The sequence below is a fragment of the Leuciscus leuciscus genome (assembly GCF_965113295.1).
Source record: "Leuciscus leuciscus genome assembly, chromosome: 19".
In the NCBI taxonomy this organism is placed as follows: domain Eukaryota; kingdom Metazoa; phylum Chordata; class Actinopteri; order Cypriniformes; family Leuciscidae; genus Leuciscus; species Leuciscus leuciscus.
This window is the reverse complement of record NC_138743.1, coordinates 6,813,863-6,958,041: the sequence shown is the minus strand read 5'-3', so window position 1 is coordinate 6,958,041 and position 144,179 is coordinate 6,813,863. Positions and strand designations below refer to the sequence as shown.

Here is a 144,179-nt window from a genome sequence, read left to right as displayed (position 1 = left end):
CCCATAGAATTTTCGCATGGTTAACAGTTTGTAAAAGTTTAGTTTGCAATTGTCTATTTGATACCTCAGTAGTTGTCGGTTTTGGTGGTGGAAGTTTTATCAGCCCTGTCGCTAGTCCAATGAGCCCCACTGCTCGTGGTTGTAGCTCCGGTGCCAGTCCGCTGCCCGCCGCTGGAGGTGGATGCTCCGATGCCAACCCGCCACCAGCTACAGGCGTTCGTGGTTCAGGTGCCAGCCCGTGGCCTGCCGCTGGAAGTGGAAGCTCCGATGCTAACCCGCCGCCAGTTGCAGGCGTTTGTGGCTCAGACGCTAGCCCTCGGCCCGCTGCCGGAGGTGGAAGCTCCAATGCTAGCCCGCCTCCAACCGCAGGTGGACGTGGTTCCAATACTAGCCCGTAGCCCGCTGCAGGTGGATGTAGCTTCAAAGCTAACCCGTAGCCCGCTGCAGGTGGATGTAGCTCCAATGCTAGCCCGTATCCCACTGCAGGTTGACACAGCTCCAAATCTAGTCCATGGACCACTGCATATTGGCATTGCTCCAGTGGTAGCCTAAGGTCCGCTGCAGGTTGTAATAGTTTTGACGCTAGCCCGAGCCACACAGCTGGTGGCATCAGCGTCGTCGGCGCTAGCCCGTTGGGGTCTACCACCAGCCCCTGCGGTCCGGGATTTAATTCAACATCCCCTGCCAGCAAAATCATTACTACAAAGTGCAATAGTGCAGTCCGGATGTTCCATGTCCCGTTTTCTCTCCTGTGTGTTTCTTGTACTCGTGAATGCCCTTCATCCAAAAACTTAGAGTACAAAAGGAGTTGGCTACGAGCTACTGGAAAGTAAGCTCTTTCGTTCTCCTTGGGTAGAAACAGATGACGATACAAGCAGGAGAGGATGCAGAGTGTTAGCAGGACAGTGAATGTCACATTTCTAGGTGGATTAAGGATAGTAAAACACTGAACAGTCTTTAAACGAGTTATAGGTTTAAAAAACTTGTGGTTAAAATTGCAATGTTCCGAGCGGGACTGCTGCGACTGTGCTGCGGCGGCCATCTTGTGACAGGTGTTTTCTCTAGATTCTTTCCCCGCCATTGACCATCGGATGTCCAGATCCGATCACATGATCGGAAATCGGGCCTGATCACGTGGTTTCAGACTCGATCGGAATCGGACGTTACCTCCCGATCAGGACTTGGATATATATGTATATATTCTCATTATTTTTTAACACATCTATAGTTATGCGGTGGCACAGAGTTAGACCCTTTTGACTCCACACAGAAACAGCAACACGTGCGGCATTACATCACTTTGTTGCAGAGACGCTATTGGTTAAATGCCGGCAAAGTAGAACACGGAAGCAGCTTGAAGCGGAAAGCTCGAGTATGTCTGCGGTCTGGAGGTATTCTATGGCTGCTGTTGCAACCCAGTATCTCAGTGCCCCCTGCAGCTCTGTGGACAGTAAGATACTTTTTAGTGCAGTTGCAAACGTCCTTGATGAGAACAGAAACAGGCTCAAACCTGACAAGGTAGAGATGTTAGTTTTCATTAAGAAAAACATACATTTCCTTCTGTGAAACTTACTACTGTGATGACAGTAAGAGTTAGGAGTGCAGTTCCTAAAAGCACATTACTGGCTTTGCAAACACTGTGGCACTTTTATTTTCGCTCTAGATGTGTAAAACCAAGTGAAAAACAAGTGTAAAAACAAGTGAAAGCGCGGGCGCGCCGCTGTCTCCTTTTTTCCACAAGCGCTTGCTCTCCCGTGGCGTCTGTCGTTGCTATGCAACCATGAACTGCGCTCTCCATGATGACAAGGAAGTATCAGCAAAAGATTAATAGATTTCTAGCCCTTGCATTAGCTTTACTACTAGATATATTTATGGAGATGAAAAAAAATAAGGCGCCCTGTACAGCTATGATCAGCTGTTCGGCCGAGCATTCAATGTTGTTACGCTGCAAGCTGATCAGTTGGTTCGTTGCTACCGCTCTATCACTCGCACACCATAAAGAGCAAAATGGTTTTTAATGTTTCAGTTTCTTGATTAAAATGACATAATTTGGAAGCGGATAATTTCTTCACAAACAGCTCATTATGACTCAAAATGTTAGAATGCTGCACCTACACTCGATAGTGTGAATAAGATCAGTGCAACGCAGACCACTGTATTGATAGCGTGAAACATATGATCTGTCTACGGCCAGGGCTCAGCGGAAGACAGAGAATGCCTGTCCAGCGCTGATTGAGGAATTAAATTAGAAAATAAAAGACAGTGACATTTTTTCTTGCATCTGTGAATTTTTTTTCAATAATTTGCTCTGAGATGAAGCAAATATATTTGTGCGAGAATTTCTCGCACTATAAAAGCTAACCTTGCGGGAATGGTTTAAATTACGTTTACGTTTACGTTTACGTTTAAAGCTTTATTAATCCCCATGGGGTAATTGATTTAAGCTTACATGGTGCCTCACATAAAACACTTAACATACACAAATCTACATTTAAACACATAGAACAAGAAGAGAGAAAAAAAAATAAAAAAAATAAAATAAATAAAATAAAAAAAATAATCACCTACGTGTGTTACATAACCGTATTGCTTCAGGCACAAAAGTAAATTTGTAACGATTTGTAGAGCATTTAATTGCTCTTAAACGTCGCCCCAGGGGCATCCACTCAAAGTCCAAGTGCAGCGGGTGGGTACTATCTCCTAATATTTTGTGTGCCATCCTCAGCACCTGCTGTTCATAATAGGAAGTAAGGCTTCTTAAGGGAACACCCATGATTTTAGAGCACGTGCTGACAATACCCTGCAACCGATTTTTGTTTTTTATAGACAATGATGAAAACCAACAAATAAAAGAAAAAGACAGAATACTTTCAACAAATGAATTATAAAATGACTTAAGAACAACTCTCTGTACATTAAAAGAATTGAGCTTTCTTAGCACAAACAATCTTTGATGTGACTTTTTGATAATTACCTCAGAATTCTGATCAAACTTTAACTTGTTGTCAAAAACCGTGCCCAGGTACTTGTATTGTTCTACTTCCTCCACATGTGTACCATTAATGACTATCGGTTGAAGTGCTAATGTCCTCCTGCTAAAATTAATAATCATCTCTTTAGTTTTTGAGACATTCAGATCTAGTTTCATATTACTGCACCAAGAGATGAAATTGTTCAAAACAGAACCATATTCCTGATCTGAATGTGAAAGCAAGGAGAGCAACACAGTATCATCTGCATATTTTACCAAGTAACTATTATCCTGCAAACTCTGACAGTCATTTGTATATAATATAAACAAGATAGGAGAGAGCACACACCCTTGTGGGGTACCAGTGGAGATATTTACAATATCTGATAACACCTCATTAATCCTAACCCTCTGTTGTCTGTCTGATAAAAAGTTCATGATCCATAAAACTAATCCATGATCAAAGTTAAACTGGCTGATAAGTTTTTGCCCCAACGTAACAGGTTGCAATAGATTAAATGCAGATGAAAAATCTACAAACAAAAGCTCCACTGTTTTCCAGATGACGACTAAGAGTATTTATCAAAAACAGTTTTGCATCGTCTACGCCTCTTCCAGCGCGATATGCAAACTGGAGTGGATCTAAAAGTGGTCCAGCAATTGTCATTATATACCTCTTCATCTCTTTTTCAAAAATCTTCATAACTAAAGAAGTCAAGGCGATTGGACGGTAGTCGTTCAAAGTATTTGGTTTAGTTTTTTTCGGTATTGGTACAATGATTGAACTTTTCCACAAATCAGGTACCAACCCTTGATCTAAGGATGACTGAAAAAGTAACTGGAGAACTTCACTGAGCTGGTCAGCGCAGTATCTCAGTGTTCTACTACATATACCGTCTGGACCTGGGGCCTTGTTGAGCGGTGTGGCCTTCAGCTGTCTTGATATGTTAGATAAATTAATTTTAAAATTATTAGAAATACTCAAGGTCTTTTTAAAAATGGTTATCTCATCAGTGACTGAGGATGTATCCAAACGAGAAAAAAAGTCATTAAACTCTTTAGATAGAATGAAATCATTGTCAGTGTTTCCAATTGGTATATGTTGCTTTGGTACTAATGTACTCACTGCAGCCATACTCTTAATTCCTTTCCAGGCAGCTTTAAGATTACCTTGCATGAACACATCCTCAATCTTATTTTTATAATTATTTTTAGCGATTTTAATTGCTCTTTTAACTTCCCTATTTATCTGTTTTTTCTCCTCATTGCTCCCCACAAGAAATATTCTCTTCTTCTCGTTCAGTATACATTTTAACTCCTTCGTGATCCAAGGTTTATTATTAGGATACAGAGTGATCTTTTTCGTAGTTATAACAGGATCAACACAGAAAGTGATATATTTTGAAATGGTAGCCACCTGATCGTTCAAATCAGAAGATGTATTCAAAAACATATTCCAATCGGTACAATCGAAACATCCCTTCAAAACTTCAATATTAGAAGGTGTCCATTCTTTCACATATCGTATTTCTTTCTTCACTTGCTTCACAATGGGAATGTATACAGAAGTCAGTAAAATCATATTGTGATCGGCTGAACCAAGAGGAGGTAACGACAGAGACCGATACGCTCCCGGGATGGGACCATAACATCTATCCAAGACTTTATCACCACGAGTAGCACAGGTAACATATTGATGGTAGCCTTTTAGATGTTTGTCCATAATACAATTGTTAAGATCCCCTAAAACAAATTTGGGTGCGTCTGGGGATAAATTATCAAGTTTATCTAGGGTGTTTTTAACAGTCTCAAGAGCCACATCAAAATTGGCGCGTGGGTGAGTATATACCACAATAAAAAACAGCTGAGGGAACTCACGAGGGAGATAAAAAGGACGTACAGATATTGCAACGAGTTCGATATCTGAATTACAAATCTTAAAACGCACCATTGCTGTTTTACACCAGCTTTCCTTGATATAAACACACACACCTCCTCCTCGACTTTTGCCTGTTGTGTGTTTGTCTCTGTCCAGTCGAATAGGTGTTCCAAAACCTTCAATCTGTAAAGTACTATTGTCAACTGAATCATCCAGCCAAGTTTCGGTGAATACCATCATGTGACTGTTTCTGTATTCGTGCATAAAACTCACATTGGCTTGTAGTTCATCAAGTTTGTGGCGAAGCGAGCGTACATTACTTAGGAGTATTCCAGGCAGCGGGATGAATCTTTGAGCTCTCTTTAATCTGCGTCGAACTCCACCTCGCTTCCCGCGTTTCCTCCTAGTTTTCCTTTTCGATTCCTGAGTGTTTGCAGAAGACTGGAGAATTTCTTCGGGAACCTCCCAGGCAGGGTCGACAAAGCCGGCATTAGAACGCAGACCCAGCAGGAACTCCCTGGTCATCACTGGCACGCTCTCCACCAAAACTCCGCCATTCACCAAAACGGTCGCATTTCCCCAGTTAATCAGCAGTAGCATAAGGAACACTAACTTCCACATTCTTATCATTTTCTTAGAAAGTGATAAGAACAAGTTAAGAACGATAATAAAAAGTTTTAAAACAGGACAGAAACCAACGTACACAATTGGGGCACACACATTATGCGCAATCCCTGCATTCCCGCACCAAAATTCAAGCCCTGCAAAAGTGAAGAATTTATGTTATTTATTACTTGATTGTTCAAGCTACCTCAAAGAAGTGAGGAACATCGTGGATCTGTTTTTTCGCTCTTCTTTATTTATTTTTTATGTATTATAGAAGTATCGGATCGGGACTCGGTATCGGTAGATACTCAAAATCAAATGACTCGGACTCGGACTCGAGGGCAAAAAAACCTGATCGGGACATCCCTACTTTTAAGCATAAATATTTGATTCTTGTGAATCTGGTATGTCACACGGTAATACATGGTAACCCTCAATAATGGTTTGAAAACGACATGTTAACTATGGTAACATTTAAATTAATGACTTGATAATACATTTAGGCCTGCTTCACAGACAGGGCTTAGATTAAACCAGGATTAGGCCTTTTTTCTATTAGGGCATTTAAGTAGCTTTTATAAATGTGCCTTAGAAAAAACAGTACTGGTGTGCATCTTAAAAGACAAAACAATGGCACTGACATATTTTAAGATATATCAGTGCAAGTTGCTTTCAGTTACAACAGCTCAAAGATGCATTTTAGTCTGAGACTATCTTATGAAATTAACTAGCCTATTAAAGGGGTGGTATAATGCCCTTTTCACAAGATGTAAAATAAGTCTTTGATGTCCCCAGAGTGTGTATGTGAAGTTTTAGCTCAAAATACCCCACAGATATTTTTATATAGCATGTTAAAATTGTCACTTTTTGAGGGTGAGCAAAAACGCACCGTTTTATGTCTGTTCCTTTAAATGTAAATGAGCTGCTGCTCCCGGCACAGAGGGTGGAGCTTTAAGAGCTCGTGTCCTTTTACCTCACACGGACATGCACTGAAAATTTCAAAAACGTTTAGCTTGTATGTTCAAACCGGAGTCAGACGAAGCAGCTGCGTCTCGTGCTTCTGCTTTCTTAAAGGTTGTATCAGTGATTTCAGGCCCAAATTTTTTTTTTTATCGCATTCATCTAATCTTTCCTAACAATCCGCTAGCTGCCCGCCCCATAAGCATGCCGTCAAAAAACCGCGTCTCTGTAGGCAGCCTAGGCTCTGAGATCTGCACACAAAAACAGTTGGTTTCACCAACCACTCAAAACCAAAACAAATAGTGTTCCAACCAATCACCGACAGGGGGTGAGTGTTGTGAGGTTTTGTGCTTGTGCACGGCTGCACGCGAAGTCGGAGCTGAAGAAGAAGCTGGCTCAAAACCTCACAACACCCTCCCCCTGTCAGTGATTGGTTGGAACACTATTTGTTTTGGTTTTGAGTGGTGGTGAAACCAACTGTTTTTGTGTGCAGATCTCAGAGCCTAGGCTGCCTACAGAGACGCATTTTTTTGACGGCATGCTTATGGGGCGGGCAGCTAGCGGATCGTTAGGAAAGATTAGATGAATGTGATCATTTTTTGGGGGGGGGGCCTGAAATCACTGATACAACCTTTAATGCCAGATCAAGCTCTTTTAACTTAAGCGCCACTTGAGAATGAAGAGGTAATACAATTACTTTGCCACGCTGAAAAGACAGTAACATGCAGCTTATCAGAAACTGTCGTTGGACCGATTGGGCAGGCCCTACAATAACAAAACAAAAAATGTTCCATGTCTGGATTTCCCTCTTCCTGAGATGGCATTTTATTGCTTTACAAAAGTGAGATGACTTTGATGCGCACAGGGCTGAGCAGGAATATTAGCAAGGAGTGTCTCTCTCACTATGAACAGTAATAACAGAAAGAATGTTGTTGTACAATCACTGCCCGAGTGCTATGTGAAAAATGATTTCTTGTAAATCACTCTTAAGGAAAGAAGCTTGTGAAATAATTTCATATGAAATGCTTCAGGACTGCCACTGTCAATTAGCCTACAGCACATCCTTACCATACATGAATAACTCAAGCAGATGTTCCAGAGGTTTATATCTTAATTTGATCCTTTTAACCATAAATATTTGATTCATGTGAATCTGGTATGTCACACGGTAATACATGGTAACCTTCAATAATGGTTTGAAAACGACATGTTAACTATGGTAACATTTAAATTAATTACTTGATAATACATTTAGGCCTGCTTCACAGACAGGGCTTAGATTAAACCAGGATTAGGCCTTTTTTCTATTAGGGCATTTAAGTAGCTTTTATAAATGTGCCTTAGAAAAAAACAGTACTGGTGTGCATCTTAAAAGACAAAACAATGGCACTGACATATTTTAAGATATATCAGTGCAAGTTGCTTTCAGTTACAACAGCTCAAAGATGCATTTTAGTCTGAGACTATCTTATGAAATTAACTAGCCTGTTAGAGGGGTGGTATAATGCCCTTTTCACAAGATGTAAAATAAGTCTTTGATGTCCCCAGAGTGTGTATGTGAAGTTTTAGCTCAAAATACCCCACAGATATTTTTATATAGCATGTTAAAATTGTCACTTTTTGAGGGTGAGCAAAAACGCACCGTTTTGTGTCTCTTCCCTTAAATGCAAATGAGCTGCTGCTCCTGGCACAGAGGGCGGAGCTTTAAGAGCTCGTGTCCTTTTACCTCACACGGACATGCACTGAAAATTTCAAAAAACGTTTAGCCTTTTATGTTCAAACCAGAGTCAGACAATGATGGACTCAAGAAGAAGTGACAACATGTAGAAGCAACAGGACATTTCTGTATGGTTTGTTGATGAATTTATGTAGCTTTTGTGTAGTTATCTTCTAGTCATTGATAAGCATATTCTGTCTTGATAATCTATAAATCATGTTCCGGGGGCGGGTTTATGTAAATTCTATGGTTGGTGATGTCACTAACCCGGGAGGAATGTTGTGTAGTCCCTACCAGCCATTTGTTGTAGTCCTTAAAAAGCAATTTCTTTAAAAGCAAATATCTCCCTTTGCTTTGAACTTTGAGCGTTGTAACTTTGCAGATGTTGTTTATGCTCAAACAGCAACATTACACACTAACTGAAGTTAGAAAAGTGAAATGATAATCAACCACCCCTTTAAATAAAAACTTAAGATAAAGTAATTTCAATTGCAGATTTTATTCATTCATACGCAAACCTTAACCCTAAACCCCATCTTCTCTTTGTTGATGTTAGATGTTATATAACCATGGATAAACCTGTCCATCTCAGTTAGTACAGTGTATCTTTCTTGAATTTCTAAACACATTTTTATTTTTACATTTCCACCATATGATGTCCAGCGCGTGACTGTTTTCATGGTAAACAGATCAATACCATAAAGAACGTGAATATTTAACCAAGTAAAAAACAAAACAAAAGGTAAGCAGGTATATTAATTTCAGTTTCAGCAGATGAAAAACGCCATTAAAGGCAACAACTTTTAAAGTTACGTAAACGATAAAAGCTCCTTTTGGTTTTCCGGTTTGATCGATTTGAGCAAAAATAAACGACGCCAAGCATAGGCATTTTCAGTTTGTGAAAGTGCTTTACTATGTAGAAAATCACTTTCTGTCCTCCATCTGCATTTCACGCCACACTGTGACATCATAACAAGCTATTAAAGCTGCAGCCCGTCACTTTTGGCGCTCTAGAGGTTAATAAACAGAATTCATGCGTCTAAAAACATTGCAGCCAGAGCTACTTCTCTCTGTTTATGTCTTTGACAAGTCACGCAGGTACTGGGATACTCCACAGCGGTACAACCCGTACAGTCTAACATAGTCCCAATATAAACACTTATTATACACTGTAAAAACTGTTACTTAGATTCAACTCAAAAAAATTAAGGCAACATTTTCCAACTACTTTTTGTAAGTTTAGTGAACTTCTTGGTATTTTGATTTGGTAAAAATCAGTAATATTAATTGTACTGAATGCTAAAAAATTAAGTAGAGTCTACAAAACATTTGAGTTTAACTATTGTGACAAAGAGCAGCATATTGACCAAATCATACTTAGTTAAAATTAGTAACATTTTAAGTAAAAAATTTTACTTTTTGATTTTAATTAATTAATTTACTCTATTGCTCTTAATTTAGACAAATTATTTATTTAATCCACTTGAAATAATTAGTTAGCATTGCCATAACTTTAATTAGGAAAGAGAGGTATTAATTTCCACCGTTTATTAACAGCTGCCATATACAAACAATTGGGTGCACTAAGTTTCTGTAATCGATTTCAATGTTAATGTTGTAAACATTTTAACACTAAAAATTACATAAACTTCTAACCTCATCTTTAAGTGCAGCATAGAACACCTTCAAAGTGCAATCTTAACACTGACATTAAAATGCAATGACTCTTGACCTGAGCAATTTACGTAAACGGACTGACTTTAGTGCATAGTACAGTACATTTTCATATGTATTAAAACATAATAAACTAATACATGGACATGTTGGAAGAACAATCTGTGCTATATTCCAATAAAACATTTGACACTGAAATAAAATAAAATAAAGGGCCTCTGACCTCAGCATTTGACATAACAAAACTAAATTCAGCACAAGAAGTGCCCAGAAGCTGGAGACTTGTCCGGGAACTGAAGAAGTCTGTGCTTGACTACCACATTGTTCCAAGTTAAACTGCCCACCGAGCAAGAGTGATTAAGCAAAGAAACATTATATATAAAAAAAAATCTTAATCTTACATAAGTCCTTCAACACAAGAACACCTTCAACGCACAACATTTGACTTGAAAATAAAACACAGGGAAGCAGGATCACAGCATTTGACAAGAAAGAACTGACTTCAGCTTCAATCCGTAAGTGCACAGTACAGTATATCTTAGTATGTATTAAAACATTTTACCATAAAATTGTTTATATAACAGAACCTCTGAACCGCAGCCAATTAACAATTAAACATTCACAACAATCTTCTGAAAAACTCAACAAAAACACAACAAGACTGCAATTTAGTGTGAGGCTGGCATTTGACCAACTAACTCAGAAGTTTGTTTTTGAGTGTCATGAATCGGGAGGAAGGCTTTGGACGCAGTGTGTCAAGTCCCACAAAAAGTCTTTGGAATACCTCAAATGTTTTGCAGAGTTGTGGTGGATACTGCAGGTTCAGAGCATATGTCATCCCCAGAAGCAGGCAACATGCCCTGGCCAGATTCCCAAGATCAGTAAGCACTGGGATTCCCTCAACGATTATGCCCACTGCATCTGGTTCACGGCAGACATATATCTGCATATTGCGCATGTTCAAGTCCTCATGGACACTGCTCTCCGTTTGTCCCTGTATGAGAATAAACAGAACAATAAGTGGCAACAGAGAACAATCTTCAAAAGCCAGGTGTGGTTAAGTAAAAGTACTGAAAATGCCACTCTTACAGTTATATCATCAGATGATTATGACTCCTGCATTAATGTAAAACAAGGATTTTACTTTTGTAAAACTGCAGTTGAAAAATATGACAGTATTTTTATAATCAAGTCTACAAGCAACTGGAAGACCAAAATGTTAATTTGGGACCCTGGTTCCTGCACATACATTTGGGTTTTTGTAGGTGTGTTTTTGAACTTTTGACAGAGCCAGACTAGCCATTTCCACCCAATTACAGTATTTGTTCCAAGACAAGCTAACCAATCCCCAACTCCAGCTCCATACTATAACTCAGACAGACATAAGATTGATATCTGAGGAATAAGTGCTTTTCCCCCAAAACAATACTTACATAGTAGTCAGAGATGAGCTCTTGCCCATTCTCTCCCATGTATTCAATGAGGCATCTCAGAGTCACGTCTCTCTTCTTCACCACAGAGGTACTTGGATCCTATAGTTGGTAAGTGAATAATGAAAAACTGAATCTTGCAGGCAATGTAACTACAAACATATGTCATTATCAGTGTGTTCTGTGCTACCTATTCAACAGAGCTTTATATATATATATATATATATATATATATATATATATATATCACATATCTCTCTCTCTATCTATATCTATCACATATCTTCCTATCTATACACACACACTTTTTTCATATTTAACCTTAAAATTAATTAGAGAATAAGAATACTTCCTGCTCAGCTACTGTTCGGACGCTCTTGCTTACTGCTCCGCGCTTTGCTCTATCGCTTTTATATTTTATCTTCTATACTTTTATAATTTGAGCTCCTTTTATCACCTAATTTTAACTTCAGCAAATCAGCACAGTGCTCAAACGACAAAGTTTGGATTACTACAAAAACGCAGAATTCTTCTACCCGACCAGCTTACATTCCGGGGAAAGGAAAACACAACTGCCTACAAGGATAAGAGAGAAAATGCCTCTTCTGGAATCTACTTGCTGCACTAACTGCCACAGACTTTTACAAAGGATTGCAGTTCTTGAAACAAAGTTATTTACGGGACCACCAAACCAGACGGAACACACAACAGAGCTTCGTCATGGACGCCCTCAGCATATAGCCGGTGAGTCCCATGAAACTAGTGCTCCTCGACAGGTAGAGAAACAAGCCGATCGACTTACGAATCGATGGCACAAACAGGGAGCGAGACCCAAAGGCACTCGAGACATCAGATTGTCACGAGCCTCACATATTACCGCAGTAGCATCCTCTACCCCAGATACAACTCTGACAAAGACTGCAAACACTCGTCTCCCACCAACACCTATACATCTTGAGAACAGATTTGAAGTACTAATGAATGTAAATGAGGAATCCCCAAACGTGATGAATGTGATCGAACACAGACTGTATCAGCCAGTAGCTAACACTGATGCTAACTGGCGCTCAAGGTCGAGCAGACAGCGGCACTCAGCTCAGAGCGCAGCCGAGCCCAGGACTCTGATAGTGGGAGACTCCATAATCAGAAACATTAGCTGCAGGGATACAACTACATGCTGCCTTCCACAAGCAACAATTTCTGATATAAACAGGGAACTTCAGAACATTCTAATGAAACATAAGACTGCAAATCGACTCATCATTCATGTGGGGAAGAATGACATTCATAAAGAGCAGTCAGAACTCCTTAAGAAGGATTTCAATGAACTTTTTGAAACACTTAAAAAACTGAAAGTTCAGACATTCATCAGTGGACCACTCCCAGCAAGAGGAACAAACAGGTTTTCACGGTTGCTTGGGATTAATACATGGCTGCAAAAAACCTGCAATATAAAAGGAGTAAACTTCATTGACAACTTCAATCTCTTCTGGAGTCAGAGACAACTATTTCATCGGGATGGCCATCACCCAAACAAACTTGGTTCAAGAGTGTTAAAGGACAACATCTACTTTTCCCTCAATCATCCTTCTGCAGTGTGTGCCAATCCACTCAATCAGAACGGCACACACACACCTGGACACAGTATGAATGACCACAGGACTTCACTTCATGATGTTGACATATCACACAAGGACAATGATAACACCACTGAGCCACAACAACCTCTGCTCACGGACACAATCTCAGCTGAGCCATGCCCACAGAGCTCACCACAGACAGACACATCAGAACTGCTCCAAGATTCAGCACCCAAGGACGACTTCCTGGAAAACAGCCAGGGAAGCCAGGACAGCATATCACAGCCTCATATAACACCAGAGCAACAGCCCCTTTCACCAGACACGTTCTCCCTCTCGCCACCAACTCCACTCCTGTGCTTCTCACAGAAAATGGAAGAACTTGTGCATGCTGGAACCAGACTATCACACTCTTTTGCTGCAAGCCCCCAGATATCAACCAAAAAACGTCGGGCACCGCTACCACCAAAGCCTGCAGGCCCAGCTCGCCCTCCCCCTGCCTCTGTGAGAGCTCTTCGGCCTCTGCCACAACGCCAGGGCCCACACCCTCCTCCATCTGCTCGAGGTGAACCAAAAACAACTGATACCAGCTCTCAGTGATGTATGTCGGGTCCCCGTTTTGATAACAGTAACTTTCTCAAATGTTTACAGAACAAGCGGGAACCCAGTGTGCCTGTATCTTTCTCTATTGCTGTTCTATTACAAGATAGAAAGTCTAAGGCCTTCAATAGCCGTACAGCAAACTCAACTAATCTGGTGCCTATTGCACGTCTAACTAAGATTGGTGTAGGGAAAAAAAGTAAGACTGTTAAGTTAGCAATTTTAAACATCCGCTCACTTAAAAATAAATCACTTCTAGTCAATGACTTAATAACCACAAACAACCTGGATTTTATGCTTCTAAATGAAACCTGGCTAGAAGACAGCTGCAGTGCAACAATCCTCAATGAAACAGCCCCTCCTAACTTTACTTTTATGAGTGTCTGCAGAGCTGTTAAGAGAGGTGGGGGTCTAGCTGCTCTTTTTAAAGATATCTATCAATGTAAGCAAATATCATTTGGGAACTACACGTCTTTCGAATATCTGGGTATTGTATTAAAAGGTGCTCCACGCATTTTACTCATCATTATTTACAGGCCTCCAAAATACTCTCCAGCCTTTGCTGAGGAATTTACAGAACTGTTATCAACAATTACCTCAGAGTTTGACTGTTTTGCCATTGCTGGAGATTTGAACATTCACATAGATAATGCAGAAAACAATATGGCAAAAGAAATCAAAACTGTTTTAAAAACTTTTGATCTGACTCAGCATGTACATGGACCCACACACAATCATGGACACACTCTAGATTTACTTATCAGTAAGGGTCTAAACATCTCATCGACTGTTATTAAGGATGTAGCACTGTCTGATCATTTCTGTATTTTCTTTGATATATTGATCTCTCCTGCCACTGAAGCTAGATCTGAGTCTGTCAAGAAGAGATGCTTAAATGAGAACACTAGTGTACTATTTATGAAGGCTATATCCTTAACACCAAGCATATCTGCTGACTCTGTTGATTTTCTCCTTGATTCTTTTAACTCAAAAGTTAAAAGTGCAATTGATGATATTGCTCCTGTGAAAGTCAGGAAGAAGAGTGGCAGACAAAAAGCACCTTGGAGAAACTCAACAGCAGTGCAAAATATGAAAAGACAATGCAGAAAAGCAGAGCGCATGTGGCGGAAGACAAAACTTGTAGTCCATTATAACATCTACAAAGACAGCCTTCATGCTTTTAATATGGAACTAGGCAAAGCTAGACAGACTTTCTTCTCAAACATTATAAACTGCAATTTAAACAACACACGCACTCTTTTTGCTACTGTAGAGAGACTGACAAACCCCCCAAGCCAGATTCCCAGTGAAATGCTCTCAGACAACAAGTGCAGTGAGTTTGCTTCTTTCTTCTCTGACAAAATCAATAATATCAGAAAGGTGATCAGCACATCCTTGAGTTGTGCTGGGGTCAGACAGATCAGACCACCTGAAAAAGTAGTAACTTTGTCTGATTTCAAAAAAATTGATGGCAAAATTATGGTAGAAACCGTACAGCACCTTAAAACATCAACATGCGCTCTTGACACACTTCCCACATCTTTTTTCAAAAGTGTGTTAAACAGTTTAGAAGCAGATCTTCTAGAAGTGGTAAATGCCTCACTTCTCTCTGGGAGTTTTCCAAACTCCCTGAAAACTGCAGTTGTCAAGCCCCTCCTGAAAAAGAACAATCTGGATAAGACCATATTTAGCAACTATAGACCGATCTCAAATCTTCCTTTCATAGGCAAGATCATTGAAAAAGTTATCTTCAATCAGCTGAACAAATTCTTAAGCTCGAATGGATACTTTGATAATTTTCAATCTGGTTTCCGACCGCATCACAGCACAGAGACAGCGCTCATAAAGATAATAAACGATATTCGCTTAAATACTGATTCAGGCAAATTATCAGTGCTGGTACTACTCGACCTCAGTGCTGCATTTGACACTGTCGATCATAACATACTTCTTGACAGGCTGGAAAACTGGGTGGGGCTTTCTGGGATAGTCCTAAAATGGTTCAGGTCATACTTAGATGGGAGAGGTTATTATGTGAGTATAGGAGACCATAAGTCTGAGTGGACATCCATGACATGCGGAGTCCCTCAAGGCTCAATTCTTGCGCCACTCCTGTTCAACCTGTATATGCTCCCAATGAGCCAAATAATGAGAAACAACCAAATTGCTTACCACAGCTATGCAGACGACACACAGCTGTACTTAGCCCTATCGCCTAATGATTACAGCCCCATTGACTCCCTGTGCCAATGCATTGATGAGGTCAACAGTTGGATGTGTCAAAACTTTCTTCAATTAAACAAAGACAAAACTGAAGTTATTGCGTTTGGAAACAAAGATGAAGTTCTCAAGGTGAACGCATACCTTCTCTCTAGGGGTCAAACAACTAAAAATCAAGTCAGGAATCTTGGTGTGACACTAGAGTCAGACCTTAGTTTCAGTAGTCATGTCAAAGAAATAACTAAATCAGCATACTATCATCTGAAAAATATTGCAAGAATTAGATGCTTTGTTTCCAGACAAGACTTAGAGAAACTTGTGCATGCTTTCATCACCAGCAGGGTGGATTATTGTAATGGACTCCTCACTGGCCTTCCCAAAAAGACCATAAGACAGTTGCAGCTCATACAGAACGCTGCCGCCAGGATTCTGAGCAGAACCAGAAAATATGAACATATCACACCAGTCCTCAGGTCTTTACACTGGCTCCCAGTTAGATTTAGGATTGATTTCAAAGTATTATTACTGGTATATAAATCCTTCAATGGCCTAGGACCTCAATACATTGCATTAGGATCATATCAGCTAGAAATACCAAGGGTTCACTCTAAGCATGGCGAGTCCGCTTTTAGCTATTATGCCAGCCGCAGCTGGAACCAGCTTCCAGAAGAGATCAGATGTGCTCCTACAGTGGTCACATTCAAATCCAGACTCAAAACACTTCTGTTTAGCTATGCATTTACTGAATGAGCACTGTGCCGCTGTTCGTCTGACTGTATTGTATTTCATTTGATTTTTCTAAACTGTTTTAATTATTCTTGTTTCTTTTTATTATTTTAATTTCTTCTATGTAAAGCACTTTGAATTGCCATTGTGTATGAAATGTGCTATATAAATAAACTTGCCTTGCCTTGCCTTGCCTAATTAGGAGCTGTAAACAAAAATGCCTTTTTTTTTTGCAATATTCACCCAATTAGGCAAGACGAGTAAATAAAGTAATTATTGTATAAATATGCATCTGCAACATTGTTACCACTTTTGCCTCACCTGTATCAGTTCCAATAACAAGTTCTTTATGCGTTGACCAGCCGCTCCTCCCTTCGCACTAAACAGGTCAAGAAGTTTTGGAGTGTACTTGTCCAGCTGGGACATAAACACTGATTCTAATGGAACTGCAGCACACCTTCGGAATTCTTCATTTATCTGTAATACATCAATTGTTTGACTGTTATTTGGAACACTCAAGATGTGTAAAGAATTGGCAACCTTTCATTCTTATGCAATCTAATACTACATAAAACATGTGAGGTGGATCATCAGTATGTGATCAGCAAACAGCCAATTTTTTTTTTTATTTTTTTTTTTTCAACTCTCAATAACTGACTTTTGGTTACATTAATTCCTCTAAATGACAGAGAATAACAAACCTCTGAAACATTTACCTCAATTCCACCTACTAAAGAGCTTACCTACTCCATGAACTGCTCCTCCCAGTAGATCTGATGGTCTTCTAAAGAAGCAACACAAATGAAAGAAGAGTTTAGGAAAATATAAGGATCATTGATGTTTTTGCAATGCAAAATAAATATTTAATCTTTTTAGTTGAACAAATGGTTTAAGACAATGTAAAATATTTCAAACAAATATATCAAAAGATTAACTTAAAGCTTTTAAGATTTTTTTATGATACGTTGCAGAGAGAGGCGCCAAAAATAATATAACGTTACTGTCCTCATATTTTTCAATCATGCAGGGAACAACTGTGACCACAAACCTAGCAGTTAACTGACACATGTACGAGGATGAGAGACCATGCTACTAGTGTTTTGCTAGCTAACGTTAATTCGGAAAGAGGCAGAACATTTAAAACGAGTGATTTGAGACAAAATAATTCACATTCACTGAGGCTAACGTTATTAGACTTCTTAAACAAAATGACGATGTTTTTTTAAGTACCCAAACTAAGGAGACAGGGGTAGCTGCAGCTTGGAGTAATGGGCGTGGCGAGAGGTCGGGGCGTGGCGAGAGGTAGGGGCGTGGCAAGAGGTTTCTCATTGGTCAAAGGAGTTTCCTCCTGGACAGAGTCAGAGCCATAGAGAGAAAGTTGCGACACAGCAATGGCGGCTCGTGGAGCCTCTCGATATTTCCATAGACAGTATGGATATTTCCCGAAAGCAGCAGCAGCGCGGTAGAACAGACCGTTTGTGATGCACTTTTAAAAGGTAAGACGTTTAAAGAATAAGATTGTATATTATCAGTACATCTGAATCAAATTAACTTATGTATTAAAGCATGCTAGTTTACTATTGCTCTCTAAATTTAATTAGTAGTTTTAGGGGACGTTATCAGATAAAAGAAAGGTCACTGGATAAAGTTAGTAGTGCATAACAAACCACGAACAGCCTAATGGTTAAAACCGTTCTATTATTGCATTTTATTAAACTATATTTGAGTAACAAAAACGTATGGGTGGAGTTTTTTAGGCGTGTTTCTGTAAACTACCTGTCTGTATGTTTCAGCTCAGCTGATTTTTGGATTGATGGGAAAGGGAAATGGAAGTTTATTCGTGAGATTAAAAACAATGCTTAAAAGCTGCAAGCCATTTACAAAAACAAATCACACTAGACTAAATGGGAAATAATACTAAATACCACATGTAATATATGCTACTATAATTTGTCCCGTTTTTGTCTCCTTTATCTCTTTCAACACAAGAAGCAGAAAGGGATTCAGTGGATCCTGAAGACTCCCTACACTGACACTGTACCCTCACCTTCAGTTTCAACTCCTTGGATTTTAGAAGACTTTCCTTGCTCCTTATTTTTAATAAACATTAAACTTCCCAGTGTTGGTCTTTGTGAAAAAGTTCAGATGCACCCAAGTATGATTAGTGCACAATATAGCATAAAATGTTTAGTTCTATTTAGACTGCTCCTCCTGCTGACTCGAGCATATTTTCTCCTCTGTGTCGGACACTACAAGAACAACATAGAGGAAATGACAGTCAACATGCTTGACGTGCAGTTTATTAGACATTTATAGACATTATTAGACATAAAATCCTATTGTGATAAATCAATGCTATATATATATATATATATATATATATATATATATATAATGTGTATATATGTGTGTGTGTGTGTAATTGACAAACCTTCAAAATTTGTTTTTTTAAAATCTCAAAATCTTTTCAAAACTGATGTTTTATTAATTTGTATTAATTTTATTTGTTTTATTTATTTATATTTTTGAGTCATTAACTTTGACTTTTTGAAATTTAAACAAGTTTCAGTTGTAAACATTTCTAAGTGTTTAAATTCAACTGATATGGAAAGTGTACCAACCTACCCATACTTGAAAGCAGTTTTTACCAGTATTAGAGAGATCTACAACTCTTTTCACTCATCATTAAGGCTCCTCTGAACTAGGGGTCGACCGATTAATCGGTCGGACGATTAATCGGCCGATTTTTTGAATTTTTTAACATATCGGCATCGGCCAATATCCAGTATATCAAGCCGATTATTAGGCGGGCGCATCTGTGGGCAGCCTAGTGTTGTTGTTGTGGACGCATGCTGTGCCTAGAGTACGGTGTACATTTTAGGACATCCTCAGACCTCAGACATATGAAGACAAGGCATCATGCCTCAGACTAAAAGGCTTCAGTCATTGGACAAAACGGCATCGCGCCTCAGACTGAAAAGCTTCAGGTCTCAGGAAAAACAATGTCAGGTGTCAGGTCTCGTACAATTAGGCATCAGACGAAACAGCCTCAGACAAAAAGGCATCAGACATAAAGGCATCAGACAAAAAGGCATCAGACTAAAAGGCATCGGACGAAAAGGCATCAGACAAAAAGGCATCAGACGAAACGGACTCAGACTAAAAGGCATCAGACGAAACGGACTCAGACTAAAAGGCATCAGACATAAAGGCATCGGACGAAACGGACTCAGACCAAAAGGCATCAGACGAAACGGACTCAGAGGGAGTTTGGAGATTCGTATTGCCCCGCCCCATATGACGTCACATGTACGCGGTTCATAGCTCGAAAGAATGCTTTAACTCCATGATAGTTTGCCAACATACAAACTAGCTAGTTGAAATATGGCATCTAAGTTTTTAAATGTGCAAATAAAACTTGCGAAATGCATGTTCTCTTCTGTAAACAACTTAATTAGTGTAACATTTCAATAAAGCAGGGATTTTAAGCAGTGATTTTAACACTGTTTTAACATTTAATTAAAGCATATAATATATACATAGCATACATCTATTTATATATATATATGAAGAGTTCAGATGCAAAAACCTCTAAGTGCCATCTGAAATTTTCTTCTAGAATGATCATTTTTATCAAGATCGTATATTTAAGTTCAGTTATTTCACTTAAATGGCAATGCAAATGACCTATTAATTGTCATTTAAGTGAAATTATTGAATTTAAATATACGATCTTGATAAAAATGATCATTCTAGAAGAAAATTTCAGATGGCACTTAGAGGCTTTTGCATCTGAACTCTTCATATATATATATATATATATATATATACAGGCCAAAGATTTTTAAACATATACAATTTTTTTTTTTTTTTTTTTGGGATATATGGGATACATGCTAGGACAGAGAGAATGTTTTTGAAAGAAGTTTCTTCTGCTCATCAAGCCTGCATTTATTTGATCAAAAATACAGAAACAAAATGTAATATTGTGATATATTATTACAATTTAAAATAATTGGTTTTCAATTTATTATACTTTAAATTATCATTTATTTCTGTGATGCAAAGCTGAATTTTCAGGATCATTACTCCAGTCTGTCACATGATCCTTTAGAAATCATTCTAATATGATGATTCATTATCAAAGTTGGAAACAGTTCTGCTGCTAAATATTTTTTCATAACCTGTGATACTTTTTTAGGATACTTTGATGAATAAAACGTAAAAAAAAAAGAAAAAAAAAGAAGCAAATATTTTAAAAATATAAATCTTTTGTAACAACAATATACACTGGTCAGTAATTTGGGGTCAGTAATTTTTTTTCTTTCTTTTTTTGAAATAAATCAATACTTTTATTCAGCAAGGATGTGTTAAATTGATCAAAAGTGATAGTAAAGAAGCAGGGGCGGATCACCCCAGTTGGCAGCAAGGAATTAAAAGTTATGGCCAATTTAACTGTGATTAAATTCAGTATATATACGTCTGCCATATGTTGCCACCCCTCAAAAATTCCTGCACCCCTCTCGCCACACCATAAATATTTTTCTAGATCCGCCCCTGTTCAGAAGATTTATATTATTCGATTTTTATTTTTTATTTTTTTATAAATGCAGTTCTTTTTAACCTTTTATTCATCAAATATATTAGGCAGCAGAACTGTTTCCAACACTCATAATAAATCAGAATATTAGAATGATTTCTAAAGGATCATGTGATGGACTGGATGTCACATGTGACACTGAAGACTGGAGTAATAATGCTGAAAATTCAGCTTTGCATCACAGAAATAAATGATAATTTAAAGTATAATAAATTTAAAACCAATTATTTTAAATTGTAATAATATATCACAATATTACATTTTGATCAAATAAATGCAGGCTTGATGAGCAGAAGAAACTTCTTTCAAAAACATTAAAAATAGTAATGTTTCCAAACTTTTGGCCTGTACTGTATATATTATGTTGAAGAGAACATGCATTTCGCGAGTGCATGTTTTAACATTTAATTAAAGCATATAATATATATAGCCTATATATGAAGAGTTCAGATGCAAAAGCCTCTAAATGCCATCTGAAATTTTCTTATAGAATGATCATTTTTATCAAGCTTGTATATTTAAGTTCAGTAAATTCACTTCAATGACAATTAATAGGTAATCTTCATTGCCATTTAAGTGAAAATATAGAATTTAAATATACGAGCTTGATAAAAATGATCATTCTATAAGAAAATTTCAGATGGCATTTAGAGGCTTTTGCATCTGAACTCTTCATATATATGCTTTAATTAAATGTTACACTAATTATGCTGTATGCAGAAGAGAACATGCATTTCACGAGTTTTATTTGCACGTTTAAAAAGTTAGATGACATATTTCAACTATAGCTTGTATGTTGGCAAACTATCGTAAAGCGTTTTTTTTTTTTTTTTTACTTTTATTGAATATGTATAAGATAACAAGCGGATATAAAGGACATATAACTTCTACAGGAATTAAATTATATCAAGTATATGTAAAGCTTCACATTATATAAAATACATAAATAAATAAAAGACATACACAGAGGAAACATTATCACATTGTCACTTTTCTTGTTTTTAATCAACCTTAGAGACTTTAGAAATGTATCAAGTAAAGCGTTCTTTCGAGCTATGAACCGCGTACATGTGATGTCACATGGGGCGGGGCAATGCGAATCTCCAAACTCCATCTGAGTCCATTTCGTCCGAGGCCTTTATGTCTGATGCCTTTTAGTCTGAGTCCGTTTCGTCTGATGCCTTTTAGTCTGAGTCCGTTTCGTCTGATGCTTTTTAGTCTGAGTCCTTTTCGTCCGATGCCTTTTAGTCTGATGCCTTTTTGTCTGAGGCTGTTTCGTCTGATGCCTAATTGTACGAGACCTGACACCTGACATTGTTTTTCCTGAGACCTGAAGCTTTTCAGTCTGAGGCGCGATGCCGTTTTGTCCAATGACTGAAGCCTTTTAGTCTGAGGCATGATGCCTTGTCTTCATATGTCTGAGGTCTGAGGATGTCCTAAAATGTACACCGTACTAGAGTCATTCTCCAGCAGAGTGAGCAGACCTCATCCAGTGCCTAAGGAAGGAGCTAAGTTCCTTGGAGAAAACTCCTTTATATTTAATTAAAACCTTTTGATATGTTACTGCCAACTTCGAGAAAAAATATGAATAGGCGACATGACGTTCGGTGGATATTGATAGCGTAGTTGAGGTTGCATTAGCACAGCAGAAGGGTTGCTATCATGTCACAACAATAAGTAAGCAAGAATTTTGCAATTACAGACAGAGAATCTGATACTTTTATTTGTTCTGTTTTGTGTGTCTTATATTTGAGAGGGTTGTCACTCAATGCAGAGAAATAAGTAATAAAAAAGTGACCATAGGTTAGTAAAGGACTGGCTTTGCTTTGCTAGCGTCGTCGCTAGGGTTGGGTAGCTACAGACAGACCCGGTGCTAATACGGCACTGGTGCCTTAACGACCGTTATTTACCAGACCGAATATCAATGCGTATTTCTGTGCTTCTCTTGGATGCTCTGAAAACGGACGTTAGAAACGTGACGCTAGTCAGCAGTTAACTTTAGCATACTGTTAGCTAGTAGCTGGATTAAACACGGTTAAAATGCTGGCCAAACAGTGTAATGTGTGACTGTATTTCACTGTAGACTAGGGGTGGAACATGTATTCGTATTGAACCGAAACGGTACGGGCGTCATGGTTCGGTGTATACATTTACACGGAGAATACATGGTATAAAAATAAATAAAACTTGCGTGCAAATTAATTCATGTAATGCGGAACTACTGTTAGATACGCGGGTTCTTTGGGGACACCTAATCTGTAGCCCCGCCTTAGCTCTGAAGCAGGCTGCGATGTAAAGATTGCAATGCTGGAGTATGGTGTGTGTGTGTGTGTGGAAGAGAGAGAGGGAGAGGGAGAGAGGGGCGCGGGCGCGATCGAAAAGTCGCGTGTGTTTAAAGTCGCAAAGTGTTTACTTATATTTGTGTGTGTGTGTGTGTGTGTGTGTGTGTGTGTGTGTGTGTGTGTGTGTGTGTGTGTGTGAGGCGCGGATACGATCGAACAGTGGAAACATAAAAACATACTCCGTCATTTTGTTTACAAGACATCATTCAAACTGCAAAGTGTTTAAGTTACTGTTAATTACAATTTTAAGGAAAACAAATATATTAATCTGAAATGTAGCAAATTTATTTAATTCATTCAGGTACAATTACCAAACATATCTCAAGGTCACAACAAGTGCAGATTGGTCAAGTGTTCAATAAATGTTTTTGTTGAGAAATCTTGTCTATCTTAAGTAATTATTTGTGTTATATTTTATCTTTCAAATAGAGGTTAAAAACAAGCACATAATCGGCCAAATATCGGCCAAAATAAATCGGCAGCATTAATCGGCCATTGGCCGACCCGGATTTCAAAAGATCGGCATCGGCCTGAAAAAATATCGGTCGACCTCTACTCTGAACGATGCATTATTATGTATACTGTAATTAATTACCATAATAAAATAACCATGTTTGCAGTTGTGCCACCCTGACATGCAAATTTTGGGACAAAAGTTTTTCAATTATCTCAACAGCTTTAAAACTACTGAAATTTATAAATTTTGTTTATATGAAAGGTTTAAATTATGCCATAGAATTTCATTTTTCATTTTTTTATTCTTAAGACACCATTTGAGTTTTTAGACTGTTCATTTGTGCGGACAGTTGCTACTATAGTATGAATCAGTGAAGGAATGAGTTTTGACTTAGAACACAAGCCTTTGATGACAAATTCAATAGACGTTTCAAAAAAATTAATTGTAAAAATGACAACTGAATAAATGTTTTTTGGATAAAATGGTGTTTGTTTTGCTTAATTGATTAATGTCACTTAAAAGAAGTTTATTAAACCGTTTTTACTTCATTTTATAATTATATGGTGAGTGTTTGATCAAACACGCATATAAACATTTGCTATACCATTATTATAAAAATAACATTACTATTAGTTTGTATGTACTTTAAATGAAAGTACAAAACTAGTCTGACTTTAATAGTGTCAGGAGACATTTTTATCTTTAAAATAATAATTTAATTTGTTTTTTAATGATTTAATAATTATGCAGTCCAGCTATAAAAATGTTCAATCCTAAATATAAGCAAACGTTACCATATTTTATTTTGAACCAAAATAGCAACATTAATTGTTGAAAGTGAGAAAAAAAAGCATTTTATTTAATGTAGCTCGAGTAAAATATAGCCTGTGTCATAATGAAACACCCCTTTCCTGAAAATGGTCTGAGCAGGCTGGCGAGCGGGCGCGGGCGCCGTGAGCGCTGAGCGAGCAGCAGGAACGAGTAGTGAGTTGTCGTCGAAAAAGATGGATAAAGCAAAAAAGCTGTCGGGGGCTAAACATAGAAAAAGAAAGAGGGAAAAGGAGATGGCATGTCAATTGATGCGACAGCAGCTAAATAAGTGGATGGTGAAAGGCAACAGGTAGGATTTAAAGTGTGACGTCCGGGCATGTAGGCTACTGGCCATCGGGACTACCGGGAGATTCCCAGTGGGCCGACGTGCTTTTTGGGCCGATGCATCTCATACTTTTTTTATTTTTTTTGTCTTAACGGCCCATAAAACTGTACATTTGTTTAGTTTTGTTTTGCTTAATCGGCGGCGCTGGGTTACTGCCGGTGTAATGCATTGGTCAAAAAAAGTCAACGTTAGTTTTTTTTCTGACACACCGGCCCATGAAACACGTAGATCAGCGGCCCATTGGTTCTTTTCTTGATGGTCACTGGGCTGGCCCAATCACATCTTTAATGTGAAGTATATAAATATACTCTTTCAAGTATAGAAATTAGAACAAAACGAATTATGAAAGTTTCCTTTATTTTTCAGTGCATTTGTTTTACAATATATGGCTATTATATAATGGGATTAATATTATAACTATTATTATGTAGTAGTGTAATGTAGACAGACACTGTAACTAAAAGAGATACTTTGAACTTTGATACACTGAATATGGGTTGGAGTTTTTAATTTTGAACTCTCAAAGTGCACCAGATCGATGAATTTAACAGTAACTGTCAACAAAATTGTTGCTGCATACCCACCCCTGAGTCTCTCTCAGTTAAATGTATGTGTTAATGTAGGAGAGAGAGAGAGAGAGAGAGAGAGAGAGAGAGAGAGAGAGAGAGCACACGCATGATATGAGTAGCCTATAGCAGATTTGGGGAGGGCCCATTCACTGGACCTTTTCAGGGGCCCAGTCATTTCTGTGGGCGGGCCTGGGTACAGGTGACGATGAGCAACGATGTTAGTGTTCTGGATGTGGGCGGGTCGTGACGTTTTACTTTGGAAATAAACACTTAAATAGAGTTTTGTAGAAGCAATTTATTGTGAAGGTCAGTAAAAAACAATTTTTGAAAGGTAATAATAAGTTACAAAAACAATCACAATTTTTAATTATGTAAAACTTAAATGAATTCAAAAAGAAAAAGGAATCAATTTATTGGAAGAAATATAATTTTTAAAATAAATTCCTATAGACAACACCCTTGAATTGGTTTTACTGTAGTGATTCAGGATAAGAGAAAAACACAGTTTGCAAAATGGATTCATGATGTACTCGCTTATTATTTAATTTTTGCAAATTTTAACACAAAAAAGTTACGGACTGCAACTTTATAGAAATATGTTGGTTACCAATAAGTAATCATGAATCATGGCATTATGATTCTCCAACTAAGTTTCACTTTTACTCTTTGTCCTCCCAAACTCAGCTCCTCGTGTTCTTACCTCAGTAAAAGTATAAGTTTCATTTTCCTCCAAAAGAAACTCCCATGTACAACCCATGAATACTAATGAGTTCAGATCCTCTATAAATCACCAAGACGCCCAGGTGAACTTCATAGTTGCAGTCGACATCGGTTCTCTTTTGAAAGGTATAGTTTTAAATCTATTTCACTTGGAAAATGTTAATTTATCTTGTGATTGAAATAGTAACTTAATTTACATTGTTATGTTTCGTAAGATTGAACAAAAATAGAAGAACTTCCCTGTTCCGGGGAAAATAAATCATTTGTGAACAGACAACAAACAAATATTAATTGTACACTAAATTAAGTCTAAAAGATGTTTAAGTTGCAGCACTGCAGTATTGTCTAATAACAGAGTATGTTTTGTTTTCTCAGATTGAGATCTGATTCAATAAATGGACAATATTACTAATATAGAAAATAAGTGTCAAATTATTGATACCTTTTCATTTACTAATGCAAATCTATACTCTTATGGGATTAAATTAAATATCCCATATTTTGCTTCACATTTTCATTTGAATAAAACTTTAAATGAAAGTTTTAAAAAATTAGAATCTACATCTGGTCCTTTAGTTATCCAAAATGGCAAAATTATGCCAAATAACAATGTAAAATTAAAACAACAGTTTCCCTGCATTATTTTACTTTGGCCGTTAGATGGGAAAAGTGAGATCAGGACAGGCCAAGGGTTTTATTTCAGACACAAGTTTATCATGACGGCCAAACACGTTTTAGGATATAAGGATCTAAACAAATTTAAAATATTTGCCCTTTTCCCAACTTATGAAAATTGCTTAATATTCAAATGCTATAATACCTTACTTAACTCTCCTAATAGATATTTTGTAAATCAGGATATTGCTTTAATTCAATTACAAGGATGTTTAGATCCACTACAAAGCATAAAAATAGACGAGTTACGTGAAAATGACCATTTATATTTTTACACTCTAGAGTCAGGGTGTTTCGTTAAAAAATCCTGCAGAATCATTAAAAACCCATATTTAGACATGAAAGAGAAAATGTCAGCTACTGAATTTGTTATTTCTAAAGCAGGCAAAGAAGGGGACAGTGGAACTCCTATTTTTTCAAGCTCTGGTACATGTGTTGGATTATATATTGGGGCTTTCAAAGCAATCAACTCATCAAAACTTTTGGAATATGGCAGAGCTTTACAATTTGATAGAAATGTTATAGAAAAAAATCTCATGACTTCATTTTTTCGGTACCTAAATTTCCCGAATTACTTTTTAATTAATTACCTAATTAACTTATTTAAAACAATTTTTTCATTACTTTAAAATTAAAGTTTGATTAATGTTTTTATTAATCAAGAACAAAAAAATATTTTAATTTCTATAATGTTATAAAGCCCTTCTATAAAGGCTAGCGCTGCTTATATGCTCTGGCAGTTAATTGAAATATTAGACAGGTTCACTCCTCCCGAAATTATGTTTAGGAACTTCACTTAAAGCATTTACAGACATTTGTCATTGAGGAAACTGTAACCTAATTGGCATGGTTACAGTTTTTGTAGCAAGTAATATTGTCCATTGTTTGGCAACTATCCGGAGAGAGATCTTGTGTCTTACCACATTAAAACCTTGTAAGTATTTTAATAAATATTGTAGAATAATTTACTACTATTAATTTACTATCACAGGACAAAAGTGTATTAAATGATCTAAATGTTTACAGGTGTCGTATGGAGCAGGTGGAATCTTCATCAAGCTGTCTTGAAGCCTTGGTAAGGAAACTTTCATCAGAAATACCCACTTAGTAAACAGCAGAACTGATTTAAATGTTGAGATATAAATGATTACTTATTGTTTGGGATGGATTTTTTTTTTTTTTTTACATCTCTTCTATTAGTGTTATTTTGGTGTGAAACCAGATTTTAAGGAAATATTGCAGGACCCTTATTGAACCTTGTCAAAATGCATTAAATTCAGATAGAGACTTTTTACTTAGAGTGTTAGAATCTTTGCAAATATGCTTTTTTAAATTCTTTTTGACAGATCTGTTTCAAGATATATCTTCAAGATACCTCCCACCTCCACACTGCATACGTCACGTCTGGGTCCAAATATAATCACATGATCTTTCTTCGTTAAATGGAATCTCTTACCTGCTGAAAAACAATGCTAGCTACCAGGAGAGAGATCGTGTCTTAACCCACACAAGTAAGTATTTCAATCAAATATTGCGGACAAAAAATTAATAAATAAAACTAATCAAATGTTATTTATTCTACTAATTGCATGAAACCTGCATGAAAGCTTTTTCAATAAAATGATTTACATTTTGTAGTAATTACATTATTTGTGTTGAGTTTATGAGTGTCAGTTTTGGCACACAATCACCAGAAACTTTGCAAAGATTAATGATATAAAACATGTATGAATTATATTTTCCCAAACAAAATGGTAAATAACTATTAAGATCCATATCATGATCTCTCTCTAGGAAAATGACACTGACTGCACCTCCCTCCATCTCTCAGAGTCACCAGAAAAATACAACCACTTACAACCATCACTTTTGGGTCAAGCCACAACCAATCTCTCTGTCACAATATGCTTTGTTTAATCTGTTTTGGTTTCATTCTCAAGAACTTGTTTGCTCATCTTTGTTTCCTGTATCCATTTGTTCCTATGTTACCGTTTGTCACTTACAATGGTTAGTCAGGTAACATTTTATCGATATCAAAACTGGAAAGGTGACTGTGGGGAGAAGTGGAGGGAGCATTTAAGGAGTGTCTCTCACTCTTAGTTACAGAAAGAAAGGCTAGCTTTGTGCAATCATTGAGTGCTCCGTGAACTTTGATTTCTTATAAATCACTTCCAATAAAACATTTTTGGATTAATTTCATTCTGGTCTGTCAGCATGCAGTTTATATTGTAGCTTCTATATGTGGAAACACATGATAACCTTCTGTACTGGTTAGAAAATAAACTGTTAACTCAGCAAAATCCCCAGTGTTAAATTAACACTCTCAGTGTTTATATGAGTCCACACTCAGAGTGTTATAAGTAACACTGAAACAGTGTTAAAGTTAATGAGATAATTAAGCAGTGGTGGACGAAGTACACATACCATGTACTTGAGTTAAAGTAAAGATACTCAAGGTAAAATATTACTCAAGTAAAAGTAGAAGTGCTGCCTTTAAACATTCACTTGAGTAAAAGTACAAAAGTATTTGCCTTCAAATGTACTTAAGTATCCAAGTACTATGATTTTTTTATTGCTATAATGTCCTATTATAATTTGTCACAAGACTCTTGCTTAACTCAGTCTACGTGAAGACTCTGTCACTCTTGGCACATCAATCTATTAATAAAATGACATTAATTAGTCTATATATATATATTTGAATTGAATACATTTTCTGTGTGTTTAATTTTGGACGGAAGGGGACTGTTCCCATAAGGTATAATACATTTACAGTATTTACTGTACATATTTTTCACAAGCGTATATGGTCATAATTATAAACATCCTAATGTTATGATACATTCACATAAACCTGCACAATGCCATTGAATATATATATATATACACACTACATTATGGGAGCAGCCAATTTCCCTACAAAATTAAACACCAAAACGTATTAATGCAGTGTTTCTGCTACTCCTCAGAAAAAAAATGCTATTATATGCAAGTAATTTTAGTGTCAAGGTAATAAGCAATGTTCATTATGCGTCAGTATTTACCGATAATTGCTGCAATAATAGCTGCTGCTCTCTGCCCCGCTTAAAATTACTGGCAACACAAATTGTTTGGAACTATTGAGAGCTACAAGAATCACGTGACCGCGCGGCGGCGAGATCACAGTAGGCTTGTTCGACTTGAAACGGCACACTGCACAGACCAATCGGTGAATGACATTAAAATACCGCAAGAGCGATTAGAGAGTAGACGGCTCTGTATGCTTTTCAATCGCTCTCGCGATTTCGCTCTATACTTTGATGTCATACAAGTCGAACAAGCCGTGTGTGTCGCAACCTCTTATATACTGTCTATGGTCGCAACTCTCATATTTAACGGCTCTGGTTCGCGCTTAGTAGATACCACCAAGGCAAGTTCAAAACAAAGCGTGCACGTTGTAGGCTACTGTGATAGGTGGCTCGTTTGACCAGTTAAGTTTTTATCCACTCATAAATAAAAAGGAACGACTGATTTTGAAAATGTAGTAGAGTAAAAAGTAAAATATTACACTTTGAAATGTAGTGGAGTTAAAGTAAAAGTCTTCCCAAATTTAAATACTTCAGTAAAGTACAGATATACGCAAAAAAGCTACTTAAGTACAGTAACGAATTACATTTACTTCGTTACTGTCCACCACTGTAATTAAGTGATTAATTGAGTGATGATTGACCATTATTGAAGACACCTGATATTAACAAGCAGAATCACTGAAGGAGAAAATCGTAATTGGTATGTTACCATTATGGTGATCAGTGTTTGCTTTAGTTGGGCTGTTGACTCTTAAATTATTAACTTTCGATCTAGTTTGGCTGCTGTACCGGAGTTATAACAGCCAGATGAACAAAGAGAAAAGGTGATATGATGGTGTTGGTTGTGTTGTAAAATAATCATTATTTTACAATCATTGAACCTGAATCACTGAACTCATATAGAGCCCACTTTCTGAGTTAGATTTACTTTATTAATTATAGCAGCACTGTCCTTGAAAAGCATAATATTTTAAACTTTTACAATGTAATCCAAATAATTGTTCACATACAAATTTGTATTATTTTTATAACTTTTTTTTTTAGACACAGACATCAAGAATCAGCCTGTGAATCTCAACAATGGTGACAATTATAAATCATGTTGCAGTGCATTCTGGGTGCCACCAATCAAAACTCATTCATGGCTCCCATCATGCATTGCTGCATGAATAAATAATGAGCTTATGTTCAGAGTTAATCGGTTTGTCACCATTGTTGAGATTCATACGCTAATTCTTGATGTCTGTGTGTGCCTACATAAGATACTTTTTATGAAGGTTTTTTTTTTTTTTTTTTTTGATTTGATCATTTGGATTTAATTGAAAAGGCTAAAAATGGCATGCTCTACAAGGACAGTGCTGCTATAATCCATAAGGTAAACTTAACTCAGAAATTATGCTCTCAATGAGTTCAGTGATTCAGGCCAACTAATGATAATGTTAAAACACAACCAACACCATCAGATCACCTTTTCTCTTAGTTCATCTGGCTGTTATAACTGAATTACAGCAGCCAAACAAAATCTAAAGTTAAAAAAGTAAGGGTCAAGAGTCCAACTAAACTAAACACAGATCACCATAAAAAAATAAAAAAATTCTCCTTCAGTGATTCTGCTTGTTAACATCAGATGTCTTCAATAATGGTCAATCATCACACAATTAATCACTTAATTATCTCATTAACTTTAACACTGCTTCAGTGCTTATAACACTCTGAGTGTGGACTCATATAAACACTGAGCAGAGATAGGAATCATTTAATTTACCCAAACAGGTTTCTATATTAATAAAAACTTAAGGCACTGTTTTTATATTACATAATTTACCCAAATCATAACCCTGACCCCCTTCTCTTCCCCAAATCCTAACCATTATTAACTATAATTACCCATGTTACCCATTAACCATAGATTTACCTTTGTCACTTTCTTACCCTTTTTGGCCCAGGAGAAGATCCCAATCATATTGTTGTAATCAGTGGATAGAGAAAGATTGACCTCTACAAAGTCCACCAGATACTGTCATAGCGTTTTGTTGTTTTAACAGATTCATTCAAAGTAGCATATATATTCTGATCCACCAGATGGAGACAAAAAAAACAAACACTCTTTTAAATGTATAATTTGTAAAAATGTATTCTGATCAGCGCAACATTAAAACCACTGACAGGTGAAGTGAATAACTTTGATTATATGCCTATCATTACAACGGCACCTGTCGAGGGGTAAGACCTACTAGGCAGCAAGTGAACAGTCAGTTCTTGAATTTCACGTGTTAGAAGCAAGGAGAATGGGCAAGTGAAAAGCTCAGAGTTTGACAAGGGTCAAATAGAGATGGCTATGACTGGATCAGAGCATCTCTGAAGCGGCAGGTCTTTCCTGGAGTTCCTGGTATGCAGTGGTTAGTACCTATCAAAATTGGTGCAAGGAAGGGCCACCAGTGAACTGGCTTCAGGGTCATGAGTACCCAAGGCTCACTGATGCACATGGAGAACGAAGACTACCCTTACGCAAAGAAAATATATTTCCTAATATATCAATGATCAATATATTAAATGATTCAACAGTATATTAGAAAATATACAGGATAATATACTGTGTAAATCTATTACAATATATTTAATAATACATAAGGAATTGCCGCTTTCAAATAAAAGAAATATGTGATAATATATTTAGCCTACTTATATATCATAATGTATGTAATTTTATATTCAGTAATTCACAAATAACAAATAGATGTACATGTGATAATACATGGTACTGCATGTGTAGCCTATAAATGTTTTGAACATATACATTTATAACTCATGCAGTACATATATACACACATAGAAGATATAATGTCATATATTTCTTATATTTTATAAGTATTTATGTTATATATGATTAATATTTCCATATATAGCTAGTTAACAATAGTACTTGTACTAAAGTATTTAGCAATGAGACTATCAGAGGCCAAGAGGGCACAACCATTCATTTTTATATATAATGGCTGGACGATTTGGGCTAAAATCATAATCGCAATTAATCGAACAAGTTACCTCGATTACGATTATTGAACGCTTTTTTTTTTTTTTTTATGTCTTTTTCATATGTCACTGGCAAGGCTTATACTGTAAATATGTTCACGGTTTATTTTTTCTAATGAAAGAGTGCATAATCCTATCTTTGTGATTCTAAAATAAGGAAACACACAGATAGCTATTAATGCTTATTTATTAAATATTTCAAACAATTGAATCAAATGCACTGTTTGCACTGTTCATATTCGGTAATGTGATTGTGCTCCAAGTGTTGAAACAGATTGGTGGTATTACCTTTGGTCGCTATAACAGTTTTTCTGCAGTGTTTGCATTTGACTTGAGTTTGTTCGGTGTCGTCTTTATTGAAGCCAAAATGTGTCCAAACGACGGACACTGCGTGTTTCTTTGGTACAAGCGGATCCGGCTGATGCTGAGTTGACTCTGTGTTTGAGTTCTCCTCCATGTTGCTTCAATGTCGCAGACTGGACGGGGCGGAGTCACGTGACTACACACGCGGTAATACGTTTTAAGGGGAAAGTACATTAACACACAGTGGGCGGAAATATTAATAGGATTATAAAAACGAAATAACCGACTTGGTAAAATTACGTCGGTTATAGGCTCTGAATTTCGGTTTCGATTACTTTTCGATTAATCATCCAGCCCTTAAAGCTACAATAAGTAAAAAAGGGGTCGCTAACTCTTACATTAACAAAGGCGTAGGTTGACGACGTAGTGATAAGCGGAATGAAGTGATAAGCGGCATGCTATCATGCTGATGATCTAATAATGTTTATCAATGACTGAAAACATTCATGTTTTTTAACATGACTGTGGAATGAAGGCACTACGAAGTTGTCCACATCTGTTGCCATGGTTACTATGGCTACATGGTTACAAGCGGAAACCAGGGATAACGCGGATATTACGTTATTGACAGGCGACAAGTGAACAGGGACAGGCACATTTTAAAATTATGAATTTCTCTGAATGCACAAATTCTTGTAAACATAAAGAAAATGGAAGTACTCAACTGTAAAAAATATACAATACTAAGCAAGTGTTTTTTTTTTATATTATTATACAAAATGATTCCAGATTGAACATTGTGTTAATATTTAGCCAATCGTCAACCTAACCACAGGCTCTACTCTTCTGCATAATGGTAACCTCAAAAACTCACACATACCAGAAAACCTTTTAAATTCCAAAATAATACAACTTAAATCACTAACAGATCTCCCCCTATATTAGTATTGAGCAAAACACGTGAAATAACACTTAATTTGAACATTTACTCTCCTTTAACAGTCAGAAGCAAAGCATGCTGGGAACTAGAAATCTGTTGTAACAACTGATTGTAACTCATTCCGTGAATGTGTGTGTACATACATTCACATTTAAATGGGAACATGTATGTGTAATATATGTACACAACAAAGGATAGAACTTTATGAATATTACATGTAATGCTATTTTTGTCTTTATTTCTAAATATTTTATATGTATCAATATATAGCCATACATAGTCAATGCATGTATTGCAGTATTGAAAAATATAAGCAGTAGTTTCCCATATATGGAAATGTATTATGTAATACATCGCATTATATTTTGCAGTATATTCCCATATATTTTTGTTACGTAAGGGTAGTCTGTCCAATCATACTTTAGTTTTTGTATCCGAATCAAAATAGCACACTTCACTTTTTCGATATTTCAGTCTCGTCCTGTTTAATTTAAGACAATACTGTCTAATATTTGAGATGGTTAGACTGGAGAGGAAAATGCATGCCATATCAAATAATTTCTTACAATAGCATTAACATTTTTACAATTAATAAACCAAGTTACAATTATTTATTCATGGATGGACTAGCATTAAAAGATGTATAAAAGTCAATATGATAATATTCATTCAAGTATCAAGGTATTTGAGCTATTGAAGTCACAGATATAAGTGGATATGAGAATCTTAAAGGCTTTCTGAAAGCGTGGATAGAAAAAACCATAGATCAATGGGTTACAAGTGGAGTTAAAGTATCCAAACCAAACCAAAGCATCAAAAACATCAACAGGAGTCATGAAATTGAGGAAAGGATCAACAGCAGTGGCGGTAAAAAAAGGCAGCCAGCAGATGCAAAAAACACCCATGACAATGGCCAGAGTTTTCGCTGCTTTTCCTTCTCTTTGTGCAGAGCTTTGGCTCTTCAACCCTCCTGCTGCCGCCACAGTCACTCTTTCTGACATTACCTTTGCATGTTTTCTTGCAACATGGAAGATTTTCATATACAGAGAGCTCATGATTGTCACAGGAAGGAAGAATGTGAGAATTGGACATATAAGACCCCACTCTTTGTTAAAAAACAGAACACAACTTCCCACACAGTAAACCTGCATGATAAATGACTCTAAGCCAGTTGTGTTCACACCTGAAAACACAATAGAAAAGCTGTAGAGAAATGAAAACAGCCACGCAAAGGTAGTAAATACAGTCACAATGTTGTTTGTGACCCTTATTTTGTACCTTAAAGGATCACAAACGGCCCAGTACCTGTCAACAGATATTAAACTGAGATGTAATTTAGAAGAAATGCTGAAAGTCATGTCCAAACTAGAATGCACTTTACACACAAAATCTCCCAGATACCAGCAGCCTTCAACAGATCGCACCATGCTGTACGGCATGACCAAAGAGCCCAGCAGACAATCACTGGCAGCCAGACACCAAACGATCATGTGAGTTGGAGACTGTAGATGTTTGAAGTGAGAGATGGAGATGATGATCAGCAGATTCCCAAAAACTGTTATGAGGATCATCAGCACCATGAAAACATACAATGCCCCTTTAACCACAGTAAGACGGTGAGCTCTCGAACAGGAGTCCGGCAGGAGTGGATAGCAGAGAAGCACATTCTCAGAGTAAATGTCAGTTTCATTTGAGGTCATTACGAAGATATAAACTGATAAGCAGGATCAAAAAACAATATTTCCTTTGTAAAAGTAAAAAATTTAATCACACAGATATCGTAGAAACTCTGAAGGGAATCAACCACAGTCAGATAGAAACCAAAAAACAAAGAAAATATACAGTACATGCACATAAGGAACTACATAGTCTATGCAGCAGCTCAGTTTGAGCTATATATACAGTTTACTCAGGTTCCAAAACAGGTAACGCCCCGACTCTCATAAACATATTTGAATATGATAACAATGGTGCTGTAACTTATCGAGGTACATAAGGCGCCCCCAGGTGGCCACAAAAATTACAATCTATCTATTTATCTCTCATTCTGTTTTATTTTTTAATTCCCACCTAGGAGTGAGCACACCACAAATTTAGCCCATGAGCAAATGAAAAAGGGCAAAAACTGAGGTGAGCGATATAAAAGACCAGATATCATCTTAGTTTATCTCAAAATCAGTTTCATCAGTAAATACGGAAATACTGTACTATTCAATGGGATTTGGATTATTTACGTGTATAAACTGGAATGAGAATTTGTATATAACACGTCATTTCTAAATGTCAATATGATATATGCTTTTAATAATTTCCCCTTTTAATTTAGTAGAATGTAAGTTTTGACTACATAATTTTCTTCGGCTATAGAGTGCTGCAGTGATGAAGCATTTTTGCAGGCCAACCCAGAAGTTCACATCACCCTCGAACATCGGCTTGGGTCTTCTGATGTCGCACTGCCAGCTGAAGCTGATGCTAGGCTGCATCCCAGACCCTTATATTTATTGAAATTATTTTGTATAAAGTTTGTTTTGTTAAAAAGGTGGGAGTTTGTCAATCTGAATGTGGAAGATATCACCTTTTGACACTTACCTATTAATGGTGGTGCCCGAAAAAAGGGGTGGAGTCTGGCCTTTGAAAGCAGCAGCCAGACTCCAGAACAGGATTTGTTTACCAAGTCGAGCCAACGTGCTACTGCGGAGTCATGAGCTATAACTATATCGTATATTGTGGATACTTGTGAGATACTAAAAATCTTTGATTTTGTTTTATTATTGTTGTTTTGTTACTTTGTTTTACGGGACTGTACACATTTACTGCTGGATTATTGGACTTTCGGGCACTTGTAAATAAATACCACCTTACTCTGAAGAGTGCTACGGGTTGAGCCATCATTTTTATTAATTTTTTTGGACTGTAACACGTCCGCAGTAGACTCAAGGTGACCCAGCCAAAGGTCTATTGCATTACAGATGGGTTCAGAATGGAGTTGGCCAATGCTAAGTTGAAGGAGTCCGACACTGTGACGCACACAGTTCTTGCTTAATGGTCTTTCTGTCACCAACTGGACCTTGTAGGAAGACGGAGTGGACCTTTTGGGAGGCGGAGCTGGCGGCAGAGGCTACCAGAGATGAAGTTCTCAGGTGACCCAGAGTCGAGGAGGGCGTGAACAGAAATACACGTCACGAGCAGTAAAAGTGTTACAATTGTAGCGAGTGGTTTAAAATGGACAGTAGGTGCGGAAACAACTCACCATTGGTCGTGGAGGATGGATGGGGCAGACTGCAATTACATGCCCTCCAGCTCAGCAGTACAGACACAGTGTGTGACAATGTGTCAGACGCATTGTATCCACCTGCATTGGCTCATACACTGACTCTGGTGAAGGAAATAGGAGGATTGCTGGCCCTGGTGGTCCTCCATACACGACTGCATATGATTGGCTGTGCGGATGGAGAGCTGAATGAATTGTTCAAGGCTGATGGAATCATCGTATGCAGCGAGATGCATTCAGAAACTGGGTTCGAGTCCCTGCCTGAAAGTCGTGAGGAACGATCGCTTATTCCAGCCACTAGCTGCAGCAAGGTTTCTGAAACGAAGTACATCGTCATTTATGGGCATGTTACCTTGGCGAAGATGATGCAGTTGGTCACTGACAGAGGTATCACCAGGAGATTTGCCAAACACTTCACGAAAGTGATTAATGAAAGTATTTAGAGACTGTGTTGCAGGACCAGCCTGGTTCCAGATTGTTTCTGCCCATTGGAGCGCTCACCACGACAGAAGAGACAGGATGAAGGCAATCTTGGCTCGATCGGTGGTGTACAGATGCAGCTGCATCTCTAGGGCCAACGAACAATGGAGAAGGAACCCGTTGCAATCCTCCACCAAGCCAGGGCAGGGCGCTGGTTGGGCCATGGGGGTGACAACTACCGCCAGTGAAGGAGTCGTGGTGGTGTTTGCGGAAATGGCGGTGAGGATGAAAGGACATCTTCTGAAACGGATAGGGTGCGCCCATGGTCCTGTCAACTATTAAGGTCCGGTCTTCTGTTACGGAATACAGACTCGGAAACAGTGAAATACAATGACAAGTATTTGTGCAATGGTGGGAAACAGGTGAGTGAATAGGACAATGAGAAATATCATTGACTTGAGATGGATGATAATGGGAAGTCTTTTGTCTTACAGGTGCAGGAGATCATGGATGACAGATGCAGGATGGCAGATGGAAGCACACACCTCGCTGGTACACGCACGCACACACCTTGCTGGTACACGCACGCACACACCTCGCTGCTACGCACGCACGCACACGCACGCACACGCACGCGACTAGGAAACATGGAGTGATGAGATGCTGGAGAAACTCGGAGAGGAATGACGTAGGAGAAAAATCACTGGAGTATAACGGTGGAGATAAATCGCAGGAGTTAGGTAGGTAGTCCAAACAAATGTCTATGAACCAGACCAGATGGTGAACTGGTGTGAGATGTGTGCTTAAGTAGCAGAGCTATAGATGCAGTGCAGGTGTGTGTGATTAGTATACAGGTGAGAGTGACCGTTGTGATTGGCTGGGTGGAGAGCCTGGCTGACCTGTGAAACATGTTTTGTTCATTGTGATAATCTTAACAAATGAACACAACTTTTATGTATTTTGAAGCCTAAATACAATCAGCAGAAGCCAAAACAAACTACACCATGGTCACATGACTTCAACGTCACCATCACTAAGCCTCTGACAACTCTTTTAGTCTTTGTTTAAAAATATTTTCCCTGAAAGTTAGAGTTACAATAGTTTGCAAAGGCACAATTATAACCACAATGAGTTGTGAGTAGATGAGTTTTTTCTGTTCGGCTTATGACGTTTAATGTCCCCGACAACCTCTGAAGTCCCATTTAGCCACTTGTCATCAACCTCCTTTTACAAGACAAGTAAAACCTTTAAAAAAAAAAAACACACAAGAGAGTATGACTGATGTATTTAATATCATAAAATAAAACATGAAAATATACTGAACTTGTCTTCACCACAGACCTTATTTCAAACATTTAACCAAAAACACACAAAAAAAAGTGTAGTTTCACGAGTTTGTTTGCCCATATAATCTTTAAGCTATTAAGGTCAAGCGTATTTGACTTGCTGTCTGCAGTAGAGGAGATAAAGGAAGCAGCTTCAACTCAAGATTAGATACAGCCCCAGAAATAGGTTCAAATAGGTTAGAAATAGGTTAGAAATAGGTAAATCTAGAAAGGGCTCAAACAGTAGACTCTCGTCAGCCATCTGCTCCTCCATGGGCCCTTCCACCATCCACTCCTCCATGGGCCCTTCCACCATCCACTCCTCCATGGGCCCTTCCACCATCCACTCCTCCATGGGCCCTTCCACCATCCACTCCTCCATGGGCCCTTCCACCATCCACTCCTCCATGGGCCCTTCCACCATCCACTCCTCCATGGGCCCTTCCACCATCCACTCCTCCATGGGCCCTTCCACCATCCACTCCTCCATGGGCCCTTCCACCATCCACTCCTCCATGGGCCCTTCCACCATCCACTCCTCCATGAGCCCTTCCACCATCCACTCCTCCATGGGCCCTTCCACCATTCACTCCTCCATGGGCCCTTCCACCATCCACTCCTCCATGGGCCCTTCCACCATCCACTCAGGAGTTTGAATAACGTAATCAGTCTCACTGAGTTTTTGCTCTATGACATATGGTCCTGAAAACTTTGCTTGCAAAGCAGCACCAGGCACTGGCAAAAGCACAAGGACAGAGTCGCCAATCTGCAAATTCCTCTTAACACTCTTTTTGTCAAACTGCCATTTCATTTTCGACTGAACAACAGATAGATGAGCCTTGGCTACATCGCACGCTTTATGAAGTCTCTCTCTAAAAGAACTCACATAATCCAAGAGAGACACAGAGGAAGGTGTTCTCGTTAACAAATGTTCATACAGCAATTTTAGTGGACCCCTTACGGTGTGTCCGAACACTAGTTCGGCGGGGCTGAATCCCAAGGACTCTTGGACTGCTTCTCTATCCACGAATAACAGAAAAGGCAAACCCTCCACCCAGTCCTTTCCCGACTGCAAACAATATGCACGGATCATAGTTTTAAGAGTTTGATGGAACCTTTCTAAGGCTCCTTGTGACTCAGGGTGATAAGGACTAGATACTCTGTGCTCAATTCCCAATTCCTTCAAAACTTGAGCAAAAGTTTTAGAAGTGAAATTAGTTCCTTGATCACTCTGTATTACTCGCGGTAGACCAAACGTGGTAAAAAACGTTACTACTTTACTACTGCCTGGGCTTTTAACGAACGCAAGGGAATGGCTTCAGGGAATCTAGTGGCTGCACACATGATCGTTAGGACATACTGGTGCCCTGATTTGGACTTGGGCTGCGGACCCACACAATCAACAATCAACTATAAGTCGTTCAAATGGTTCTTCTATAACCGGTATAGGACACAGAGGAGCAACAGGCACTTTCTGATTAGGTTTTCCAACGCGCTGACACACATCACAAGAGCGACAGAAGTTAACAACGGATGATCGAAGACCAGGCCAGAAGTAGTATTGAGAAACACGGCGAACAGTTTTTGTCACTCCCAAATGACCTGCCATGGGATTTTCATGTGCCAACTTCAAAACTGGAACGCGATAACTAACAGGCAAGACAATTTGAAACGTCTCCTGCAAACCTTCTTCGTCATAAAGCGGTTTCCATTTTCGCATTAACACATTATTCTCCCAAAAGTAACCTATTTTAGCATCCGCTCTGTCTTCCACGTTGACCGCTGCTTTAACACATTCGGCTAAGGAAGCATCAGATTTTTGCTCAACTGACAATTTCTCCTTTCCAACATTAAAAGGAGCTGCAAGAATCAGTGAAGTATCTGTCACCTTGCTTGCTTCACATGACTCCGCCTCTTCAGTCTTGGATTCGGTGTTCAAAAACAGATCAGAGAGATGAACAACATCTGAAAACTTTTGAGCTTGAGCCCGTGTCACGGCACATGCTGAAAATACAGAAGGGAACTGAACACCTAAGTCAGGCTGCTCCTTAAGCATGGGTTTATGCATCACTACCGGGCTAGAAAAAACTTTGCCTCCTGCAAGGTCATTTCCCAGAATAATATGTACTCCGGCTACAGGCAACTGCTTACGAACACCTAACTTAACAATGCTAGAGTCTGATTTTAAGTCCACTTCATGTAAAGGCACCTGTACACAACCCATTTCTATACCTCGTACTAACACATCCGTACCGGTATACGTCTTCTCAGAGAAAGGCAAAACACTCTCCAGTATAAATGACTGACAAGAACCCGTATCTCGCAAGATTGACACCGGCGTAAACTGAAGATCAGAGATTGACACCTGCCCATTCAGAATAAATGGTTCATAACCAGACATTTCAGCCTCTCGCAACCCTGGCAGCGTCTGCGTGAGCGCAACACTTTTTGTTTTCACATTCTTTTTATTCCATTCCCTACACTCCGAGATTAAATGTCCAGGATCCAGGCAGTAAAAACAAGCCCGCCTGTCTCCCTGACGTGCCGAATTTCGACCAGTCATTTTTGGACGAACATCGTTTTTCCGCGAACGAGAAAAACTTTGAGAAGGGGACTCTTCCCTTACAAACTTATCGGCGGATGAAGAAAAATTTGGAGTTGGTAACTCTGGCAAGAAAAACTTACGATGCGTGAGCACAAATTCATCAGCGGATACAGCGGCCTCAGCAAGCGTGGTTATCTTTTGCTCATTTAAGTACTGCACAACTTTTTCTGGAATACTCTTTTTAAAATCCTCTAGCAAAACCAATTCGCAAAGTTGCTCAAAAGTGTCAGTTTTACTAGACAGGCACCATCTTTCAAACAACGCTCTCTTCTCTCTCCCAAACTCAACATACGTTTGCCTGGATGTCTTCGCATGAGATCGAAACCTCTGGCGATACGCCTCGGGAACCAACTCGTATACACGGAGCACTGTCGACTTTACCACATCATAATCAAGCGAATCCTCCAGACTTAATGCTGAAATAACTTCTTGTGCCTTACCCACGAGACTACATTGAAGTAACAACGCCCACATGTCTTTCGGCCAATTGAGCTTACCAGCTATTCGCTCAAAGGCTACGAAATAAGCATCCACTTCAGCTTCTCTAAAAGGAGGCACGAGTTTAACATATTTACTGATGTCAAATGCGGAAACAGTAGACGCATGACCAGGGCTAACTGGCGAAACTGGGGAAACTATAGAGGGTGGTCGAGAACGAGGTACGGGCACCGGCTTTTTTAACGCTTCTAGATCTAATTTACGCAGTTGAAATTCACGCTCCTTCTCCGCCTCTATAACCCGCAGTCTAATGATTTGAGACTCACATTCTTGTTTTTTTATTTCTAAATCTAATTCTCGAAGTCTAATCTCCAACCTGGGATCATATCGCACTCGCTCAGTGTCTGAAAGAAAGATAGGTGCTACATCCTGATATTTCTCCTCATCTGAAACCTCTGCCAAAATACCATCCTCTACTAGCCTGTCATACAATTTTTTTATAACTTGTTTAGTAGCCTCTCTTGTCACACGAATACTAAAAAAATCTGCGATTGACAATAGATCTTTTTTTCTGCATCGTTCAAAAACTTCTGTGGTAGGAGAAAGAGTGAAAGCTGTCAAATCGAATTCCATTTCTCCTATCACAAGGGGTCTCTTTCCCCTCCCCTATTACGAAGACATCAAACAACAAAAGAGAGAAGAGAGTAAATTTCAACTTACCACCGTTTCCTTCACTTGAAAAAAATTCTCAACTAACCGTCGTACGGACGAGCCCCCAATTGTTACGTCTTCCCCTCAATCTAGGGGTTAAAAGGGAACGACGAACAAAACAATGGAGAGACCTTGAGGTTCTCCAGCTCTCCAGTTCCAGACTCACAGAATAAACCAAACAAAGTTTCAATTTCAATTGGCGTGTCTGCCTTTTATTTGTTTGACCTCAGCAGGAGTGATCAAATAATAATATAAAGAAACATATTCCAAATAAATCCAAACAAAAGTATTACCTCGGGAGGAGGGCCCAATTCAAAAGAAAACAATAAATACCTCTACCTAAAAAAAAAGGGTAACATTAACTTACCTAAACCAAACAGGAAAAAAAAAGAAAAGAAAAAACATAACTTCCCTCACTCCCTAACTAATCCATAAACAGGAGAAAAGTAATGGGTATCCTCCACCCTACGTTACCCATACAATCTTAACTGATCATAAATAACAAAAGCTACAAAAGGCACGTTCTCACACACATTGTGAACATACCCCCTAGAGCGCAACCCGCTCGTCTGGACTTGGAGAGCCGAACAACCCCAAACGCCGCGATGTCTCTCTCTCCTCTGCTCTCACTCTGCTGCTTTATTTTGGATTTCTGCGGGCATGCACCAATCAGTGCGCAAACAGCGCTCACGAGTAGATGAGCACAGGTGGAAGCCCTTAATCCTATTAAGGAAAGACAAAAGAGAAAGAGAGAAAAACACATATGCACATAACTCTCTTAATATGTTACAAACACACAATGAATACGTCCTTGGACGTAAAAATACTAATTGGCTTCATCGCTCTGTCTCCTCTCCAGAACTGTTATAGGGTGAGGTCGTGCCTTCCCCGGGGGGTGTTCTGTCACAGCCTGCCTGCTTGTCTTCGTTTTCATAAATTTTTCATTTGTATTTCCTTGGTTACCTGTTGTCCAATGTCCCGCTCTTCATTTTTTGCTCTGGTTATTGATTAATTAGTTCTCATATTTTCAGCATTGAGTTCATCACCCTGTGTATTAAAAGCTCTTCAGTTTCTTCAGTTCATTGTCTGGTATTGTTGTCTTCTACACGCTGTTTTATTGATGTTTTTCTCTATTGGAGTTTACTTTCTTTAATAAAAGGACTTATAATTGACCTTTTTCGCCTCTGCTCGTCAGCATCCGTGAACGTGACACACTTCATAACTCAAAAGTCTAAATATTATCCAATTGTTATTTTTAATGTGATGACCAAAACATTTTTTTGAATATCCTTCAAAGGTTGTCCCCATTTGTAAAACTAAGTTTCACGGTGTATAGGAAAACTAACAGTTGCATGGTAAAAAACAAACTTGTATTTTAAAATAAAAAAAGACACTAAATTACCACAACAACCAGTAGATGGCCATTCCATTTGGGACAGGGCCAATAGTAGGTTGTAACTGCACTATTTGCACTTGAGATTTATTTTGCACAGTTTGAAGATTTCAAAACTAGTTTTATTTGATGCAGATGATAGCTATTTTACCAAAGTTTGAGACACATAATACTTGTCAAAAATCTTGTAGGTCTGAATTTCCCTCTTCCTGGGATGGCATTTTATTGATTGCAAAAGTGAGATGACTGTGATGCGCACAGGAAGGAGCAGGAATATCCTTGTAAGGAGTGTCTCTCACTATTAACAGAAATAACAGAATTTTTTTTGTTGTGCAATCACTGCCCGAGTGCTACGTGAAATTTGATTTCTTGTAAATCTCTTTTAAGAAAAGAAGCTTGTGATATCATTTCATTTTAAATGCTTCAGAACTGCCAGTCAAGTAGCCTACAGTACATCATGAATAATTCAAGCAGATGTTCCAGAGGTTTATATTTTAGTTTGATCATTTTAAGCATAAATATTTGATTCATGTGAATCTGGTATGTCACATTGTAACACATGGTAACCCTCTATATTGGTTAGAAAAGGACCTGTTAACTCATTGGTAACATTTAGATGACTTACTTGATCCTTAATCTTAAATATTTTATTTAATAGGCTATACGTATTAAGGCATTTTCAATTGCAGATGTATGCAAAATTTAACCCTAAACCCCATCTTCTCTTTGGTTGTTATGTTAGATATTGTATAACCATGGATAAACCTGTCCATCTCGGTTCGTCCAGTGTATCTCTCCCACACAAGTATTTCGATCAAATATTGCAGATAAAAAACAACAAAAAACAAACAAATCAAATGTTATTTATTCTACTAATTGCATAAAACCTGCATGGAAGCTTTTTCAATAAAAGTATTTCAATATTTTAGTAATTACACTATTTGTGTTGAGTTTATGAGTGTCAGTGTTGGCACAATCATCAGAAACTTTGCAAATAATAATGATATAAAAAACATTTTTTTAATTATATTTATGGAAAAAAATGGTAAATAACTATTAAGATTTATATCATGATCTCTCTCTCTCTCTCTCTCTCTCTCTCTCTCTCTCTCTCTCTAAGAAAGTGCATGAGTCCACATTACAATTTAGAGTGATTTGTTATAAAAGGTGACTGTCTAAGTTATGTATTTCAGAAATGTACATATACAAATCACAGTTAGCTAAAAAATAAATAATAATAATTAAACAATGTAATAATTTAAGGCATTCAATTATTTCAGTATTGTCCTGATTCAATTCAATTCAAGACATTACTGTTTAACATTTGGGATGGTTAGACTGGAGAGGAAAATGCAGATATAATTTCTTTCAATAGCATTAACATGTTTACATTTAATAAACAAAGTTAACATTATTTATTAATGGATGGACTAGCATTAAAAGATGCATAAAAGTAAATATGATAATATTCATTCAGGTATCAAGGTGTTTGAGTCATTGAATCCACAGATATAAGTGGATATGAGAATCTTAAAGGCTTTCTGAAAGCGTGGATAGAAAAAACCATAGATCAATGGGTTACAGGTGGAGTTAAAGTATCCAAACCAAACCAAAGCATCAAAAACATCACCAGGAGTCACGAAATTGAGGAAAGGATCAACAGCAGTGGCGGTAAAAAAAGGCAGCCAGCAGATGTAAAAAACACCCATGACAATGGCCAGAGTTTTCGCTGCTTTTCCTTCTCTTTGTGCAGAGCTTTGGCTCTTCAACCCTCCTGCTGCCGCCACAGTCACTCTTTCTGACATTACCTTTGCATGTTTTCTTGCAACATGGAAGATTTTCATATACAGAGAGCTCATGATCGTCCCAGGGAGGAAGAATGTGAGAAGTGAGCAAATAAGACCCCACTGTTTGTTAAAAAACAGAACACAACTTCCCACACAGTAAACCTGCATGATAAATGACTCCAAGCCAAATTTGTTCACACCTGAAAACACAATAGAAAAACTGTAGAGAAATGAAAACAGCCATGTGAATGTAGTAAACAGAGTAACAATGTTATTTGTGACCCTCATTTTGTACCTTAAAGGATCACAAATGGCCCAGTACCTGTCAACAGATATTAAACTGAGATGTATTAAAGAAGAAATGCTGAAAGTCATGTCCAAACTAGAATGCACTTTACACACAACATTTCCCAGATACCAGCAGCCTTCAACAGATCGCACCATGCTGTACGGCATGACCAAAGAGCCCAGCAGACAATCACTGGCAGCCAGAGAGCGAACGATCAGATGAGTTGGAGACTGTAGATGTTTGAAGTGAGAGATGGAGATGATGATCAGCAGATTCCCCAAAACTGTTGTGAGGATCATCAGCACCATGAAAATATACATTGCCACTTTAAGGACAGTAAGACGGTGAGCTCTCGGACAGGAGTCCGGCAGGAGTGGATAGCAGAGAAGCACATTCTCAGAGTAAATGTCAGTTTCATTTGAGGTCATTACGAAGATATAAACTGATAAGCAGGATCAAAACACAATATTTCCTTTGTAAATCTAAAAAATAAAATCACACAGATATCGTTGAAACTCTGAGGGGAATCAACCACAGTCAGATAGAAACCAAAAAACAAAGAAAATATACAGTACATGCACATAAGGAACTACATAGTCTATGGATTCAGCAGCTCAGTTTGAGCTATATATACAGTTTACTCAGGTTCCAAAACAGGTAACGCCCTGACTCTCATAAACATATTTGAATATGATAACAATGGATAACAATTGGTACACGAGGCGCCCCCAGGTGGCCACAAAAATTATCTATCTATCTATATCTATCTATCATGTCTGTACTTCTCTATGTTTTATTTTTCATTTCCCACACAGGAGAGTGAGCACACCACAAATTTAGCCTATGAGTAAACGAAAAAGTGCAAAAAATATTTTAGTTCACCTCAAAATCAGTTTCATCAGTCCAAGCTAAAGAAGTAGCCTGCTTACAGTATGACTCAGAAATACTGTTCTATTCAGTGGGATTTTAATCATTTATATGTTTGAATTAGTATATATTAACATGAAAACACATTGTAATTTCTAAATGTCAATGTGACATATGCTTGAGTGCTTTTAATAATTTTCCCCTCTTTTAATTTTGTAGAATGAAAGTTTTGACTACATAATTGGCTATAGAGTGCTGCAGGAATGACATATTTTTGTAGGCCAACCCGGAAGTTATAGCATTACCCTGGTTGCCCTAGTGAAAAAAAGTATACTTTATTCCATTTTTCAATATTACATAGCAAATATACTAACATTATTTTTTTTTACTATCTTTAAATATATTAAAAAGCATCATGCTTTTACCTATTTTCACAACTTTTAACACACTTTAAAATAATTGTACTTTAGAAAAATATACTTGGTGAAAACGTTTTAAAACGTTTAACACAGGAGACCCAATTTTAAATCCTGATCAAGCCTAAAAATTCATTTGCATCACATACAACAAAACTAGAACAAATCCTTAAAATATATACTATGTTAAAATACATAATTCAGGCATGAAACTCTAACCGAACGCCATTTGGTTCTTTCAACGCCGTGGCACCAGCTAATCAGTATCCACGTAACCATATACAGTATATCATACCCTAGCTGTGCGATAAGAAAGCTTCTGTTCTCCCTCCTCCTCCCCAGTGCCACTTGTAGAGATCTGCTACGGGGGTTCTACCATTTCTTGCAGCAGCCTTTCCTTTGATTGTTATTTTTGACTAAGCTGAACAAATATACAAGTATTTGCTCGGCAGCAGCAGTGTAGCAGATCTCGTCCACCAAAATCAAGCCTATGTATATTTCATGCCCCATGCCAATGAATGCTGGTTGAAATTTTGTCACTCCGAGAGTCGTGACTGAAAATGTTTTCTCAGTTTAGTTAATTTCATTAAATATTTTATTTGGATAAAGTCCTTCCATAAACCAGAAACATGCCATTCAAGAAACAAATCTTGTGGGTTTTGGTGCACCATGGTTTATTTTAACTATATGAACTTAAGATTTAGACTATAATCAGGGCTTGACAATAACTTTTTTGCTCACCAGCCACTGTGGCTAGTGGTTTTCCAAAGTTACTAGCCACTCAACATTTTCACTGGCCACAATTTTGACATCGGATACCATTAGGAAAAACTGTAATGTAGATATTTTTTTATATTATCTCATAATTTGGTAGCAGGTATATTAGGCTGCAGTCACTTTAAGACTTGACGCACAGATCCATTATAATGTTACACGTTTTATTTCTCAACTGTTTACATTCACTTAAAGCATAACCGACTGTTTCCTCGCCAAGACCGGCATTTTGACATTATTTTGTGTGTATTTGACTGTTTAAGCTCAATAAGTATAGAAAAAGAACTTAATTTAGTACTGAGAGGTGGCTTTATGTGCCGGCACTTTGGGTGTAAGCACAAAATCTGAAGGAATGAGTAAAATTATGTTCAATACACGCAATCCCATGCCAAAATTCAAGCCCTGTAACACCAACAATATTCATACAGAGCAAATGAAAGGAATGAGTGAGGGGAGGCGGGTTTGTGTGTAGTTCACTATCGGAGAGATGAGTGAGTGAGAAAGCGCAGCTGGTATCGTGAATCTATTTTGCGAAAAATTAGTATTGGAAACGTTTCAGATATTTCAGTAACGATATGTATTGAAATATCTATATTTTTTACATCATTACCTTGTACTTAGTTTATTATTTCAGATTCCTTTTTGAAAGACTACAACTGGAAAATGTATATATATATTTTTTTAAATCAACCCCCCAAAGTGGATTGACTGCACTGCACGCCACTGCTGAAATCCACCCGCATTTGGAGGGTTAGTAGGTGTTAACGTCAAGCCCAGACCATAATCTATATGAATGTATAATGCAAAGTGGTCAGGTTTTCCCCTCGAAATAAAAAGTAGGCATTCAACGTAATCTCTCAGTTAAAATGATGTCATGAAAATAGGAAATTGAAAATTATGTTGTATGAATACAGTTGTCTCACTGAACAACACTGTTGTCATTGTGATACATCAATTGCCCCTATACAGTATGTACTGTATATTTAGCCACAATATAACAAATTTTGTGCATTATGTAAAGAACCTTTTCTTTGATTTTAACCTCTCTCCAAATGGTATACACAGAATACTTTGAAAACTCATTATCAGATATATATTTCTAAATTAACATTTTGCGGCAATTGTTCACACGATGTTTTATCTTCCACAAATGTCACTCATTCAATGAACACACACACACACACACACACACACACACACACACACACACACACACACACACACACACACACACACACACACACACACACACACACACACACACACACACACACACACACACACACACCTTAGCTATGATGCAATGTTTGTGTTTAGTCCAGAAGAGTACCCAGTAGACTTATTATCGTTTCTCACTTTTAATGACTGTGACTTTCAAAGGTGAAAAGTCGTTAAAAGTCATTCGGCCAGTTTTATTATGAAATAATAAAAATAATAAGTTCCAGAGGTTCCAGAGTGGTTGACTGTCACATCTCACATCAAATCAACCCATTATACTTACAGTTACATATAAAGTATTACTAGTCATTAGCTTATTATCATGACCTTTTATTCTTTAATTGATAAACAAGAATTCATGTTTTATTACTTACAATGGAAAAGATACACATAAGATACACAAATATGTTGGCACAAACAACAAAAACAATAACTTTTATATTACACATCTATTTGAGAAACTATGGTTGAGGTTGGTAATGGTCATTGACCTTGATTTAGATTTGCTTCCATCTAAATCATTACAAAAGACTGAAAGCCCCTTCAACAGGCTTATGACAGGCCAAAAACACATTCTTATTAGGGATTTCAAGAAAAACTTAAGTGAAATATTTATCTTGAACTAGTGGGTGATAAAACTATGGATGAAAATTACAATATTATTATTAAATCTGCACATGTGCAAAATGTATTATATATATATATATATATATATACACATACATATATATATATATATATACATATATATATACACATACATGCATACATATATATATATATATATATATATATACACATACATAATATATATATATAATTAAATGTCTGGTAAAGGTAACAATTTCATTTTCATTCAAATGTCAAGGTGTGTGATTCACTGATGCCACAGATATAAGTGGATATGAGAATCTTAAAGGCCTTTTGAAAGCGAGGATAGAAAAAACCATAGATCAATGGGTTACAAGTTGAGTTAAAGTATCCAAACCAAACCAAAGCATCAAAAACATCACCAGGAGTCACGAAATTGAGGAAAGGATCAACAGCAGTGGCGGTAAAAAAAGGCAGCCAGCAGATGTAAAAAACACCCATGACAATGGCCAGAGTTTTTGCTGCTTTTCTCTCTCTGTGTGAAGAGCTTTGGCAATTACCGCCTACAGTCGGGGCAACGGACACTTTCTCAGACAGAACCTTTGCATGTTTCTTCACAACATTGAAGATGCTCAAATACAGAGAGCTCATGATAGTTCCTGGAATTAGGAACACAAAAAGTGCACAAATTAAGCCCCATTCTTTGTTAAAAAACAGAACACAGCCACCAAAACAAGAAATCTGTAAAATGAGTTCTTCCAAACCAATGTTGTTTACCCCTGTAAACACAACAGAAAAACTGTACACAAATGAAAACAGCCATGTGAAGGTAATAAACACAGTCACAATGTTGTTTGTGACCCTCATTTTGTACCTTAAAGGATCACAAATGGCCCAGTACCTGTCAATAGATATTAAACTGAGATGCAGTATGGAAGAGATACTGAAAGTCATGTCTAAACTAGAATGTACTTTACAAACAAAATCTCCCAGATACCAGCAGCCTTCAACAGATCGCACCATGCTGTACGGCATGACCAAAGAGCCCAGCAGACAATCACAAGCTGCCAGCGACTGAACGATCATGTGAGTTGGAGACTGTAGATGTCTGAAGTGAGAGATAGAGATGATGATCAGCAGATTCCCAAAAACTGTTGTGAGGATCATCAGCACCATGAAAACATACATTGCCACTTTAACCACAGTAAGACGATGAGCTCTCGGACAGGACTCCGGCAGGTGTGGATAGCAGAGAAGCACATTCTCAGAGTAAATGTCAGTTTCATTCGAAATCATCTCGTCTGCCCCAGATAATGACTGATAGGCAGGACTAAAACACAATATTAGTTTTGTAAATGTAAAAAGACACACAAAAATTGAACAAATTGAGCCCAGAATTATTTCATAAATAATTACACGGTAAAGACAAATATTCAAAGAAAGATGAATATAAATACAGTACATGCCCACACAATATAGGCTAATTTGTTAAATGGACTCAGAGCAGTTCAGTCTTGTTCATATATACTCTCAGATTTGAGAGAACCCTCCTTCATCTGTCAATGTAACCCATAGTTACAAAAACAACATAAACACAGGATATTAAAATGAAAGAGAGAAAAAAAAAAAAAATCCCCTGTCTGTCCTGTAATGGAGATTGAGGTTGTCCCCTAGCACCTGAAAGATATTTCTAAAGATGCATAAAAATAATAAATGATATTTTCAACTAATTTACACTTTTAAATCATTAATACTTAATAAACAGGTAATGTGAATGCATAAGACAAGACAGGACAGTTTTTTTTTCGTGCCAGTGTGACTACGTGTTGTAGAGGTTCCACTGATTTCGCTAAAAAGTTGCTCACTTTAATTTAGCACTGCCCTTTCTGTTGTTGTGTATAGCCGCTTTTCCACCGAAATTACCCTGAACAATTTGTCCCAGGAACTTTTTTTCCCCCCCCAGACCTGTTGCTGTCTGCGATCTAAAGTACCATGAAGATTAGGCAAATAGTCCGGTGACGTAGGACTGCACACAACTTTACAGTTCCCACTGGATTTCATCCTCTGAATTTAAGCTTAATAAAGCCTGAACCTCAACGTCGGTCCGTCTGTCGTATTATTATTGTTGATTCGAATAGCAGACAACTGTTACTGCACGCAACGCAACAGATAGTGGTTGAAATAAAATGCTGCATGGAGTCATCCAATCAAAATACGGCATGAACTCAACCAATCAGCATGTTCAGCGCCCAATTCCCACCCCTGAAAGTTCCTAAACTTTGAAAAAGTACTACCCCGTGAGCAGGGACTTTCGGAGGGGACTTTATTTACCTGGCACTTTATTTAGACCAGGGGTTCTCAAAGTTTTGATAGGTGAGGGCCAATTTAGGAACCCAACATTGAACTGAGGGCCGCCAAAGGGGCGGGGGAGAAAAAGAAAAAGAAAATACTGAAAAGAAAATCCCATTTGAAATAATTTTAATGACCAGGTTGCATCTCTACAGTTTACATTTATTGCAATAAACACATTTTAATTTATAACTGAGGCTAAACCTGGCAAAACTTGTGAAAATCTTGAGAAAAATTGCAATCAAAATCCCTGATCAAAATTTAAATTTGTCTGTTCTCTACCCTCAACAGACAAATTTGGGATATAACTGTCCTGTGTGCAGTCCATTTCAAGTACAAACTTATTTAGAACAAACAGTCTCAGTGCCGCCTTATTCAGGGGCAATTCCAGCTACCAAAGCACCACAGGAAATGGACAGGGAGAGAGGGAGGGAGAGAGAGAGGGAGAGAGAGAGAGAGACAGAGAGACAGAGAGAGAGACACAGAACAGAGAGAGAGAGAGAGAGAGAGAGAGAGAAACTTTTAAAATAGAAGCTCCCAAACAAGTCATCATCATCATCATCATCATCATCCATATCTATCGTTGCCTGTCAGTCGCGTTTCCATATACAGATTTGCGCAAGCGTTTTGCGCTATTATTATCTATCTTTTTTAACCCGTAATTGACAACGGTTGTTGTCTTTTTAAAACGCAAAGTTGAACACCAAAATTTTTATTTGAACTGGCTATACGTTACACCAACTGCTGCGCAAAAAGTAAATATCGACGAATTTTCTGATTTTTGTTTATGACTTTTTGCCTCTTTATTAAACATTTAAAATATTCACAAATTAATATGGAAAACATGTCGATTTAACTGGTTTTCTAAGGCCAAATTAGAACCTGGAATTGATATTTTTCCCACAGTGCTGAATGAGAAGAGCCACAGCCCACAGAAAGGTGAGTTATAGGATAGTGATAATAAATGTGTCTGAAAAAAGTGCGAGGCATTTTAATTGTTTATTAATAAACTATTGTTTTCTAAGTGACGGCTAAAAACATATCTCCATCTACGCTGTTAAGCAGATGCACTTTTAGAGAGAAATGCACCTTTCATAAAGGTATAAGCTTTCGATTCGAGTTTGTTTAAAAGTGGACATTTCAAGCTTTAGCCTACATATATTTTGTTTCAGTTCTCGCGCTCCAGTTCACGGAGATCATGAAAGCGCGTAGGCCTACTGATTGTTTTATTTTATTTTACAAAAGCACAACGTTTTATTGTTATTATGAGTTTACACAAATAAAAGTAGTTGCGAATAATGTAGCCTATTATTATTTTCTGTATGACCAGAAATTATAGAGTATTTTAAGTTGTTTCCACTGTTGATAGGAAAATGCAAGTGTTCGCGCCCGCGGCTATTAATAAGCTTGTCACTTTTACAGTCTATGGCTTGTCACTTGCGATCGGTCGGACCACACCTGTAATTACCGCTTATGCCTATAGATGCCGCTAAACACCACTAAACGGAGATTAATTTTTTCAAAACAATGTACAGTTTTAATGGTTTTACAGATGTTATCAGATGTTATCGCGGGCCGCCAGAAATGTTTCTGCGGGCCGCCATTGGCCCGCGGGCCGCACTTTGAGAACCTATGATTTAGACCCTGTTTCCTGCGGTGTAATCATACGGAGTACAACCCCAAAGTCCCTAGTTCCTGGGGAAAGTTCTTAAACGCGGCTTATGAGAAACATTAAAGGAATAGTTCACCCTAAAATAAAAATGAAGACTTAATTTACTCACCCTGGTGTTGTTCTAATGGCGTATTCCTAGAGCTGGGTGATGTGGCCAAAAGAAATCATTATTTTTTGTCTGAATGGCGATATATGCCACAAAAGGAGAGTAAATAAAGAAAAATATGTCCAGCTCACGTATTTATTAATCTTGATTTCTCACAACTTATGTGTCTTTTCGGGTGAGATGGAGTTAACTGCAGTGCTTATACAGTCTCACGAACACCAACGGCCAAGGTAAGGATTTTCTACATTAATAATACATTACACCGTTTTTCACCAAACCCTATCACATATACCCCAGAACACATGGAATATGACACACCTCATGGGACCATTCTGTGATTCTTCTGTTTTAAATTCTCTTTTTGTGGTAATAAAGAAAAAACGTAAAATGTGTTAAAAAAAATTAAAATAAAAAACGTAAAAATAGTACAAATTTTAAAATACCAAGATATATACCATATCCTCATTCACTATTCCCTACGTTACTCCACTAATATAGTTCACTTGAAGGAGAGAATGAAAACAAGTGAGCAAATTCATTTTCAAATTGAGTGCGTCTGAAGGGCTGCGCTTTTGCGTAGTCTGTGCTTGCTGTCTAATAATAATTAGAAACTTAGCAAACTGGCAGATCCAGTAGTAAGATGAAAAGATTTGTCTTGAACTCTAACACGTTAAATATGTATAAACCTCAATGAACAATTTAATAATCAATTAAAAATGAATTTATACCTGTAAGATATTATGTTAATATTATGTTGTCCTGACCCCAAATTTGACCAGGGGTTTGGAGAATGGATGGATGGATTATTCAGCTGCGGGCACCATCTTCTGGTCAGATGCGGGAATTCATTCAGCGCAAGACTCTCAAAGTGTATTATGGGTATTCTCTAGCCACTGAGCCAGAGCCATAGAGAGAAAGAGTTGCGACACTCCCATAGACCTCCGTTGTAAAAAATGGCGGCGCTTTTAACCGCCTACTTCCGGGATTTGAAGATCGGAATACTTCCAAACACTGTCATTTGGGCGTTGGACTCCATTCACTTACATTGCTGCGCGTCGAGTTGTTCCAGAGGTAAGTTGCTGAAATATCGACCTCTTTTGAATTGTCAACTGTCTATATTGTATCAGAGGCCCTTTGCGATGCTTATACTGGTCTTCATTTGTACATGCACAGCGTAATTATTTATATTTTATGTTGGTTGTTTCAACCAATTTTCAAGCACTGCCTGCTAGCTAGCGCGACTTCGTCAGCTGTGACAGTAAGAGTTCGGTAATGAATCGCTACCACATTTATAGCAACTTTTATTTAATTTATTTTTTGGGGATATACTAACTTTTCATTATGTTTTGTTGTCTTGAGTGAAGCGGCTTGTGAGAACAATGCTGGACCTCTAGGATTGTAATGGCCATCACCAGTCCTGTCTGTTTCATGGATCACCTGCCCCTGGTTTTTGTTTTTCTTGTTCACACACACTCACACAAGCACACATTTTTGTTGTCTGCCATTGTTTAATAAAAAAAAAAAATTTATTTGAAAACCTTCATTTGTCTTCAAGTGTTTTGCTAGTTATTTGCTTAAGTTACTTGATACCCTTACTCTTAGCCTACTCTGTACACTAACCCAGAGCCATAGAGAAAAATCTTCACTCTGCACTTACCTATAGACCCAAACATAAAAGCGTAAATTCGTTTTTAATCTGTTATAGTATTGATAATATGTGTATGGCTTAATCTTAAAATTATATTCTTAATCTTAACATGATCATGTTTCACGTTGTGGTCCCGGGGGATGGCCACTTTCATCATAAGAAGTGAGCTAGCTTAAGCGAATTCTGAACGGACCGCCACGGCAGACTAGGTTAATGGCTGAATCGGAATTTATAAGCAAAATCACGGGAATCAATAGCCTAATACAGCCCAGTTGTGCTAAAATAAATATCATGAGACGTCCATCATCAGATGAATGATATGGAAAAGTTAAGTTAGAGCCGCTAAAGCCAGTGCTACTACCCATGCGGACATGAACACTTAAGCTTTTCCCTCCAAAAATATAGCCTAAAACTTATCTCCAAATGCAAAACTGACATTAACAAAATGCAATAATGCTATAACAGCTGAAAAAAGTACTTGGGTGTGTGTTTTATTTTATAATTACCGTTCAATAATGCAATCGCTGCTGTCTGTCCCATAGAAGAACATGACAGCCAGCGTATGTTTTGGAACTATTGGGGCTTACATGAACCACGTGACAGCCATAGCGGCGACATCAAAGAGTGTCGCAACTCTTTCTCTCTATGGCTCTGCACTGAGCGTTATTGTGGTGCATTGTGGGATTGAATGAGTGCACTCGATAACGTCAACTATGGTTTCGGACGCCACTGCAAATGGCTGTCCCCAAAAATAGTGCCATGTTTAAGGCTATAGAGGGTGATTTCAGACACAGCTGCAGTTTAAGTAAAGAGTGTATGGAAGTAAAATAATGTCAAATGTTTTTGAAACAAAAAAGCCTGTTAAATTGCACTACTTGAAGAAAATAGGCATTGCATTAACTATGCTTGCATTTTAATGCATTTTATTTTTAGGGCTTGCATTTTTATGAGCTGAAATTCAACATGGTTGAATATTTTAGCTGTGAATATTTCAATTAAAAACCATTTCAAACACATTTTCATTATTAAAAATTCAATAATCCATATTCACCTTTCATATTTCACTTCCAAAATATTAAAACTGTTTAAAAATACAACCTATAATATTCAACAGGCAATTTTCGGTCCAGTTTATTTCGCTTTGCAAATTTGCTTCCACAAATTCAGTGTTTCAAATTCGACAGAAAATACTACGTTGACATCCAGGAACTGCAGGAAAAGCAGTAGATTACCGAGCATACTCTCCAGCTGCTGTTAGTCGATCTCACCAGCAGGGGGTGCAAGCACGTGTTGTTGACGAAGACCAGCAACAGTTAGAGCAAGCCATTCATTCATAAAATGAAAATGATTATCTGTGTCAGTATGTATGTGGAAAAGATGATAAACATCTTCATTCAATAACTTCATTGTTAGCCTACATGTTATCAGCTTTCTCTACCATGAACGGGATTATAATCGGTTTCCCTCAATACCTCATAGCCTACTCAAAGATTCCCCTTCCGTCTGGATAAAACGCTTAACGTAGCTTAATGGACTAATACAGTGATATGAAAGACCAAACTCGCACCTTATTGGGGATGTAGGCTGTAGGCTACTATATAGGCTACAGGCAAGCAGATGGACTCAGAATATGAACTTAATGCGCAGAGTTTCATGCTGAGCGTTTCGTGATATACTGGCATAAAATCAACACTTGATCAATTCTCTCTCTCTCTCTCTCTCTCTCTCTCTCTCTCTCTCTCTAGTATGCCTATGTGTACTGCATTAGCTTAAACTGGGAAGAGTCATAGCACTTGCATATTGTTGTCCTATTGTTAGTTTAACTGTAAATCGCTTTGGATAAAAGCGTCTGCTAAATGACTAAATGTAAAATTGGCTTGACATTGGACATTCGCACATTTATGGACCGTCTCTAAAGTTGCATACAACATTGGCATACACGTTTCTAACTTCAATAGCAAACTTCAATTTATTTGAATAAATATAAAAAATCCAAAGGGTGCGCATTATGCCTGACACTTCATGAACACTTTACAGTTGGTTTTATGACTGTAAGTCGTTCTATTCAAATGCTATCGAAGTTAGAAACGTGTATTCCAAAGTCGTATACACTTTAGAGACGGTCCCTAAATGTGCGAATGTCCAACGTCAAGCCAACTTTATGCCAGTCTATCACTGGGAAACGCTCAGCATTAAACTTTGCGCGTTATTCTGAGTCCATCTGCTTGCCTGCGAGTTTGGTCTTTTATATCACTGTAATTAGTCCATTAAGCTACGTTAAACGTTTTATATGTCCAGCAGGGGAATCCTGAAGTATTGAGGGAAACCCTAATAGCCTGCATGCAGCACATCGCCACAATATAAAGTTATGGCAACTAAACAACCAAGATAAATATATGTCAACCTCAAAAATGTAACATTGGATGTATGAATGGCTTGAATGGAACAATGAATGGCTTGCTCTAACTGTTGCTGGTCTTCGTCAACAACACGCGCTTGCACCCCCTGCTGGTGAGATCGACTAACAGCAGATGGAGAGTATGCTCGGTAATCTACTGCTTTTCCTGCAGTTCCTGGATGTCAACGTAGTATTTTCTGTCGAATTTGAAACACTGAATTTGTGGAAGAGAATTTGCAAAGCGAAATAAACTGGAGCGAAAATTGCCTGTTGAATATTATAGGTTGTATTTTTAAACAGTTTTAATATTTTGGAAGTGAAATATGAAAGGTGAATATGGATTATTGAATTTTTAATAATGTTTTTATTCACAGTGTGTTGTATTCACAGCTTAAATATTCAACCATGTTGAATTTCAGCCCATAAAATGCAAGCCCTAAAAATACAATGCATTAAAATGCAAGCATGGTTAATGCAATGCCTATTTTCTTCAAGTAGTGCAATTCAACAGGCTTTTTTGTTTAAAAAAAAAAAAAATGTGTTGTCCTGATTCAGTATCTGCAGTCAGATAAGAGTTTGTCAGGTCAGCATGTCAGTGTCATTATTCTAACATTATATTCATAACTTGCAGAGGCATGTTCTGTATAACCTATCACTTCACTATGTATAAAAAGCTAAATAAGTTACCAGCATGCAACATCGTAGTTAAATTGTCAATTTAGTAGGTAATGGAATAAAAGTAATGTAATCCTATCAATAAATCAAATAACTGTATTATGTGTGATAGCTGGGAAGGATTTGCATGCAGGTATAATGTTCGATCTATTCATCAGCATTAGTCCATTTTAGTATTGTGTATTTATCATATTCCTAACCCCAAAAAGCCACATTTTCACTTTCACCTTGTGTTATTTGGTATATTTTTAAATTACTGTGGTGGATCATACCAACTTTAATGTGTTAACAAAAACTAGGACTGCAAATGAATAGCCTTACCTTATAGGCTTACTGTTTATTCATTAGTATTACTCATATTCTTACAGTGTATCTGTATGTTAAGGAAAGTGGGATGGTTCTTGTGTGTGTCCAAATTAATTTTTTTTTATACATTTCCTTGGTTTTCATGACATACTCTATATAATGCACAAAATGTACAACTATGCAAATATTATACTGTATATATTCCACCAGAAATATTAAGATCATTACTTCCAGTAAATTCAGAAAGTTCATAAGAAACATAATATATTTCCAAAATGAACTATAGGATATAAAGGAATTACAGAAAAATCTTTGTGATGCCTGAAAAAAGTGTGAGCAGCATTCATTTAAAAGTCAAGGTGTTTGAATACTTGATGCCACCGATATAAGAATTTTAAATGCATTCTGAAAACAAGGGTAGAAAAATCCATAAATCAAAGGATTACAGGTAGAGTTAAAATATGCAAACCAAACCAAAGCATCGAAAACATCAGCGGGGGTTAAAGGTGTGAAAAAAGGGTCGAGAGCAGCAACAGTAAAAAAAGGCAGCCAGCAGAACAAAAAAACGCCCATGACAATGGCCAGAGTTTTTGCTGCTTTTCTCTCTCTTTGAACAGAGCTCTGGCTCTTCAACCCTCCTGCTGCCGCCACAGTCACTCTTTCTGACATAACCTTTGCATGCTTTTGTGCAACATGGAAGATTCTCATATACAGAGAGCTCATGATTGCCCCGGGAAGAAAGAATGTGAGAATTGGACCTATAAGACCCCACTGTTTGTTAAAAAACAGAACACAACTTCCCACACAGTAAACCTGCAATATTAGCATTTCTATTCCAACTGCATTTATCCCTGTAAACACAATAGAAAAGCTGTAGAGAAATGAAAACAGCCATGTAAATGTAGTAAATACAGTTACAGTGTTGTTTGTGACCCTCATTTTGTATCTTAAAGGATCACAAATGGCCCAGTACCTGTCAACAGATATTAAACTGAGATGCAGTATGGAAGAGATACAGAAGGTCATGTCTAAACTAGAATGTACTTTACACACAAAATCTCCCAGATACCAGCAGCCTTCAACAGATCGCACCATGCTGTACGGCATGACCAAAGAGCCCAGCAGACAATCACAAGCTGCCAGAGAGCGAACGATCAGATGAGTTGGAGACTGTAGATGTTTGAAGTGAGAGATGGAGATGATGATCAGCAGATTCCCAAAAACTGTTGTGAGGATCATCAGCACCATGAAAACATACATTGCCACTTTAACTATAGTAAGACGTTGCACTTTAGGACAGGAGTCCAGCCGGAGTGGATAGCAGAGAAACACATTCTCAGAGTAAGTCACATTTGACATCATCACGTCTACTCCAGATGAGATGATTTTTTTAATTGTAATAAGGCAAAGGATAAGCAAAATAATTTTGTAAATGATAGGTTGGTAAAGGGCAACATCCAAAGAAAGGTTTACATATATATAGTACATCCCCATCTGGCCTAACTCTATAAATGGAGTATCTCAGTCTTGTTCATATATACTCTCAGAAGATTGAGTTAACCCTCCTACATCTGTCGATGTAACCCATAGTAACACAAACAAGTCAGGGTCAGTACTCTGAACATCACAAAACAAGCAACTAAAGTCACAACAAAACAACAGAAAAAAATAAAAGCAAATAGTAAGAATAAAAGAAATGTTTTGAGAGATTTAATGTGTTCTCTTATTTGCAGTTGATTTCATCTAAGGCTGTGGCTGTAAGTCAAAGCTGGGACACAGTAACAGATTTTCTTACAAGATTTTCAAAATGTGAGAGACCACAAAAATCATAAACTTAACCATGTTGTTCCTCTAGTGTGTGGGGTGCTGTGTTGTGAAAGCACACCATACACTAAGATATTTATTCACAAACAACCAGATTCCTTCCTGTGAACATGGGAAATCTCCCAAATCTCTCGCATCAATCATAAACAAACATCGGCCGGCTTTGTTTTTTCGGTGTGTTCCGCCACCGTTGGCTCTAGTCAAGAGCAAAAGTGATAAAAGCAAGCAAAGTAATGACGGTACAGACAGAAGGCTGTTCTAATCTTACGTCATCTTACCTGAGCATTCCACTGCGCAAATATTTTCATAATAACATGAGCGGAGTGGAATAAAGAACGTTATAAGCATGATTGATATTCAAAACGTTAAGCAAGCGTTACTTTGTTTATGGTTTGTATAGTGTTAGTTTTCATTTTCACTTTTTGAATGATGAATGTAGACAAATATGTCTGCTTAAATACAGTTATCTCCTTTACATGCAGAATGCGCATGCTAGTTGACCAGCACCCACTCCAAAAATGTGGCGAAGTCTTCCTTTTTATAGTTGTGATTTTAGAACTGGTCATTTTGGAGTGAGGAGGATTATTTATTTATTTTTAGTTCTGGAAGTTAGAATATGTATATTATATCATTTATATTTTTATATATGCCTTAAGGGTTAGAGGACACATGTTTCAATAAATAACATTTAACTTTTTTGTAATTATGGGTTACATGGACTAGTGTACAGGGGTTACCTCGAATCTGTGTGGCGGGCTTCAGTTGTAGTTGTTGTGTTTCTGCTCTGGGGCCCGTACTATGATGGTAGTTAAAAAACTCAGGGTTACAGGATTAGTTTCGAGTTGACAAAACCAAACCAATCCAATCAGACTTTGTTGGTACCATGACGCTGATCATCAACTTTCTCTGTCAACATAGCGGCTTTGATCCTGAGTTTAGGAGTTTAGATGTGACATCAGAAGTGAACATGCTGTGGAACAGGGAAACTGTGATTCACTTTTCGCGAGAGAAGCAGCGCGGTTCACTTCTCTCTTTTACGATAATATTATGAGATAAAAAAATTCCCCAAAAATGTTGTAAGGATCATCAGGACCTAGAAAACATACATTGCCACTTTAACCACAGCAAGACATTGTATTTTAGGACAGGAGTCCAGCAGGAGTGGATAGCAGAAAATGTAACCCATAGTTACAAAAAATATGTTATTTATTGAAACATGTGTCCTCTAACCTTAAAGGCATTGGTCGTATAAAGATAAATAAATAAAAGAGTGTGATATAATATACATATTCTAACTTCCAGAACAAAAAAAATAATAATAAAAACTCCTCACTACAAAATGACCTTTGAAAGAATGACTAGTTCTGACATCACAACCATAAAAATGAAGACTTCGCCACATTTTTGGAGTAGGTGCTGGTGAACCGTGATTCCCCATTCACCATTTGTCTGGCTGAGGACCACACCAGCCCCACTCCACATCCAGAGACCAGCCATCCATTGCCCGCGAGCTGCACGGTGGAGTTGCAAGAGCCCACAGCAGACTATGGAGATCGGCCTGGCATGATGGACGAGCCCCAGCCTACGAGGACATAAAGTGACATCGCCCCGGAGCCAGATCCACACGGAGAGTCTGACCAGGTGCGTAAGCCTGCAACCTCTACGTCAAAGTGGGAGTGCTTGTGGAGTTCGAGGGCTGTAAGGGAAGCCCTGCCCACAACCCCGCCACTTTGGATTATATGGTATATGGCCTCTGTAAATTATATGGACGAACTATTGGAGATGTTTAAGGAGGTAAATTCCCTGTTTCTCCTACCCCCGCTGGTTCTGCCCATCCCTGAATCTCCTGATCCCTGCTGGTTTCGTCCAGCCCTGAATCTCCGGATCCCTGCTGGTTCCCCGCTGGTTCTGCCAAGCCCTGAATCTCCTGTTTCTCCGCTGGTTCCGCCCAGTCCCTTGTGGCCTGTGCTCCATATGATCCTTCCCAGCCTCGATCCTTCTCCTAGCTCCTCTTCCAAGATCAGCCAGTTCCTCAGCCCGCCTCTGCTGGTTCCCTTCAGCCCCTCTGCATTTCCAACACCTTTTTGTGAGGAATGGCATCAGAGCTTCAGTCCTCCAGCTCAAAGAGGACTTTCCCGTAGCGTAAGCAACTTACGCAATACTCGTTCCCTCTTCTAGAGAGAACCGAGGTTACATTAGGTAACCGAGTACGTTTCACGGTATATGACTTTTTATTATTTAATTTTTTTAAGCATGACTGGGTGTAAAACCCATTTTTCACTGAGTGAGAGAGGAAATACTGCAGTAGATGACTTAGAACTCCCTATTTTATTGTCATGAGTGAATATTGTAGAAAAAAAACCTGTATAAATACTCCACACTAGTATTTATACAGGTTTGCAAGGCTGTTTACAAAAAGGTGCCAGCAGGAAGCGCTTTAGGAGCGGCAGAAATAGCGGTTTCCCCGGTAACGGCTGTACACAAAGCAGCAACGCTCATAAACGCTGCTTTATCAGGAAAGATAAAGAAAGATTCAATCGTAATAACAAAGAAACTTTTCTACAGACCGTCAGTTCACTTCAGATCCATTCACATAAAACACCCGTGCCGCGTTTTGATTTTGAAACGTGCAGTGCTCACGTTTATTCAACGATGTCAATACCAACCACAAATAGATTTTCCAAAAGGCTGTGTTGATATTGTGAACCAATGTATGGGAAACACTGTAATATAATTTGACAGCTATCAATTATAGTTTAACCTATCCATCTTCAAAGTCACGCTTAGTAACACGTGCATCACCACAGTGCAACAGTGAAAAAGGACCGCGGCGCGTTCTGATCGTTATTAAAGCGACATACACCGGTATTTCGGTATTTTAAAAATTCATATCATAACAAAAATAAACACCGGTATTCGGTATGAACCGGTACACCGCCCAGCACTAATATATATCATAGTCTTTTATACCATTCAGACAAAAAATACAGACATATTTTTTGGCCATATCACCCAGCTCTAGGCATAAGGCATTAGAACAACACCAGGGTGAGTCAATTATGATTTAATTTTAATTTTAGGGTGAAATATCCCTTTAAACGGCAAATGCTCCAAAAGCAGAATGAAACCGGCTACTCGTTTGAACCATGTCACGCTGATCATTTATTAGCTCTGCCCGCAATAGCGCGAACACGAGAAAGAGCAAACGTTTACTCACGGACCATCAATCTTGATCCCGCAACACCATTATTAGCGCTGCGTGATCCAGTGAATTATAGAGATGAATGGGCCTATAAAAATGGCAAAGGCCACCTCTGATGATAGGTGCTGTAAGCCAGTGTTTGGGTTGCAAGACCGTTTTTAGTGGGTCGTGGAGTGTGCAGTCAAAGAAACAACAACAAAAAACGTAATTCTAAATGTTTTTCTGATGCGAGACTTATTTTGAAAGATGTGCGTGAAAGTTGTTGACTCTTCTGTCAGACGCAGGCTGTGTCTGAAATCTCCCCCTATAGAGCTGGTAAGTCCCGCCCCTTCCGCTAACCCCACTGGACCTCTAGGTTGAAAAATCGTCAATACAAGTGAATGTGAGAAAATAATTATTTTCTGGTCCCGTTTGAATTTTGCCATGAATGTGAACATATGTTGTCTGTGAATTTTTAATATAATTTTTCGTGTGAAGAATGCTACAATTTAGCGGGTAGAAGTTTGATACGGTTAGACTTTGTGTGAGAGCATTTTGTGGACTACAACCTAGTTTTTACATCAGACGGGAATCTGAAGAAAGAACAGCCCATTTGGTTTGAATGGTGACATTTGGGTACAAAACACACAGGCATCTCGATCTGTCTCCATAGATTATCGCAGCATTAGCACCGTGATTTGACAAGTGGAGGGAAAATGTGTTATGGGGTGACGTCACATAGGCGACATGTAGTCTTTCTCGTTATGTCTTTTCCACAACTGCTAGCCAAAGAATCATACAATATACTGTCAAACTCGTAACATGAAAAATTATATAAAAAATTCACAGACAACAAATGTTCACATTCATGGCACAATTCAAATGGGACCAGAAAATAATAATTTTCTCACATTCACTTTGCATTGACGATTTTTCAACCTAGAGGTACACTTGGGGTTTTACGGATGGGCGGGACTTACCAGCTCTATATCCTCATTCACTATTCCCTACGTTACTCCACTAATATAGTTCACTTGAAGGAGGGAATGAAAACAAGTGAGCAAATTCATTTTCAAATTGAGTGCATCTGAAGGGCTGCCGCTTTTGCGTAGTCTGTGCTTGCTGTCTAATAATAATTAGAAACTTAGCAAACTGGCAGGTCCAGTAGTAAGATTAAAAGATTTGTCTTGAACTCTAACACGTTAAATATGTATAAACCTCAATTAACAATTTAATAATCAATTAAAAATTAATTTATACCTGTAAGATATTATGTTGTACCCAAATTTGACCAGGGGTTTGGAGAATGGACGGTTTGGAGAATGGATGGATGGATTATTCAGCTGCGGGCACCATCTTCTGGTCAGATGCGGGAATTCATTCAGCGCAAGACTCTCAAAGTGTATTATGGGTATTCTCTAGCCATTGAGCGTTATTGCGGTGCATTGTGGGATTGAATGAGAGCACTTGATAACGTCAACTATGGTTTCGGACACCACTACAAATGGCTGTCCCCTCAAATAGTGCCATGTTTAAGGCTATAGGGGGTGATTTCAGACACAGCTGCAGTTTAAGTAAAGAGTGCATGAGAAAAATGTGTCCTGATTCAGTATCTGCAGTCAGATAAGAGGTCAGCATGTCAGTATCATTATTCTTGCAGAGGCATGTTCTGTATAACCTATCACTTCACTATGTATAAAAAGCTAAATAAGTTACCAGCATGCAACATCGTTGTTACATTGTCAATTTAGTAGGTAATGGAATAAAAGTAATGTAATCCTACCAATAAATCAAATAACTGGTACTTTGTGTGATAGCTGGGAAGGATTTGCATGCAGGTATAATGTTCGATCTATTCATCAGCATTAGTCCATTTTAGTATTGTGTATTTATCATATTCCTAACCCCAAAAAGCCACATTTTCACTTTCACCTTGTGTTATTTGGTATATTTTTAAATTACTGTGGTGGATCATACCAACTTTAATGTGTTAACAAAAACTAGGACTGTAATTGAATAGCCTTACCTTATAGGCTTACTGTTTATTTATTAGTATTACTAATATTCTTACAGTGTATCTGTATGTTAAGGAAAGTGGGATGGTTCTTGTGTGTGTCAAAATTTTTTTTATTATTATTTTTTTTTAATAAATTTCCTTGGTTTTCATGACATACTGTATATAATGCACAAAATGTACAACTATGCAACTATTATATATATATATATATATATATATATATATATATATATATATATATATATATATATATATATATATTCCACCAGAAATATTAAGATCATTACTTCCAGTAAATTCAGAAAGTTCATAAGAAACATAATATATTTCCAAAATGAACTATAGGATATAAAGGAATTACAGAAAAATCTTTGTGATGCCTGAAAAAAGTGTGAGCAGCATTCATTTAAAAGTCAAGGTGTTTGAATACTTGATGCCACCGATATAAGAATCTTAAATGCATTCTGAAAACAAGGGTAGAAAAATCCATAAATCAAAGGATTACAGGTAGAGTTAAAATATGCAAACCAAACCAAAGCATCAAAAAAATCAGCGGGGGTTAAAAGTGTGAAAAAAGAGCTGAGAGCAGCAAGAGTAAAAAAAGGCAGCCAGCAGAACAAAAAAACACCCATGACAATGGCCAGAGTTTTTGCTGCTTTTCTCTCTCTTTGAACAGAGAAACTCTTCAACCCTCCTGCTGCCGCCACAGTCACTCTTTCTGACATTACCTTTGCATGTTTTCTTGCAACATGGAAGATTTTCATATATAGAGAGCTCATGATTGCCCCGGGAAGAAAGAATGTGAGAATTGGAGCAATAAGACCCCACTGTTTGTTAAAAAACAGAACACAACTTCCCACACAGTAAACCTGCAATATTAACATTTCTAGTCCAACTGCATTTATCCCTGTAAACACAATAGAAAAGCTGTACACAAATGAAAACAGCCATGTAAATGTAGTAAATACAGTTACAGTGTTGTTTGTGACCCTCATTTTGTATCTTAAAGGATCACAAATGGCCCAGTACCTGTCAACAGATATTAAACTGAGATGCAGTATGGAAGAGATACAGAAGGTCAAGTCTAAACTAGAATGTACTTTACACACAAAATCTCCCAGATACCAGCAGCCTTCAACAGATCGCACCATGCTGTACGGCATGACCAAAGAGCCCAGCAGACAATCACAAGCTGCCAGAGAGCGAACGATCAGATGAGTTGGAGACTGTAGATGTTTGAAGTGAGAGATGGAGATGATGATCACCAGATTCCCAAAAACTGTTGTGAGGATCATCAGCACCATGAAAATATACATTGCCACTTTAACTACAATAAGACGATGTACTTTAGGACAGGAGTCCAGCCGGAGTGGATAGCAGAGAAGCACATTCTCAGAGTCAGTCACATTTGACATCATCACGTCTACTCCAGATGAGATGATTTTTTTAATTGTAATAAGGCAAAGGATAAGCAAAGTAATTTTGTAAATGGTAGTTTGGTAAAGGGCAACATCCAAAGAAAGGTTTACATATATATAGTACATCCCCATCTAGTCTAACTATAAATGGAGTATCTCAGTCTTGTTCATATATACTCTCAGAAGTTTGAGTTAACCCTCCTACATCTGTCGATGTAACCCATAGTAACATAAACAACAAAGTCAGGGTCAGTACTCTGAACATCACAAAACAAGCAACTAAAGTCACAACAAAACAACAGAAAAAAATAAAAGCAAATAGTAAGAATAAAATAAATTTTTTGAGAGATTTATGTTCTCTTATTTGCAGTTGATTTCATCTAAGGCTGTGGCTGTAAGTCAAAGCTGGGCCACAGTAACAAAAATCTTACAAGATTTTCAAAATGTGAGAGACCACAAAAATCATAAACTTAACCGTGTTGTTCCTCTAGTGTGTGGGGTGCTGTGTTGTGAAAGCACACCATACACTAAGATATTTATTCACAAACAACCAGATTCCTTCCTGTGAACATGGGAAATCTCCCAAATCTCTCGCATCAATCATAAACAAACATCGGCCGGCTTTGTTTTTTCGGTGTGTTCCGCCACCGTTGGCTCTAGTCAAGAGCAAAAGTGATAAAAGCAAGCAAAGTAATGACGGTACAGACAGAAGGCTGTTCTAATCTTACGTCATCTTACCTGAGCATTCCACTGCGCAAATATTTTCATAATAACATGAGCGGAGTGGAATAAAGAACGTTATAAGCATGATTGATATTCAAAACGTTAAGCAAGCGTTACTTTGTTTATGGTTTGTATAGTGTTAGTTTTCATTTTCACTTTTTGAATGATGAATATAGACGAATATGTCTGCTTAAATACAGTTATCTCCTTTACACGCAGGCGCAGAATGCGCATGCTAGTTGACCAGCACCCACTCCAAAAATGTGGCGAAGTCTTCCTTTTTATAGTTGTGATTTTAGAACTGGTCATTTTGGAGTGAGGAGGATTATTTATTTATTTTTAGTTCTGGAAGTTGGAATTTGTATATTATATCATTTATATTTTTATATATGCCTTAAGGGTTAGAGGACACATGTTTCAATAAATAACATTTAACTTTTTTGTAATTATGGGTTACATGGACTAGTGTACAGGGGTTACCTCGAATCTGTGTGGCGGGCTTCAGTTGTAGTTGTTGTGTTTCTGCTCTGGGGCCCGTACTATGATGGTAGTTAAAAAACTCAGGGTTACAGGATTAGTTTCGAGTTGACAAAACCAAACCAATCCAATCAGACTTTGTTGGTACCATGACGCTGATCATCAACTTTCTCTGTCAACATAGCGGCTTTGATCCTGAGTTTAGGAGTTTAGATGTGACATCAGAAGTGAACATGCTGTGGAACAGGGAAACTGTGATTCACTTTTCGCGAGAGAAGCAGCACGGTTCACTTCTCTCTTTTACGATAATATTATGAGATAAAAAAATTCCCCAAAAATGTTGTAAGGATCATCAGGACCTAGAAAACATACATTGCCACTTTAACCACAGCAAGACATTGTATTTTAGGACAGGAGTCCAGCAGGAGTGGATAGCAGAAAATGTAACCCATAGTTACAAAAAATATGTTATTTATTGAAACATGTGTCCTCTAACCTTAAAGGCATTGGTCGTATAAAGATAAATAAATAAAAGAGTGTGATATAATACACATATTCTAACTTCCAGAACTAGAAAAAAAACAAAAAAACTCCTCACTACAAAATGACCTTTGAAAGAATGACTAGTTCTGACATCACAACCATACAAATGAAGACTTCGCCACATTTTTGGAGTAGGTGCTGGTGAACCGTGATTCCCCATTCACCATTTGTCTGGCTGAGGACCACACCAGCCCCACTCCACATCCAGAGACCAGCCATCCATTGCCCGCGAGCTGCACGGTGGAGTTGCAAGAGCCCACAGCAGACTATGGAGATCGGCCTGGCATGATGGACGAGCCCGAGCCTACGAGGACATAAAGTGACAACGCCCCGGAGCCAGATCCACACGGAGAGTCTGACCAGGTGCGTAAGCCTGCAACCTCTACATCACAGAGGGAGTGCTTGTGGAGTTCGAGGGCTGTGAGGGAAGCCCTGCCCACAACCCCGCCACTTTGGATTATATGGTATATGGCCTCTGTAAATTATATGGACGAACTATTGGAGATGTTTAAGGAGGTAAATTCCCTGTTTCTCCTACCCCCGCTGGTTCTGCCCATCCCTGAATCTCCTGATCCCTGCTGGTTTCGTCCAGCCCTGAATCTCCGGATCCCTGCTGGTTCCCCGCTGGTTCTGCCAAGCCCTGAATCTCCTGTTTCTCCGCTGGTTCCGCCCAGTCCCTTGTGGCCTGTGCTCCATATGATCCTTCCCAGCCTCGATCCTTCTCCTAGCTCCTCTTCCAAGATCAGCCAGTTCCTCAGCCCGCCTCTGCTGGTTCCCTTCAGCCCCTCTGCATTTCCAACACCTTTTTGTGAGGAATGGCATCAGAGCTTCAGTCCTCCAGCTCAAAGAGGACTTTCCCGTAGCGTAAGCAACTTACGCAATACTCGTTCCCTCTTCTAGAGAGAACCGAGGTTACATTAGGTAACCGAGTACGTTTCACGGTATATGACTTTTTATAAAAAAAAATTTTTAAGCATGACTGGGTGTAAAACCCATTTTTCACTGAGTGAGAGAGGAAATACTGCAGTAGATGACTTAGAACTCCCTATTTTATTGTCATGAGTGAATATTGTAGAAAAAAAACCTGTATAAATACTCCACACTAGTATTTATACAGGTTTGCAAGGCTGTTTACAAAGAGGTGCCAGCAGGAAGCGCTTTAGGAGCGGCAGAAATAGCGGTTTCCCCGGTAACGGCTGTACACAAAGCAGCAACGCTCATAAACGCTGCTTTATCAGGAAAGATAAAGAAAGATTCAATCGTAATAACAAAGAAACTTTTCTACAGACCGTCAGTTCACTTCAGATCCATTCACATAAAACACCCGTGCCGCGTTTTGATTTTGAAACGTGCAGTGCTCACGTTTATTCAACGATGTCAATACCAACCACAAATAGATTTTCCAAAAGGCTGTGTTGATATTGTGAACCAATGTATGGGAAACACTGTAATATAATTTGACAGCTATCAATTATAGTTTAACCTATCCATCTTCAAAGACACGCTTAGTAACACGTGCATCACCACAGTGCAACAGTGAAAAAGGACCGCGGCGCGTTCTGATCGTTATTAAAGCGACATACACCGGTATTGCGGTATTTTAAAAATTCATATCATAACAAAAATAAACACCGGTATTCGGTATGAACCGGTACACCGCCCAGCACTAATATATACCATAGTCTTTTATACCATTCAGACAAAAAATACAGACATATTTTTTGGCTATATCGCCCAGCTCTAGGCATAAGGCATTAGAACAACACCAGGGTGAGTCAATTATGATTTAATTTTAATTTTAGGGTGAAATATCCCTTTAAACGGCAAATGCTCCAAAAGCAGAATGAAACCGGCTACTCGTTTGAACCATGTCACGCTGATCATTTATTAGCTCTGCCCGCAATAGCGCGAACACGAGAAAGAGCAAACGTTTACTCACGGACCATCAATCTTGATCCCGCAACACCATTATTAGCGCTGCGTGATCCAGTGAATTATAGAGATGAATGGGCCTATAAAAATGGCAAAGGCCACCTCTGATGATAGGTGCTGTAAGCCAGTGTTTGGGTTGCAAGACCGTTTTTAGTGGGTCGTGGAGTGTGCAGTCAAAGAAACAACAACAAAAAACGTAATTCTAAATGTTTTTCTGATGCGAGACTTATTTTGAAAGATGTGCGTGAAAGTTGTTGACTCTTCTGTCAGACGCAGGCTGTGTCTGAAATCTCCCCCTATAGAGCTGGTAAGTCCCGCCCCTTCCGCTAACCCCACTGGACCTCTAGGTTGAAAAATCGTCAATGCAAGTGAATGTGAGAAAATAATTATTTTCTGGTCCCGTTTGAATTTTGCCATGAATGTGAACATATGTTGTCTGTGAATTTTTAATATAATTTTTCGTGTGAAGAATGCTACAATTCAGCGGGTAGAAGTTTGATACGGTTAGACTTTGTGTGAGAGCACTTTGTGGACTACAACCTAGTTTTTACATCAGACGGGAATCTGAAGAAAGAACAGCCCATTTGGTTTGAATAGTGACATTTGGGTACAAAACATACAGGCATCTCGATCTGTCTCCATAGATTATCGCAGCATTAGCACCGTGATTTGACAAGTGGAGGGAAAATGTGTTATGGGGTGACGTCACATAGGCGACATGTAGTCTTTCTCGTTATGTCTTTTCCACAACTGCTAGCCAAAGAATCATACAATATACTGTCAAACTCGTAACATGAAAAATTATATAAAAAATTCACAGACAACATATGTTCACATTCATGGAACATAATAATAATTAGAAAATAATAATTTTCTCACATTCACTTGCATTGATGATTTTTCAACCTAGAGGTACACTTGGGGTTTTACGGATGGGCGGGACTTACCAGCTCTATATCCTCATTCACTATTCCCTACGTTACTCCACTAATATAGTTCACTTGAAGGAGGGAATGAAAACAAGTGAGCAAAATCATTTTCAAATTGAGTGCGTCTGAAGGGCTGCCGCTTTTGCGTAGTCTGTGCTTGCTGTCTAATAATAATTAGAAACTTAGCAAACTGGCAGGTCCAGTAGTAAGATGAAAAGATTTGTCTTGAACTCTAACACGTTAAATATGTATAAACCTCAATTAACAATTTAATAATCAATTAAAAATGAATTTATACCTGTAAGATATTATGTTGTACCCAAATTTGACCAGGGGTTTGGAGAATGGATGGATGGATTATTCAGCTGCGGGCACCATCTTCTGGTCAGATGCGGGAATTCATTCAGCGCAAGACTCTCAAAGTGTATTATGGGTATTCTCTAGCCATTGAGCGTTATTGCGGTGCATTGTGGGATTGAATGAGTGCACTCGATAACGTCAACTATGGTTTCGGACACCACTACAAATGGCTGTCCCCAAAAATAGTGCCATGTTTAAGGCTATAGGGGGTGATTTCAGACACAGCTGCAGTTTAAGTAAAGAGTGTATGGAAGTAAAATAATGTCAAATGTTTTTGAAACAAAAAAGCCTGTTGAATTGCACTACTTGAAGAAAATAGGCATTGCATTAACTATGCTTGCATTTTAATGCATTTTATTTTTAGGGCTTGCATTTTTATGAGCTGAAATTCAACATGGTTGAATATTTAAGCTGTGAATATTTCAAATAAAAACATTTCAAACACATTTTCATTATTAAAAATTCAATAATCCATATTAACCTTTCATTTTTCACTTCCAAAATATTCAAACTGTTTAAAAATACAACCTATAATATTCAGCAGGCAATTTTCGGTCCAATTTATTTTGCTTTGCAAATTCGCTTCCACAAATTCAGTGGTTCAAATTCGACAGAAAATACTACGTTGACATCCAGGAAATGCAGGAAAAGCAGTAGATTACAGAGCATACTCTCCTTCTGCTGTTAGTCGATCTCACCAGCAGGGGGTGCAAGCGTGTGTTGTTGACGAAGACCAGCAACAGTTAGAGCAAGCCATTCATTCATAAAATGAAAATGATTATCTGTGTCAGTATGTATGTGGAAAAGATGATAAACACACAAAAGCTGTGTTTATGTTTCATTCAATAACTTCATTGTTAGCCTACATGTTATCAGCTTTCTCTACCATGAAAGGGGATTATAATCGGTTTCCCTCAATACCTCATAGCCTACTCAAAGATTCCCCTTCCGTCTGGACAAAACGCTTAACGTAGCTTAATGGACTAATACAGTGATATGAAAGACCAAACTCGCACCTTATTGGGGATGTAGGCTGTAGGCTACTATATAGGCTATACAGGCAAGCAGATGGACTCAGAATATGAACTTAACGCGCAAAGGTTCATGCTGAGCGTTTCGTGATCAGTGGTGGACGAAGTACACATACCATGTACTTGAGTTAAAGTAAAGATACTCAAGGTAAAATATTACTCAAGTAAAAGTAGAAGTGCTGCCTTTAAACATTCACTTGAGTAAAAGTACAAAAGTATTTGCCTTCAAATGTACCGTTAAGTATCCAAGTACTATGATTTTTTTATTGCTATAATGTCCTATTATAATTTGTCACAAGACTCTTGCTTAACTCAGTCTACGTGAAGACTCTGTCACTCTTGGCACATCAATCTATTAATAAAATGACATTAATTAGTCTATATATATATATATTTGAATTGAATACATTTTCTGTGTGTTTAATTTTGGACGGAAGGGGACTGTTCCCATAAGGTATAATACATTTACAGTATTTACTGTACATATTTTTCACAAGCGTATATGGTCATAATTATAAACATCCTAATGTTATGATACATTCACATAAACCTGCACAATGCCATTGAATATATATATATACACACTACATTATGGGAGCAGCCAATTTCCCTACAAAATTAAACACCAAAACGTATTAATGCAGTGTTTCTGCTACTCCTCAGAAAAAAAATGCTATTATATGCAAGTAATTTTAGTGTCAAGGTAATAAGCAATGTTCATTATGCGTCAGTATTTACCGATAATTGCTGCAATAATAGCTGCTGCTCTCTGCCCCGCTTAAAATTACTGGCAACACAAATTGTTTGGAACTATTGAGAGCTACACGAATCACGTGACCGCGCGGCGGCGAGATCACAGTAGGCTTGTTCGACTTGAAACGGCACACTGCACAGACCAATCGGTGAATGACATTAAAATACTGCAAGAGCGATTAGAGAGTAGACGGCTCTGTATGCTTTTCAATCGCTCTCGCGATTTCGCTCTATACTTTGATGTCATACAAGTCGAACAAGCCGTGTGTGTCGCAACCTCTTATATACTGTCTATGGTCGCAACTCTCATATTTAACGGCTCTGGTTCGCGCTTAGTAGATACCACCAAGGCAAGTTCAAAACAAAGCGTGCACGTTGTAGGCTACTGTGATAGGTGGCTCGTTTGACCAGTTAAGTTTTTATCCACTCATAAATAAAAAGGAACGACTGATTTTGAAAATGTAGTAGAGTAAAAAGTAAAATATTTGACTTTGAAATGTAGTGGAGTTAAAGTAAAAGTCTTCCCAAATTTAAATACTTCAGTAAAGTACAGATACGCAAAAAAGCTACTTAAGTACAGTAACGAATTACATTTACTTCGTTACTGTCCACCACTGTTCGTGATATACTGGCATAAAATCAACACTTGATCAATTCTCTCTCTCTCTCTCTCTCTCTCTCTCTCTCTCTCTCTCTCTCTCTCTAGTATGCCTATGTGTACTGCATTAGCTTAAACTGGGAAGAGTCATAGCACTTGCATATTGTTGTCCTCCTATTGTTAGTTTAACTGTAAATCGCTTTGGATAAAAGCGTCTGCTAAATGACTAAATGTAAAATTGGCTTGACATTGGACATTCGCACATTTATGGACTGTTTCTAAAGTTGCATACAACATTAGCATTCATTTTTCTAACTTCAATAGCAAACTTCAATTTATTTGAATAAATATAAAAAATCCAAAGGGTGCGCATTATGCCTGACACTTCATGAACACTTTACAGTTGGTTTTATGACTGTAAGTCGTTCTATTCAAATGCTATCAAAGTTAGAAACGTGTATTCCAAAGTCGTATACACTTTAGAGACGGTCCCTAAATGTGCGAATGTCCAACGTCAAGCCAACTTTATGCCAGTCTATCACTGGGAAACGCTCAGCATTAAACTTTGCGCGTTATTCTGAGTCCATCTGCTTGCCTGCGAGTTTGGTCTTTTATATCACTGTAATTAGTCCATTAAGCTACATTAAACGTTGTATATGTTCAGCAGGGGAATCCTGAAGTATTGAGGGAAACCCTAATAGCCTGCATGCAGCACATCGCCACAATATAAAGTTAAGGCAACTAAACAACCGAGATAAATATATGTCAACCTCAAAAATGTAACATTGGATGTAACATTGTACATCCGCATCGGGGAATAACATTATAATCTCGTTCACGGTAGAGAAAGATGCATGTAGGCTACACAGGAAAAGTAATAGTGAAGACACTGAATTTAACTTCAGTGCATTGCTGTAAATGAGTTTTATGAATCAATGGCTTGCTCTAACTGTTGCTGGTCTTCATCAACAACACGCGCTTGCACCCCCTGCTGGTGAGATCGACTAACAGCAGATGGAGAGTATGCTCTGTAATCTACTGCTTTTCCTGCAGTTCCTGGATGTCAACGTAGTATTTTCTGTCGAATTTGAAACACTGAATTTGTGGAAGCACTGTAAAAAATTTCTAACCCTCCCAAATCAAAAATTTCAAGTGACCGATAACATCTAAATTTTTCAATTGGCCCAAGTGAAATTCTTGTTGCAATAGTCTGTTAACATTGGCTCAAAGAGAAATAATACGTCAGACTAATTGAAAAATTTAGATGTTATCGGTCACTTGAAATTTTTGACTTGGGGATGTAATTTTTTTTTACAGTGAGGGAATTTTCATAGCCAAATAAAATGGACCGAAAATTGCCTGTTGAATATTATAGGTTGTATTTTTAAACAGTTTTAATATTTTGGAAGTGAAATATGAAAGGTGAATATGGATTATTGAATTTTTAATAATGAAAATGTGTTTGAAATGGTTTTAATTGAAATATTCACAGCTGAAATATTCAACCATGTTGAATTTCAGCCCATAAAAATGCAAGCCCTAAAAATACAATGCATTAAAATTAGTGGTGGGCCGTTATCGGCGTTAACGTGCTGCGTTAACGCGAGACTCTTATCGCGCGATAAAAAAAATATCGCCGTTAATCTATTCTCCAAGTTGGGTTGGGAGATGGCTCTATACTACACAAGCTATGATGACGCAATCTACCCGCGGCCGCGAGGTACACCCGGCTGCAACGCATATTCGTCGTCATCTTAAGTAAACACGGCTGAACGTGAAAGCTGGTGAAAAAGATCGGTGCAACATCCATTATTTGGACTTGGTTCGGGTTTAAGCCGTCAGACGAGCAGCAGCAATACAGAGTGTGTGGGGTAACAGTTCGGTAAGTTAACACACGACTAATCTAACACAGTCTCACCCCAAAACGTCATATACTGACGCGTCTTGACCATGCGTCAACATACGACGAAAAGGGTACCCCCTAACGTCCATGTGTGACGATTCGGGTTATGGGTAGGTTTAGGTATGCGTTATGGTACCGCTAGGAGGCGCTGCTGGTGCGCTTCTGTCTGCGTCTCATATTGACGTTAAAGGGGTACCCTTTTCGTCGTATGTTGACGCATGGTCAAGACGCGTCAGTATATGACGTTTTGGGGTGATACCGGGCTGACTAATCCGTTCTACCACCTCAAATTCAAAACGAAACATGATATCACTGAATACCAGCGCGCGCGTATTATTCCCATTCCAATATATCTTAGTGGTGTAGCACATAATCTCGATTTTAAGAATCATTGTTGTGTTTCTTTTTAACTGAAAAGACATCAGTTAGACAATATTCTAATTTTAAATTTGGGGTTTCATAAGCTCCAAGCCATAATAAACATTAGACCTGCTTAAGTCTCTGCAGCTAGTGTACTTAAATTTTATTTATCTGCAAAATGATGTTGTATACTTACAGTTTTGCACAATATATGTTCTCAAAACTACATACACCCTTTAAAAAACAAAACATTTAGCAGTTTAGCATGGGTCTGTGTAATCTGTTCTGAAATGGTTTTATTATAATATACTGTATATCGTTATCGCAAGAGGCTGCAATGTATATCACAATATAGATTTTAGGCCATATCGCCCATCCCTAATTGATAGCCTATAGTAGTTGATAATAACATAGGCCTACCTAATGTTGCCTACGGACGGTAACAGTACAGTAGTAACCTTTTACAGTCTATGAGTAGAACAGCTTTCTCAAGCAGTTTGTGATGCATTTTGGAAACAGGAGATGAGCCCCTGGTCTAATGCGCCACCTGGCTTGAGAAACCCGTTCTCAAAGACTTACTTTTATAGTCATTATTTGGGTAGCACACATATTCTGAATGCCTTCGGCAGAATTCAAATGAGCCATTTTAATCTAGATTAATCTAGATTAATTTCAAAATTAATCTAGATTAATCTAGATTAAAAAAATTAATCTATGCCCACCTCTAATTAAAATGCAAGCATGGTTAATGCAATGCCTATTTTCTTCAAGTAGTGCAATTCAACAGGCTTTTTTGTTTCAAAAACATTTGACATTATTTTACTTCCATAAGAGTGCATGAGAAAAATGTGTTGTCCTGATTCAGTATCTGCAGTCAGATAAGAGTTTGTCAGGTCAGCATGTCAGTGTCATTATTCTAACATTATATTCATAACTTGCAGAGGCATGTTCTGTATAACCTATCACTTCACTATGTATAAAAAGCTAAATAAGTTACCAGCATGCAACATCGTAGTTACATTGTCAGTAGGTAATGGAATAATATATATATAAAACGCATTATATTTAATTTGAGTTATTTTTAACCTTAAATAATACTACCAGCTGATAGGGCTCTCTGTATGTTTACAGCATTAGGTGAGTTTTTTTTTTTCTTGAGAAAAATTAACGCCCATCTTGTGTACCTAATATTTATCCAAATGAGTGAATATTAAATCAAATCACAAGAATTGAATTGAATTGAAATAATAAAAAAGCGTAGCTTACCAGAAATTGTACCATGCACCATAACATTTACATATAATTTTACACTTAAATGCTATACTAAAGCCTGAAATGGGCACTTTTTGTGACAGGAACCCTTTCATTTTTGATCAAAGATGTGGCTTAACTTCAGAATTTGAACTAACATCAGTATTCTTATGATTGCTCTGAACATTTCTGACTAAGTTCAACAAACATTAAATTACTTATTCATAAACTTAATTTTTTTTTAAATAAAAATGTAGGTGTGACGGGGTTGAGACTAGGGTAAGGGTTGAAGATGGTAACGGGGTTGAAGAGACAAATACAGCTAAACATAGGCCTATACATAGTTGTTTTTTACTCAAATTCACTGTAAGATTTTCTATAAACAAAGTTACAAATACTCTGGGGGCTAAGCCCCCCTGGTCTTCCAATCCTAGTGACGTCCCTGAATAAAAGTAATGTAATCCTATCAATAAATCAAATAACTGTATTTTGTGTGATAGCTGGGAAGGATTTGCATGCAGGTATAATGTTCGATCTATTCATCAGCATTAGTCCATTTTAGTATTGTGTATTTATCATATTCCTAACCCCAAAAAGCCACATTTTCACTTTCACCTTGTGTTATTTGGTATATTTTTAAATTACTGTGGTGGATCATACCAACTTTAATGTGTTAACAAAAAATAGGACTGCAAATGAATAGCCTTACCTTATAGGCTTACTGTTTATTCATTAGTATTACTCATATTCTTAGTGTATCTGTAAGGAAAGTGGGATGGTTCTTGTGTGTCAAAATTTGTTTTTGTTTTTTTTATATACATTTCCTTGGTTTTCATGACATACAGTTTATAATGCACAAAATGTACAACTATGCACATATTTTATATATATATATATATATATATATATATATATATATATATATATATATATATATATACATAGGCGTAATTTGCGGGTGGGACATGTCCCCACCACTTTTTGCCAGGGTCGATATTGTCCCCATCACTTTTTAAAACATCTCGCGGCACGAATGTACCAATTCTACAAATAAATAAAACATCTCCAGTTAACTGGCAGAGCATTCATTTCGTTCGTTTTTTAAATAAAAGACGATCTAGCGCTCAAATGTGTTTTTTAAATCAAGTGATCAAAGTGCTCGTTGGCGCTGCGATCAGTGGCGCGGATACAGTGTTTTCGGTGGACCGCACAGTCTTCACTCGGACGCGCGCTTCAGTCCGTTGCGGATACTCTCTATTCGTTCTGGTGAAATCACAAAACATAATGCACACAAACGTGCCCCTGCTTGATATACAACCACTGATGAACATAAACGGTTTTGATGAGAAAAAAAAAAAATTATATGAGAAAAAAAAAAAAAAAAAACTATGCGAGAGCAGATTAGAACCCAGAACCTCTGACACGGTTGGCGAAAGTTCTACCACTGGACCATTAAGATACACGTTAGTCAAGCAGCGGATACATATATCATGTTACATCTCATTAAACGACAAATTAAACCCCATGTAGCCTACTATTTAAATCGATTGAAGGTCATCGTAATGTTATTGTTCATATATCTGATTTAGCATTTTATTAGCAACCCCCCCACCCCACCCCACCCCACCTGTCCCACCCACTTTTTAAAACAAAGTTACGCCACTGTATATATATATATATGTATGTATGTATGTGTGTGTGTGTGTGTGTGTGTGTGTGTGTGTGTGTGTATGTGTATGTGTATGTGTATGTGTATGTGTGTGTGTGTGTGTGTGTGTGTGTGTGTGTGTGTGTGTGTGTGTGTGAAGATTTCAGATGCAAAAGCCTCTAAGTGCCATCTGAAGTTTTCTTCTAGAATGATCATTTTTATCAAGCTTGTATGTTTATGTTCAGTTATTTCACTTTAAATGGCAATGAAACATTTAATGGGGGCTCGTCCAGGATTATTTGGTATATTTTCGGGGTAGATATTACCGGATGGATTGTTAAACCCTTGGGAGGTAAACAAAATGACAAAAGAAATAGCTATGGTGGTGGAAATAGAATTGTTGGCTGTGTAGTAGGCTAGTGTGACTTTAGGTAAGTTTGTCATAGTATGTAGTAGTTTTGTAGCACTTTTGAGCACGTGACACTTTAATTTAAAATTTTCAGTTTAGAGGAATTTGTTAAGAGTCCGTCGTTGGAGCTGCTTAACGTTTGTCGGACACAGGACTTGTTTTTGGTGGCTGATCATTTTAAATTGAAAATTAACAAACAGGATTGTAAAGCCGAAATTAAGCAAAAGATAATAGACCAGTTACTTGAGCTTAATGTACTTCTCATGCCAAATATTGAAATGGAGGAGACGGCTGATCATCTAAGCCCTGGTGATGAGGTGTTTGCTTCTTTTGAAATGAGAGATAAGAACGTGTGTAGTGGCAGAACCGATGCAGATGCAGGGGTGGAGGCCGTTGCAGATGCTGGTGTTGGACTGCCACCCTTTGAACCGTTCTCTCCGCTCTCTCTGGGTTCGCGAGACGATGCGCGGCTGAAAGTTCGTCTGGCACGTCTACATTATGATTCCCAAGAGCACACCCGTCGGGCTGAACTTGACCTACGTTTGCAGATACGCAAACTTGAAATCGAGGCTGAGACGCAAGTGAGGCTGCGCCAGCTCGAGTTGGACGCTTCAAGGAAGGCTGCGGAGGCTAATCAGCCAGTTCCAGTTTCTCCTTCAAATGTTTCTTCGGTGTCGAAATCATCCAGTCTCAATTTTGACGTGAGTAAGTACATTGCTCTTGTTCCACAATTCAGAGAATCAGAAGTTGACTCGTATTTTAATGCGTTTGAACGGATTGCGACTTCTTTGCGTTGGCCACCTGAATTCTGGTCTTTGTTACTGCAGTGTAAACTTGTGGGAAAAGCTTTAGAGGTGTACTCCACTTTGTCACTTGAAGAAAGTTTGAAGTATGATTCAGTCAAATCAGCGATATTTCGTGCATATGAACTAGTTCCTGAGGCGTACAGACAGAAGTTTAGGACGCACAGGAAAACTCCTAATCAAACTTTTGTGGAATTTGCTAGAGAGAAGGGCACGCTTTTTGATAAGTGGTGTGTAGCTAACAATGTGGCAGATTTGAATTCGTTGCGTGAGCTTGTTCTCTTGGAAGAATTTAAGAATTGCTTACCGGAGAAAGTGGTTGTTTACCTAAACGAACAAAAGGTAGATTCTTTATCAAAGGCCGCTGTTTTAGCTGACAAATTCATTTTAACCCACAAAAATATCTTTGTTCATTCACGTGTAGAAAATGCACCTGCTGTTCCATCTTTATCTAACACACAATTCGTGCGCTTGAAAAATAATGCACCAAGAGTTGGTGAGGAACGTGACTGTTTTTATTGCCACAAGAAAGGACACGTTGTTGTGGACTGTCTGCGACTTAAACGAAAACAAAACTCACAAGCTAAACCGGTAGGGTTTGTAAAGACTTGTAAACAGACTGTGGCTGTACACTCCAAAGAGGATGTGGATGAAACGTTCCGTCCTTTTATTCTTAAGGGGTTAGTTTCTTTGACTGGTAGTGATGATGATCAAAAAGAAATCACAATGCTTCGTGACACAGGGTCTATGCAAAGTTTTATTGTTGAAAGTGCAATGAAATTTTCTGATGAGACTTCATGTCATTCCAGCGTTTTAGTGCAAGGAATTGAAATGGGATGTGTAAAAAGGCCCCTGCATAATTTGCATTTGAAAAGTGACTTGTGTTCTGGACTTGTCCGAGTTGCAGTTTGTACTTCACTGCCTATGAAAGGGGTAGATTTAATCCTAGGCAATGATTTAGCCGGAGGGAAAGTGATGCCATTATTGGAAGTTCTGGACAAACCGTCAGAAGGTGCATCTGATGAGGTTGGTGAAGCTTATCCTCATGTTTTTCCTGCCTGCGCTGTCACTCGTGCTCAGTCGCGTAAAGAGTTTGCTTTGAATGATTCTTTTTTTTCTTCTGTCGTAGACGGAGAGGAAAATTTGGACCATGAGAAAAAGAAACCAGAAAGGGTGAAAAATTCTTATTTAAATGACACGAATTCGTTGATTTTAAAAATCACACGAGAGGAATTAATCACTGCACAGAAAAAAGATGAAACCTTGACTACACTTTTTAATTCTGTAGTTCCGCACGATTTGGCTAAGACGAAACAAAGTGCCTATATTTTAGAAAATGATCTGTTGATGCGTAAGTGGTGTTCATCACCTGACCAAGACGAATGGGATGTTTTTTATCAGGTTGTGGTTCCTGTCCCATATCGCCCACATGTGTTGTGCTTGGCACATGATCATCCACTGTCGGGTCATTTGGGTATAAGGAAAACTTACAACCGGATTTTAAAGCACTTTTTCTGGCCTGGACTGAAATCTGATGTAACGCACTATTGTCGATCTTGTAACGTATGCCAAATTGCGGGAAAGCCAAATCAGGTTGTTCCTCCAGCACCGTTAAACCCAATACCTGTTCCCTTTCGTGGTCACTCCGAGTTACGTCGGATGACGACGATTGACGTAACGTCTCCGTTCCCACTCAGGGAACGAGGGTTACATCCGTAACCGAGACGTTCCCTTTCGTGGTCACTCCGAGTTACGTCGGATGACGACGATTGACGTAACGTCTCCGTTCCCACTCAGGGAACGAGGGTTACATCCGTAACCGAACCATTCGAACATGTCCTTATTGACTGCGTAGGACCTTTGAAAAAGTCAAAAAGTGGTAATCAGTTTCTACTAACAGTGATGTGTCTAGCCACCCGATTTCCTAAAGCAATACCTTTAAGAAAAATCACTGCACCTGTTGTTGTCAAGGCATTAGTTAAGTTTTTCTCGACATTTGGTTTGCCTAAAGTGGTGCAAAGCGACCAAGGCAATAAATTTTACGTCCAATCTTTTTAATCAAGTCATGCAGACTTTGGGAATTAAACATCGTACTTCCACTGCGTTCCATCCAGAAAGCCAAGGCACCCTGGAACGTTTTCACCAAACGCTGAAGTCGATGTTGCGAAAATATTGCATGCAGACCGGTAACGAGTGGGATGATGGTATTCCCATGCTGATGTTCGCTATCAGAGAAAGCGTTCAAGAGTCGCTTGGTTTTAGTCCAGCTGAATTGGTTTTCGGACACCAGGTACGTGGTCCATTGAAAGTTTTAAAAGACCAAATTCTGGAAAAAGACAGTTTGAAAGCAAATGTACTGGAGTACGTAACGAAGTTTCGGAAGCGTTTGCATACAGCTTGCTCAGTCGCAAGAGAGTCTCTTGCCAATGCGCAAAAAGGCATGAAACGAACATTTGACAAAAAGGCTGTTAAGCGATCTTTTAAGCCTGGTGACTTGGTTCTGATTTTCTTGCCTATTCCTGGTTCTTCACTGTCGACTCGATTTTTCGGTCCTTATGTAGTGAAAGAGAAATTGAATGAAACAAATTATGTTATTTGTACTCCTGACCGAAAACGAAAAATTCGCGTTTGTCATGTAAACATGCTGAAACTTTATCATTCGAGATCACAAACTGATGTGAATGACAAAACTCCAGACACTGCTGTTATTTCTGTTGCTGTTGTGACAGAAAAGCCTATTACTGATGCTGAAGAAGATGGAGTTATGTTTCAGAATATTTCTCAGACGACTGTGAGGTTGTGCAATTCTGTAATCTTGAAAGATCTTGATTCACATTTAACGAATTTGTCTATTGATCAGAAATGTGATATAGTGAGGCTCATTTCTGAATTTGAGTGTCTGTTTAAAGACGTACCTGAGTTAACTAATGTCATTCAGCACGATATTGATGTTAAAGATGATAGTTCGATCCGACAGCATGCATATAGAGTGAATTCAGTTAAGCGTTCAATTATGCGACAAGAAGTTGATTACTTGCTGAAGAATGGTCTTGCCAAGCCTAGCTCTAGTTCGTGGAGTTCTCCATGTATTTTGGTACCGAAACCAGATGGTTCTTTTAGGTTTTGCACAGATTTTAGGAAAGTAAATTCACTTACGGTTCCTGATAATTATCCACTTCCTAGGATGGAGGATTGCGTGGATAATGTAGGATATGCAAAGTTTGTGAGTAAATTAGATATGCTCAAAGGCTACTGGCAAGTACCACTTACATCCAGAGCTTCTGACATTGCTGCTTTTATCACTCCAGATTCGTTTGCACAATATACGGCCATGGCGTTCGGACTCCGAAACGCGCCTGCTACCTTTCAGAGGTTGGTAAACACAGTTTTAGCTGGCATTCCTAATTGTAGTGCTTATTTGGATGATGTTGTTGTTTATTCCAGAGATTGGGATGAACATATGAAGTCATTACGTGCTGTATTTGAGCGTTTTGCGAGTGCTTCCTTGACCCTTAACTTGGCCAAGTGTGAGTTCGGTCAGGCTAAGGTGATGTATTTGGGAAAGGAGGTGGGGCATGGTCAAGTTCGACCAGTTGAAGCGAAAGTTGAGGCTATATCGAAGTTTCCAGTTCCCACGACTCGACGTGAACTCCGAAGATTTCTCGGAATGGCTGGATATTACCGCAGCTTCTGCAGAAATTTTTCGTCTGTGGTTAGTCCTTTAACTTCACTTTTAAGTCCTTCTACTGCTTTTGTGTGGAGTGCAGAATGCCAATACGCATTTGAGAGTGTGAAAACACTATTAAGTAGTTCACCTGTTCTTGCAGCTCCTGATTTAGAACGTCCATTTAAACTTGAGGTGGATGCAAGTAATGTCGGGGCTGGTGCTGTTTTATTACAGGATGATTAGCAGGGTATAGCTCATCCAGTAAGTTATTTCTCTAGGAAGTTTAACAAGAATCAGTTAAACTATTCAGTCATTGAAAAGGAGACGCTTGCTCTAATTTTTGCATTACAACATTTTGAGGTCTATGTAGGATCTAGTGTGCAACCTTTGGTAGTTTTTACGGATCACAGTCCTTTGACATTTCTTTCAAAGTTGTACAATCATAATCAGAGATTGACGCGGTGGTCACTCTTTCTGCAGAGTTACAGTTTAGATATATGACACAAGAGGGGCGTTGACAACGTCTTAGCGGATGCTCTTTCAAGAGTATAAGCTTTTTGTGTTTTTCCAAAAGTTTATTCTTAAGTGGGGGAGTGTTACAAACTGTACACTGTTTTCCTTGTGTATGTTCTTTTGTTCTATTTTTCTTTGTCACTTTTAGCACTTCTAGGTACCGCCTACTTTCGGAACTCTATTGGTGGATGTGCCTGTCAATCATCGTTGGTCGCCTGTGACGTCGTGGGATCTCCGCCAGTCACTATCTGCTCCGATGCATTTAAAACGGAAGCGGCAACTGGAAGAGTTAGCTGTTTGACTTGGCGTGTCACTTGTTGTGTTGTTTTGTCTGTGTTCTGCTACTACTTTAAATGCTTACGAGACTTCCGTGAGAGTTGTTAGAATGATCTGTGTAAGGATTGTTATTGGTGACATCTGTGTTCTTGTTGAACGAGTGTCTTTGACACTTTTAGCCCGCTTAAGCTCCACTTAAACTGACTGCTGTCTTTCAGACAACGGAGACGTGGAACAGCCTAGTAAGTCACGTGACATACATACTTTGCACGTAGGAGTTTTATGTGTTAGATACACTAGTATAGTGAAGTGCGCTAAACATGTACTTGTGTTTCTCTTGCCACATACTTAAGTTTTTTCCCTTGGTCATCTCAATGTTACTCCTTTTAAAATTCCTAGACAATAAATTTCCATCAAAGGTCGTAACATACAATATATGAGCTTGATAAAAATGCTCATTTTAGAAGAAAATTTCAGATGGCACTTAGGGGCTTTTGCATCTGAAATCTTCATATATACATATATTCCACCAGAAATATTAAGATCATTACTTCCAGTAAATTCAGAAAGTTCATAAGAAACATAATATATTTCCAAAATATACTATAGGATATAAAGGAATTACAGAAAAATATTTATTGTGATGCCTAAAAAAAGTGTGAGCAGCATTCATTTAAAAGTCAAGGTGTTTGAATACTTGATGCCACCGATATAAGAATCTTAAATGCATTCTGAAAACAAGGGTAGAAAAATCCATAAATCAAAGGATTACAAGTAGAGTTAAAATATCCAAACCAAACCAAAGCATCAAAAAAATCAGCGGGGGTTAAAAGTGTGAAAAAAGAGCTGAGAGCAGTAACAGTAAAAAAAGGCAGCCAGCAGAACAAAAAAACACCCATGACAATGGCCAGAGTTTTTGCTGCTTTTCTCTCTCTTTGAGCAGAGAAACTCTTCAACCCTCCTGCTGCCGCCACAGTCACTCTTTCTGACATTACCTTTGCATGTTTTCTTGCAACATGGAAGATTTTCATATATAGAGAGCTCATGATTGCCCCGGGAAGAAAGAATGTGAGAATTGGAGCTATAAGACCCCACTGTTTGTTAAAAAACAGAACACAACTTCCCACACAGTAAACCTGCAATATTAGCATTTCTATTCCAACTGCATTTATCCCTGTAAACACAATAGAAAAGCTGTAGACAAATGAAAAAAGCCATGTAAATGTAGTAAATACAGTTACAGTGTTGTTTGTGACCCTCATTTTGTATCTTAAAGGATCACAAATGGCCCAGTACCTGTCAACAGATATTAAACTGAGATGCAGTATGGAAGAGATACAGAAGGTCAAGTCTAAACTAGAATGCATTTTACACACAAAATCTCCCAGATACCAGCAGCCTTCAACAGATCGCACCATGCTGTACGGCATGACCAAAGAGCCCAGCAGACAATCACTAGCAGCCAGAGAGCGAACGATCAGATGAGTTGGAGACTGTAGATGTTTGAAGTGAGAGATGGAGATGATGATCACCAGATTCCCAAAAACTGTTGTGAGGATCATCAGCACCATGAAAATATACATTGCCACTTTAACTACAATAAGACGATATACTTTAGGACAGGAGTCCAGCCGGAGTGGATAGCAGAGAAGCACATTCTCAGAGTAAGTCACATTTGAGATCATCACGTCTACTCCTGATGAGATGATTTTTTTAATTTTAATAAAGCAAAGGATAAGCAAAGTAATTTTGTAAATGGTAGTTTGGTAAAGGGCAACATCCAAAGAAAGGTTTACATGTATATAGTACATCCCCATCTGGCCTAACTCTATAAATGGAGTATCTCAGTCTTGTTCATATATACTCTCAGAAGTTTGAGTTAACCCTCCTACATCTGTCGATGTAACCCATAGTAACATAAACAATAAAGTCAGGGTCAGTACTCTGAACATCACAAAACAAGCAACTAAAGTCACAACAAAACAACAGAAAAAAATAAAAGCAAATAGTAAGACAAAATACATTTTTTGAGAGATTTAATGTGTTCTCTTATTTGCAGTTGATTTCATCTAAGGCTGTGGCTGTAAATCAAAGCTGGGACACAGTAACAGATTTTCGTACAAGATTTTCAAAATGTGAGAGACCACAAAAATCATAAACTTAACCGTGTTGTTCCTCTAGTGTGTGGGGTGCTGTGTTGTGAAAGCACACCATACACTAAGATATTTATTCACAAACAACCAGATTCCTTCCTGTGAACATGGGAAATCTCCCAAATCTCTCGCATCAATCATAAACAAACATCGTCCTGCTTTGTTTTTTCGGTGTGTTCCGCCACCGTTGGCTCTAGTCAGATGCAAAGTCAGTACACGAGAATAAGAGCAAAAGTGATAAAAGCAAGCAAAGTAATGATGGCACAGACAGAAGGCTGTTCTAATCTTACGTCATCTTACCTGAGCATTCCACTGCGCAAATATTTTCATAATAACATGAGCGGAGTGGAATAAAGAACGTTATAAGCATGATTGATATTCAAAACGTTAAGCAAGCGTTACTTTGTTTATGGTTTGTATAGTGTTAGTTTTCATTTGCACTTTTTGAATGATGAATATAGACGAATATGTTGGCTTAAATATCTCCTTTACACGCAGGTGCAGAATGCGCATGCTAGTTGACCAGCACGAGTCTTCCTTTTTATAGTTGTGATTTTAGAACTGGTCATTTTGGAGTGAGGAGGATTTTTTTTTTTTTTGGAAGTTAGAATATGTATATTATATCATTTATATTTTTATATGACCAATGCCTTAAGGGTTAGAGGACACATGTTTCAATAAATAACATTTAACTTTTTTGTAATTATGGGTTACATGGACTAGTGTACAGGGGTTACCTCGAATCTGTGTGGCGGGCTTCAGTTGTAGTTGTTGTGTTTCTGCTCTGGGGCCCGTACTATGATGGTAGTTAAACAAACTCAGGGTTACAGGATTAGTTTCGAGTTGACAAAACCAAACCAATCTAATCAGACTTTGTTGGTACCATGATGCTGATCATCAACTTTCTCTGTCAACATAGGCTTTGATCCTGAGTTTAGGTGTGACATCAGAAGTGAACAGCCAATCACATGCTGTGGAACAGGGAAACTGTGATTCACTTTTCACGAGAGAAGCAGCGCGGTTCACTTCTCTCTTTTACGAGAATATTATGAGATAAAAAAATTCCCAAAAAATGTTGTAAGGATCATCAGGACATAGAAAACATACATTGCGACTTTAACCACAGCAAGACATTGTACTTTAGGACAGGAGTCCAGCAGGAGTGGACAGCAGAGAATGTAACCCATAGTTACAAAAAATATTTATTGAAACATGTGTCCTCTAACCTTAAAGGCATTGGTCGTATAAAAATAAATAAATAGAGTGTGATAAAATATACATATTCTAACTTCCAGACCTAGAAAAAAACCCCTCCTCACTCCAAAATGAACCTTTGAAAGAATGACTAGTTCTGACATCACAACCATAAAAATGAAGACTTCGCCACATTTTTGGAGTGGGTGCTGGTGAACCGTGATTCCCCATTCACCATTTGTCTGGCTGAGGACCACACCAGCCCCACTCCACATCCAGAGACCAGCCATCCATTGCCCTTGAGCTGCACAGTGGAGTTGCAAGAGCCCACAGCAGACTATGGAGATCGGCCTGGCATGATGGACGAGCCCGAGCCCACGAGGACATAAAGTGACATTGCTCCGGAGCCAGATCCACACGGAGAGTCTGACCAGGTGCGTAAGCGCGCAACACCTCCGTCACAGAGGGAGTGCTTGTGGAGTTCGAGGGCTGTGAGGGAAGCCCTGTCCACAAACCCGCCACTTTGAAGTACTGTATATGGTATATGGCCTCTGTAAATTATATGGACGAACTATTGGAGGTGTTTAAGGAGGTAAATTCCCTGTTTCTCCTACCCCCGCTGGTTCTGCCCATCCCTGAATCTCCTGTTTCCCCGCTGGTTCCGGAAAGCCCTGAATCTCCTGATCCCTGTTGGTTCCGCCAAGTCCCTTGTGGCCTGTGCTCCCTATGATCCTTCCCAGCCTCCTTCTCCTAGCTCCTCTTCCAAGATCAGCCAGTTCCTCAGCCCGCCTCTGCTGGTTCACTTCAGCACCTCTGCATTTCCAACACCTTTTTGTGAGGAATGGCATCGGAGCTTCAGTCCTCCAGCTCTGTCCACTAGGGAGGTTCCCCCTGGCTCCGCTTCCTACCTACGAGCCCGTCACTCCACCATGGTCTGTCTGCCTTGGCTCCTCCCTCTCTCGGCTCCACCAGAAACCATCGTCCTGACGGCTCCACCAGGCTACTTTGTCCCAACGGCTTTGCCTTGGTCAGATGTCATCCTGCCTGCACCTTTGGCTCCGTCTTCATCTTTCCCCCGGTTCCGCCTTCATCTTCAGTCCCACTGGCTCCATCTCAGTCCTAAGGCTCCCATGTTCCACCTCAGATGCTCATCGCTGTGGCTCCGCCTCGGTCTCCAGTGCCAGAGATGTCGCGTGGGCTCTTTGGCTTGTCAGCTCCACCTGGATCTCCATCTCCAGCAGCTCGAGTTTGCTGGCTCCCGGCCCGCCTCCTTGTTGAACGTTCGCTGGTTCCCGGCGCACCTCCTTCCCTGAACAGTCCCTGAAATTAGTAACATTTATAAATGACATTCATGGATGTCATGTTGGGGGTGGGGGTGTCCCCCTTGGTTGAAATCGTATTGTCACCACCTTTTGCTAGCGAAGACTCTGCCCCGCAGCAGTGGCTTAGTGGACGGGCACACAAGGCATGCATCTCTACCGAAGGGGACCCCCAACGGAACACGATTTCTACTGAGGGGGGCCATGGACGATCCGCAAGTTCACGATTTCTACTGAGGGAGTCACACGGATTTGCACTGGCTTGCAGCTGTATGGCTGATGCACTGCATATACCATGAGCACTCCAACTGACCTGGGAAATGTTTTCAATGCAAATATTTTAGCTTATTTAATATTTATTTAATATTAAATATTTAGTTATTGTGTGTCACATTTTTCTGTTGACTGAACCAGTGATGTGATTTAATCATTCATCGATTTCGAGTCAATTCATTCTTTTCAATTAGTCAAAACAGTCTGAATCCATTCCCATTCGTTCGGACTGCTCTCTCGCTGAATCATCTGAAGCTATTTCTTAAGTTTTTGAGTTTAAACATATTTAAAACGTGTCAAGACATACAATAATTTTGCTCTGCTCTACCGTTGCTTTCACATATCTTTTGGTCCGAAGAGTCTCATTCGTGCATAATAGTTAGGCTACATGAGTGTATATTGAATTAAAAAAAAAAAAAACTTTTAGACTTGTTTGTGCCAAAAAACAAAATCCCCCTCTATGCATGAAATCCTGCAGGTGCCCATGGTAATAGCATGGAAAATGTACTATAACAGACGTCAAAGAGTACTAACACAATAATCTGTTTAATACAGACAGACTTGAAAGTTGACTATAAAAGGCTGTATAGATTGAATAACAGTCTAAATAACATTTAAATATGAATAAATCAATGATGAACTTTTTTACTTATTTTTCATTTGCCACAGGTTACACTAAACTAGAAAAATAGTAATGCAGTTGTGATAGCAGAGAGTGTTTTATTTCTTGAGTCTCGATTATGTATTAAAAAGCAGGCTATATAAGATGTTTTATTATAACTTAACATATTTTAACATATAACATATTTTATGTCATGTCATGTCCCAGCCCCTCTTTTTCACCAGATTACTAAAAAATATTCATATCACTGCTTCCAATAAATGCAGAAAGTTCATAAGAAACAGAAACATTTTAAAAATGGCTTTAGCATATATGAACTAAAAAGAATTACATTAAAAAAAAACTTTATTGTGATGCTTGAAATAAGTGTGAGTGTCATATTCATTCAAAAGTCAATGTGTTTGAATCCTTGATGCCACAAACATAAGTGCATATAAGAACCTTAAATGCATTCTGAAAACAAGGGTAGAAAAAGCCATAAATCAAGGGGTTACAAGTGGAGTTAAAATATGCAAACCAAATTACAACCTCAAAAACATCAGCTGGGGTTAAATAATTGTAAAAAGGGTCGAGAGCAGTAACAGTAAAAAAAGGCAGCCAGCAAAGATAAAAAACACCCATGACAATGGCCAGAGTTTTCGCTGCTTTTCCTTCTCTTTGAACAGAGCTTTGGCTCTTCAACCCTCCTGCTGCCGCCACAGTCACTCTTTCTGACATTACCGTTGCATGCTTTCTTGCAACATGGAAGATTTTCATATAAAGAGAGCTCATGATCGTTCCAGGAAGGAAGAATGTGAGAATTGGACATATAAGACCCCACTGTTTGTTAAAAAACAGAACACAACTTCCCACACAGGAAATCTGCAATATAAGCATCTCTAGTCCAACTGCATTTATCCCTGAAAACACAACATAAAAGCTGTACACAAATGAAAACAGCCATGTAAATGTAGTAAATACAGTCACAGTGTTGTTTGTGACCCTCATTTTGTACCTTAAAGGATCACAAATGGCCCAGTACCTGTCAATAGATATTAAACTGAGATGCAGTATGGAAGAGATACAGAAGGTCATGTCTAAACTAAAATGAACTTTACACACAAAATCTCCCAGATACCAGCAGCCTTCAACAGATCGCACCATGCTGTACGGCATGACCAAAGAGCCCAGCAGACAATCACAAGCTGCCAGAGAGCGAACGATCAGATGAGTTGGAGACTTTAGATGTTTGAAGTGAGAGATGGAGATGATGATCAGCAGATTCCCCAAAACTGTTGTGAGGATCATCAGCACCATGAAAACATACATTGCCACTTTAACTACAGTAAGACGATGCAATTTCGCACAGGAGTCCAGCCGGAGTGGATAGCAGAGAAACACATTCTCAGAGTCAGTTTCATTTGACGTCATCACGTCTACTCCAGAGGCTGAGATGATTTTCTTTGTAACCATAAAAAAGCAGACATTTATAAACCAACATAAATACAGAATAATTTTGTAAATTATAGTTTGGTGAAGATCAATATTGAGAGAAAAGTGAACATGCCCATCTAGTTTTACTCCCTAAATGTACTCAGAGCAGCTCAGTTGTGTCCATTTATGCTCAGATTCGAGGTAACCCCTGTACACCAGTCCATGTAACCCATAGTTACAAAAACAACATAAACTCAGGAGATTAAAATGATCAAATTAATACTTCAACTGTGTGTAGTGATCAATGGCGGAACTAGAGTTTTAAACATGGGGTGTCCAAGGCTATAGAGGGCAAGAGACGATGAAATAAATGTTTGTAACCCTAACCTGGCATTAAAAAAAAAGCATGAGTCTTATGATTGCTGGCTAGAGGTGAATTTCTACAATGTGGCAGATGGTGTGGTCTGTGAATCTTTGAGAAGACAACTGGTATCAAGGCTATATGTCTGTTCCAATCCATTCAATGACACTGACCCAGCGCTGGGTTGGTGTGTGAGAGGGTTCAAAGTTTAAAGCAGGGGTTGGCAAGTAAGTTCTCTTACGAGAGGTCTCTCGTACTGCGTAAGATATCTTACGCTAGGGGAAAATCCTTTTCCGCGAGATATTGAAGCCAAAAATTATCCTTAATTTTGTAACGCGTTGCAGCAGCAATGCAGACATAGGCGAGACAGCTCGCTCGCCTATTGGCTGCTCTGCGGCAACTGCAGCAGCCTATCGAGCGAGGCCTGGCGTGACGTCAGACCCAATCAGGGCACTTCGCGCCCGCTGCGTCACGTCCCGCCGAAATGGGCGTGGTCTAGGCCTATAAATATCGCTCGCAGGCAGCTATTATCTGATTTTTCATCCTTCAAGCGAAGCACACGCATCGCTGGAGCTGGATTAGAAGCCGCGCCGTCGAGAGAGAGCACCTTCAGCGGGACGAGTCACTGAAGTCGCTGGCCGCGCCGCCTTCCTGCTGCGCTTTCCGGCGCTTATATCCTTCTCTTTTAATTACACTGTATTTCTGTGTGTGTGTGTCGCCGCCGCGACACACATTTCTAAAAGAGCTAGCGTCTTTTTAAAGATGCCTTCCTGCGGCTCGTGCAGAGCCACACTCAGCGACGGGGACCGCCACGTGATCTGCGTTTCCTGCCTGGGTGAGGAACATGCAGCTCTCGCGCTCGCTGACGGCGGATGCCCTCACTGCGAGCTGATGGCAATGGCGACTCTGAGGACTCGCCTAGCCGTCTTCACCGAGACTGCTCCCCCGCCCGCCGCGGCGTCGCGCCGTAAAAAGCGCCGTGCCCAGCGGGCCCCGGAACCCTCCCTCAGCCGCCAAAGCTCGCCGGTTCGCCCGCTTGCTTCCCCGGCTTCTTCTGTTTCGCTTCCTGACGGACAGCGGCCGCCGTCTGCCGCCGCTTCCGTTGATATCGCGGATGAGGAAGCCCTGCTGGGAGAGGATGATTCCTGCTCTATCCTGGCGTCAGGCAGTGAGGATTGGGCGGGCTCTGAGGACCCCGCACCCCCTGCCCGCACTTCGTCAGGCAAGAGAGCTTCCATTGAGACGGAACTCATGCGAGTACTCGCACAGGCCGCGGCGAGCCTCGGCCTCGAGTGGTCTTCGCCTGAGCAGCCCGCTCACAACCGGCTGGATGGATTTTTCCTGCCTGGGGAGCGCGCTTCGCCTGTGTCCAGACCGGCGCCTTTTCTTCCTGAGTTACACGAAGAAGTCGCCAAGTCCTGGAGCGCCCCCTATTCTGCTAGAGTGCGTCCTGCTGTTTCTTTGGCATTCTCCGCCGTTGACGATGCCAAGAACAAAGGATACCTCTCGCTGCCGCCGGTTGAAGAGGCGATAGCGGCCCACTTATGCCCGCCCTTCGCTGGACGGCGCGCTAAGCCGGCCCTACCCTCTAAAGCTTGCCGCACGACGTCAAGCTTGCTCCACCGCGCTTTCTCCGCCGCCGGGCAAGCTGCGTCAGCGTTGCACACCATGGCAACGCTCCAGATCTTCCAGGCCGATCTCCTCCGTAAGCTGGATGAGGAAGGACCTGACGCGATCTGCGTGCCGGACTTAAGGAGTGCCACGGACCTCGCTCTTCGTGCTACTAAGTCCGCAGCACAAGCCATTGGACGGACTATGGCTTCTCTCACCGTGTCTGAGAGACATCTCTGGCTGACGCTCTCGGAAATGGCCGAGTCTGAACGCACCGCGTTCCTCGACGCCCCGCTTTCCGCCACAGGCCTCTTTGGATCCTCCGTCAAGGATTTCGCGGAGAGATTCGCAGAGGTACAGAAAGCGTCTCAGGCTATGAAGCACTTCCTCCCGAAGCGCTCCAGCTCTGCAGCAGGCCGTGCGAAACCGTCTGCTCAGAGCTCACAGCCACAGCCACCGTCCACTGCCTCCACTTCACAGCGCCGCCAGGCCAGAAGCGCGAGACCGCGCTCCCGCTCATCCGGTCGCCGCCCCGCAGGACGCGGCTCGCGACCTAGGATCACGGTGAAGCCCGAGGCCCCGAAGTCGTCCTAGCACAGCTAGGAAAACGACGGTGTTCCAGTCCCGCTGCGGCCGGACTCACACCAAAGCTATTCGCTCGTCCAGTTCCAGAAAATGTGACTGTTCCAGTGTTTTCTGCAGCCAACAAGTCGGTTCTGTCACCCGCTTGCCTGCACACAAATGCCGTTTTCACGGCTACCCAGATAAATCCCCAAAAGAGTGTATTTTCTGGTGTCCCGGCCACGGCCGATGGTGTTTCGTGTGTAGTAAGAATGCCCACTGCCCAGTGCCCATCCCTACACATAAGCACAGCCTGTCACACAGGGCTCGCGCACATAAAACCGACTCAGATCGGTTGCGCTTCAAACATGGTGAACGTGCCCACTACCCAGTGCCCACTAACACCACGTTATGCATGTCTCACGGTTTCTGTAAAAACGAAACCAACGTGCACTCGCTTCACGCAAGCGAACGATGCTTTCGGTGTGATAAATGTGCCCGCTGTCCCGCGCCCACATCCACACATAGACATGACAGTTCCCACGGGAACCGCCCAGCCCTCCCCCTCGCGGTTAACCACCGCAGAGGAGTCGAGCGCGGGCAATCTGCCCGCTGTCATCAGCGCGCCCCATGCCTCAAATGTCACGAACGACACGCTTGTTTTACAGCACACCGAAGCTTCTCCATCGCTGAGCGAGCGGAGCGCGCTTCGTATTCGACCCCTAGCTATCCATGCAGACGCATGGGCAAAGCTACCTGGGGTTTCGAAGTGGGTGCTGAACATTATAGAAAGAGGCTATTCGCTGCAGTTTCGCCGACGCCCTCGCCGCTATGTGGCGCGCGTCGAGACCACGGTAAAAACAGAAGTAGCACATCTACTTCGAGCCGAAGTGACGAAACTATTGAGCAAAGGGGCCATAGAACCTCTCTCTCAAGATCAGAGCGAGGGAGGGCTATACAGCAGATACTTTCTGGTACCGAAAAAAGACGGGGGTCTCAGACCCATACTAGATCTAAGGCAACTGAACAAAGTGCTTGTGAAGCGACAGTTCAGGATGCTCACGACCAGGCAAATCCTTGTGCAGATTCGCCAAGGAGATTGGTTTGTGTCAATAGATCTGAAAGACGCGTATTTTCAAATACAGATAGCGTCACGTCACAGGCGATATTTGAGATTCGCCTTCGAGGGCCAGGCATATCAGTACACAGTCCTGCCGTTCGGTTTGTCCCTAGCACCCCGTACATTTACGAAGTGCATGGATGCGGCGCTCGCACCCCTCAGAATGAGAGGCATGCGAGTGCTGAACTATTTGGACGATTGGCTGATTCTAGCGCAATCTCGCGCAGTGCTCATAGAACACACGACCATTTTACTCGATCACCTCGAGGATTTGGGTCTGAGTGTCAATTGGGCGAAGAGCTCCCTGTCACCCAGTCAGAAAATATCTTTCCTGGGCACAGAACTGGACTCACTATCCATGATAGCGCGACTATCACAACAGCGCGCGGTAGACATTCGACGCACAGCGAACTCTTTTCGCTGCGGCGCGTCTGTCCCGCTCAAGAGATTTCAAAAGATGCTAGGTCTCATGGCCTCAGCATCGTCAGTGCTCCAGCTGGGTCTGCTCCGCATGCGCCCGCTGCAGTTTTGGCTGAAAGCGCGAGTCCCACGCGAAGCGTGGGCACCCGGTTTGCTTCGCCTCAGGGTCAATCAGAAATGCGTTACAGCTCTGAAACCCTGGAAAGCGAACGACTGGTACCAATCAGGTGTAAGCCTGGGGACTTCCTCGAGGGTGAAAGTGGTGTCCATGGACGCGTCCACCTCGGGATGGGGAGCGCTGCTCGAGGGCAGACCGTTCTTCGGCCAGTGGTCAGAACGGGAGAAGCTCCTGCACATAAACTGCCTCGAAATGCTGGCAGTAGACAACGCGCTGACGCGTTTTTGTCCCCAAATAAAAGGTCACCACGTCTTGGTCCGTTCGGACAACATGTCTGTGGTGTCCTACATAAATCGCCAGGGCGGCATCAGATCCGAGAAACTGTACAGGCTGGCAGAACGCCTCCTGGTATGGGCTCAGTGCAACCTGCGCTCGCTCAGAGCAGCGCACGTGCCAGGGATCATGAATATAGGACCAGACAGACTGTCCAGGAACAATGTTCCGGCAGGCGAATGGTCTCTACACCCACAGACAGTCCAACTGCTGTGGAAGAAATTCGGCAGAGCGGAAGTGGACCTGTTTGCGTCTCAAGAAAACGCTCACTGTCAAGAATTTTTCTCCAAGAGCAGGAGCGCGCTGGCCCATGTGTGGCCCCGCCGCCCGCTCTATGCTTTTCCCCCCGTCTCTCTCCTGCCTCAGGTGATAGAACGGATCAGGGAAGAAGGATGCTCAGTACTGCTGGTAGCACCGTTCTGGAAAAACCAACCTTGGTTCCCAGCCGTGATGCAGTTAGCAAGTACTGACCCGTGGCCAGTACCAGTGAGGAGAGATCTCCTCTCACAGGCCCGCGGCTCGATCTGGCATCCTCACCCGGAACTATGGTCCCTTCATGTCTGGGCCATCAACGGGTACATGTTGGACTCCCTAAAGGAGTATTAAACACGATCACGCAGGCTAGAGCTCCGTCTACAAGACGACTCTATTCTTCGAAATGGTCAGTGTTTTCGAGCTGGTGCACAGCCCGTGGTGTGTCACCCACAAACTGTGATGTGACGGAGGTGCTTTCCTTCCTACAAGAGCTGTTGGATGGGGGCAGGGCCCCCTCCACGCTCAAAGTTTATGTGGCGGCTATAGCAGCGTTCTCAGAAACAACGCTTGGTCAGTCAATAGGAAGGAACGATTTAGTCATCCGCTTCCTTAGAGGAGCTAAGAGACTGAATCCTCCCAGACCTCCCTCAGTCCCCGTATGGGACCTTTCTACGGTTCTGGAAGCCATGAAAGGTGCGCCATTTGAGCCTTTACAGTCAATCGATTTGAAACACCTGTCTTTCAAAACGGTGTTTTTGCTGGCTCTCGCTTCAGTGAAGCGCATAGGGGATCTGCACGCGCTCTCTGTGAGCGCGGCGTGCATGGAGTTTGGGCCCAATGACTCAAAAGTTATACTCAAACCTAAGCACGGTTATGTTCCAAAATCCCTCAACACACCGTTTAGGGCGCAGATTATCTCTCTGTCAGCCCTACCGGTCCCTGATGAGGAAAGAGACGCGAGCCTCCTTTGCCCAGTCAGGGCATTACGAGCTTATGTGTCTCGCTCGTCTGTTTTCAGACAGACGGAACAGCTCTTTGTTTCGTTTAGCGGACGTTCTAAGGGACTAGCCGCGTCGAAACAGAGCCTATCCAGATGGATAGTTGATGCTATAGCGCTGGCATACGCCTCCAAGGGCATGCAGTGCCCTTTGGGTGTCAGAGCGCATTCCACGAGAGGCATGGCCTCTTCGTGGGCCTGGTCAAGTGGGATTGCCTTGCAAGATATTTGTATGGCGGCAGGCTGGGCCTCCCCGTCTACATTTATAAGGTTTTATAACCTAGAGGTTCCCGCCCTGCAGGCCAGGCTGCTGTCGGTCTAAACTACCAGTATTATCTGACCTGATGCGTTCAGCTCAGAATGCTGCGTTTGCTGAGCACAGCTCAATGTTCGACAGTTTAAAGCTGGGCAAACTGTGTAAGACCCACATTTTTCCCCATCAGTTCAGGCCGTACCCCGCCCTGTCTGTATGATGAAATTCGCGTCCCATCGACGCTACTTTATGTGGAAAAGTGAGGCTGCACCCCTCCTTCTTCCCGGACTCTCTGTGAGTTCACTGAGTGATTGTGCACTATATGTACCCCGGGCTTTCGCCCTTGGGTCTTTGGTGTCAGATCTCAGCATGCACGGCGTTTTACATTGGGTCCCCTAGCGTAAGATATCTTACGCAGTACGAAAGACCTCTCGTAAGAGAACGTACTCGGTTACTAACGTAACCTCGGTTCTCTCTAGAAGAGGGAACGAATACTGCGTATCTTGCCGTGCATGCACACGCTCTGGTTGCTTCGATGATGAAAAACCAGATAATAGCTGCCTGCGAGCGATATTTATAGGCCTAGACCACGCCCATTTCGGCGGGACGTGACGCAGCGGGCGCGAAGTGCCCTGATTGGGTCTGACGTCACGCCAGGCCTCGCTCGATAGGCTGCTGCAGTTGCCGCAGAGCAGCCAATAGGCGCGCGAGCTGTCTCGCCTATGTCTGCATTGCTGCTGCAACGCGTTTTGCATTATTACAAAATTAAGGATAATTTTTGGCTTCAATATCTCGCGGAAAAGGATTTTCCCCTAGCGTAAGATATCTTACGCAGTACTCGTTCCCTCTTCTAGAGAGAACCGAGGTTACGTTAGTAACCGAGTACGTTTGTCATTGGGCCAAAAAAAAAAAATTGCCACTAGATGGCGGGCCAGAACAGAGTCAATAGATAAGTTAAGAAATTCATTGATGAAAAAGGCAACTAGAATTGCCTGTGACAGACTGTTACAGTGTCTTTTGTAACTGGTAGTGAGCTGTTACTCTGTGTTAAATCCTGTAGTAAGACAGTCATTGACAAAAGCCACTTTTTTGTGTCGGTGTCCGGGTTTTATACTGGAGAAATTAATAAGCAGTAGTGACACGTAACCTGGCATGTATCTTCATTCACCAACACAGACCGCCTTGCTAAAACATACATATGTGGGAGATGCGGAATGGATAAAAAATAATAATAAAACAAAATTGTGAATAATAAATGTGTATCAATTTAATTTGCTTGTTACACAATGGAGCCTACCTTATTGCAATTATTTGAGGTAGGCTACTTTTATGCTTAGAATTATTCCTTGGCATCCCCACATACTAAACTGAATCTTTTTTAATTGTTTGCGTGCTGGAGGTACGCTATTATGTCGTGTGCAGAGTGATGTTAACATTTAAGCTAGCTGGTGAGAGAAAATGGCACTATCAAAGAGTCTAAAGAGGAAAGTTGACAGCGAAAATAGGGCATACAAAGAAGAAGGGAAAGAGAACTATGCATTCATCCTACCTAGTTTTGTGAATGCAAAGCCGGTGTGTCTTTTCTGCAACGAAGCGAACCACAGACTCTTTTGAATGTCTTTCAGAACTTTTCAAATTAAAAGCTCTCAATTCATTTCAAAATAAAACATTGCTGCAAAAACATTCTCGTACTTTTATTTTGAAGGCAAAATCACTAAAGATGAAGTGATTGTGAGTAACTGTTGCTGTCATGACAAATCTATTTCAGAACCAGCCGCTATCAAAATAATCTGGCTGAGGGCACGGGCCATGTATTATTGCTGGCTGGCCAGTTTGGGCAGTTTTGCTGACCACTGGTTTAAGGTGTCTTTCTTAGTTCCCGAGGGTAAATTTGTTGTGCAGACAGGAGTATCAGCAATCCATAATTTACACAAATTCATAAGACATCAGAACATGCATTAAACCATATACCATTATAATATAATATCAAAAAGTTAAAAGTATAAAAAACTTCTAAGAAAAGAAAAAGGTCATGACAATGTTCCTCTACATACACACACTTACCCAAACCTCAAAAGCATAAAGTGCCATGCATGGCAAAGTTTGTCATCTCATACTATTTTTATTTAATAATGTAATCGCTACAGGTACAAAAGTATTGCTGTATTGTTTTGTTCTCCACCTAGAGGCCACAAAATTACAAAAGAGACGGGGCTGGAGTTCAGAATGGGAACAGTCTTTAATAATAGAACTCATCATCATTTGTATTCTCAGTAAAATTTACCCAGCAACTGAGTTACACAAAAACTACCTATAGCACCTGGGTAAAAATAATGAAACTAACCCAATAAAATCCAGCATTTTTTAGAGTGCACAAAATGCTCCATCAATGTTCAATAAAATAGATTTTTTCCTGCAATCATATACTGTGCACTCTAAAAAAGAAGGTTCTTTACAAATAGTTAGTTTTTTTAGAACCATATCGTTCTAAAGAAGCTTTTTATGATAATTGTTTCTTTGTGTTGAGTTTAGAATTCTTTAAACCCACCTTTTTTTTATTTATTAATCTGTAACTGTAAAAAAAAAAAAAAAAAAAATCCATTCAAAGCCACTTTGATACTGATTTTCTGGAACTCAACCATGCAACTACACAGGCGGCACATTCTCAACAGGTACGAGATATCCTTCTTAGATGTATATTTTAACTTTCAAATTGTTACTGGTTTCCTACCAATAATGTATTTTTCTCTTTTTAGTTTTTGAACCGATCATGTAAGTGTGGCCAGCTTTAGTTGTTCAGTATGAGGATACGAGGATATGCCAAAATGAGAATGTTTTTCCAAAGGGAGACCATTTAATGTAAATCCATTAAAATGTGAGTTTAGTGTTCAATTTAAACTGTTAAGTTTACAAAAATGCAGACTGTATGTTGTATTATAACGGAACGTATTTTTCTGAACATAGTACAAACAAATTTCTAGAATTTCTATGAAAATATTTCAATATTTTCAACATTGTTTTTAGCATTTAGCATTTTGATTCAGATCACAGATCACTGTTCTTTATTATGATGCCTGAAATAAGTGTGATTGTCGTATTCATTTAAAAGTCAAGGTGTTTGAATCCTTGGTGCCACAGACATACAGTAAGTGCATATAAGAATCTTAAACGCATTCTGAAAACAAGGGTAGAAAAATCCATAAATCAAGGGGTTACAAGTGGAGTTAAAATATGCAAACCAAACCAAAGCATCAAAAACATCAGCTGGGGTTAAATAATTGAAATAAGGGTCGAGAGCAGTAACTGTAAAATATGGAAGCCAGCAAAAATAAAAAACACCCATGACAATGGCCAGAGTTTTCGCTGCTTTTCTCTCTCTGTGCGCAGAGCTTTGGCTCTTCAACCCTCCTGCTGCCGCCACAGTCACTCTTTCTGACATAACTTTTGCATGTTTTTGTGCAACATGGAAGATTTTCATATAAAGAGAGCTCATGATCGTCCCAGGGAGGAAGAACGTAATAATTGGGCATATAAGACCCCACTGTTTGTTAAAAAACAACAGACAACTTCCCACACAGGAAATCTGCAATATTAGCATCTCTAGTCCAACTGCATTTATCCCTGTAAACACAATAGAAAAGCTGTAGAGAAATGAAAAAAGCCATGTAAATGTAGTAAATACAGTCACAGTGTTGTTTGTGACCCTCATTTTGTATCTTAAAGGATCACAAATGGCCCAGTACCTGTCAACAGATATTAAACTGAGATGCAGTATGGAAGAGATACAGAAGGTCATGTCTAAACTAGAATGCACTTTACACACAAAATCTCCCAGATACCAGCAGCCTTCAACAGATCGCACCATGCTGTACGGCATGACCAAAGAGCCCAGCAGACAATCACAAGCTGCCAGAGAGCGAATGATCAGATGAGTTGGAGACTTTAGATGTTTGAAGTGAGAGATGGAGATGATGATCAGCAGATTCCCCAAAATTGTTGTGAGGATCATCAGCACCATGAAAACATACATTGCCACTTTAACTACAGTAAGACGTTGCACTTTAGGACAGGAGTCCAGCCGGAGTGGATAGCAGAGAAGCACATTCTCAGAGTAAGTCACATTTGAGATCATCACGTCTACTCCAGAGGCTGAGATGATTTCTTTAATTGTAATAAGGCAAAGAATAAGCAAAATAATTGTGTAAATGATAGGTTGGTAAAGGCCAATATCCAGAGAAAGGTTAACATAAATATAGTACATCCCCATCTAGTTTAACTCCCTAAATGGGCTCAGAGCTGCTCAGTCTTGTTCATATATACGCACAAATTTGAGGAAACCCCTGTACACCAGTCCATAGTTACAAAAACAACATGAGCCCAGGAGATTAAATAGAGAAAAAATAATACTTCAACTGATTTGAAGATCAATGGATGGGTTGGAGACACATTAAACTACCATCAGCCTGAACCGTTGGACCATGGCAGAATGGATTCGTGGTGTTCACATAAAACTAATGATATTGACAAACAAAAACTGATTAGAATGACAAAAACAATAAAATTACTAAACCAACTAGAATGAAAACAGAAAATGTACAGGTCACCTGACGTAGATGACGCGGTGTGTTTGGACAGAATACGAGACAGAGTTCTTTATTAAATTCATAAAAGACAAAAGAATTACAGGAATACTGGATTCTAAACCTCAAAGAAATGCCACAATCAAGACCTCGAAGCAGAAATGAAGGAGAAACACCCAGAAACACCAGCCGCTCCAAGTATAAGGGTCTTTCCTTACCATTAATGCTTGGATAACACACATACGTCTCCTTCGATTAATAATAATGGCCAGTGCAGTGGCTGGGATATACGGTACGTAAACCTACCAACATCCGTCACCATGATTTTTTAAATGACTTATCGCGAGAGGAAAAAAATATGTTTTAGTCGCATAACATCAGTTAATGGAAACGCTCCCTCGGTCAAAATCCCTCAAAACATTTCGCAATATTTTTTTATTTTTTTTGACATTTAGAAAAAAATTGCAAAAAGTTTTGTGCAAATCTGTAATGAAAACGCGCCTATTGACACTAAAATAACACTGCATAAAATTCAGACCTTCATCTGCACGCTGCACTAAGAAACCGAGACTCGTCAGACCATGCAACGCTGGGGTCAAAACAACATTGGGTTGTTGACTTTCAATGTATGAACAAAAAATAAAAACATACATTTTTCAAAATATCTTCTTTTGAGTTCCAAATAAGAAAGATAGTCATACAGGTTTGGAATGACCTGAGGGACAGTAAATGATGACAGATTTTTAATTTATGGGTGAAATATAGTACTTTAAAGCAGGGATGGGTAAACTCTGTCCTGGAGGACCCACTTTCCTGCTTGAAGCTTTCTAGTAATCCTGAAGACATTGATTAGCTGGTTCAGGAGTTATTAGGGTTAGTTGATTTATTATTGATTTATTATTGATTTTTATTAGTTGATTAGGGTTGGGGCTAAACTCTGCACGACATCAGTCCTTTCAGGACTGGGTTTGCCCATGCCTGCTTTAAAGGGATAGTTCACCCAAAAATGAAAATAGTGTCATCATTTACTCACCATATGTAGTTCCAAACCTGTATGATTTTCTTTCTTCTGTTGAACACAAAAGGAGATATTTTAAAGAATGTTGGTAACCAGACAGTTGACGGCACCCATTGACTTACATAGTATTATTTTTCCTAATAAGGAAGTCAATGGCTACCATCAACTGTCTGGTTACCAAATTCTTTAAAATATCTCCTTTTGTGTTCAACAGAAGAAAGAAATTCATACGGGTTTGGAACAACTTGAGGGTGAATAAATTTTTTAAAATATTTTTGGATGAACTATCCCTTTAAGCCTCATTAGCGTCATGCCTTGAAAATACCCTTAACCGTAGGGCACAATGGCACATGGGCTGCGTTCCAGTCCACTTTTAGACACGCACTTGCGAACTTCCCTAAGCACTTCCCCTCGGGGGAATCCCTGCCACCATTTTGAAGTGCGTTCCACTTCGTGAAGTGGACGAGGGAAGTTTATATATGGACAGACCCTCGTTCCCTCGATTTTGACCGAGGGAGCGAGTCTACTTCATATGTACACTTCAGGCACCTAATATGTCCCACAATGCAGTACAATCCACCACAACAAACAGTTCTATGATATATGAATTATATATTTTTAATTTGAAACAACCCAAACACACCTATATAAATTTGGATGCTGCATTAAACAAATTCTTAAAGGGAAAAAAAATTTAAATAATAAATCAGCTCCATAGCTGATTCCAAGTGATCAAGGGCTTAGGACGTTCCAATTCAGCCCATTGCAGTTTCCGCCAGTAGTGGGCACTTGTGCAACGTAAGCAATGACGTACATCCGAGTGAACGAGACGGAGGGAAGTTAGCGAGTGAAGGGCATGACAATTTTGGACTGGAACGCAGCCCTGGTGATCAAGAGGGAAAGATTTCTTGGAGCTTATAGAATATAGTGATGTTTTGTTTGTTTGTTTTTTGTCTAAAATATTGAAGAATACAATTTTTACTTTTATCTACAAGTTTTATCCATTAAAAGTAAATCAAATGGACACTGGGACACATATGTACTTCTAAAGGGATTGTTTTAATGTAAAAAAACAACAACTAAAAAACATGCATATGTGATCAATATTTTCTGTATATGTTCTGTATGCATCTGTATATCATACATCGTTTTATATCTTTATCTACTTCATTTCTAAATTAGCTTAAACAGTTGCATAACCTTGCAACAGTTTAGGTTAAGAGTGACTGTTGCATTTCTAACTTCCAGTTATAAAGAATATTAAGAATAAGATCACAACTTTAAATCAAAGGTTCTTAGATATAGAACACCTCATTGATCAGTTTTTTTCAATGTTTCTAAAATCGTATTTATATTTTCTTATTGTCCACAATATCATAAAATAAATGACGTTACAATAACTTATAAAACCATGTAGGTTAATAAGTGAAGGAAAATCCCTATTGTGAAGCATAACATGATATCCTGATGTAAAAATGACTGACATATTCATTCAAATGTCAAGGTGCGTGAGTCACTGAAGCCATATATACAGGATGATATGAGAATCATAAAGGCCTTCTGAAAACAAGAGTAGAAAAAACCATATATCAATGGGTTACAAGTGGAGTTAAAGTATCCAAACCAAACCAAAGCATCAAAGATACTGGCTGGAGTCACAAAATTAAGACAGGAGTCAATGATTGTAGCAATAAAAATAGGCAGCCAGCAGAGATAAAAAACATCCATGACAATGGCCAGAGTTTTTGCTGCTTTTCTCTCTCTCTGTGCAGAGCTTTGTCTCTTCAACCCTCCTGCTGCCGCCACAGTCACTCTTTCTGACATTACCTTTGCATGTTTTTGTGCAACATGGAAGTTCCCTTTCAAGGGAACTCCCGTTGCGTCGAAAAGCTGACGCTATGGGAACGCTTTGCGTGATGACGTCTTGAAGCACATGTAAAATCAGTCCAATGGTGTGGCGGAACGTCAGAGGCGGGTGACGTCACGTACCAGGAAGCTATAAAAGCCGGCCCGAAACAGAAAACGAAAGCTTTCTGAGTCTTCAGTTGCGCTCTGTGTTGAATCTGTCCTTGTTATTTGGTGTTGTCTGTCTATATTATATATATATATTCAGTATGGCGAGCAAGCAGCAGTTAGAGTGTGTGTCCATCCCTGCCCGCGTTATTTAACGGGAGGTGATACTCACACTCTTTGTGTTGTTTGTTTGGGTGAGGAGCATGCCCAGTCAGCACTCGAGGGTGGTGACTGTGTGCATTGCGACGCGCTTCCATTGCGCACGCTCCGATCCCGCTTGGCTCGGTTCAATCCCGATCGCGTTCCCCAGGGCTCGGGTCCCGCCGCGGCTGAGGCTCGGCGGCGATCTCAGACCTGGGGTTCGCAAATGGATCTGTCAGTGGATGTTGAGACGGGCTCTGCCTTATCTCAGCATCAATCTGACAGATCCAGTGCCTCTCATCAGGGTGTGGAAGCACGCATTGCGGTTTCTTCCCCCCCGATAGAGGCACCAATACTGCAACTGTCCAGCTCTGAGGAGTTGGATGTTGTGAGTATTGAAGCTGAGTCTGAGGATTCGCCACCTCAGTCTCATGCGTTTGAGGAACTGCTCGATGTTATTACTAGAGCAGTTGACAGACTATCTATTGAGTGGCCAGAGGATAGGCAGGACGTTCGTTCGAAAAGTAAGCTCGACGAACGCTTCCTGCCATCTCGTACACAGCCTCAGCGAAGAAGCCTTCCGTTTTTCCCCGATCTCCACACCGAGGTGTCGAAATCGTGGGGAAAACCGGTTTCATACAGAGTGTATGCACCACAAACATCCCACTATTCTTCCATTCACAAATATAAAGAATATGGTTATGGGGAGATGCCGAAGGTGGAGGAGACGCTTGCGAGCTATCTCTCTCCAGCAACGGCATCTTCCCTGAAAGCTCCTTCACTTCCCTCTAAGCCAGTAAAATTCACATCATCTCTGGTTCATAAATCGTATGCAGCCGCTGGTCAAGCTGCAGCGTGTCTGCATACGATGTCTATTTTGCAAGCCTATCAGGCAGAATTATTGGGGGATTTAGAGGAGGGCGGGGGAATTGGTCCTGACACAGTGGCTGAACTACGCAGAGCCACAGATCTGTCTCTCAGGGCCACCAAGGAGACCGCTAAATCAATCGGGCGGTCTATGGCAGCCCTGGTGGCCACTGAGAGGCATCTGTGGCTCAATTTGAGCGATATAAAAGAGAAAGAAAAGCACGTTCTCTTAGATGCTCCGGTTTCCACTGTTGGTTTATTTGGTGATGCAGTAAACAGTGCGGTAGCTAAATCTCAGGAAGCTGCTAAACAGGCAGCTGCATTACAAAAACTTCTCCCCCGCCGTTCTTTCATTGAGGCTGCTGAGCGGGAGCAGCCTCACTCCTCTAAAAAGAGCGCTGAACATCGTGCCACTCAAAAACAGAGTGTGTCCTCTCGTGCTCCCCCACAAAAATCTCGGGGACACGGAGGGCGCTCTCAAACCCAGCAGTCTTCGAGGGGTAAAACGGATCTGCGGACCGTTATTACCGCCAAGAAGGCTGCTGGGAAAAAGTCCTGATGTCTGAGGGCTCAGGACAAATGAGGGTAGTCCCCCCGAAGCAGAGCGGTTAACACCTCTTTTCACGGTGCCCGTCTCTCTTCGGTGCCCTCAGGGGACCGTTCTGCCAACCCTGCCACCTCTGGTGTTACAGGGCGCAGCGGTCTCCGGCGAGCACATATCTCAAGGTCCACCCGGAAACGTAGTGGCCTCGGGATGCCCGCCCCCTCTGAGGAGGGTGCTAGAGCAGTCTGTTTGGTCGTTCCCTGCCGGTGCGCCGTTACAGGGCGACGAACCGACTACTCAACAGCAGGAGAAAAATACGGTGCCGTCTCTCTTCGGTGCCCTCAGGGGACCGTTCTGCCAACCCTACCGCCTCCGGTGTTACAGGGCGCAGCGGTCTCCGGCGAGCACATATCTCAAGGTCCACCCGGAAACGTAGTGGCCTCGGGATGCCCGCCCCCTCTGAGGAGGGTGCTGGAGCAGTCTGTTTGGTCGTTCCCTGCCGGTGCGCCGTTACAGGGCGACGAACCGACTACTCAACAGCAACAAAATCCAGAAACCAGTCTCGAGAGACTGGTACCTCTAGTAGAATCTTTGACAGCGTGGAAGCTACTGTCAAATGTTTCTCGTTGGGTCCTGCAGACCGTGGAAAAAGGGTATTAGATACAATTCTATTAACGCCCACCGCGGTTTATGGGGGTCCTGCCCACAGTGGTGGGCCCCGAGCAGGTTCTGGTTATGGAACAGGAAGTAAACACTCTGTTAGAGAAAGGGGCCATAGAATATGTACCCCCCTCCAACAGGGAAACCGGGTTTTACAACCGGTACTTCATAGTTCCAAAAAAGGACGGGGGATTGCGTCCCATTTTAGATCTTCGAGTTCTGTACGAGTACATGCAGCTCAAGTTCAAAATGTTAACCTTGAGACAAATCGTGCCACAGATCAGGTCCGAGGACTGGTTTGTCACGATAGACCTCAAGGACGCATATTTCCATCCGTCCGTGTCATTGGAAGTTCCTGAGGTTTGCTTTCGGGGGCAAAGCATACCAATATCGAGTTCTTCCATTCGGCCTAGCTTTATCACCCCGCACTTTCACCAAATGCGTGGATGCAGCTCTGGCGCCTCTGCGCCTCCGGGGTATTCGCATCACGAACTACATCGACGATTGGTTGATTTTAGCTCAGTCGCATTAGATGGCGGTTCAACATCGAGATGTTGTTCTCGCCCATATGAAAGAGTTGGGGTTACGGCTGAACGCCAAGAAGAGTGTGCTTTCTCCATTTTAGAGGACCACTTTTTTAGGCGTGGTTTGGGATTCAGTGTCGATGCAGGCGCGCCTGTCATCGCCACGCTTCGATTCCATCCTGGCAGCTGTGAGAAGTGTAAAGCTAGGCCAGCTACTCACTGTCAAACAGTTCCAGAGACTGTTGGGTCTCATGGCAGCAGCTTCCAACGGGATACCTTTTGGACTGCTGCACATGAGGCCCCTGCAGTGGTGGCTCAGGACCAGAGGGTTTTTCCCCGAGGGGCAACCCATTTCGCACAATCAAGGTCACGCGGTGATGCCTACGTGCCTTGGTTATGTGGAAGAAACCTTGGTTCCTGTCCCAGGGCCCAGTGCTGGGAGCTCCTTGTCGTCGCAAACTGCTAACGACGGATGCTTCCCTCACGGGTTGGGGAGCGATCCTGAGGGTCGCTCATCTCAAGGTCTGTGGGAAGACCATCATCGTTCCTGGCATTCTATAGCCTAGAGATGTTAGCTGTCTTCCGGGCTCTGAGGAGCTTTATCACAGGTCTCAGGGGACACCATGTGTAGTACATACGGACAACACGTCGGTAGTCGCCTATATCAAGGGGGTTTGCGCTGGCATGCCATATCCTCTTGTGGTCCCAGGGGAAGTTGCTGTCACTCAAGGCAGCCTACATCCCCGGGGTCCAGAATATAGGAGCAGACACTCTGTCGAGACAGGGGCCGAGGCCCGGGGAATGGTGGCTCCACCCCCGAGGTGGTGGAGCTGATATGGAAATTATAAGTGGATCTGTTTGCGTCTCGAGAGACGTCTCACTGTCCACTTTGGTTCTCCTTCACGCATCCAGCTCCTCTGGGACTGGATGCTATGGTACAGACGTGGCCGAGGCTACGTCTGTACGCCTTTCCCCCAGTTGCTCTGCTCCCGGGAGTTCTGGAAAGAGTTCGCAGGGACCGGGTTTGCCTGCTTTTTATAGCCCCGCGCTGGCCGGGCAGAGTGTGGTTTCCCGATCTTGTGTCCCTCCTCGACGGGCATCCTCTGGAGTTACCCGTCAGGAGGGACCTTCTGTCCCAGGCAGAGGGCTCGATATTTCACCCTCGGCCAGAACTGTGGAACCTGTGGGCTTGGCCTCTGAGGGGGCCCAGCTCATAGAGTCAGGTCTCTCAACCGAGGTTGTTGAGACCATTCTACAGTCCAGAGCTCCCTCCACGAGGAAACTTTATGCCCTGAAGTGGAGAGTATTCACTTCTTGGTGTAGTGACCGTCGGTTGGACCCAGTCCACTGCCCAATTGGTACAGTGCTGGAGTTCCTGCAAGAACGGTTCACTGCAGGTCTGACCCCGTCCACTTTAAAGGTCTATGTGGCGGCCATAGGTGCTTACCACAGTCCTTTGGGTGGAATGTCTGTGGGGAAAGACCCCTTGGTATCTCGTTTCCTTCGTGGCACTTGGAGGTCCTCCTCCCTTTCGAAATCGGACCAGGAGGCGAATAATTTGCTTTGCCCTGTTCGGGCGTTAGACGCGTATGTCCAAAGAGCTGCCCTGTGGCGTAAAAGTGACTTTTGCTCCCCTAACAAGGGAGGTCCAGTGTCTAAGCAAAGGATGAGCAAGTGGGTGGTTGAGACTATCTCACTGGCTTATGAGGCGGCTGGACAGCCTTCTCCTTTGGCTGTCCGGTCGCTCTCTACTAGGAGTATGGCGGCCTCTAAGGCCCTTATATCAGGAGTATCGTTACAGGACGTCTGTGATGCGGCAGGCTGGTCCTCACCGCACACCTTCGTCAGGTTCTACTCTCTGGATTTAGACTCTACTCTAGGGTCTCATGTTTTGTCTTCTTAGTGCTGCTCACATGATTACACACAGGACAGACATTTGTAGCTATGGAGGCGTTGGTATAGACGTTCCCATAGCGTCAGCTTTTCGACGCAACGGGAGTTCCCTTGAAAGGGAACGCCTCGGTTACGACTGTAACCTCGGTTCCCTGAAGAGGGAACGAGCGTTGCGTCGCCTTGCCATATCTCCTTCATGCCTGTCAGCGCGACTTCAGACTTTACGAAGCTTTCGTTTTCTGTTTCGGGCCGGCTTTTATAGCTTCCTGGTACGTGACGTCACCCGCCTCTGACGTTCCGCCACACCATTGGACTGATTTTACATGTGCTTCAAGACGTCATCACGCAAAGCGTTCCCATAGCGTCAGCTTTTCGACGCAACGCTCGTTCCCTCTTCAGGGAACCGAGGTTACAGTCGTAACCGAGGCGATTTTCATATAAAGAGAGCTCATAATCGTTCCGGGAAGGAAAAATGTGAAAATTGGACATATAAGACCCCACTGTTTGTTAAAAAACAGAACACAACTTCCCACACAGTAAACCTGCATGATAAACGACTCCAAGCCAATTTTGTTCACCCCTGAAAACACAAAAGAAAAACTGTAGAGAAATGAAAACAGCCATGTGAAGGTAGTAAATACAGTTACAGTGTTGTTTGTGACCCTCATTTTGTATCTTAAAGGATCACAAATGGCCCAGTACCTGTCAACAGATATTAAACTGAGATGCAGTATGGAAGAGATACAGAAAGTCATGTCCAAACTAGAATGTACTTTACAAACAAAATCTCCCAGATACCAGCAGCCTTCAACAGATCGCACCATGCTGTACGGCATGACCAAAGAGCCCAGCAGACAATCACTGGCAGCCAGAGAGCGAACGATCAGATGAGTTGGAGACTTTAGATGTTTGAAGTGAGAGATGGAGATGATGATCAGCAGATTCCCAAAAACTGTTGTGAGGATCATCAGCACCATGAAAACATACATTGCCACTTTAACTACAGTAAGACGATGCAATTTCGCACAGGAGTTCAGCAGGAGTGGATAGCAGAGAAACATATTTTCAGTGACAGTCACATTTGAAGTCATCACATTTGTCCCAAATCCTGAAGTGATTTTCTTAGTAATCGTAAAAGGCTGACAATTATAAACAAAAGTATAAAAAGAACAATTTCATTAATTACAGTTTGGCAAAGACCAATATCCAAAGAAAGATATACACATATATAGTACATGCCCTTCCAATTTAACTCCATAAATGGACTTAGAGCTGCTTTGTGTCCATATATACTCTCATATTCAAAGTAACCCTCCTACACCTGTCAATTTAACCTATGGTTACAAAAACATCATGAACTCTGGAGATTATAACAACAACAAAAAAATCAACCAACAACACCCTAGCAACCACATAGCAACCGCCGAGAACAATAGTGACCACACTGCCTTTTAAATCTACACTGAAAAAAATTGGTGTAGGATTTACTTTGAAACAATTTTCAATCAGAAATTGCTATAAAATTTCTCAAATAAAGAAACAGTAAGTAACGCATTGAATTAAACATGCAATTTTGAAGTATAAAGACTGAAACAGTTTTTTTCTCGTAAAAACATACTCTAAAAATCTTTGTTTTATTTACAACTTTTAAAAAACTCCATCAGACGGCGACCAATATGGACAGTCACCAGATTACAGCACGTCACTTCTCACTCTATGACCCGAGAAATGGAGATTCAACATGTTCAATTAGTGAAAACTAGCGCAGACCAACGGACGCCAACAGGGGTATAACCATGCGCGTAATTTGAACGGGGGTTACGGGGGTCATGACCCCCTCAAAAATCAGATCCAGCTAATATAACCCCCCCAATATCATCACATAATTCAGATTAAAATAAATATGAAATATTCCGAATGAATACTTTTGTTCGTTTTCTTTATTAATTTCATTTGCCAGCAAGAAAGATAGTATCATATTTTAAATAATCTGTAATGTACCCCCCGCACCGACTACTTGGTATTACCCAACCCGCTTTCTCTTCCAAGTTTGTTCACACTATTTTGCGCGGTCGCTGGGATGAATGGTTGGAGAAAGCTGACGGTGCATGCTAACGGATGGAAAGATGAAAAAGGACACTGAAAGGCAGCCAGACAACGATTTTTCATTGTTGGTCGACACAAGCCAAAAAGAGGAAAAATCCTGACCAAACGGAGGTAGCTGCTACCCCTATTGCTAAGTTAGCTGTTAAATTAGCTCAGCGTTTCTCAAAGGGTGCGGGCGCGGCCCACTGGTGGGGAATAGAGACATGACAAGTGGGGCGCGACACACAGGTTTTGTGCCCATCTTTTTAATTCCTTTATTTATTGACCATACACTCAAAACAAAGACACATTTAAATGTAAGCCTTGCTTAACCTTTTCACACGTAAGTTTACAAGTTTTTCAAGGCGACCGTTATTGATCGTAGTATCACTTTATGGTTCCCATGGAGACGCGTCATTCATTGCTTGTCACACCGCAGCCACAATAGCGCTGAATGACTGATGATCTGCTTTTATTTCCTTCTTTATTAAAAATTTCACAAATTTGTTAGCTATAGCAGGATATATCATATATTTCAATTGTCAAATATGTGCAAGTGGATGTGTTTTGTTGTTCAAACACCTTTATAACGATCGCGCTAGTTGGATTTTAGGTAACGTTATCTTATTAAAATACCTAAAAAAATAAGTACATTATTAGGAATTTACCACCTCCGGCTCAATTTGAGATTATTATTTATTTATTTATTTTTTATTATTTTTTTATTTTGTTATTTTTGCATGGAGTTTGCAAAGTGACAAAATGAATCAAAGCACAACTAACGTTAGTCCACACTTGTATTTTCTCAGTTTCTGAATTTGATGTTATCAGAGGCTAAATGCAAACACAATTTTTTTTAATCTACTTTTGAGTCTTATTTCATGCAAAGTGATAATATAATTGCACTTTCATTTTCTCTATTTGAAAGTTTTTAATGCTGTTATTTGATGTTAAGTTTTTAAAATGTGATGTTAATAAAATACATTTTAACAGGTAACTTAAAGCCTAGTTTATTAACATTTTGTTGGGGTGATTGGGGACAGGTGGGGCTTGGAACCCTTATACCTCCGAAGTGGGGAATGGCAGAAAAAGTTTGAGAAACACTGAGTTTTGGTGATGCCCACCAATATGTGAAATCTGTTCAGAATAAAGGTGCAAGCTGCACTCCAGTCAGTGTGCCACCCTGTATTGTGTAATGTATTGAATTGTGCATAATACATTTGCTGCATGTAGGTGCCAATACAGTGATGCAGTTGATTAATCTTTAAGTTCTTTTTTTTATTTTTTTTTTTATAAGATATTGAACACACACAAAAAAATCAATTAAATGGAAGCTGCCACTGCTGGCTAGTGCTTAAACACTTCATTTAACTACTGTGTGTCATTATGGCATAAATAGTCAAGTGAACAGCTGCATTTACGTTAAGTAGCCTAAATCAGTAAAAGTATCACAATGTATTTCTAATACAGGAACGGCAAATAAGCATGTTACCCAAGAAAATTATTCAAAAAATAAATAAATTAATAAATATGCCGTGAGTTTAACCCCCCCAATGGTCGACCCAAAGTTACGCCCTTGGGTATAACACTGATCCAACAAAACCTATGTATCGGAGCAGTCTGATGGCCTTTACAGTATAAGACTTAGGTCCTTTTAATCTGTCTTTAAATTGCTTAAGTATACAAATTATATAAGGCCTACAGTAAGTAAACTTCTACAATGGCCTGCCTATCTCTTATCCTTTAGAAGAGGTTATAATGCTCTGCTTAACACTTTTATTATATATTTAAAACCATATTTTTAATCTGAGATATTTGTAAAAGGTAAATAGTAAAGGTCTATCTGGCCTTCAAATCCACAGCTGCCAGTCACACACACCTCATTAATGATGCTTTGTGTCTTGGACCCATGAGACTTATTATCAGTCCTCCATTTCATTTGAGTGACTCTCAAAGGAGTCGAGACCAATCAAAGGTGTTAATACCACCTCTCACCTGCTTTACACATGAAGCTTATTAGCTGTATCCTGTCACATTATTATCACAGCCAACTTGTTTACCCATAATACCCCACAGAGCTAAACTTTTATCATTCGGGAGACAAACTTTTAACTTCTTTGCGCTTCAATCTAATCACCTACAACATCAGAGAAATACACAGTAATTAAAACACTAACAATAACAAAAAAGCCAGATTTTTTTAATTGGACAAGTATAAAAAATAAATAGACTGGATAAAAGTTTAAATTAGTCATGTACTAGAAAGGATTTCTATTTATTTATTTATTTGTTTGTTTTATTATTAGAAAAATGTTACTTGCCCTGCCAATATTTTCACTGGACGCACCACAAAAAATTACATATTTATTCTTTTAAACAACATACTTACCAGTCACGGGTGCAGTGAATGTCGTTTATCATCTCCAACAAGGCCTCATATTGAGATCTGGGTAGATTAGATGGAAAGCAAACAATCAGTTCTTGTAATCAATGTGTTGGATGCAGGAGAAATAGGCAGAAATAAAGATCTAAGGAACTTTGACAAGTGACAAATTGTTATGGCAAGGTGACTGGGTCAGATTATCTCTGAAACGACAAGGCTTTTGTGTTGCTACCGGTCAGCAGTGCTGAGAATTTACCAATAGTGGTCCGAGGAGGGACAAACCAGCAACAGGGTGTTGGGCTCCCAAGGCTCATTAATGCATCAGGGCAACGAAGGCTATCCCGTCCGGTCCGAGCCAACAGAAGGTCTACTGTGACACAAGTGCACAAAATTTTAATGAAGATTATGGGAGGAATGTGTCACAACACTGCGTACGGGGCTGCAAAGCTACAATCAGAGTATCTATGTTGACCCCTGTCCACTGTCGAAAGCTCCTACAATGGGCATGTGTCGGGACTGGACCTTGGAGTAGTGGAAGAAGGCCGCTTGGTCAGATGAGTCCCGTTTTATTTTACATCACGAGAATAGCCATGTAGGCCTACATGTGTGCCATTTACCTGGGAAAGTGATGGACCAGGATGGACTGTGGGATGACGACAAGACGGTGGACCCTTACGAAAAAGAAGTTTATTCAAGTGTTCTATTAGTATACTTCTTTTAAACTAAAAATAAGAAAGTATACTTTCAGTCTACTTTTTATATACTTCTCAGAAATATACTTCAAATTTCACTTAAGTGTACTTGACCTATACTGACAGAAAAGTCTTAGTATATTTGGCCTATACTTGTTGATCGAGATATACTTAAAAGTATAATTAAGTATTCTAAGTATTCTTGGCTTGTACTTGTGTTTACTATTTTGATTGAGTAGCTTATTAAATACTTTTTTAAAAAACATAATATTACACACCGTCTTATAAACTAACATGTTCAGCTTTATATAGTAACAAACTTTCGGGTGGAATAGCTTATAGATGTAACGGCACTGGCAGGAATGAAGCGGAGAGTGAATCCAATTGCAAGCACTTTAATAAACAAACAATTAATCCAGGGTACACAACAGAACAGGAATCGGGAACTCAGGACGGGAACAAAGAGACAACAGCAACCATTACAACATGAAGAACTCACAAGGACTGAACTAAAACACAGGGCTTAAATACAAGGGAACACAAGCTAACAAGATAACAAGGGGGCGTGGTTAAACTGAAACACCTGGGAAGACTAATCAACATAACGGGGAACAGCTGAACATGGGACAAAACACATGGCAGGATCACATGACAAGCAGGGAATTACATGACAGACAAGAACAAGGAACCAGACACAAACCCACACCGTGACAATAGAGTAAATAAAATAAGCATGGAAAATAAGTTTATTCAAGTGTTCTATTAGTATACTTATTTTCAACTAAAAAGAAGAAAGCATACTTTCAGTCTACATTTTATATACTTCTCAAAAATATACTTAATTACACTTAAGTGTACTTGACTTATACTGAGAGAAAAGTCCAAGTATATTTGGCCTATACTTGTACTCAATCTTTTGATCGCGATATACTTAAAATTTTAATTGTTAAAAGTATACTTGGCTTGTAGTTGTGTTAACTCTTTTGATTGAGTAGCCTATTAAATATACTTTTTTTTACATCGTTTTTCATATACAGTCTTATGAAACTTTGTTTGAAAATATTGATTAAAATATTGATATAAAACAGATATGTTTCTAATTCTGCGTATCTGAATTTTTGTGTAGGCTAGTCCACTGGTAGTGTACATATTTACTTTAACTTTTCCCCACCATTGACTGAATTTTCCAGCTATCCATGTTTTCACTGGTATACGGAAGGGGGCGCTATGACACATCTTCTAGTACAGAATCTCTGGATCAAAACACAGGAGAAGAAGAAGCTGAAACAAGTGATAGACGATTGCTCACTCAAATGTAAAATAATGTAATATCAAACATTAATCAAAACTTAATGTTTCCAAATGAAATGAAGTGTAGGCCTAACCCATGAACAGAAAACGACTGTGAAGCTTTGGGGGTGTTGGACTCGATCTACTCCACCTGTGTTTTGATCATCGTTCTGGATCTGATCAAGGCGTAGTCTTTGACAAAAAATTTATTTTCTCAACTATTTTGTTTAAAATGTTGCCTTTATGAAACTTACTGACATTCAAGTGTTGATAAAAAAGGATGCATGATAAAATGTTTTTAAAATTAAAGTAGCGTTAAAGGTATTTTTCAAGTATAAAAAAATAACATTTGAACATAGTAGTATAGGCCTACTGCAACTGCAAAAATTGTATATAAATAGTAAACTATAAGTATAATGTTAAGTTCACTTAAAGAAAACTTGTAGAATAAAACTACTAAACTAGTAGTTTACTGAGAGTACACTAAAAGAGTAAAAATAATATATAAATGGTAAACTATAAGTATGATGTTAAGTTCACTTAAAGAAAACTTGTAGTATGAAACTACTAAACTAGTAGTTTACTGAGAGTACATTAAAATAAAACTTGTAGTATAAAACTACTAAACTAGTAGTTTACTGAGAGTATACTTCAAAGTTGCTACAAGTATTAAAATAGTAAACTACTAGTATACTCATAAGTTCACTTGCAGTACAAATGAGAAACATAATTATGAACTAGTTGTAAACTTAAAGTTTACTACTGTTACACTTATAGTACACTTAAACATATACTTTTATATACTTCAAGTGGGCCAATTTAGTCCCAAGCGGTATTAAAATAGTACACTTACAAGTTTACTACTAGTACATATTGACATTAGTATACTTACTAAAGTATACTTAAAAATATACTTGAACATTACTCAAGTATACTTCATAAAATGAACTTGAAGTATACTTTTTTTTCGTAAGGGGAGGGAGTGTGTGTGATGCTCTGGTCAATGATCTGCTGGGAAACCCTGGGTCAGCTCAATTCATCTGGATGTAAATTTGACACATGCCACCTTCCTAAACATTATTGCAGACCAGATACTCCTCTTCATGACAAGGGTGTTCCCTGACAGCCTCTTTCAGCAGGATAATATCACTGTCAAACTGCACACATTGTTCTAGAATGGTTTGAGGAACATGATGAAGAGTTCAAGGTGTTGCCCTGACCTCCAAATTCCTCAGATGTCAATCCATATGAGCATCTGTGGATGCACATTAAATTGCATTTGCGTTTGCTTCATGTCTATTGTCACATAAACACGCATGCATAAGGACTAAACAAACTCCCCATACACACAAACACACTCCTCTGTAGTGATGTAATGTTTTCTGTTTTTTTTTTGGAGAGCAAAAGTTCCCATGAGACGTGCAACAACCACGCCGTTTTAATGACTCTAAAACATGCCTCAAAATCCAAATGTGTGAAGTCCCATCATTAACACTGCCAGTCATTAGGACGAATACAACAACAGCCTCCTCAGCACTAATAACCCATTAGGTGCAGTATGACATCAGCCTGTTTACCCATAATCACCCACTGATCTTTATCCCAGGCATGAAATGAAATGCCAGTCAAGAGACGAACAGCACACACCAGCTCTTTAATCCAAACTTTCCAATCCAACAGCAAATTAAACGAGTAGAATGAAAGAGTTTAGTATCATTAAGAGAGAATTAACACAAACAATTATCAGACAGCCTTGGACTCTAAAAACAAGACAAACATGAACACAACACAACACAAACATAAAACTTCAGAAGAGTAGAAATGTAGTGAACAAGCTGTATAGACTATGTTTATGTTTTTATGTTGTTTATTTTTTGCCAACTTTGAAGCTTGACAGTAATATCATTGGGGCAGTTGTGGCCTAATGGTTAGAGAATCGGACTTGTAAACCGAAGGTCATGGGTTTGATTCTCAATACCGGCAGGAAACAACGGAGGTGCCCTTGAGCAAAGTGAATGGTTGCCCACTGTTCTGGGTGTGTGTCTACAGTTTGCAGTGTGTGTTCACTACTCAATGCTCCTAATGTGTATGCACTAACTTGGATGGGTTAAATGAAGAGGAAGGCCATACTTGGCCATCACTTCCCTTTATTTTCGAGTAAACTATTCTTTTTGAAAAAGTTTGCTCTTAGATATGAGATATAATCTTTTTCCTTTTTTTTACCAACAACATTGCATGAGGCACATAAAAAATATATTTTTGGAGCTGATTTTATTGCTACCGCTGAATTTGTAATAGCATACATGAACACTGCTCTTATTATTCATGCCACATACAGAAGACACGGCAAGATGTTAAGAGTAGTGTACGGCACTTTTGAAACACTGCTTCATGAACCACTGTTTCAAATCTTTTGTTTCAAAACAGTGGTTCGCTAAAATTCTGAAATGCATTTAATTCTGAAATATACAAATTAATAAAAGAACACATATTATGCAGACATTTCATATTTAATAGTATAATGAGTTTGAGTTTAAAACAAAAAACTGCAATTGTTTTGTAATAAGTGTTTTCATGCAAGTTTGGGATGAGTTTGGTCACATTTATACAGTATTGACCAGCAGGTGCTGCCAGTGAATCACTTTGCAAATTAAATGAATTGACCCAAATGATTCAAGAGTAGTATTCTAGTATGCTTTTCAGAATTAGGCCTTGGTTACATGTATAACTCTTTTCTGCTGCTATTGTTTTGAAATATTTCCCCAGTTACAACAATCCTCACAGCCTTTCTGAACCAAGAATACATGAATGCATAAATAAAAGGATTTAAGGTGGAATTAACATAGCCAAACCAAACAAGTGCATCAATCAGCATTGGTGGTGTTGTGTAGCCAATAAAAGGATTCAGGATGTTACAGAGGAAAAAGGGAGTCCAGCAAACCAGGAAAACTCCAACCACGATGGCAATCGTTTTCGTAGCCTTCCGTGCCCGATGTTGTGTGCTTCCTGATGGATAACTTCTCCTCAGCTGGTTCAGTTGATGATTAATAGATCTCACTTGGTTTTGGGCCACCATGTAGATTCTAGAATAGATCCCAATAATGATGAAGCCAGGGATGTAGAAAGAAACAAGGGAGGTGACCACTGCCGGACCGTGACTAAAGAAGACGTGGCACCCTCCCACACAGCGTACATGTGTTTCGTAGAAGTCCTTGCCGCCCTGGAGGTTGAGCTCGAAGAAGGTAATCACATAAGCGAATATAGCAGGGATTAGCCAGCTGGTAGAGATCATTAACAGCACAGTTGGAAAACCGATGCGGGAATGATATGTTAATGGACCGCACACGGCACAACAGCGCTCAGCAGACACACTCACAAGATGGAAAATCGAAGCGGTGCTGAGAGTAATGTCAACGCATGTGTGTAACTTACACAAGAAATCACCAAAGTACCAACAGCCCTGAATGGAACGAACGGCACTCAACGGCATTACAAACAGCCCGAGCAGAAAGTCACACAGAGCGAGAGACAGAATCAGCTGGTTTGTTGGTGTGTGGAGTTGCTTGAAATGCCCTATGGAGATGATGACCAGTAAATTCCCAATGACAGTCACAAAAGTGATCAACATCACAGCGATGAGCATGGGAACATGGACACTGTTCGGTCGTACATACTTCCCACAGGATCCATTCAAAGTCTCATAACAGAGATCCATTTTAGTGTTTCATAGTCCATTGAGCTTGATCCGATGTTGAATGAGACATGAAGCAGAAACTCATGAAAACTAATAGTTTTGTGGATGGGCTGGTTTTAGTCTGTTTAATTCAAATAGCTCTGTTGACATTTGTACCATCTACATTGTAAAACGGCTATAAATAACGCCATGGTTTAAATTAAAGTCCAAACAGACTTCCCCCCAAGGGAGACATGAGTTTTCCAGAATTTTCCTTTTAAGGAATTCCAATAGAAGAAGCTACTCTAGTCTCTCTAAGCAGCACATTTTCTCATAAAATATTAATAGAGATACTTATAATAGAGAAAGAACTGAATGTGTCTTTCCAGCTTCTGTTAGCAACTAATTTGCATATTAAATGATTCCACCTGCTTTATACACCTAACGGGGCAAAGTCCAGTCAAACTGTCTATATATTTTTTCCATGAGTCATGTTAAAATAGCAACTGTGACTAAGTTTGTTTGCATTTACATGCACATGTGGACTACAAGAGCAAACAGCTGCGCGTTAAGAAATCAATACAGAAGCTTCATTCCCATCTCCATGAAAGCACACTATTAGCATACACAAGGCTGATAAGTGAACGGGGAGATAAGGAATAAAAAAGCATGGCCACAATGGACTGGAACCTAACTTGGTTGTCCTAAAGAACATTCAATTATTAATTATTTGTAGGGGGAAAGGACGGAATATGGCCATATATAACTACAGCATATAGATAACATCTGTATATCATCATTTATTTCCAAAACAATTTCCAACCTTCTACTTAAAAAAAAAAAAAATGCAGCAGAAAGCCCTGCTGCTACAGACAATGATGGGAAATGTACATACTTCCCACAGGATCCATTGTATCAGGATCGTCTGTAGCCCAAGTACCACCTTATAGAATAGCAAAATAAGTTATTTTTTCAGCAAAGAAATTAGTTTTTTTCTGCAGTGCTTTATAACTATTCTTTATTTCCTCCTGAGGATTTAAAGGGGTGGTTGATTATGATTTGACTTTTCTAACTTTAGTTAGTGTGTAATGTTGCTGTTTGAGCATAATCAACATCTGCAAAGTTACAACGCTCAAAGTTCAAAGCAAAGGGAGATATTTGCTTTCAAAGAAATTTATTTTTAAGGACTACAACAAACGGCTGGTAGAGACTACACCACATTCCTCCCGGGTTAGTGACATCACAAACCCTAGAATTTACACAAACCCCGCCCCCTGAACACGATTTATAGATTATCAAGACAGAATATGCTAATCAATGACTAGAAGATAACTACACATAAGCTACATAAATTCATCAACTAACCATTCAGAAATGTCCTGTTGCTTCTACATGTTGTCACTTCTTCTAGAGTCTCTCCATCTTTCTGACTCCGGTTTGAACATAAAAGGCTAAAAGTTTTTAAAATTTCCAGTGCATGTGTGTGTGAGGTAAAAGGACACAAGCTCTTGAAGCTCCGCCCCCTGTGCCGGGAGCAGCAGCTCATTTGCATTTAAAGGGACACACACAAAACAGTGTGTTTTTGCTCACCCTCAAAAAGTGACAATTTTAACATGGGATATAAAAATATCTGTGGGGTATTTTGAGCTAAAACTTCACACACACACACACACACACACACACTCTGAGGACATTAAAGACACATTTTACATCTTGTGAAAAGGGCATTACATTTACATTTATACATAGGTATGTGCAATCCCCTGGGATTGAACCCACAACCTTGCATTATTAACACAATGCTCTTACCACTGAGCTACAGGAAAGCTACCCTAACCAAGCATTACACCACCCCTTTAATCTCATTTTACATTACAGCAATCTCATTACATTATAGATACTTCACCAGTGAACAGTTTGCACTTAAAGGCATTAAATGTGTTTTCCCAAGTTTCAAGGTGGTCAAATATTAGTCACATGGGATTTATAACTCAAAACAAATGTTTCTGGAACTGAGTGGAATTTCTGAAACTGCAAGAAAGTGACATCATGACAAAGATGATTGGCTGATGGCACCACAAGAATGCACAAAGTCTGAAAGACAGCAGAAAATGTATTTAAAATATTTAATATTTAATAAAAAGTATATTTCATGCTTTAAGGGTAGGCTACGGTTGCCCAGTATAGTGCACAACTCAATGAAATTTAAAAAGCAAACATAAGTTCACAACACAACAGAAATAAGTCACAATTTATACGTTTTAACCACTTGTTGGAACTAGTAGACGCTCCCTTTGGCATCATGCGCCATGGTGGTACGTCAAAGTATTCTCTCAGGTATAAATATGCAGCTATAACACACGTAGGTGATTTTGAATTAATATTTCATGTCGATATACAATGGTTACATACTGTTAAAACTAAACCTATGGAGTTAATATTGTGCCATAATTAAACAAATCCAGCATTTTGCAAACAAACTCAACTCGCAAACAAACTTGATCTGCTTTGCAAAGGAAAACTCGACTTGCAAACAAACAGAAAGCAATGTGCAAGTACAAAGGTCAATTTGAGCGAAAATGCAGTGGAGTAACAAATATGTTTTGTGTTTTACAAATATAAATAAATGAGCCTAGATAATATTTCACAAATAAATACAAACCATCCTACAAATTGCATGTAACCTTTGAACAAATACCAAATCTAGTGCATGCAAATGCACACTCTAAAAACTCCTGGGTCAAAAATAACCCATAATGGGTTATTTTTGACCCAACTCCTGGGTTAAAAAGGGACCAACTAATTTATGGGTTATTTCAACTCAGAAAATTGGGTTATGCTTTTTGACCCAAATTATGGGTTAAATACCTGACCCAAATGTTGGGTTTAAAAAACCCAACATCTGGGTAGAAATAACCCAAAAATTAGTTGATCCTTTTTTAACCCAGGAGTTGGGTCAAAAATAACCTAACTTGGGTCACTATCCCAGTATGCCTTATTTCAGAAAATAAAACTTTGTTTTACATTATATTACACACTTCAAGCACTTTTACATTTTTATTTCATTAAAAATCTATAAGAAAAAACACACACTTGGACATGTTTATTTTCATATTTATTTTAGGTCACACTGTAATAACAATATTAGAAATAATTTTTTTTTTTTAAATAAACAACAATTCTCAGAAGAGCCTCAGGAATTTAAGCCTGGGGACAACTTTGGGGACAAGATTTTTGATAGTGTCCTCATCAAAGAGAAGAAATGCCTCCTCATCTATCTGAAAGACAGAAAACAAGACAACATGAGTATTGTTAATAAGTCGAGACAATTGTGAACCACTCACCAGACACTCTTTCATTATCAAGCTAACAAATATTCACTTTTAAGGTAATGCAGTGGCTTTTTATTTATTTATTTTTTTACGTGGCCCAAATTGCTAGTTAACTAATGTGGTTCTTTTGCAGCATTAACATTACCCATTTTGTGTGAATGACATATTTTCTTTCATTAAAAAGTGTAATGACAGCCCATTCTTATGCATAACAGCTTAAAGACAAGGCACAATAATCTTTTAGGGTTGTACATACCCCACTGTCAAAGAAGTTGTGACTTTCACAAAATCTTGCACTGACACATTTAAGTCTTATTAAAAAAGAAAATGTAGGTATAGAGAGATGATATAAGGGCAATAAGAGTAAAATGCTCACCTCTAAAATTCTCTGTCAGCTCAGACAGCTGCCACTCAGTTAGCTTATCAGCGACAAAACTGTCTATTCAAAATGACCTGGAGAAAACATAGCAATATAGAGGTTAGCAACAATTTGAAGACTTGACCCGCTTCTTTAACTCCCACTACTTCAGCCAGTAGAGCACTGTATAATATGATAGGCACGGCACAGCTGGTAAACATAACTCAACTATTTTGTTGCCTCGTCGCTCTGTAGCCGCGGCTATGGGGCTCGCACACCGGACGAGAAGCGCCGCGTCGCGTCTAGGACAACTCGAGGTATCGCTCACCGGACGTGCACTCTCTCAAGGGGCTCGCACACCGGACGCGAAGCGCAGCGCCGCGTCTTTAAAATTCGAACACATTATTCTCTATGAGTGTAACGGACACACACACACACACACACACACACCGGCGGTCTGTCCGCGGCACCCAGCAACGGCTCAGGACCGTGTTCAAAATCGCGTCCGGTGTGCGATAACGTTACCTCGAGTTGTCCTAGACCTAGATGTTGTCGTGATAGCCGCGGCTACATGCCAACCACAGAATTACCACTGCTAACGCTAGTCTCAACGTAGCAACGTATTTTTTTTTTAGCAAATGGTGCTAAACTAGCAACAGGGACATGGACACAGAAAAGTTAACATTACATCAACACTGAAAATACTCTCTTACCTTGAATATAGATGAAGTTGCACCGATGAAGCACAGGCCAAAACGGATCGAGCGCGAAGCGACGGTTATTTCAAACGACTGTTGTGAGAAAATTCCAGAACAACTGCGAGAGAGAGAGAGAGAGAGAGAGAAAGCCAACCCTATAACCCAGAACATGGGTTACTCTTTGAAAAATAACCCAGAAACCCAAACAACCCATGAATTGGGTCAAAATATTAGCCCTATAACCCAGAAAATGGTTACTCTCTGAAAAAATAACCCATAATTTTAACCCAACACAAATAACCCAGAAAATGGGTTGAAGAAATAACCCAGGAGTTTTTAGAGTGCATATCTGTCTGTTATGATTGTGAGACACTTGGCTTTTTATGAGATCTCTCGGCTCGATTTTCTCACAAATGTGTCCAGGCTGATTTTCTCACAAATGCAGTTGAGCAACTTCCTCTTCTAACACAGTAGATGGCGCTAAGATAGGGGACTAATTTAGCGCTAGTCTCCCGGGAGAAGCACTGATTTGAAACTTGCCTTTGCCAGAGCTGAGGAAGTTTTCCTTTGCAAAGCAGATCGAGTTTGTTTGCAAAATGCTGGATCTGTTTGTTTAATTATGGCACAATATTAACTCCATACTCTAATCGTGGTATTGATATATTTATAAGACTGCCGACTCTAGAAATCGAACTTTACCGCGCTCCGAGTAGTGTTCGGGAGCATTTCCATTGTGTTGTGTCTTGATTTTGTTGTGTTTTACTGTTTTCCCAAAATCACGTTTTTGTAGTTTACATGACGATAACGCAATCGTTTTCAAAAACTTTAACTTTTAAACCCGTTTAAAAAAGTTTGCGTTGTCAGGCCCCCAAAACGCATAAAAACAGTGTCATGTAACTGGCCCCTAAGAGCCTTTTAAAAAACTAAAAATCATTAGCAAAACATACTTTATTATAATTACACATTTCCATATTCCAAAACAATTTTTTTTAAATAGGCATCAATTGAAAAACATGCTTTTTCCTCCAAATGGTGCAGTTACATTACCTACCAGCAGGGGCTAACTGAACAACCAGCCAAACTGACCACTAGAAACACACATGGTTTAGTCTTACAGCATCTTGAGACCCGAAAGCCAATTAGGGATTCCTTATTATCACATGACAAGACAAAGCCCTTTTTTATTGGTTCAGAGAAACACACTCTCTGTGTGAAAGTATTCAAAAGGCAAGAAAATACAGACGTTCCATCATCTGCTCAGGACGCAGGAAGTCTTTCTGTGGTAAGATTACAAAGAAGAAAAAAAACACACACAGACAAGACACTCACATATCGAATTTACAGAAATTACAATTCAGCAAACTATTTTTATATTTTAAGTATGTAATTTAACTTTTGTGTAATTAAACTATATAAATTTTTTAATTCATTACTAATTTAATTAATTTCCTCACTGGGTCTTTATACAATATTTTAAATTTAACATTTTCCATTTACACCAAAAATGAGGCCTAATATCAACTTGTTTTTTTCATAGGTATTCAAGTGCCTGTACAATGACTCTGAGTCAATTGTGGACAGCAGAGTCTTTCGGCCTCTGTTTCGAACGACTGAACGACTCGTGTGTAAAGACTGTCTATTCTCCTGTCATTCGTGCTCCCCTCTACTTTCTCTTTGCTATAACCATCATTGTGATTGTGTTCGGCAACCTGTGGGTCATCTGCACCATCTCCTTTTTCCAGCAGCTCCACACACCCACCAACTACCTGATCGTCTCAATGGCCGTAGCCGACCTGCTCCTGGGCAGCTTTGTCATGCCCCCCAGTATGGTGCGCTCTTTGGAGACATGCTGGTATTTTGGAGACTTCTTCTGCAAGTTTCACTCCGGCACTGATTTTACGTTGTGTAACGCATCTGTTTTGCACCTCACGTTCATTTCAATTGACCGTTATTATGCAGTTTGCCAACCACTGCAATATCACCGCAGAATTACCACGCGTGTGAGCATAGCCATGATCCTGTTCAGCTGGTGCTTCTCTGCCTTTATTGGCTTTGGCATCATATTCTCAGAGCTGAAAATCGAGGTAAAAAGAACCGAGGAGCTGCATGTTGCTTGTAAGGGAGGGTGTTTAGCATTGCATGGAAGAGAAATCGGAGTGACATATTCAATTGTGTTTTACTTCCTCCCCATGTTTATAATTGTCAGCATTTATAGCAGGATTTTTGTTATAGCACAGAAACATGTTCGTGTTATAAATAACTACCCTTCAAGCTCATCAGTTAGTAAAAAGGATCTGAAAGCCACTAAGACACTTGCTATTGTCATTGGAGTTTTTATGTCTTGCTGGACACCTTATTTCATGTGTAACATCATAGATCCTGTGGTTAACCACACAATACCAGCACTTTTATATGAGGTCCTAATGTGGGTGGCTTATTTGAATGCAGTATTTAACCCGTTGATTTATGCTTTCTTTTACGGCTGGTTCAGAGAAAAATCCAAACTTTTATACAAAAAACTATATAAATTGTGCTAAAGGGCATATCATTTTTTTCATTAACATGTCCTTTTCAGTGCATGTGAAGTTTCCATTTATTATAAAATGTCTTTGAACCACATTATAATCATTATCATTAAAATAGTCATTATAAATCATTATAATGAACTGTGATACCTTAATTTAATATACAGAACATGCATGCACTTATTTAGTCACTGTTAACCATGTTTCTATTTCTATTGTGTTTTGATGAATGCTTTTTTGCTTTAATGATGCAAATTTCCTACTGCCTTTCTTTCATAATCATTTGTTCTTGAATAATGTAAGGAATTTAATGCTTCTTAAGCATCAAACCTGCGTTTGTGTTTAAATCATGCAATACATAAAATAAGACATTCGGTGTGTTTTCATTCCCTAAAGATCAACTGAGGCCTTTTGACTCATATTGCCTCCTAATCATTTCCTATTATCACATGTTGGCCCTTTGGCCCTTTCCCCACATTTTCATTGACAGCAGAGAATGTTATCACTAAATCCCCCCAAAAATATCACAATATTACTTGGTAATTTGTATTTAAAAATTGTTAATTAAAAACAAATGGCCCTTTTAAATCCTGAATCTTATATCACCAAATAATTTGTGATATCTAATATAAGTATTGCTATTAATAACAAACTTGTAATATGATAGAATAATTAATTTATGTAATAAATGTACTAGCAACATGTATAAATGTTTCAACAAAGTTAACTCTCTCACTTTATACTTGTACATACAACATTTAATACTATTTAATATTATTGCCCTCATAAAATCACAACTGGCCCTCCAGTTAAAGTGGTCTAGGAACAGAACAATAGCGAATTCCCCAAATTAAGTGAATAATCATAAAGATGCAAGGGCGTTGTGACAAAAAAAAGAAGGAAAAAAAGAACTAAACTACTCTGAGCTGTAGAAGTCAATTGCACTGTAATGAAATATTTGTGATTTAAAATGTTGCTTGAAAAAATGATTTGAAAGGGAGATATGAAGAACAATGATTTTTGATAATGACCAGCAGGGCTAAAGCTGTATTCACACTGCCTTGCATTGAGGGAAGAGACTAAATATGAATAGAATCAGTACATAAAATGCTTAGTCTTTAAAGTCCCCCTGTAGTCAGTCATTTTATCCCTTGAAACTCATCTTTGGTCACCAAAATTACATATTTAGTTTTTACCTATGAAATAATGTCTTCATTCCTTAAACTAGCTTGAATGTAATACTTGCTTTATTTAGTATATGCAGATTCATGAATATGCGAATTAGTCCCGCCTCCACTCAATCAAACAAGCTCAGACTACCTGATCCACTCGGTCAACTTTACTGTAGTAAACGCTACACGATGAGTCAGACAGCGCCCTTCTAAAAATCTGCATCCTTAGAAACGCTTTGAACATCATAGAACGTAAGTGGAGAAAAGCATATAGTTCATCATGACATCGTAATATACATAACATCATATACATAATTCACTTGCTAAATGTATCCGATTTTTCATATCACCAGAAAAATATAACAGATAACCTGTCTCCTCTTAAAGACTACACTGCTTCGCAGGCAGCAGTTAACGATATGCTAAAGTCTGCCCCGACCGTTGACACAAGTGTGTCGTTTTCAGATTTATTCACTCTGGAACCCGGTTTTAAAAAAATAGCGGTTTCAGGCTCCCAAACCACCGGATCCGTCTGGATGAAACGGCGATATGATACAAAATTTTTACGTATACAGCTAAATGTGTCTCTGTGTGGACAAGGCCTCAGTCTTCGTCCCTTCTCTCGAGCTGTGGTTAGAAGCATAGTTTCTTGTTAGTGTGACGTGGACTTACATAAGTCATGTTTAAAAATCAACAGGGAACAAAACAGTGAAGTAGTCCTAAGTTCATTACTACATTACGTGGAGAAAGCTGACAGAATGAACATTATGTATATGGAAGTATGCCAAATACTGCATATTATCGTTAATATAGAAACATAAAAAAATTAACGGCTTTCTATTGGTTATGTAAATTAACTATAATGTTAAAACGACAGAAGTGTGACCATTTTTTGGGGAAAGTTGTGACTTTCTACAACTATGCATCGTACTACGGTGGTTAAGCAGCGAGTTACATCATTGTACAGGATATCCCCTGTTTAGATCCTGTTTCTATGAAACCCCTCCTTCCGAAATGCACAATGTGCTCTAATTGGTCAGCTGGACCAGTGTGTTGTGATTGATCAACCGCTTCCACCATGTTTTGGAAATGTCACGCCTCTTGCCATAAACACGAGTTTGGCCCTGTCCCAAATGGCACCCTAAGCACTCGTGGTCTTTCTACGAGTCTGCACTTTCGTGATGTAATGCCGCTTTGACTGTCGGGAAGAAGTGCATCAGTGCGGGCTCGGCAAAAGTGTGCATCGAGTGCGCATATCAACCGCAAAGGGGGCGCTCGCGAGCACTCTTCTGAGGCCTAAAATGACAAATGGGACACTCTACGGTCTCACAGAATTAACGGACACGCGCACGTGGCAGCCATTGTAAGTCCACAAGACCGAAAGTGATATGAAGTGTGCCATTTGGGACAGGGCATTTCAATACACTACTAAGGCAGCTCAACCAGGCCTCGCCCCTTTATTGTATATGCCTTGGGCGTGAATTATTTAAATGAAGAATATTGTGACAATGTGACATGTTCGTTCTCGTGAGAAAACGTACTCGGTTACCTAATGTAACCTCGGTTCTCTCTAGAAGAGGGAACGAGTATTGCGTAAGTTGCTTACGCATCGGGAAAGTCTTCTTTCTTCGAGATCTGAAGCCAAAAATTATCCTTAATTTTGTATTCATTGTCAACGCAGTGCGGCAGCCGGCAGACCTAGGCAGGCTGTATAAGCGTGCTCATTGGCTGCTCGGCGGCAACTGCTTAAGCCTATCAGTGAGCACTCTGCAACGTGGCCACCAATGAGGTGCTTCGCGCCCTCCATACCCTTCTAACCGTCAGAATGGGTGTGGCCAGCGTGTATATAACCAGTGCTCACAGGCTAAAATCTGGTTTTCGCAGTCAGAAGCGCAAAAGCTCGTGGCGCGACACGGCAGGTTACGCAATACTCGTTCCCTCTTCTAGAGAGAACCGAGGTTACATTAGGTAACCGAGGACGTTCTCTTACGAGAGGTTCTCTCGTATTGCGTAAGTTGCTTACGCATCGGGAACTCTTTGTCAACGCCGTGTGCGCCGAGCATCCAGCCCATGTAAGTAAGTAAGTAAGTAAGTAAGGTTTATTTATAGAGCGCTTTTCACAGATACAATCACAAAGTGCTTTACAAAGTGCAATCATACTAATAAAACTTACAATTATACAATATAAATAAAAAGGCAATAAAGCCCAGTCAACTAAAAGCTTGTTGAAATAACAGTGTCTTAAGTTGCTTTTTAAAAGAATCGACAGAGTCGGCCACACGGAGGGACAGAGGCAAGGCATTCCACAGTCTGGGGGCTACAACCTGAAAAGACCGGTCACCCCGGGTTTTATAGCGAGTCTTTGGGACGAATAAAAGACTCTGGCCTGAGGATCGAAGGGCACGGCCTGGGGAGTAGGGGAGCAACAAATCAGCAATGTATTGTGGGGACTGGCCATTTAAAGCTCTAAAAGTTAAGACTAATATTTTAAAATCAATTCGAAATTTGATGGGTAGCCAGTGTAGGGAGGATAAAATGGGTGTGATGTGTGTCCTTCTGCTAGATCCTGTTAAAAGCCTTGCCACAGCATTTTGAACCATTTGAAGACGATTTAAAGCAGATTTGTTGAAATAAGTAAAAAGAGAGTTACAATAATCTAAACGTGACGAAATAAAAGCATGGATAACCATCTCAAGATCAGAGTCCGATAAAATTGACCTCAATTTAGCAATATTTCTTAGATGATAAAAACAATTTCTGACCAGAAGTCTAGAATGGTAGTCCAAAGACATTGACTGGTCAAACCAAACGCCAAGATTTCTGAGATTCGACTGGACAGTTGAGCTCAGAGAACCAAGGTGTTGGAGAATTGATGGGATTTTGTTATCTGGGGCAACAATTAGGGTTTCAGTCTTTTCTGAATTTAATTGGAGACAGTTACTAGCAAGCCACGATTTTACACAAGAAATACTATCCAACAAATCTGTTAGTTTGTGGAACTCAGTGTCATTGAACGAGCAATACAACTGTAAGTCATCAGCATAAAAATGATATGACACATTCTTAAAACGGCTCAAAATTTTTCCCAGGGGGCTAATGTACATTAAAAACAAAAGTGGACCTAAGACAGAGCCCTGGGGTACACCATACAAGAGTGGAGTGGCATCAGACAGTATACCATTTACATAAACAGAAAATGTTCTGTCACTCAAGTAAGAGGAAAACCACTTTAAAACAGACCCAACAACACCAAACTCTTGTTTCAATCTGTTCAACAGTATTTTGTGGTCCACTGTATCAAAAGCTGATGATAAATCCAATAAAACCAATACAGTGTACCTTCCAGAGTCAGCAGCCATCTGTACTTCATTAGACACTTTGAGGAGGGCAGTCTCAGTAGAATGCATCTTTCTAAAACCAGACTGATACTTATCCAAAAGGTCATTTTTACTTAAGAAACCTGTTAGCTGCTCAGCTACTACCTTCTCCAAGATTTTTGAGAGAAAGGGCAGTTTTGATATTGGCCTATAATTACTAGGCTCCGCTGGGTCCAAATTGGGCTTTTTTAAAATGGGGCTTATCGCTGCCTGTTTATAAAAGTTTGGGACAGTCCCAGTGGAAAGTGACAAGTTAATTATTTTGACGACAAAAGGAATAACAAGATCAATCACTTTGAAAAATAAAGAGGTTGGTAATATATCCAACGGGCTTGAGGATGGCTTCATTTTTTTAAGTAAGACCAAGACATCATCTAATGAGACAGTAGAAAAGCTATCCCAGGAGGAATTTGGAGAAGCTACAACCATGGTGCTCTCATCAGATGGTTTTACACTTGCTCTGATCTCATTAACCTTATTTACAAAATATTTTAAAAATCTATTGCTATCATCAATGGTATAAATGGGTACCAGTGGAGATGATGGTGAAACAAGGTTTTGAATGGTATCAAAGACAACTTTGGGGTTTCTCTTATTCTGATTTACAAGATCAGAAAAATACATAGATCTGGCCTGCTTCATCATTTCATTTAGTGATGCAATCAGCTCCCTTAAATGTAGTCTGTGCACTTCCAAATTAGTGGATTTCCATAAGCGCTCTATCTTGCGACATGTTCTCCTTAAGGAAGCAATCTCCTCATTTACCCAGGGACAAAGATTTTTAGGAGATGTTGTTTTTTGCTTTACAGGTGCCACTATGTCCAGAACAGACTGGCACTGGTCATTAAAATGCTTAACAAGGAGTGATGTATCATTACAATCCTCAATAAACTCAGGCTGAAACAATTCTGAGAACTGTTCTACAACAGTTTGATTTATAATACGCCTTTGGGACACCACTTTATGAGCATTTCTGACCACCTCACAAGACACATTAAAATAAACACAGTAATGGTCAGACACATGAACATCCACAACATCCAGGCAGTTTATGTCTAAGCCAAAGGAAAAAACAAGGTCTAAAGTGTGGCCTTTTTTGTGTGTAGGACCAGTAACATGTTGTTTTAAGTTAAAAGAGTCTGTGAGTGTTAAAAACTCAGACGCTATATTACAAGAGGGGTCGTCAATGTGAAAATTGAAATCACCAAGAATTAAAACATTGTCTAATTTAATAATAGTAGATAAAAACTCAGAGAACTCATCTAAGAACTCTCGTGCAGGACCAGGAGGTCGGTAAAGTAAAATACAATAAAAGAAATCAATATTTCCAACCTTTGTCATTTGTAGCTCGAATGAATTAAAGGGCTCCGGCTTCATAAGCCTACAGCGAAAACAGTTTCTGTGGATGAGCGCGAGGCCGCCTCCTCGCCGAGCAATCCGTGGGGTTCCAAACACGGAGAAATCCGGAGGACACAGTTCATTTAAATGATAAAATTCAAGTTCCCGCTGCCACGTCTCAGTGAGGGCCATAAAATCAAGATTTGCGTTTGTGAACAAGTCTCCCAGATAAAGTGCCTTGTTCGATATGGAGCGGGCATTCAGTAAAGCGAACCGTGTTTCCAGCGCGTAATGGACTGGAGGTGTGCGATGACCAGCGGGGCACCACGGCGCAGCCAGGGGAATATTCATCATAACAGTTCGCAGAACGCGCTCACGCGGAGCGATGATCTGGGCTTGTCGGGTTGGAAAAATCCGATCAGAGTGCAAAAGAGGGTGAGAAGCGAAGGCCGGTTGCGCACAGTGCGACTCCAATGCCCGGTCACTGACTGGAACCAGACGAAGGCACCGCTCAGCTCCGAAAGATCTGGACCCGCCGAACCATGATATTTGCCCTCGCTGCTTTCTCTGTCTAGACTGTACACCAGCCCTCGATCTCCTCTTCCTTCTCCTGCCACGACGCTTCACTAGCAGCAGGTACTCTGGTGATGATGTGGCGCATTCAAAATGCGGAGGGAAATATTCCCTGTACCTGTCCCAGGTAACATACACGTCTTTCATTTGCTCCTTAATTCGAAATAGCATGTGCCGATCATATTGAATGACAGCAGAGACACAGCTTTTAGTTGACAGGCTTGATAAGGCATAAAATAACATTAGGCAAAGAACTATTAACCGAGTCAGCGGAGAGGTGGCAGACGCAAAGCCGAACACAGGCGCCATCATGCCACGTCACCTCAAGTCAGCTCTGCTAGACACAATATATGAATCCCAGGGAGACCGGGGAAAACATTCTGCTGGAATAGGTGGCCGGTCGGAGAGACGGGCCAACACAGTACAAAGCACTTCACTCAGTATACAAAATAGAGCGGCACGGCCGGTCTATAAGCGTATAATAGTGCAAAATAGTAGGGCCGGCAGAGCGGGCCCACACAGTACATATGCTGGAATAGGTGGCCGGTCGGAGAGACGGGCCAACACAGTACCAAGCACTTCACTCAGTATATAAAATAGAGCGGCGCGGCCGGTCTATAAGTGTATAACAGTGCAAAATAGTAGGGCCGGCAGAGCGAGCCCACACAGTACATATGCTGGAATAGGTGGCCGGTCGGAGAGACGGGCCAACACAGTACAAGCACTTCACTCAGTATATAAAATAGAGCGGCGTGGCCGGTCTATAAGCGTATAACAGTGCAAAATAGTAGGGCCGGCAGAGCGAGCCCATACAGTACATAAGCACTTATTAGGGTAAGAAAAGAGCGACATAGTCGGTCTTTCATGAAGACAATAGACCCCCGCGCCACAGGGTGGAATGCGGGCGGCCAGCAGCGCGGGCCAACTCCGGTAAGCAGCGCGTAAAGGGGAATGAGAAACAGAGCGGTCCAGCCGGTCTGAGTCTAAAACACTTCACCCTAAGTATCATTCCAGAAATATCGTCAGCGTGTAAACGTAGTCTGCACATGAGAGACTGGGCAGAGCATATATGTCACCTACACTGACAGTAATTATGCCTGTAAGGCGTGAACTTCCAGGTTATAAAACCTCACGAATGTTGATGGGGAGGCCCAGCCCGCTGCCATACAAATATCGTGGATAGAAATTCCGCTGGACCAGGCCCACGAAGAGGCCATGCCTCTAGTAGAGTGGGCTCTGATACCCAGAGGGCACTGCAGGTGTTTGGAGGCATAAGCTGCTGCAATCGCGTCCACTATCCACCTGGACAGGTTCTGTTTCGAGGCCTCCAGGACCAAGGACAGATCCCAAATAGGAACCGAGGGGGGCCGCGGGGGATTCATCCGTCTAGCTCCTCTGAGGAAGCGGATAATGAGCTCGTTTCCTTCCTATTCCTTCCTAGCTGCTTTGATACAATCTGTATTGTGAAAAGCGCTATACAAATAAACTTGACTTGACTTGACTTGACTTGACTATTGCCCGGCCGCGCGTCGTCTCAGCGAACGCTGCAATAGCCGCCACATACACTTTGAGCGTGGAAGGGGACCTGCCCTTTTCCAACAGCTCTTGTAGGAAGGAGAGCACCCGCGGGACCCCGCATGCGCGTGGATCCAAGCTCTTAGTAGCGCACCATTTAGAAAACACCGACCATTTAGACGCGTAGAGCCGTCTCGTAGAGGGAGCTCTAGACTGTGTGATCGTGTTCACGACCCCTTCTGGCAGGTCAACGGGTATCCGTTGATCACCCATGCATGCAGAGACCAACGCTCTGGATGGGGATGCCAGATCGATCCACCGGCTTGGGAGAGGAGATCCTTTCTCACCGGGATCGGCCATGGGGATGAGTGCGACAGCCTCACTAGCTCTGGGTACCAAGTTTGGTTCTCCCAGCGCGGGGCTATAAGAAGCACTGAGTGGTGCGTTTCCCTGATCCTCGAAATGACCTGTGGCAACAGGGAGATCGGAGGAAAAGCATACAGCGGGAGGCTGGGCCAGGTCTGGGACAGCGCGTCCTCGCTTTTCGAGAAAAATTTCGGGCAGTGAGCGTTGTCTTTCGACGCAAAGAGGTCGATCTCTGCTCTGCCGAATAGGCGCCAGAGAAACTGGACTGTCTGGGGGTGCAGGGACCATTCTCCCGGGGGAATGTTGTCCCTGGACAGTCTGTCTGGACCAACATTCAGGTGGCCCGGCACGTGCGCGGCTCTCAGCGAGCGCAACGAGCGGTAAGCCCACACAAGAAGGCGTTCTGTCAGCTTGCACAGATTCCTGGATCTGACACCGCCCTGTCGGTTCACATAGGACGGTGTACTGATATACCTGACCGTCGAAGGCGAATCTCAAGAATGGCCTGTGACGGGGTATTATCTGGATCTGAAAGTACGCGTCTTTTAGATCGAGAGATATAAACCAGTCCCTCGGGCGAATCTGCGCGAGAATTTGTCTGGTTGTGAGCATTTTGAACGGTCTTTTCATAAGAGCCTTGTTCAAATGTCTCAGATCCAAAATTGGTCTGAGAGCTCCGTCCTTCTTGGGAACGAGGAAATAACGGCTGTAAAAGCCCGACTCGCTCATGGAAGGGGAAACCGGTTCTATAGCCCTTTTACACAGAAGTGTAGCTATTTCTGCTCGAAGTAGATGTGCTACTTCCCCATTCACTCTGGTCTCGATACGCGCTTGAAAGCGCGGAGGGCGGCGAGCGAACTGCAGAGTATAGCCCTTTTTTACTGTGCTCAGCACCCATTCTGACGCGCCTGGAATAGCTTCCCACGCTTTTGCCCAAGCGGCATCGGGGGCGAAGTATTCGTGAGGATGTGTGAGCACGTGGGAGCAGGCACAGCATCTGTATTTATAACATGACCGGTCGTGAGGGGTTGTGTAACCGAGCGGGCAGTGAGTAGGTGTGGGCACAGCGGGGTGGACACGTGACCTACTTTTAACGCTCGAGCGGCTTCTGCCTGCTTTATGCGAGCGGGCTCTGTGAGAAACACGGGGTTTATGGTGCTTGTGTGCAGAGGTGAACACAGATAAGTGGGCACATTTACTGCATTTGAAACACATACAGCGCGAGTCGCGCGACCAGGCATAATGCTCTTTTCGAGATATCTCTGGGTCGCCGTGAAAACGGCGGTTGTGTGCAGGCAAGAGGGTGAATTCACCGGCTCGTTGGCTGCGAGATGAGAGTCTGCAGTAACCGTAGCAACGGGGACTGACAGAGCGTGAAGCTTTGACGATGGTCTGGCCGCGGCGGGACCCGATCGTCGCTTCTTTCCTCGGGCTAGGAGGTTTTTGCAGGCTCAGGTTTCACCGCGATCCTCTGCCGGGGTCCCCGGGGTCCCCGGGGAGGAGGCGGCCTGACGCGGCTGGTCGAGCGAGAGCGAGGGTGGCCGCCCTGTCGTCGCTGCGAGGACGGAGGTCGAGCTGGGCGCTGGGCAGAGCTTTGTGCAGGCTGGTCACGAGGACGGCGTGCAGCAGGCCTGGAGCGCCGAGGCAGAAACAAATTCATCGCCTGTGTGGTCTTCTGAACCTCCGAAAAGCAGTCCACGATCCCATTTACCGCTGGGCCGAACAGGCCGGTGGGGGAGAGGGGGGCGTTAAGGAACACTGCGTGCTCAGACTCCCTCATATCCGCGAGCGTGAGCCAGAGATGCCTTTCTGCGACAGTCAGAGAGGCCATGCACCGTCAGCGCGGCCGACGAGGGCTGATGTGGTCCTGCAAGCCTTAGACGGGAGGGCAGCCTTTGAGCGCCAACCAGAGGGCGGGCAAAGGTGCACTGCGACCGCCTCTTCCACGGGGGGAATGGCATTATACCCCTTCTCAGCGGCGCCGTCAACCTGTGAGAGCGTCGATGAGGCGTGTGAAGAAACTCTCGCGGAGAATGGAGCATTCCACGATTTAGAGAGCTCGCTGTGAAGCTCAGGCAGGAAGGGTGCGGTTCTGGCCGCTGGCTGTCGGCGGCGATGATGAAGGAAGCAGCCGTCGAGTCTGTTCGGTGCTGGCTCCTGGGGAGGAGACCAATCAAGGCCCAGCTGTTCAACAGCTCGCGTGAGGAGGCGTAACAGTTCCGCGTCCTCGCCCGCTCGAGTACGGCCCGACTCCTGGACTTAAGAGGAGGCAGTAGACCACTCCTCGCTGTCAGAGGCCAGGATGGAACAGCTGTCTGCGGCGCGTTCATCAAACTCGTCCGCCTCATCCCCTGAAGCGGCGGCGGAGCGGGCGGGAGCCGGGAGGGGGGGCGGGGAAAACGAGAGGGAAGCTCGAGGGAGAGGATCCGGCGAGCTTCTAAGCGCCTTGTCGGACTCCGGTGGTCGCTGTGAGCGGCACTTCTTTTTGCGCGGCCCAGCAGGGACAGGCGGAGCGACATCCTGGTCAAAAACTTCAAGTCGAGCCCGCAGGGTCGACATTGAAAGTTCCTCGCACTCAGGGCAGCCGCCCGTGGAGAGTGCGGTGGCGGCGTGCTCGCGGCCCAGGCAGAGAGCGCAGATGAGGTGGCGGTCTCCGTTGCTGAGCGGAGCGCGGCACGAGCCGCAGGAAAAACGGGGCATTTTGAAAAAAACGCCCCGTGCTCTTGTAGAGAGAGAGAAAACGTGTGCCGCAGTAGGCGAACACACAGCAGTAAAGGATATGACGCCGGATAGCGTAGCAGGCACGGAAGGCTGAAGGCGGCGAAGGCGACCGGCTTCTTCAGGCGCTGTCCTAAGCTTGCTGGTCGCTGGTTTCAACGGCGGCTGCTCTCAAGATCCAGCGATGCGAAGAGCTTCGCTGAAGACAAGAAAATCAGATTTTAGCCTGTGAGCACTGGTTATATACACGCTGGCCACACCCATTCTGACGGTTAGAAGGGTATGGAGGGCGCGAAGCACCTCATTGGTGGCCACGTTGCAGAGTGCTCACTGATAGGCTTAAGCAGTTGCCGCCGAGCAGCCAATGAGCACGCTTATACAGCCTGCCTAGGTCTGCCGGCTGCCGCACTGCGTTGACAACTTACGCAATACGAGAGAACCTCTCGTAAGAGAACTCAGAACTACAATGGAGGCGTTTCAGGGAGTTTAGAAACAGTGCTTTCTGATATAGAGAATAACTCCCTTTGGAATGTACTTTGTGCTTTGTAACTTTTCAGACCATTTTCATTTTTAAAACCGCAACATTACACACTAAAAAAAGTTGAATTTGTACAAATAAAAAATAAAATAAAAATCTTGATAAGACCTTTAAGACTGAGCTTGTAAGTGTAGTTGAAGTTAAGTATTTCTTCAATCTGTTTACACACTGGCTAAAAATGACACAAGAACAAACTCACTTAAGGCTTTTTATAATATGAGATTGCTTATGTATATTCACTTCAGTTTGTGTGACAGAGATAGACTGGATTAAGCAGTGATCATGCAGTTTTAGCACATATAGGTCTTTGCTCTGCAAAAAATCCAATTCTTAATGAATATTTTTTTGTAATGTTCCAAGTATCTAAAATTCCATGAAACAAAATCCATTTGAGAAAAAAACAACGTATAACATATTAAGACTTGTTTTTAGAGAATGAGTCTTGAAAATAAGTGTACTTTGTCTCGTTTCAGTGGCATTTTTTTCACTTCCATGTGAAATGATACACTTATTCAAGATTAAATTTCCAAAACCAAGTCTAAAAATCTTCAAAGTGCACTTTCTTCAAAGAGCTATTTTTACTGAATGATGCAAAAAAACACTTATTATTAACTCATATCAGTTTTTGCGGTGTGGGCGAGTTATGAATCAGGGGATGATCAGGAAACATTGCAGATGGACTTTATTTCTGCATTGCTAAGGCAAAATTCTGAGGCCCACCAGGTATCAAAATACATAAATGTGAGAGCTATCAAACATGATGAACAAATGCAGAATGTCTTGTTTCACTAAGTTCCAATAAACACATATGGCTTGGATCACTGTGATATTACATTTACAACAACTTTATTCTTGAAGAATTGCTCTGAAATATTCTTCCAGACAGAATGACTCTGAATGCGTGTCTGAACCAGCTGTAAAAGGCGGCGTACACTATTGGATTACATGTAGAATTATAGTAGCCGACCCACAGGAACAAGTCAAACAGCAGTAGAGGTACAGAATACCCAATGAAGGGATCGATAACATTACAAAGGAAAAAAGGTGTCCAGAAAGTCAGAAACGCCCCCATGATGATGGCTAAAGTCTTTGTGGCTTTTCCTTCTTTTTTTAATTCAGAATTCACACTCTGAATGGCCTGCACCTGCCTTTTAGCCACATGTAAGATTTTCAGATACATGCAGAGCATGACAAAAGCGGGAACGTAAAAATAGGCCAATGACATTGCGGTAGCTGATGCTCTGCTCTGAAAGAATATGCAACTTCCATCACATTTAATGTTCTCATAGTAAAAATCAATGCCAAGAATATTAAGCTTCATGAAGATCATGCCAAACCCCAGAGCAGCTGAAACAGTCCAGCTGATAATAATCATAACTAGTGTGGCCAGTGATGTTATTTTACTGTGATATTGAAAGGGGTGACATATGGCATAATATCTGTCTAAAGAAATGATACAGAGGTTTAAAATTGATGCAGCGCACAAAGTCACATCAAGACTGCTGTGTATTTTACAGAACAAATCTCCCAGATACCAGCACGTCTCGATGGAGCGCAGCATGCTGGGAGGCATCACAACTCCTCCTACAAGCAGATCGGCCACGGCCAGCGACAGGATGAGGTAGTTAGTTGGTGTGTGAAGCTGCTTGAAATGAATGACCGTTATGATCACCAACAGGTTTCCTATGATTGTGACAATCGACGAGACACTAAAAAGGATGTAGAGTAATATTTGAGTTTCCAAAGGATAGAAAAACTTCGGACAAGATGTGTTACTAAACTCATAACAAAGAAAAGGCTTTTCCAGGATTCCATTTTGGTTGATGTTGACTTGTGCATCCATTTACACAATTCACTGGAGGTTCCCTCTTTGAAACAAGGGAGTGAAGTCAATTCCAGCCTTCAAAAATGCAGCTACATTTATGAATCACTATGAATGAATTACATGTTAAAAGCTCAATGGATTTTAAATGCAATACTTAACTTGACCATATAGGAGAATAAATCTGCGCTGAAGTTTTATTTTTTTAACAATACTCCAATCATGTTCATCTACATGGAAACTTGTTTCACAGACTCTCATCCATGTTCTTACCTTTCCTTCCTTCTACAATGAGCCCAAGCTAAAGAGAGGGCACATATATACTGTAGTGTAGCACAATAGTTTCATAACAACCTCCCTACTGTCAAATCACACAACATTTGAGTTTCCAAGGTAACACAGCCTTCCCAAATGTATACAAAAAAACGCAACAAACGGCTCTGAAACTGCATCTCAACAATGGCTGAATTTGGAATAGTATATAATTAATCCGGACAAAACCTACATTTCAAAACATAACCCAAATAACACTCCAAAACAAACACCCAAATAGTACAACAACAAAAATACTAAACACTTTTGTCTGCCTAATATGTGATGTGGTGAACGTGTTTGAAAAATCTGGTTAACAAATTATAAATGATAAATGAGAATTGAACGTCAAACTTTAAACATGGCTTCTCTGAGGACTCCAATGATGTCACTTTTTCTTGATCATATGATTTAAAGTGATAGTTCACTATTATTTTGAGGTCAATAAGTGGTGTGATGACGTCACTGATCAGCAGTTTCTAAAATACTCCAGCCCTTCTGGCACCGACAACTAGGAATGGCTGACGCGAAACAGTCGTTCCGAAGCTTTGCGAGATCCCGAAGCGCAGATGTTTCGAAACACTGATCCGAAGCGTGATTCAAAACACCCATGTCACGTGACTATGGCCAAACGAAGCCTCGAAGTGTTTCACTAAGTGTTTCATCAGGTGTGGTCCGCCGAATCAGCGTTTGATTGACACGGTCGGGAACAGACCACACAATCGCACATCTGTATAAGTGAAATCAACGCATATTGACCTCGTAGGTTTTTGTGAGAGGAGTTTGATTTTGAGATAGCGGATTTTTGGTGATATAGTGACATTTGATTAGTTATAGGCTATTTAGGCTTACATTTAAATTTACACAACACATTGACTGATAGGCTAGAGACAGACAGAGTATACATAGTGACACATTAATAGATACAAAGAAATAAATATATATAGACAGCTAGATTAATAGATAGATACATATAGATAGATTATAGATACATATATAGATACATAGATAGATTATATCTAGATACATATCTAGGTACATATCTAGATATATTATCTAGATACATAGATTATAGATACATATCTAGATACATAGATAGATTCATATAGATAGGTACATAGATAGATAGATTTGGATAGATAGATAAAATGGAGGCTCCCCAGAAGAGATGCCGTACATCTAGTGTGGGAGCATTTCCGTTTAGAAACCCCAAATAAAGTGAGATGTGTGTAATGTGATCGGCAGCTAGCCTACTGCAACAATACATCATCCATGATGCGCCATTTGAGGAGAATTTGAAATTTGCGTATTTGCCCAGAACTCATGATCCACTAACTTACTGGAAAGCGAGAGCAGTAATCTTTCCTCATTTGTATGCCCTAGCTAAAAAATATCTTTGCATGCCAGCAACAAGTGTCCCTTGTGAGAGGATTTTTTCAAGGCTGGAGAAATTATCTGTAAAAAAAGAAGTAGGCTAAGTCCTTCCACAGCAGAGAAATTTATATTTTTTAATAAAAATCTCAAAAAAAGTGAGACATTGTGGCTTGATTTCTTTAGTAATATTCATTTTGCAGGACCAAAATAACATTATGCACAGTGAGGAACCTACAGGTTACAAGCTTCACATATTAGAAAAATACAATAATAATAAAAAAAAAAAAAAGGTTAATGGCTTGTCAAGGTTGTTTCAGATCAACACCTGCAAGTGACCACTAGGTGTCACCGTTGAGACGGGTGTCGGATTGATTCGAAGCCTCGAAACAGTATGGCCCATTTGGTTCAACTGTTTCATTGCTTCACGAAGCCTCGATCTGCCCACCACTACCGACAACATGCCATGTTCAAAGTCACTCATATCACCTTTCTTCCCCATTCTGATGCTCAGCTTGAATTTCAGCAGAGTGTCTTGACCAAGTCTACATGCCTAAATGCATTTTAAGTTGCTGCCATGTAATTGGCTGATTAGATATTTTGTTAATGAGCAGGTGAACAGGTGTAACTAATAAAGTGGCCGGTGAGTGTACTAATTTTGCCTTCACATGCTATAAGATATTTCCCCACTTCTGAA

General features: G+C 40.1%; 10 protein-coding genes, 1 long non-coding RNA gene and 3 pseudogenes across 14 annotated transcripts; 1 reads left to right on the top strand and 13 right to left on the bottom strand.

Annotated features, from left to right (window-relative positions):
• Positions 1–10,221: 10,221 nt before the first annotated feature.
• LOC309483032 (uncharacterized protein) lies at positions 10,222–17,196 on the bottom strand. The gene is made up of 4 exons (XM_082148671.1): positions 17,107–17,196; positions 16,685–16,840; positions 11,241–11,339; positions 10,222–10,801 (listed from the first exon to the last, which is right to left on the bottom strand). Exons 2-4 carry the CDS (start codon positions 16,787–16,789, stop codon positions 10,502–10,504), a joined length of 504 nt encoding a protein of 167 aa, XP_082004797.1. The 5' UTR covers positions 16,790–16,840; positions 17,107–17,196; the 3' UTR covers positions 10,222–10,501.
• Positions 17,197–34,891: 17,695 nt separating this feature from the next.
• On the bottom strand, positions 34,892–35,926 carry LOC309482342 (trace amine-associated receptor 4-like; the record flags this gene model as incomplete). Its single annotated transcript, XM_082147688.1, has 1 exon — positions 34,892–35,926. One exon carries the CDS (start codon positions 35,924–35,926, stop codon positions 34,892–34,894), a length of 1,035 nt encoding a protein of 344 aa, XP_082003814.1.
• A 9,932-nt stretch (positions 35,927–45,858) lies between these two features.
• LOC309482803 (trace amine-associated receptor 4-like) lies at positions 45,859–46,893 on the bottom strand (the record flags this gene model as incomplete). The annotated part of the gene is made up of 1 exon (XM_082148347.1): positions 45,859–46,893. One exon carries the CDS (start codon positions 46,891–46,893, stop codon positions 45,859–45,861), a length of 1,035 nt encoding a protein of 344 aa, XP_082004473.1.
• A 3,699-nt stretch (positions 46,894–50,592) lies between these two features.
• On the bottom strand, positions 50,593–51,627 carry LOC309483001 (trace amine-associated receptor 4-like; the record flags this gene model as incomplete). Its single annotated transcript, XM_082148637.1, has 1 exon — positions 50,593–51,627. One exon carries the CDS (start codon positions 51,625–51,627, stop codon positions 50,593–50,595), a length of 1,035 nt encoding a protein of 344 aa, XP_082004763.1.
• An 8,201-nt stretch (positions 51,628–59,828) lies between these two features.
• LOC309482341 (trace amine-associated receptor 4-like) lies at positions 59,829–60,847 on the bottom strand (annotated as a pseudogene). The gene has a single exon. The product of its transcript is annotated as a trace amine-associated receptor 4-like (transcript).
• Positions 60,848–66,909: 6,062 nt separating this feature from the next.
• On the bottom strand, positions 66,910–67,925 carry LOC309482340 (trace amine-associated receptor 4-like; annotated as a pseudogene). Its single transcript has one exon. The product of its transcript is annotated as a trace amine-associated receptor 4-like (transcript).
• Positions 67,926–86,781: 18,856 nt separating this feature from the next.
• Positions 86,782–87,786, bottom strand: LOC309482339 (trace amine-associated receptor 4-like; the record flags this gene model as incomplete). Its single annotated transcript, XM_082147687.1, has 1 exon — positions 86,782–87,786. One exon carries the CDS (start codon positions 87,784–87,786, stop codon positions 86,782–86,784), a length of 1,005 nt encoding a protein of 334 aa, XP_082003813.1.
• Positions 87,787–92,043: 4,257 nt separating this feature from the next.
• LOC309482830 (trace amine-associated receptor 4-like) lies at positions 92,044–100,937 on the bottom strand (the record flags this gene model as incomplete). Its single annotated transcript, XM_082148383.1, has 2 exons — positions 100,654–100,937; positions 92,044–93,102 (listed from the first exon to the last, which is right to left on the bottom strand). Exon 2 carries the CDS (start codon positions 93,070–93,072, stop codon positions 92,044–92,046), a length of 1,029 nt encoding a protein of 342 aa, XP_082004509.1. The 5' UTR covers positions 93,073–93,102; positions 100,654–100,937.
• Positions 100,938–102,202: 1,265 nt separating this feature from the next.
• Positions 102,203–103,236, bottom strand: LOC309482338 (trace amine-associated receptor 4-like; annotated as a pseudogene). Its single transcript has one exon. The product of its transcript is annotated as a trace amine-associated receptor 4-like (transcript).
• A 2,954-nt stretch (positions 103,237–106,190) lies between these two features.
• Positions 106,191–112,435, bottom strand: LOC309481583 (trace amine-associated receptor 4-like; the record flags this gene model as incomplete). Its single annotated transcript, XM_082146549.1, has 2 exons — positions 106,191–106,556; positions 111,773–112,435. The coding sequence occupies 2 exons, from the start codon at positions 112,433–112,435 to the stop codon at positions 106,191–106,193; spliced, it is 1,029 nt and encodes a 342-aa protein (XP_082002675.1).
• A 7,117-nt stretch (positions 112,436–119,552) lies between these two features.
• On the bottom strand, positions 119,553–121,838 carry taar1b (trace amine associated receptor 1b). Its single transcript, XM_082148648.1, has one exon. The coding sequence runs from the start codon at positions 121,507–121,509 to the stop codon at positions 120,511–120,513; it is 999 nt and encodes a 332-aa protein (XP_082004774.1). The 5' UTR covers positions 121,510–121,838; the 3' UTR covers positions 119,553–120,510.
• A 2,795-nt stretch (positions 121,839–124,633) lies between these two features.
• On the bottom strand, positions 124,634–126,198 carry LOC309483041. The gene is made up of 3 exons (XR_014200474.1): positions 125,871–126,198; positions 125,176–125,252; positions 124,634–124,745 (listed from the first exon to the last, which is right to left on the bottom strand). It is a non-coding gene; the product is annotated as an uncharacterized lncRNA (long non-coding RNA).
• Positions 126,199–127,411: 1,213 nt separating this feature from the next.
• On the top strand, positions 127,412–128,392 carry taar11 (trace amine-associated receptor 11; the record flags this gene model as incomplete). Its single annotated transcript, XM_082147686.1, has 1 exon — positions 127,412–128,392. The coding sequence occupies one exon, from the start codon at positions 127,412–127,414 to the stop codon at positions 128,390–128,392; it is 981 nt and encodes a 326-aa protein (XP_082003812.1).
• A 12,420-nt stretch (positions 128,393–140,812) lies between these two features.
• LOC309483009 (trace amine-associated receptor 1-like) lies at positions 140,813–141,820 on the bottom strand (the record flags this gene model as incomplete). The annotated part of the gene is made up of 2 exons (XM_082148646.1): positions 140,813–141,420; positions 141,493–141,820. The coding sequence occupies 2 exons, from the start codon at positions 141,818–141,820 to the stop codon at positions 140,813–140,815; spliced, it is 936 nt and encodes a 311-aa protein (XP_082004772.1).
• Positions 141,821–144,179: the final 2,359 nt, after the last annotated feature.

Bases quoted from the DNA above. Each gene is read 5' to 3' on its own strand.
- LOC309483032 (XM_082148671.1), bottom strand. From the start codon at position 16,789: ATGTCCCAGCTGGACAAGTACACTCCAAAACTTCTTGACCTGTTTAGT. The intron at 11,340-16,684 runs GTGAGGCAAAAG...TACCAACTATAG, and splicing joins TGTTATTGGAACTGATACAG to GATCCAAGTACCTCTGTGGT. The intron at 10,802-11,240 runs GTAAGTATTGTT...ATTCTCATACAG, and splicing joins AGCTCATCTCTGACTACTAT to GGACAAACGGAGAGCAGTGT.
- taar1b (XM_082148648.1), bottom strand. From the start codon at position 121,509: ATGGATCTCTGTTATGAGACTTTGAATGGATCCTGTGGGAAGTATGTA.